We start from the raw sequence: 113,700 nt of genomic DNA, 5'->3' as shown, positions 1-113,700 counted from the left end.
ACATACAGACACAAATGAACATAGCAATGAATGCACAATGAACGCAATTGGAATTTGAAACCGTTGTTCACATACGTAAGTGTATGGTGTAAGATACATATATGCTTTAAATACCGCATAATTATCATTAAATCTACATAATTATAATTTTGAGTTATTTCGTTTTAAAAGGCTATATGGAAGAATGTTTTGTTCTAGAGAGGAGTTCTGATGATTAATTAAGAGATCTTATATAAAACAATCTTGTTGTTGTAGTATTTAGGTCGTGAAGGCATAAAAACTTGGCCCTTGCCAGTTGTCCAACCTTTGTTAATGATGAAAACATTGAAAAATCTAAAGTACTTGAAAATTCCCGTGTTGGCATCAGAAAAATAGCAGAGCATCTCAACATCTCTTATGGATCAACTCAACACATCTTGGTTAATGAAGCGTGTCAATGCTAGACTCGTACCAAAAGACCGGAATCTTTTGCTAAAACGACGGCGAGTAGAGGTCGCAAAAAGCCACTTGACAACGTAGTTGAAAACTCTACATTCATCAAACGCATCATTACTGGGGACTAGACGTGACGTCCAGAAATGACGTCGAAACTGTTCAACAATCTAGCGAATGACGCTCCAAAAGTAAGCTTAAACGGAAAAACCAAAATTCGCTAAAGCCCTGAAGGCCGCTCCAACCAAAGCTTAGAACATGTGTATGGAAAATTGGATTAAGTGATATGCTTAAATTGGCTCAGGAGCCTAGTTTGAAGGCGAAAATTGAGATTTGTATTAAAATGCGTAAAATGCATTTTTTGGTCCGTCCGTCCGTTTGGTTAATGTTTTTAGATAACATATTTAAAAACACAAAAAAAACAAAAATGAAAACAAAAAATTAATAATTAAAAATATTAAATAAAAAAATTATTAAAAAATAAAATTACAAAAAAAAAGGATTTTGCATTTTATTCCTTTTTGGATTAACATTTCATAAAAATTCCAAACTTTGTAAAATTATCGTTACTTTTTATGCAATTCCGTTGCTTAAGCTAGATTAGCCAAATCGGCCACTGTGCGTCCGGGTCAAATTTGATCAGATGGTATTTAGGAGATCTAGAAAAAAAATTTTAGGCAAATTAACATCCAATAATCGAAATTACTTATAGTCCACATACACATGGACATATATCAGTAAGAGGAGATCCTTTCAAGCCCTCAGACAAATTTATATATTTTAGAGTGACTTGGTTACAATCCTGGAATCAGATTTCTTGACTGGAACTCGCTAAGAGCTCATACTTTCTGCTATAGCAAGTTAAAAGCATTACATAAGTTGGTAGACCAGGAATCTATGGCATTTTGGTGAAGTGATTGCTGACTCCATTCTGAAAACAAGAACCGAAGAAGCGAACCCTCTGTAGGCAGTTAATTTACGATATGACTCAGTGGGGTCCCTTCTGAGCCTAACTGTTTGCTTAAAATATCGTTTGTCTCGTCTAGTTTTAAATCTGAGATTGTATTGAAAGAACTATCTCCAATGGATTCTAAGATAAATTTACTGACGTCATATTAATTCTTAACATTTTTTTGACAGTTTCTTTCTAATGGAATATCGCTAAAATGACGTCATTGGGAGTGGATGGGTAAAGCTCTAGATGGAAAATCGACACACTCCAAAAATGAACATCTTTACAGGGACATTCTTTTATGGGACATAAAAGTCGTCAGTGTAGAAAAGAATAGCGGACGCAGTGAAAATTTATCAGAACCTATGCACGTAAACAGCGAAGATTTAAAGGTTGAAACATAAAAGAGAAAAATTGAAGTACCTCAATACCTCAATAAAATTGACTATTGGCCGATTGAATTGACCGAAAATGGTTTTTATTATACCCTGAACACTGTATATTAAGTTTGCCACATAGTTGGTAGCACCCAGAAGGAAGCATCGGAAACCCTAATAAATATTGTATATATAGACATGAGTCGATTTAACCATGTCCGTCCATCCGTCGGTCTGTATATATGCGAATTAGTCCCTCGGTTTTTGAGATATCAATCTGAAATTTTGCACACGTCCTTTTCTCCTCAAGAATCGCCGATATCAGATCACTATAGCATATATCTTCCATACAAACTGAACGATAAAAATCAATACTAATCGAACTGCCATAACTAAGCCGAAAATTAAGAAACAAAACTTTAATTTGGTACAACGAATCATAATAACAAGATAAAAGGTCTAATGCATATATCTCCCAAAGTATTCATGCTATATTACCCAAATTTACACATTACATATCTTTTCGGCACCTTTAACCACGACTACTCCCCATATATATATCGCACAACTCCGAACTTACTTCACTAATTTTAACCAAATTTGGTATTCAATATTATTTCCCATGTAACAGTGCGAAAATGGGCGAAATCAGACAGTAATCATCATCGCTTACTTCCCATGTAGCACAACTTTAAATTGAATCTGATCTCTTCAAATATGCATTAATATTTTCTTTGAGATATGCAATCTAAGGTCTAAACGTTGTCGAAATTGGACCATAACTATTCAAGCCTTCAGATTCCGGAACTGTAGACCCCAGCGAATATGGTTGACTTTTTCCCAAAAATATTGGTCAATATTCGAGATATATAATTGAAATGCGGGGAAAATGTTTTTTGATAATAATATACCCTTGTGTCGGCTGGGTTGAATCGGTTCAATACTTTCTTTAGCCCCAATATATCTAAAGTAAACATTTTTGAACTTCCAGTTTACTTTACACTGTATATATCGACCAAGTGCTAGTCATTTTAATGAAATTGAGAGAACGTGTTTTTCTAAAAGTGTATTTTTTTGACTAAAATGAATAAAATCGGGCGAAAACCCTCCATATAACTGACATGTTTGAAGCGTTCGGCTGACTTTACTCCATATATGTACTATAAGTTTATATTTATAAAATTGCATGAAGTTCTCAAGTATACCTGAGCAATGTCAAAAATTAATGCAATCCATGTTTATACCCCCAATGATTTTAGTATACTTTTCGCTGACGGGAAGTAAAATACAGTAAAAACACTAATTGAATACATGACCTTCAAAATAAGTTAATATGATACCAAATTTGTTTGTAATCCAATTACACCATTTCGTCAAACAATGAACTGGAACCTTTTCGCAATATTTCTTAATATAAAGTTTCACCAACACCTGAAGGCTTTGATCCTTGCAAGTTGCAAGTATATGAAATGTTCGGCTACACCCGAACTTAGCCCTTACTTATTTGTTTCTTGTTTTGTTTTTTTAAAACCGGAAGCATCATTTTACTCCCTATGTAAATTTTAATATTTTCAAGGAATCCGAATGGAGCAAAACTTGGATAGGTATAAGGATGCTACCAAAAATTGTGTATGTACCCATGTGTAGATCTTTTACAATACACTAACGTTTAACCCGAGGGCGTCAGGGCATTTTCATTGTGATCACGCAGGTTCATTAACTTGTCTCGCACACATTTATTACCGGAGAACAAGAAGCATATATATATATATATATATATATATAAATATATACAAACATATGGGTTCAAGTATGGCTTGTTGTAGTCTGCAACTGAGCTTCGCAAATCGTCTGCCAAATGTCTGGTGGTTGTGTAAATAATCCTTGCTTGCAACGAGCTTCAGTTTCCATTTATTTTCGATAAATGTTAGTATTTTTTAGTTGAACGCGACTGATCTCGCATACCTATGCATGTGTCGATATCTAAAGAAGCTAAATGTATGCATGCATGTATATGTGCAAGTAAGTATTTGATGTGTATGTGCTCCTACCCGCACACAAGCACACACGTGTCTTCCAGCGTGCAGACGTGTTAGTAGGTCGGTGCCAATGTCTCTTCGCATCGCTTTGGATCATCGATCAATGACCAACCGAAATGTGTAGGTACAACGATCACAATATAACGCTCACACATGCATGCACATACATTTTTACATCGATGAAGCTGGTCAGCGGCCAGCGGACAGCCAACTCGTGATGATTACTTTGTTTTTGTGCAACACAATTATTCTTGTTTTTTTAGTTTTTGTTTGGCGTTATATACGCGAAAAAGGCAACCAGGCGTCGGACTTGAATGATCACAAGCATTTGGAAAGTCAGACGACTTAGGTCTGCCGTCTTGTCGATTTTCGGGAAGGGTTGCGCTGAAGGTATACGGCACTACACGGGCTCACAGTCGCTGTCACAGCATTCATATTCACACCCGTCTGACCGAACCGAAGAATGGCTGGCCGGCCGGCTGACTGGCTGTGCTGATATCGATGAATTTCATTGGAATTTTTATGTGTATTGTATTTGCGTATCTGCGTTTGCCAATATATCGTGCATATATACATACACACATCCATACATGCATATATGTGTGAATATGAATGTGTTTGTGATTTAATTGCCGCACCCAAAGTTTCGTTTCGATTCGTTCTTCGCTGCCATTTAGTTTTAAAAGAACGCAAAGGATGCTGCACACATACACATACATACATATGAACACACATTGTGTAGCACATTAGTGTACCTATTATAAGAGCATATTTATCGAAAACTAGCGCTGGAGCTTAAGCTGCTGGCCTTACTGAACTGTTGAAACTCGTTTTCATTTCAGCGATTTTCTTCCATATCTTCTTCTTCTTCTGGCGATTTTTAGCGCCCCATCATCCATATGTGTACGCAGCAAGTCTTTTTATTTTGTGCTTTAACTTAAATTTAGACGCGTGTAAAAGGGTGTACATATGCATGTATTACATAGTTCGCTCAGTTATGCGTTGATGAAATTTCAAATTCCATGCTTTTCCTCTATCGACTTGGCCTATGACTTGTCGAAGGCTACACTGCACACACAGACACACATATATATATGTAGTTATATGTATGTATATGTAGATTCCTACATATTATATTTACATGCACATTTCGCACTCTCACTTTGGTTTCCGATAAACTCGAGGAATTAGTTCGTATGGGTGTGGCTATGCGAAAGAAAAAATGCTAGTTGATAACAGAACTGCGGGAAATTCTCATAAAAAAGTGCTTAAAAATATGTAGTATAAAAAAAATAAATTTAAAGCTTATTTATTACATCATAATTATATGCACATACGTACATATTTATATTCGATCTTTATTTGTATGTTAATTCTTATCAAGTTTTTTTCTATATCTATTTCCGAGTAATAAAAATTTTACTATCCATGTCATTAAAAAGTCTTAAAATTTCAATTTCGAACGGGCGTAAGGATCTATAAATAAATGGTGTATCTCAACGAAAATGCCATCTGGTCCAATTGCACAGCTGAAGTTATTTAAACCGGACTAAATTCCTTTGAATTTTGCACATTTCTTACTTTAAAATCCCTGAGTTACTCTTTTCTCTATTTCAAAATTAAGACTACTAAGAAGTGGCTTTGGCCGATAAAGGACACCGTTGAAAATAAAACGCAATCGGTTGAAAAACTTGATGTTTTGGAGCGGTTGGAACTAAGGAGGAACGAATATGATCCAATTTTAGTGAATGGATTTCTTTTTTCAGTAAAGTAAAAAACTTGAAAACTTTACGTGTGGCGGTCATTTGGAAAGAAGTCAATTAAAGTGGGACCCCTAATATACATAGTTCATTCATGAAAATATGGAAACTTGACTCCAGTCATACATTAAAGATGAGAAATGTCAAGTGGAGTTAAGAAAACAGGGAACCTTATTGTTAGTCTACGTGTATTATTTCTCCAACCTGAATACAATCTCTTTTGAATTTACCAAACTTTGGCAAAAGGTGAATATTTAACGGATATATACTAAGAAGGTTGGCATAAAATATGTATGAAGCAGTTATAATACATTAGTCCACAATCTGAACTGAAACCAATTGGATAATTTTGTTTTCGAAAATACGCGTACAATTTTCGATAAGAGAGCCGAGCACAAACGTTACGCACAAGCCGTTAGAAATGGAACTAGAGATGGCTGAAAGATGTAGAGTGAAGCTTGGCTCTTTCTGTTCCCGCAAAAGGTACTGAATAGAATCAATAGTGCGTTATCAAAAGCCTTTGGATTGAATATTATTTTCTATAATTATTCTAAGAGAAGACATTTATACTTTCTCTATAAAATTTTAATTAAAAAAGGTTTAAGATTTTTCTGATATTTAAGTTAATCTATCGACTGTCTTAAGCGTGAATTTCAGGTCGGAACAAATTTTCAGTATAAAACTCGTTGGCTGGGTCTGACAACTAGTTTTGGTTTGTACATTGTCCTAGAAAAATCCGGCTATCTTTAGTGTATTGGCGAAGATGGATTATTTTGATTTTCTTCTTATGGGAATACTTATATTTATTAGTTCTTTATAGGTATAAAACAATGAGGTTTGCTCGACTCAGAATCTTTCATAAACGAGTCAGATTGTTGTTATTGTCTAACAGTTGACTTGTTTTTCATAAGAAATGCTAGGATTATGCGTGTTTCAATATGATCCATCACATCGATCTCTTAAATGTATGCTAAGTGGCGGTTTATGGCCTAGTAGAAAATCCAAAAGGAAACAGTTAACGAAAATTACCCGAATAAATTTCTTCTTTAAGTTAATTAACCAAAAAAAAGCTACCAAAATTACGAGAACTGACTATACATATCTGTTCTTTTGAAGCAATTGGTGCAAAATATTTTAATAATCAACCCGTCGCTGATCACAATTCAGCGAATTCACATGTTTTCAGCCAGACTATCGAGTCGGCGCACACTGACAGCAGCCGCCAACTATTAAGTGATGACAACAAATACAGGTCCAGCAACAACAAGGGCCATGCATGCATTTGCGGTGACGTTCGTTGTGCCGCTGTAGCAAGTTCCACTATCCGTGGCAACAACCACACAGAGCTATATAACACAAAAACTACCCATTGGTGAACCGTACGGGCGTTCCGACATCAAAAAAGTGTGGTTGATGCCGTTGCGACGGGAACTTAAATTCGCCAAGCTACACGTATGTGTATGTATATATGTATATGTACTGCAAACAACTTGCAAAAAACAGAGAAGCGGATAAGAGCAACAATAAAAACAACAAAACTTCGAAAGGCCAGCCAACTTCAACTGTCATTTGCAGTTCAACAGCATTTTTGTGCAAAACAACAGCTTTGATATCATAACCCCCACCATATCTCTCCAATTCAAAAACAAAAAACACCAAAAACCAAAGAAAAAACATTGTTTAAAAACAAAAAAGATTTGAAAACGTGGAAAAAACTGCAGCAACGAAACTGGTTCTACTTCTTGATTACTCTCGAATGGATGCAATCTGCCTGCCAGTTAAGCAAGCCAACAAACAGTCAGGTTCACTGCTTGCCCGACTGACTGAATAAATTGGTCGTTGGTCGACCAGCACATTGGCACATTGGCAGATTGGCAAGGTTGAGGTTGAGGTTGAATTGCCGGCTTTGGCGTTGGTGTTGGCAATATGCGCTGGTCCGTTGGCGATTGGATCACTCGACAGCGACAAAGCACTGTGCAAATATTTTATTGTTGATATTTGAACTCACGTCTTTAAATTAAACAAATATGTGTGCATACATACATGTGTACGTTAGGGATGTGCTTATTTTTTATTTACAAAATATTTGAAAATTATTATGTTGGTCTCATATGTGTTTATTAATTTGTAGAATAGTTAACAGCTCGTACCTTTACGTAAAACTTATCAAAGGGCAAATGTGTCACCTGAATGTCACTTCTAAGAGAAACGTTAAGTCTTAATATGACAGCCAAAAAAAGTGGATTTTGTTTTAAGTTATGTTTTATTTATCGAAATATGAAAAAAATATTGGGTCTCTCGCCACTTGTATAAAAAAATATCTTTTGACGAATTTTTATGATTTTAAATTAAAACTCAAATAATGCCAAAGAATTTATTGCAGACTCCCAAAAAGGTGGTATTTTTTATGCTCGAAGTTCTCAAAATTGCTTTGATAAAATCCTCTTATTTTCAAAACCAGCAATTTACTATGCGAACAATACTCAAATACACGTTCAAAACATTTGACGATAATAACTCACTTCTCAATAAAAATATGAAAAGTTTTTTCATTTTTATCCTTCTTATTTTTCACTTTTGTCTTCAGCACTTAACTTAAGAGCCGTTTTTGTAAGGATTTTTGACAGTTCTCTGGCACACGCCTGACTGACAAATGCAAACTTAGAAATAATTCTAAACTGTAGCATTTCCAGGCTCTCTTAGTTTTCATCCCTCTTTACTAAGCTGAAGATAAGGGCTACTTTATAGCTAGATTGTATAATAATAACCATGATTCTTCTCATGAAAACCGTTTTTTATCCATAATTTTGAATAATACTTTTTATGCTTTTGTTGTAAATTTCTTGTTAACATTTTGATAATTTTTTGCGATTTAAAACATATTCTTATTTAGCGTTACTCAAAAACACATTTTCATTGGTCGGAATATTTGAAAAATATATTTTTGAAGCAAAACAGCTGATTTTGACATTGTGGATAAAAACACTTCTGACAAATTGTTGTTTTTGGGCTATCATATATTGAATTATCATAGTGAATGTTTAATAATAAAATTGTATGTGAGCATACAACGGAACACCCCTAATATGACTTCTCTTACTCTACTTAACACACGCTTGATAGAAATCTACACACACACACACACATACAGTTGTGCAAATATATTCTGCGAACATGTTAGTGTCTTCAGATGAGTGTGAGCTTTGCTTGCACTTGATTTCATGCTGTTTCGCTGAAACAGCAATTCTGCTAAGAGTACCAGAATATTTCAAATAGTGTGCCATTAAGCTATGAACACACTCACATATACATAAATATGTATGCACGTAAAATGCTTGTTGAGCATTTTAGCAGTTTCTCTCTATCATTTTATGCGCTGAATAAAAGTTTCTAATTGTTTACTATTTGTACGTACTCACGATGTACTCGTACACATTTACACAAACGAATAAGATTGCATACATGCAAATAACTGTGAGCGTTTGAAGCAACGGCAGTCGACCTTGACCGTGGAAAGAAATTCAGTTTGTTCTGCGCTAGAAGTTAGCAGGTAAGTTAATTGGTTATCAAAAAATAAAATTATAGTGATAAGTGGCATATACTTAGCATATATATACACATATATACATACAAATAATATATGAACTCATTTGCGAGTATTTGCATGCAAGCAAATTTTGGAAGCTTACTTGGAATTTATTATTCGCTTGCTTATAAATAGATTCATGATTTATGCGTAATTTTGAGAAAATTTTCTGCATTGTTCGGACATTTATAAGGCGGTATTTTTGGTCGTAAAAAGCATATGCATTTTGAACACTTTATATATAAGAAAACAGTTGTTCAGTTGTGGATCAAAAATAACATTGTCATCATTCGTTTGACTTTTTTTCTCTTTCAATATTCGAAAATGTTCTTTTTAAAGAGGTTAGTTTAGTATAGCGTCTTAAAAGAGGTCTAACTTTGACTATTTATTTTGGGGGTGCAGCAAAGATAACAAAATTAATTTTTTTCTGCTTTATAAAATATGCTTTGAGTGTATAAAAAATTTTTTATATTAAAATTTCTTTATAAAGTTGCGGTGTCTGCGACAATTTTTCGAAACAGCTATTTTAAGAGAATGATGGAGATTCTAAGAACTAGCGCTATCAGAAACACAATGAAAAATGGGATGTTGATCTTTAAAAACCTTGCTATTAAAATATATGTATATGTTTTTGGTTTTATATACATCTTCGGTAAAATGGCGGACTTGTAAAAATAAGTTAAATTTTTTACCGGAAAAATCCTTTTCTCACAAATGGAGATTGATAACTCATTATTTTTTCATAACATACTAGAAACAGATTTTATTATATTTCTAATTTTGACTCCACATGAATTTGAATATTTTCAGTACTATTTTTTTAGACATGTGGTTTTTAGGAAGAAATAAAACGCATGTAAATAATTTATTGTATTGAAGAGATTAGCTTTATTATAAAGATAAGGGTTTGCCATTATGTTTTAAAAATGACTTCGTGCAAGTGACCACCGCGACTGGCTCGAATAAATTCCAGCCGAGAGACCTAATTTTCGACTACTTTTTCTAGCAATTGGGCCATATTCAGCAATAACCCGCGGAATATTCTCTTCCAAGGCGTCAATCGTTTCGTACCGATCTGCATGGACAAGCGACTTCACATAACCCCACAAAAATAGTCTAGTGAATAGTCTACATTGACTGTAAAATATATTAATTTTCAATGAAATATGGACGAATGAGTCCCTCTGCCAAACACACACCAAACAGTGACTTTTTGAGGATGTCATTTCAAATGCGACAATTTGTTTACTAACGTACCCAATCAACCAAACGCGAGCTTAATCGCTGTACAAAATTTTCTTTTCAAACAGGGGCTCGGTGGATGTGCCCATAGATAAACGCAATGGCGGACGGATTCATGCGGATCTGCTTCGATTCTCTGTTCCACAGCAGCAATAGCGTGTTCGATGCGAACTGTACGGCGTCCGAGAATGCAAATTATCTACTAGAGTAAAAGTGGTGCGAAATGGATCCATGGTTGCTCGAAATAAAGAACCTACTGGGCGCTTATGTCGACCAAATATTGGACACTGCACCTAATCATTATTTTGGTAATAAATTTGCACGATTTGCAAACGTTATTCCAAAGTAGGTCTGCTCATTATGAAATGGCAAACCAAACTGTGTGTAAATCAAGTGACAGCGTCAGAATGCCCAACTCGGAAAAAATTCCAGAGTGTTTCAAAATCATTACTTTCTTTAAATATAAATAGTTGTACATATATCTTTTTAGGATTAATTTTATAAGGCGTCAGTCGCAGTGGCTAGAGTTCTGAGAGACGTGGGTTGGGTCTTACTATGGTATACTACCTACCTACAATAACAATTCTTATATCGGTCGTTTTATGGCAGGAAATGGCAAACCTTCGAGTCTACTTCTGTCTTGAGAAGCTTTCTCACAAAATCCAACAGCTTTTTGGAGGCGGTTTAGAACTAAAAACAACGCCAAATGAAAATACGAGGGGAATAAGAAATTTTTAATCTGCTACATTTGTAAGAAGTAAGATTTATATTTTTTTTGCAATTTTTGAGAAAATTTACATTTAAAAAAAATTTGCATCTTTTAATGTGGAAACAGTTAGGGCAATTAGTTTTAATAGCTCCTTTAAGGGCAAAGTAGAAGAACTTGATTTATGTATTCACAACATTCACGGCAGATAGTTAAGGTTTCTAGAACCGCTAATCGTTTAGCGCGTGCAATTGCCCCTACCACCTTAGAAAGATGAAATTTTCGGAGTTACTGCTGTTGTTGTTGCTGTTCCTATTGCTTTCGCTATTGAGGTGTATGTGCTGGTTCTTGCTGTTATATAAATATATGTGTGTTTGCCAGCGCACAAAGTTATCCACGTATTTTTATATTTGTGTTATTGTATGACAACAACAACAATGCGGCGATTATTATTTAGCTGCGAGTGCATTGAAATTTGTGAGCATTTTTTGTGCTTTGCTTAGCATCAAGGACAAATGACGTCAGTGCCAAACATCGTATCGCATATATGTATGTATGTTCATGCATGGTATGTGTGTATGTGTTTACCCACCTTTTGCACATACCTACAAATGACCGTATGTTGTTCGCAGTTGTTTTTGCATCAAATTTGCGAACACTTAAATCGTTTTCTTATTAATTCTATTCGCTGCTGCTCGTCTAATGTCATATTCGCGTTGCTTTCTTCTCTTTTCGCGTTTCTATTTCTAAAATGTATGTTCTTGCAGTGCGCTTCGCCATTGTTGTTGTTACTGTGCCATTTTTATTTTAATTTATTTCGCTTTTTGTTATTGCTTTTTTTGCGCTGCTGTTGGCTGTTTTCAGAAATAGAATTATTGATAAAAAATGAAATGACATTTTCTTATGTTTAAGTGTCTGCAATGAATGCGAGACACGTAGCTTGTTTGCAGTGTGTGTATGCGCAACGCGTATGTGTGTTAGTGTACGTGTATTTATGCGTAATTTATTGTTGTTATGTTTAGCGTTGTTGATAATTTATTAAACAAATACAAAGAAATCAAATAAAAATTGTGAAATGTCGACGTATATTTCAACGCCTCTGATCGCTTCTCTTCGCCACTGATGACCGCTTACGCCGTCAGCAATGAAATTCGCTTAAAGTGGAAATATCAAGGTGGTGTCTCTGAATTTTCTATGGGGGTGTAACGCGCTTGTATGCTGATTTACAGCACATTTCGAAACGAACTGATGAAACTGACCTTTAAAAATCACACTCGACATAGCATCTAAATATATATTTCACGTTATTTACAGTATTCGCCATCAACTCCATGAATGTGCATTCACATCGAAAAAGGAAAGCTTTCGCATTCCAGTTTATAGGTCATTAGTGGTTGAAAGAGGATCAGGCTTCACTTTAACCTTAAAACAGTCGGCTTTACGTCATGTTATCTAAATCATAATGCAACTGCAAACTTACAATTAATTTTCATTATTCTATTCGTTATTCCTTTTTTACTGTCAGAAGCTCACCACAACTGAGACAACCTTAGACTTACTGAACTCTTTAATACTACTCCGTAAAGGATTGAGTTCAACATCGACCACATAGGTACAACAGAAAAAATATTATGTATGAGCAGTTTATTTATTTTATTATTCGAAATTCGTCAAAAATTGATCTATTTTGATTTCTTAAGCTTTTGTTTATCCTTTCAGAAGCGTCTATATGTAACGGTAAGCATTGCTTGTGGAAATATAATATTTATTACAGAGAAACGCGAATCAATAAACAAAATATTTCCTAGATTGATATAACCATGTTTTAAGATTGTTTGAAGTTCGTTTGAAGTTCGATCTCCGTACGCTACATAGTGTGTGTTTGGCAGCGCTAAAACTTTGTCCGGCGATGTTTAGTATGGAAAAAATTATTGAACAACAACGAAATCGTTGAAAATTTTGATTTGGGAAGTCTATTTTACCTCAAGAATGTCGGGAAATCATTGAGAATTTGCCCCATGCGAGTCGTCCATCCACCTCTCTTAATTACGATAACATCGAACAACTTAAAGAAACATTGCTTGAAATTGTCATGTTGACATCAGAGAGATAGCAGAGGATCTTAACATCTCTTATGGAACGACTGAACAGGAATAGGGTTCCTGTCGTTTAAAGGCTTTTTGTTTACAAGCATGCTACAGATGAATGACCCGTTCAGTTTCAATTTTTTGAAGAAAGTTTTTGAAATCACCTAACAAGGTAGATATGGAGTTTATTGAAGCGTTACTTAGCGGCGCAATTTTGATACGGCAATCGCCAAGTTTGACTTTACAGTATTCGTTTAGCGTGGGAGTATTTTCTCAGTAGATTCTTTGAAAAGGTCAAGAATATTAATAAGGCTTCGCACCGCCTTAACTTCTGATTCACTTTTTTTGAACAGGTTACTACTTACTGAGTTGGATAATCGAAGCAATAGATAAATATTTCTCATTACACTAAGAATTTTAAGTAATCTTAGTGCTTGATCCCATTTTGAATCTTCTGATATAGACCGGAGTAAAGTTCTTGTCGCTTACCTGAACTGAGGCTTCAAAAAATTATTATGATTTTTATAGCAGAGTGATGTAAATACAGAAATGTTGTTTTCGGATTAAGTCAGTAAGTCAGTTTCACAATGTTTTACGTACATGTGGAAAATTTCTCCAAATAAAGGTCAGATCCTCGAAACCCTAAGCGCTGGTTGATGGTTGGAGTTCGAAAATTTGATTATAACACTTGGCTTCATCTACCTTCAGAACGTGCCCACCTCTTGCAAAGGGTCTACAATACCACTTGGTACCCTCATTATGAAATTGACTAACACAACTTTTGAAATATTTTGCATATTAGACTTAAACTGCCGGCTAACTCCCATATCTGTTTAAAATCCATAGCTATGTGCAATAATTTTCTCTGTCTAGTTGTGCTAGCACTTACTCCCAGCAATCACAACAATAGCAACAGTAATGCCAACAGCAATAGCAGCAGAAGCAGTTATGTGCTTTGAATTATAATGAAATGAGGATTTTTGTGCGAGCGCATTCGGAACTGACAGTGTCGCCACAGGAGCGATAACCCTTGCCGGGGGTTATTTAGAGCCATTCGGACATGGGACTTTAATTCGCGTTGGCATTCAGTTTAGCACTTTGTGCGCTGTTGCTGGCGGCAAAATGCGCACTTCTTTTCTGTTTATCTGCGCGATTAACACCGATTTTCATGAGCGCGCACGCGAATATTATACGTCTTGAGTGGCCATTCAATATGAAGCATGTCTGTGTGTGTGTGTACACAATTCATTTTTATTTTTATTTCATTTCGGATTTTTATTTCTTCCAGCTTGCCTTGCACCACAACCATACAATCGGCGCTCGTACGAAAATGAAATGCAAGCAGCGGCTGTAGATGCTTCCGCTGTGCCGCCACATTTCATGGTGACGCACCGTCATCGCGCGACGACGCGTTGAATGCAAATAATGCAACGGCGCGGCATACAGGGTCATTGGTTCGTTGATTCCAATGTCGTCTTCTGCATCGCCGTCATCGGTAGTTTCGGAGTCATCGTAGTCGGAATTGGCAGTTGGGAGCGTAATCGGTTTCGTCGACATCATAGTTGCGTTGCGTCGCGGCAGGACAGTTCAATCACATTTCAAAAGGGTTCGAGGTCAATGCGCGTGCGTGCAACTGAACACATAGCACTTACACATCAACCATATATAGATTTTGTAGTGCATATGTATGGTATGTATGCTGATATGCGCTAGTTGATTGTGACAACACACTTCGAAGTTTCTTAGCTGGCGCGCGCTTTTTAACCGTTGCAAGATGCTGCGCCATCGGCAGCTGCAATATTTTACAGTTCTTGCTCCGTTTGACACATAAAATTATTACACATTTTATTGTATTCTGTTAAAATCCGCGTATCCAAAATCCGCGTATCCTGGTATTTATTAAATGGCTAGCGTCAAATGTCTGATTGGTTATCAGTATAGAGGAAAAGAAAACCTCTTGACTGGTCCACATTTTGGTAGAATTATTTTGCAGTACTTTTAGCTCCTCCTGGCTCATAACAATCGAAGTTAACAATAACCCATTCAATCAAATTTGACCAGGATTGATAAAACTACTTGTTCACGTATTATTTTAATAAAATTCTTATCATCGCCCTTAAAAAAGGCTCCTGAGCCTATACAAGATTGCCAAGTTATAATCTAATTTTTCATACTTTTTTATAAGCTTCGCCTGGTATGGATTTCAGTGCCTTCAGCGAATTTTATTTCTTTCAGGTTTTTTGGTACGAGTCCAGCTTTGACACGCTTTATACCAAAGACATTAACCAAAATGTGCTGAGTCGATTCTGAGAGATGTTGAGACTTTTTTCTATCACTCTGATGCCAACACGACGATTTTCAAGCACTGTTTCTTTATTTTTTTTCGATGTTATCAGAGGTAGACGGGCGCCTCGCTTGAGGCAAAATTTCGAAGACTTCTCGAACTTCACTGAATACTTTGTGCCACTCAAATACTTGTGTTCCTGAAAGTAGACGCCCCAAAAGACTTTTACAACATATTCAACGCTTCCGTAACCGCTATTCCATTGAAAACACAAATTTGTAAGATGGTAAAAATCACTAGAAAAACATTTTGTGTCGTAAAAACACAGCTGTTAAAAACGCACAAATATGGGGATCAAACTTCTCACGAACTTAAAGAAAGTTGTATCAATCTAGGAAAAAAATTTTAACGATTCGGTTTGCGTCTTCGGTTTAAGAGGAATAGTCCGCGTCAAATTTGATCAGATGGCACTAGTGCCAGGTCTCTTTGCCTACGGATAAATACAGATTCCGCGAACTTCGGAGCTGATGAAACCTCAACTTTCACTGCTGGGGGAAATTAACTACTGCCGCTATTCCTTTGGGACTTAAACTCCATCTTCGCTTAAGAAGAAAACAAGATAGCTTGAGAACGATGCTTCGCTAATATAACATCAGTTCCTTATAAAATGTCTATGTTGTTGTTGTTATTGCAGCCAAAGATTTTATTTTAAAAATATTTTTAAATTCATTTTGTTACCAAATGCCTTTTTAACCTCAGTTTTAAGCGATTTATAAACAATATTTGATTGAATGGAGATATATGCTTCAGATATCCTTGCCACTAGCAGAATCCATCTTGATGTAAAGAAACAAACAAAATATGTGAAGTCGCCTCCAAACAACGATTGATTTTATGAGGCGTTTTCCTGCCAAAATTACCAACGACACCAAAATATGAAGGGATGACCACCGTTAGAGACAATTACAGCATATCCTTAAATTTATGTAACTTCCTGTAGCTTTTGAACTCAAGCGCCTTCGAGTGCTGCTCTTACAAGTAACGTAGACGAATGTAGTGGAAATAATTTGTTACTACCTGAGGGTTACTAAGAGCTTCTATTGAGTAGGTAGGTAGGTTTGATGTCTGAGGACGCACTTAGGCTTTTAGAGGGCCAATTGTGAAACCACCGGGAGGGTGTCCTCTTCAAACCACCCTCTACTCCTGATGAAGTTCATCAATTTAAACAATTTTACACGCGCTAGTATTGAGAATAAACTACTTTAAAGGAAGGGGCATTATTACTCATGTTTCTTAACTCATAAAAGAATAAAAAATTAGGGATAATAATATTACGATAAAGAAATCAACCATTTGCATTCCATATAAACATGTTGGAGAAATATTTGTGGCTTTATCAAACAAAAATATTTTTCTCACAGCCAATAAAACTAATATTAAAGAACTAACATATATGATCGCTATAAATTTACCTTAATTAAATTACTAAACAACGAAGTCTGCAGACAAAATTCAATCTCAAATAGCTAATAATCGATATCAATTGATTGGCTTTCGAGTTCAAAAATAAAAATTTTATGGTATTTAACGATCTCTGAACGCACTATTTGCTGTGGAACAAAGTCATTGCTCATCAACTTCTTCCACTTACGCCGCAATGGCATGCAATGCATCATAGCAATTTGGCCTTTGTCACGTTCCTACAATAAAAATTCGTTCCAAGGATAATAATCATCCACACAAGTGAGTAAGCGAATGTCGAACGATCGAATGCATGAATGAGTATCGTCTCTGCTGCTGCCTCAAATTCACAAAAACAAAAAAAAAACGAAAAAAAAGTGAACAAATGGATGTAATTCTGCAAAAACTAAAGTGAACCGTTTTCGAAGCATATGTGTAATTGATGGCTACAAACACACATATACACACATGTGCATATTTTGAAGACACCGCAGTGGAGAGCCCAAACCGCAAACCGCAACGAGCTGTATTTTAGCACAAGAACAACAAAAATGATAAACTCACAGCAAACAAGCAACATTCACGCCTGCCAAATAGTAGCAAGAGCAGCCGCAACAACAACAACCATAGCAATATCTTTGGGGTCTTATAGCAAACTGCAACTGCAACTGCACCGGCAACGACAACATATGTTTTCATTTATTTTTGCCATTTTGTTTGCTAAAATGCAAGTGTTGTGCTGGTGTGTTGGTGGCAAAAGTGCGTTCGTGACACATAAATGTGGAATTCGGATGACTTCCTGTCGGGGATCAGCAGCCACCAACGGGGGTATAAAGTTCCGCAACCAAACTCCAGTAGCGATGCATCTTAAGTTTGCTTTTTGTTGAAATTGTTGTAGGCTTGAAATGCAAAGACTATTTAATACTATATGAATAATAAACATTTTCTTAAATAAAAGGTTTCTGGCATTGTAAAAATGTTCGTATACCTAATGTAGGCAATATGTTGTCTTACTATTCATTGCCTTTTATTATGTTGCCTACATTTAGGAGGATATTGATTAAGCTAGAAGGTATTGTATAATATGCAAACATTCAAAATAATAAAGAGAGAACTAAAATAATCGCCAGTTCTCTACAATGAATTTGATTTTGTTATAATTCGAAGCAGAAAACGTTGAAGCCCTATTTCGATTACCCTGGAGACATTGCACAAAAAACCATTTGGAATGGTTTCTGGCATTATAAAAATGTTCGTATACCTAATGTAGGCAATATGTTGTCTTACTATTCATTGCCTTTTATTATGTTGCCTACATTTAGGAGGATATTGATTAAGCTAGAAGGTATTGTATAATATGCAAACATTCAAAATAATAAAGAGAGAACTAAAATAATCGCCAGTTCTCTACAATGAATTTGATTTTGATATAATTCCAAGCAGAAAACGTGGAAGCCCTATTTCGATTACCCTGGAGACATTGCACAAAAAACCATTTGGAATCGTTTAAATAAGGATGAATATAAATAGAAGCTCGATATATGAGTTTCACGTAAAAATACAATATAATTTATGAGTAGCAAAAAGATCGATCGTTATTGAATCATGGCGTGGTCAAAAATGTTTTGCTAGATGTTTGTGTGAATTTCCAGGGAATCATAATACTATGAGCTGCTACTCTATTGCCGAACTCTTAATTCGGACCAGTACTCTCAACAATTGGAGCGTCTGAAGGAAGCAATGGCCCGAAAGCGGCCAATAGGAGAGGCATTTTGTTCCATCTGGGCGACGCCAGGTCATCAATAGTGGCTCACCAGAAGCTCTGGAGCTTATGTGGCAGGCTCTTGTTATCCACCTTGTAGTCTGGACCTCGATGATGACTTTAATTGTCTTGTAAAATGATTGTCAAGTGCAGATCACTGAAGAGAGGATTGCCAACGAAACAAAAAAAAAACACCATTGATCAGCTACCTCAAAGCTCTCTTGAAACCGAAATATTCGCTCCATGGTCTTAGTCTAAATTCGATTGAGAACACAAATAAAGAAATCCGCTGATGTTCAGTGTTCTTGGATTGATCGAAGACAAGCTCGTATAAATTAAAAATAAGCATATTATGAAGATTCTCGTTAGTAGGTTATCAAATGGGAGAGAATTTTAGATACATTTTGAAACTACTTTTGTGCTGCTGCATCAATATTTCAGCAAGTCGTGGAAGTAAAACAAGAAGAAACTCACTAAAACAATATATAATACTTGTAAATAAGTTCACATATTTATTTACATATAATTTATCTTGCGCTGAAGGATATTGTGAAAACAAAGCATATATTCTTACCATTTACTAGATGTATTTATTTTTTCACTTAACCATTTGTCACTGTTTCCTTCGATTATTCAGTTTTAATCGTTCTGGGAGTTTTGCAAAGCGTTGTCGGTTCGTCGCCTAGTCGCCCAACTTGCCATTGTTGCCGCTCTGTAAACTCTTCACGCTTCCCACACATCTCATGCTGGAGAAATAGGCGCGTTAACATGCAACACCAGCAACAACAGCTATAAAATCAATGGCGTACATAAGCAGCGGAGTGCGGTGCAGTCACAGTTGACACCACACAGACGCCATTACAACAAAAGTGAAATAAAATAAAACAAATGAAATGAAATAAAACAAAAGGAACGAAGAAGTAGTCACAATATGCAACTGCACAAAAAAATTCCAGATGCGCGCAATATGGTGCATTCGAAAAGGCTTTCTTGTAGACTGCTATAAGTTTAGCTGTTCAATTTCGTGCTATTTTTATACCCAGCACTTGATTGGCGGATTGGATCTCGACTTTGTTATCGTCCAGTCTTACTCTCATACGAAATAAGCAATAACAAGCATACGGCTTTGTGATTTCTGGTTCAACGAAAAGTTGACATTTTTAGGCATCAAAAGAGTAGGTTGAGAACCTCTAATAGGAGTTCAAAGAAATTATGTTTATTATATGCACTATACATCGATGTTCTTAGAATATTTTCTTTTATTTTTATAAGTATTGAGAGTCAAGTTGAACCAAAATTACCCTAAATGTATGCAACACTTTAAACATTGTACATCCTAAGTTAATTACTTATTTCATAAGAAGGGGATATAAAACGGACTGAAATATATGTATGATAAAGTAATCCTTATATTGGAAACCTCAAAACGCTCTGAGTCTCTCCAACGAAATCTCTCATTGCTCAGATGTGCGATTTTCGATTTTCCTAGAGTTTGGCGATACGATATCTCGCTGACTTCGAAATTTCCTCTGATCATTAAGGAAAATAGCCGTTTAGTTAAAACCTGCGGTGGGCCTTAAATCATTTTGTTTTTGTAAGTAGTTCAATGTACATAACTTAGGAATAATTTAAAAGAAAAGCTCATACATGACTGCGAGGATTACCAAATATGTTGCCTACATTTAGGAGGTTTTCTATCAACTCTAATTTTACGAGCTCTTCAGCGCTCTTCAAATAAAACAATTTTTTTCATAATTTTCATTTTCCGTAAGTTCGAAGAAAGGCACTCAAAATTTCTACGACAATAGTTTGTGGTCGATGGGTATAAAAATTTCAGTTTCACTCGAACTTAAAAATGTATATCTTTTGTTGTAATATGCATTTTCATGGCTGCAGTCGCATTGTTAATCGTCTTGACAGCCAACTTCAAGGCCATTGCAATATTTTACTTTGCGTGCATACACACAGGATGAGGATCAGCCAGTGCGCTATCACCCTCACCGCTATCGTTGCAAATGCAGTGCATTCGTCACGACGCCCTCGCCGCAGAGCGCACTATGGACTGACAACCGCCGTCGCATATCTCGCAGATCGCTTAGCACCTCAGCGACCCGCTTTGTGTTTGGCTGTTTGCTGATTTTCTGCCTTTCTGCTTAATGCTTCGCTCCTTGCCTGTTGGTTCAGCTGGTGTCTTGTGGAATATTAAGATCGTTTTTGCAGTTTTTTCGGTTGCCTCCATCAACACCGGAGTCTTTCTTATCCAACCACTCACGCACTAAATGCACGCAAAATGTCGTCGCTGGTTTTTTGCTTTTTGTATGTGTGTGTTTTGAGTGCCAAACTACACAGTCGCCAAGTTAACAGCCCCGACGCGTCATTCAAACTACGCGTAGTCGCCTATGAATCATGCATAGTTTCAGTGGAAAAAGTAAAGTCTACATTTTAGTCATGGCCATGAGAAATTAACATCTTCCGTTGACTTTTCCATTGGTCATTTCCATTTCGAAATTGACTTTGTATTCTGTTTAATGACTTCTTGACTAAGGTGGGGATAGATTTTGAAAACTTATGATTATTAATTGCCGAAGAAAGTGTGGTGTACGTGTTTGTGAGTGAAGAATATATTTTCGTGAAATTAATTTGTTGACGCATACAATCAGTTCAGTTGCACCATATGCTTATATTAAATATATACATTTATATATGTATATATTTAAAGTTTATTTAAAGCTAGATTCTGCATTAACTATATATACTTGTAGTTCAGCTGGTTCGCCTTGCTGCAAGATTTTATCAATTTCTTAGTATTAATAAGATTAACTTATTCAAAAAACATTAACCGATTGAATCCAGGAATACTGCCAGCTGTTCAAATTAATTCGCTTGTAAAGCTTGTTAAGAATCGAATCTCAAAAAAAGTTCATTGTAAAGAAAAAAAATTTTAGCAAACAATTAAAGATTTTGTATTCGAATTTTGTTTGGCTTCCGTCGTTTTGAACATCTTTAAAGCGATTCCTCAAGTTTTCAAAAATATAATCTTTCATAGTAAATGAACAAATCTTTCTACAATTATTCTTGCGCGCAGCTGTCTTGATACAAAATTTAATTGTAAGAGCAACATTAAAGTTATCGAGTTGAATTGATGTAAGAGAGTAGGCGGAGACACAACAATCGGGCATGCGTCAGAAGATGTTATAGCATAGGGTCGCAACGCAAGTGCCGCTAGCTTGCCTAAACAACTGGTATAGTTTGTTCGATTTACTACTCTCCAAAGCTTGAAAATATTTGTCCTGCGCAAATTTGGGTGATAGAGCTTCAATGGTTTGCGAGTTATATAAATTAAACCTATTAGGGGGCGGGGTCACGCCCACTTTATAAAAATTTCCAAACAACAGCTGCCTCTTGTTATTATGATTCGTTGTACCAAATTCAAGTTTTGTATCTTAATTTACTGCTTAGTTATGGCACTTTGTACCTTCTGCTCAAATATAAACGAGACTGGCTCAAACAACAACAACGGTTAATTATTCTTCAATATTTATTTTATCCCCTTCAAAATAGTCACCATTAGAGGCGATACACATATGCCACCTTTTTTTCCAATCTTCCTAACACTTCTGGTAGGCCGCTTTAGGTATGGCTTTCAGTTCCTTCTTCGAATTCTCTTTTATGACTTCAATCGACTGAAAATGCTTTCCACGAAGCGGCAATTTGAGTTTAGGGAAAAGAAAAAAGTCACACGGTGCCATGTCGGGTGAATACGGTGCTTGCGGAACAATATTTACGTTGTTTTTGGTCAAATAATCGCGAACAAGACGAGACGTATGAGCTGGATTTTGGAACAAGTCGAGCAGACACACGTCTCATGCCCAAAACATCGTGAATAATGCTATGAGCGGATCCATTTGATATGTTGAGCTCACTAGCTATCTCTCTTTCAGTCACACGACGATTTTCCAACACAATTTTCTTTACTTTTTCGACGTTTTCTTCGTTTATTGACGTTGCTGGACGACGATCATGGGGCAAGTTCTCCAGCGATGTACGGCCGTCCTTGAACGACTTATACCAATCAAAAACACGTGCACGTGATAGGCAAGACTCCCCATATGCCTTCTGCAACATTTTCATTGCGTCCGTCGCACTTATTCCATTGGAATAACAAAAATTCAAACAAACACTTTTTGCTCAATGTTAATTTCCATAGTAAAATTCGAAAAACACACTCGAGGTTGACTTGTTTATAGTGCCTTAAAAAAAAAACTATGTGACAGATCGCGCTCAAATTTGACATGTAAACATATAACAGTCCTGCCAACCTAAGCAAAAAAAAGTATGGCCAAATGTCATGTCCTTGTCGAGTTATGGATAAAGTCTCGTTTTGCGTTGAGCAGAATCTCGTCATGCTTTCAATTAATCACGTTTTGTGGACGTGACAGTGGTCCGATTACGGCCATCTACGAACTTATCTTTATTTTTTGCGAAGGAATATGTGTAGCAAGGATATTGCAATTTTTAATCAAGTTAGAGTTAGTTATAATCCTTTATCTATTTCGATTAGTTTTAGGTGATACAAACAACCGTTAGGTAATCAACTATTACACTGTGTAGCAACATGTTGACAGAGATTGATATCAGACTACAACCACGCCAGTATACAAATTAAGCACCAATGAATGTGTCGGGTTAAAACTTTGCACGAATGCTGACTTTAAAGTACGCTGACAAAAAATTCTCTTAATAGAAACAAAACTGTTAAAGCCAACAAGTACCGAATACTTGTATATTGATCCGTATTCCTACTGTGAATTTTTTTATGGAAAATATCTGTCGATCTGTGGGATATATTATAGAAACTCAGAGAGAATATTTATCAGCTATGAATATGCCAGTGTGCCAAAAATGGGTTCAAACAAAATTTGTCGAAAACTTTCTCTAGCCCCCATATAATTAATATTAGAATTTTAAAACATCCGATTGACTTTATACCGTATATATCGGTCAACATGTAAGATATCTTTAAAAATTAACTGAACGGTTAATATTGGATATACCATAGTTGAATGCCGAAAATATGTGATATTAGTCTTCCAATTACCCAAACCCTCATATACCATACTTGTATAGAATGATTTTCGTTATTCTAACAAACCCAATCCTCAAAGCTGTCGGTCAGTGCAGGAGTTATATATTTATAAAATTAATTAATTGAAGATGAATTGTTTTCCTCGGATTTGATCCTTGCAAGTTGCAAGAGTAAATTGTTTTTGTTTTTGTTTTTTATATCACACTAGGTATGGTAGGTGTTTTAGCTGCATTTGAGTTAAAAATAAAATTTTTAATTTTCGGCGTATAATATTTATAATTAAAATGCGTACATTGCAACATTTATCACAGTTGTGGAGCTGCTTTCATAGCTCAGTTATGGCTTGAGGTGCACCAAAAAAAATACACTTGGCTTGCCATGTTTGCATAACGTGCACGTACATAACTCAGGTTGCAATAATATTGAATAATTCGGCCGTGTTTGTGCTGAGAATATAAGTTGCGATAACTTGGTGATTTCATATGGAATGCTAGCGGGTACGTATGTTTGTATGTGTGCGTGCGTGTGTTTAAATATGAATTTTTATTGCTGTGTGCATACATATTTGTGTGTTGTTGTCGACATTGCTGCTGCTTTTGGAATAATCTCGTTGTGTGTTTGTATGTAGAGATATTCTGCTATCTTTGCCATATACCATAAATATAGCATGCGTTTGTTGTTGGTCTCGTGCTTTTGTTTTTGTTTTCGCCGAGCTTTATTTATATATGCATGCATATTTTCCTGCTTTCTTTAAGCGCTGAATGCAAAATAAATTGCGCATAAAGTTTAATCACATCGACTTTACATTAACAAAAGCAACAAAAACAACACAACGATACAGCAGCAAACAACAAAAATAACAATAAGAGAATTAACCAAAAACAACAATGAAATGCGTTGAGATTTCGCTTTTTTTGTTCTTTCGCGCTTGCTGTTCAATAACACAACAACACTTTCTCATATTAAGCAATACGTGTGTGCAAGTGTGAGTGAGTAAGTGTGTTTGCACGAGTGTGCGTTTGCAATAACAATGAAGTCAACAACCTCGCTGCATTACTCATTTGCCAAGACTGTGTGTGTCCTTCAAAAAATTATCTTATATAATTAAACAAAGCACAGCGAACGCTCGGAGCTGGAGCCGGAGTCGGAGTCGGAGCAGCGAGCGAACGAGTGAGCTTAACGGCTGGGTGTAAGGAGTATTCGCGGTGCAAGGTGCGGAAACGAGAGCGGGAGCAAGTAATTTTGACAATGTGTGCTTGGATGTGTGCGGGCAGTGGTGGGGTGGGCGTGTGTGCGTAAATGCACTGGATTGACTGGCTCCTGCTCGGTGTGTGTGTGCACATGTGTGCGGGTTAAAAAGTGTTGCGCTGATTTCTGCGGGTGAGTTAGCGTTGAAACGCTTTTTATGTTATGCGCGAAGCTTTGTATGCAGCGAGGTTGTTGTGTGTGTGTGTGTAGGCTGTTCAAAGTTTTTTCAGCGGTTGCAGTGCACAAATACAACTACAAAACAGGAATTGTATTGAAGTTTTTGAGAAGTTAAGAAAAGAAAACTTCGAACACGGATGCGTCGCCAAATGCTGCTGACTTTGTTGTTCTCTCGCTTTCCATTTTGTTATTGTAGCATTTTGTTGTTCTGATAGCTAACTTCTGCACACTTTTTTCGTTGCTGTCACCATAAGCGATCAATCGATTGCTAAAGATAACCGCAAAAACAAGAGGAAGCGCGTGCGTTAGGGTGTGCAAGGGGGATTTGAAATCCAATTTAACAAATGTTATATTTTTGGAATACGATTTTGTATCGTTTTCGGGATATTGTAGGTCCTTAAGCAGTTTAATTAACACCTTTGTTTAGAATATTAACCTAGTAAGCTACGAAAAAGGTTATCAAAAGTTCTTGAAACCTAAGATTAAAAATGAAAAACCAGAACTCGATTTCTCAAAGGAAATATCCGCAGCCACTATTTATATACTGGAAGATAAAAAAAATTTCCTAGATCTTTTGCATAAACGCCATCGTTCTAATATCATTGTGATTTAATTTCTGCCAAACACGAATCGAGAGTTAGATTTGGCTCTCTGTGACTTTTTTCTGTTTCCGAAACTGGAAAATACGCTTTGTGGAACGCACCATGAATCCATTTAATCCATTAAAAGTCATTTGCAGAAGGCACTGAAGGTCCAGCGAATGATTATAATAAGTGTAGAGAAAATTGGTCTACTTGTATTGGTCCAAAAGGAACCTATTTTGAAAGCGATAATAAAGATTTGAATTAAAATATAAGAAAATGTTTTTTGTCCGTCTGGATCAAATTTGACAAGATTGTCTTTAGATTAATTAAGTGAAAAATTTGTGAGAGTGAAATTAACCTCTAACTCTTTTCGAACAGATCAATAGGATTTTCAAAGGTGATATTTAGCGTCCAAATTAATATCACATGTCAAAAATGATAACAAATATCTTATATATACCTGGTACCGATATCAGAGTCATTGTATTTGGTTACATAATACTGAAAATGTACATTTAAGGACAACTATTTACATACTATCGTTAGTTTAGCGTTATGACGTCACGTTAGCGATCAGATGGCCTATTATTGCTTCACAGGAATACAGTAACTTCAAAAGTAACTAGTTAGTTTATATAAAACGCCAAAACTTTTGGTCTACTTATAGATTAGACTAAAAACTTTGAGTACTAAGAACAAATTTCTGTTTGAGCAAATTCCTCTGGTACAGCGTATTTCCAAAATCCCTTGGCGGGCTAGATATAATTGCAAGTTTTATCTACAAGCATTTATGACATCATTATAACCCGGAACTCGATGAAATTGTGCAATTTAACGATACATTATTTTCGCATGAACCCTGTAACACCACTGGAGGAAGTCCTACACCAAAATTATAGCCTTGATTGTTACGTGACGTCTTTCAAAAGTCATTGACTGCACTTTGCTAAAAAGTCAACAGCCGCAAAGAATAACAACAATAAAAAAGTGAAAAACAAAAAGCAAAAGAAAAAATCAAATAATCAGATTGTAAAATATACACGAACGTGTGCTGTTGAATGTTGTGCGGCCTACGCTCAGCGTATCCTCAGAAGCAGAGCGCGCGGCGCGAAAGCTTTACGGGCAGTTTGCCTGACGCGTGTATGTGCATGTGTGCGCCTGAAAAGTTGTTGACCTTCTGCAGCTTCTCGCAACCCCCTCACCCCCACCACAATGCAGTTGCGTGAGTTGCGCGCCGAGCTAAGATTTTTGTGTGCAAAGTGGAAGCGAGCGGTCAAATGCGAGCTGTGGCAGGGGCGGAGATGCGCCAGCCGCAACAAATCACCGAAATGGAAGCGGAATTATGATCAATTCGCTGTCCCTGCTAATTCCTTAAGAAATTAAGGGTGTGTGTGTGTGTGTGCTGACACTTGCCGAAAATACATTGTTGTTAAAAAGTGACTTTTTGTGAACGGGATTTTTAAAAATATCCAAAACAAGTCACAAAAAACGAGTTCATTGTATTCGAAATAATAACGTTTTCGCGTTGCGCCACAGTAAGTTCTTACTGCATGCCTGTCCCCGCTGTAATCAATTGAAACCCACACATACACACAAATCACACTCCCATACCTAAATACGTATGCTTGTGGTTCCAATTATCATATGGTGTTTATGTACGCTTACTGCATTGGGTAATTTTATTTACGAACTTTTATTTTTAATCAGTTCGTTTATTTTTTTTATCTTTTGTATTTTTGGTCATACTGTAGCGCTTAATACGCAGTACCTGAATTGAGCGGTAAAATTGTATGAATGTGATGCAACCATCCTCCTAGAGGGGTTAACAAATATTTATATATTCTACTCTCCCTCTCTCTCTCTTTCTCAGCTGGATACTATAAACATTCAATTTATTTCGACTACTCAACCAAAATCGAACAAGTGCTTTAGAATGTAAATACTTTGGAGAGCTAAGGTAATTAAAATTAGTTTATAATAGGTAAGATTATCTCCAAAAAAGTTCAATTCGGATCCAATGCATCTGAGAAAATACCTTTTAAAACGTTGCTTCAAACGCTCTTGTAGTAAGTTCAAACCGCTTCGTTGATTTATGATGGTGATATCGAGTTTTCGGTATCACGAAGGACCAGGGTTCACATTCGTTATATGGGATCCTGCCTTACCTGCAAAGACCAGCCCTAGGACCTAACCTAACCTTTCCGAAGCTTTTTTCCCGTGAAGATCGTTATCCCACTGATCGGAGTCAAATGTAAACCTTTCAGAGGTGTTTTTTCCAGTTTTAGAATAGGCAACACATCCAGCGAATCTAATTAGGTGAGTACTAAAACTGAGAATTTAATCCTCCTGTTGCGTGTAGTATTTGAGATCACACACACACATTTATTACCAGTAATTCGAGTAGTCGTAAATATCACTAAAAAGTCATAAACATTTGTTTTCAGTCTAAAAAGTTCAAGTTTGGAGTCCAATAAAATAATATTTCTAGAAGTATGGATGAATTTTTGCCGAGGCTAATATATTCGCCCAAGTAAGCTTAAGCTATTTTATGTTTAGACATACTGCATCCAAATTTGTATAAGATACGGAATTTATATATTTTGAACGCCGACGTTGTCTATTGCACGTATAGCAAAGCTGTGAAAATATTAGATATCTTTGGCTTATTCAGTTGTCACAGATCTCGTGATAATTTCGAACAAATACCACACATTTATTAGTTCAGAAGGTTCAAATGACTCAGAACGTAGAAGCACACCGTTTTGAAAAGAGCTTAGAGCAAATTGGAGTACTTTATAATTTTACTCGAGCACATTTAAAGATTGAAACTCTAGTTTGCGATTACGGAGAATTTATTGCTTCTCAGGTAGTGAAAAAGTTATATTATTAAAATTTATCTTTAAATGTGCTTCTGGAAAAATTGTTGCGATTATTAGTACGACCTACACTGACGATGAAATATACCCGAAAATTATGGACAAGTATTTAAAAGGATTTTAATAGTTTGACATGGTTTAGGTCTTTTAGGTAAGCAACGGGAAATTTAATTTTAAAATATAGGTTTATATCGTCTGTATTTATATATAAAAACCAGTTAGCTATAAACTCCGGCAACTAGTAAGCAAAGGGCTTTTTAATTAATATATTTTAAAGCTTAATGTAGGTATTTAGAATATTTAGAGATAAAAAAAAGTTGTAAACAAAAGTAGATATTTTTGATACCCTGTATTGATGTGAACCGTATTCCAAAAGGGCTTTCTGCATCGACCGGAACAAATGGTAGTCAGAAGGGCCAAAGTCCGAGTTATAAGGCCGATGTGGAAAACTTCTCAGCCGCTATTTTCTAAATCAGATGGCAATTGAGTTGTTTTTGAATGCATTCTTCAGCTCAATTATTTTGCGAGCTCTTCTTGTGTCGAGAATCTTCAAACTTTAGCTTAGCTTTCCAATAAATATAAGGAATATTACAACAATGGAATAATAATCAAGTTACGCCATCCTTTGGCAAACCGCACGTATATAGTTACATATCTTAATATAATTTATTTAGGTAAAAATTCTTGTCATAAACAAAAAACTACAAAAAATATAAGTTCAAAAACTTAAACATTTAGAAAAACAAGAATTTAAAGCGCTAAAACTCAAAAGTTTGACTGAGAAACTGCCAACACACTGTCTAAAGTAGAATGTAATACTACTAAATAATTTGCATATTAAAAATATAAAGATGACATCAAAACCAATTACTGAATATGATCACTTAACTCATACTTACTTCATACTGACCTTTAGTTGCCGTTATATTAAACTGGTTACTGTCAAATCGATTCAAGAGCAATCTGGGGGGTTTGTAATCTTATCAGATATACCATAAAGTATGATAACTGTAATGCCAATGTTAATATCATTACAAAATAAAGGAAGTAATTTACAGCCGCAATTTGTGGAGTTTAATTCTCTCAAAATACATTGGATGCTGTAGAAAAACGTATTTGGATAATAATAATAATATTTCACTTGTTGAGGTAGAGAAAATAACAGCACTGAGCAGCAAGCGCTTTGCAGCTACATTAAAATGTAGTAAAAGATATTTATGAGTGGGCACGTATGTACATAAATATGTGCATTAATATTTAGAGGACTGCCTAAATACTAGAAATTTTGCTTTACGCGCAAATAACGGCTTTCACTACAAAATCACTAAGCCGGTTTACAGCGAAAATCACACGAGAAAACTGAATAAAATAAAAAAGTAGAAAGAAAATCAAGAAAATAAAATTATGAAAATAAAAACACATAAAAATGAAAAGTACGAAAATATTAAATCGAAAAGCAGTAGTAAAAGTATGCCGCTGAGTAGTTTAAGTCCGCAATTTTGGCACAAACAGCTTACATGCCACCGAAACTGGAGCAAATACGTACGAAGAAAGTGTTTGTGGAAAATCTGTGCAGCTGTAAATTAAGAAAAATACAGATAAATATTATAAACATATAAATAAACGCATTAAAAAGTATAGTTTGCAAAAGTACTCGATATATGTGTTTGTATGTATGTACAATAAAATACCGTAACAAAATTATATGCGTAACAAAAATGCGTACTCTCTATGAAGTATGTCAAAATATTCTACTTTTCCATTTCACATTCACAAAAATGAAAAAAAAAATAATCAGTCGCTTGGGCGGGACGCGCGGTGGTATGAGTAACCTCTGCCTCAATGGACTCAACAAGCTGCGTAAGCAAAATATGCGATAAGTGTTAGCGTTGCAGCAGCATGCATGCGATAGCAGCAAGCCGTTAACAACACGTAAACAACAATAACAACAACTTAAACAATAATCACAACACATAAGTGTATGGAAACGAGTGATAGAGCGATCAGTCGAGTGAAAGTGCGTATGTGTGCGTGCGTTTATTGCACTCACAGCGACGGTAAGCGCGGCAGCTGTAACAGCAACAACACCAACAAAAAATACACAGGCAAAAAAAGTGAAAGAAGAAATTGCATACACGCACACAAACGCACGTCCAGCGGCGCTGTTTTTAAGCGCACACTTATACATAAGCAGAATTGGGTATTTGTGCACCTCTGCAACTGTGTGTGTGCGCCTGTGTATGTTCGTAAGTAAGCAAATGAGTACTTAACGAAAAGCAATAACTGAAGCAACAGCAACAAATGAGAACTCAACTGTGTGGCGGACTCTGCTGCCGCGACGAGGGCAAACACAATGAAAGGCATAAAGTATAAAGGAATCATAAGAGCAATTACAACAACAAAAACAACACTCAGTCATTCAGTCAATTAAAAAGTGCAAAAGGTAAAACAAATGGCAGGCGAAGAAAGAACTGAAGCGAGCGCGCACGCGGCGCAGAGCTGTGCTGGAAGAACGAAAGTCAGCGAGCAGATCGACACGATCGCAATGCAACACCAACAGCCACGGCGCTGGGCAACAAAGCCGCGCCAATGGCAGCGGAAACCACAGCACGGGCGTTAACGGCGAGCGACGGCGGCGTTGATGATGACGGCAACGGAAAGCTAAAGACCCAAAGAAGAAAGAAAAGGCGAAAAAAAGTTCAACTACCAACAGCAACGATCGCCGTATCAATGGTGGTAGCAGCAGCAGCGACTACAACAACCACTACGAACGACACACTCACATTGACGCGAGATGCGAGAACTGTGCATTCGCTGCGAGAATATTTCACTTTCCAAGCCTATAAAAGCTAAAGATCTATACGAACTCGAGTTTATTAAAACGAGCGCTGTGCGCGTGCTAAGATCGTTTGTCCGTCCGCTATACGCCGTCCGCTGTGGAGCTGAGAACTTATAAAGTCACTTTCAGAATTTGCAATTAAAGGAGCTGCAGTTCAAAGTGAAAATATTTATGCAAAAACTGGAGGATACACTAATTAATTTCGAAAAAGTGCGTGAAGAAAAAATTTCAATTAAATGCTAAACCATTTACTAATTTAAAAACAAATTACCGAAAAGCTCTGTAGTGTGAAAGAACAAGAAAGAACGAAATTGCCGTTTACAAATATTTTCTGGAGCAAAAAATATTAAAACATGATGAAGTGTGTGCGCGAAGTTTTCACAAAAATTATGGAAATTTAACAGGACTATACTTTTAGAGAAAAAAAACTGTCAACACTGCGGGTTGTGCTCATAAATTGAAGAATTATGAGTTTTGCATGCTGTGGAGTCAAGTACAAAAAATAAGTATGCTTTTTATTACAAATTTTGGGCTTAAAAAATTGCTTGTGCTTTACTTAAAAAATTTAAATCTTGAAACAAAAAAAAAGATACTTAAAGTTTTAAAATTTAATCTTTGAATTAGAAAATTAAAAAATTAAATCTGAAAATAATATAATTAACGCTTTTGGTTGGAACGTTAAAGAAAAAATTCGGAAATGTAGTCAACCCTTTCAAATTTCTGTGTACTCAAAGTGGTTTTTATTCATGCTCGGAGGTGTGGATACTAATTTTTTTAACTGTCGTTGAAGAATATCGACTATTAGCCAAAAACAAATATATTTCTTTTGACAGTGGGTGTGGTTGTAAATATGGTGCATATATTTTCAAAAATGTAATAGCTACCATTTGATAAACTAAAAACGTTATACGTAAGGCACGATTGCTTTTCTGTCCACGAGCTCATTTTCTGAAGCAGTTAAAGATAATTAAAAAGAAAGGTTACTAAATGCACGTTTTTTCAATTTCCACATAATAAAAGATATGATTTTTAAACTTTGTAACTTCTGCTGACTTTTTCGACAGGAGGCATATATCTTTATAAAAAAAATTACTGCGCAAAGGGATACAATTTCACATATTTTTACTTATATATGTATACACAAAGTATTTGCAACTTTTCAGAAGTTAGAGGATACATTTTTATATTCGGCATTGAGAAATAAAGGCTCGACATACGAACTCAATCAACTCAGATTTAAAAAGGCTGCTAACTAAAATATTTTAAAATCTTATAAGCAGCATTTTGATCAGATCTTTGATGTCTAGAAGCTTGTATTCTCACCACTGAAAGCTTTCCACTTTCAATGGAATTGTGTGCATTGCTCTGTTCGCCTTAATAGGTGTGAAAATAAAAAATAGCTGCCCTCAAAATTTGTTACAGCATACAATATACTTAAATATTTTATTTAAATAGACCTTCAAGACGTCGAAAAGAATTCTTCATTAAGTTATCACGATCAAAAATGAATAATGTATACCGAGATCACTTTCTTGTCGGTATGTAAATTAGTAAATAGCAAGAAATAATCATAATACGTGTCAACACAACAAATATATGTAGATATGTACATATTTATGTATTCATACCAAATATATGTATGCACATATATATGTACTCATGCCGTGAATAAATATTTGAATAATGAAGTTCTCATATCAGGCCAGCTGGCAAGAAAGCAATGTCAGCGCAATAGTATGAAATTTAAATGCTACTCGTATAATAAATGCATGGAAACATAATTTACAAATATACACACAAGTTAATATATAGGCACACACACACACATATATATGGATGTGATATATGCAAATGTATGGAATATATGCAAAGTGGCGCCGGCAACCAACGTCCATAAAACGCAGATACTCGCTTATCAACACCAAACACACGAGCAAATAGCCAACAAACAACAAGTTTATAAATAGAACAAACAAAATTCTAATAGTATATACATACATAAATACATTTGTATATTAGCTTTAGAAATGACATGGACACGCACACACAAATATGTACGTGGCAAGAGCAGGCGCAGCATAGCAAATGGGAAGGTCGCTCAAACAAAACTGAGAGTGTTCTACTGACATGGATTCTGCAGTACAACAAGCATAGAGGAAACGGGAAAAATAGCAACTTAATAGGACTTGCCGGTCCACGAAGTATCTAACATACAGTAGCGCTGGTGGCAAAGAGCGTCGGCGTTAGCGACGGCGTCAGCGACAATGCTTGCTATCGCGCAGTCAGCAGAAAAGCGCTTAAAAACCTTGAAAATAAAAAGTAGAGAAAACTGCTTGATCTATTAGGAAAAACTAGTAGCAATGGAGAGAAGAGCTTAAGAGAGTGCACGGCTGAGAGCTAATAACACAATGAGCTATTATGCGGCCTGAAAGTCAATGAGCACTTTTTGAGTGAGTCTATGAGTGAGTTTTCAACACAAAAAAAAAGAAACAAAAAAATATATATAATTGCTGATCTACGGCAAGGTGAAAAGCAATCGGATTGGGTGGTGTGGACGTCATAATTTGTAAGCGATAGATTTTGCGTAAAACGCGAGAGTGTAAAGATCACGTTAATGTAAATAAACAATCATAAATATAGCCCTTTATTGTAATTATTAGATTAGCGCGATTCGGTGGCGGTTAAACTTTGCTCTAACAGCATATGTAGTACACACGATCGCCTGTGTATATTTTCGGCTGCACTCTTAAGTTTTCAGAGCGTTAAGTCAACGTCTGCTAGATCGGCTAGGCTACTTTCTTTCGCTTTTGAACGAGTACGTAAGCGAATTGGCCAAAAAAGCCGCTTAGCACCAATTAAGCGGTGATCATTGGGCGCAGTTGCCGTTGTGACATGACGCTGAACGGACGTTGGTGAAAGGCGCTGAGTGCAATACGAAAAAGTAACGGTTAACGATAAAAAATAATTATTTTACTCAACGATTGCACAGCTGGCACGGCTGTGATAAATTTGTGCATTTAATTGGGTGGCGCAGAAATAATAGAAAATGCTTATCAGCATGACGCTTGCGTTTTGATTTGGTGAGAGAACGCGAGTGAGCGGTACGCGCATTAGATTAGTGTTTGCGAGTGTGTGTGTGTGAGCGATTTGGGTATGGAAATAAACGCTATTGTTGTTTACTGATTACGTCCGTTTGCCCATTTTATGTACGGGCATAAGTATATACACATATACATATACACACATGTGCATGCACTTTTGTATTATTAATTTGTTTTTATTTATTTTTAAATGTTCTCAAATTAGCTTTGCTTTGAACTTGAACTTTTTGTTGTCACTCAAAAAAGTAGAAATTAAAAATAAATTAATTAAAAATATCGCGCGTAGGCAAACAGATAATCAACAGTTGTTACTGTGTCTTGCTGAGCTTTTTGAATACTACATTGCCTTACGATTTACTTTCAATTTAACTTTGCAACTTTTTTTTGAACTTTAATTTTTTTTATTGCACTAAAGTCATTTAAAGTGTAATTGCCTAGAAAACATACTTCTTTATGAAGTTATGCGTTTAATTGCAACGAAACAAGCTTAGAAAATTTTATTCAAACAATTTTGCCTTCATATCTATGTATTAATTAATGACATTTGACATCAATTATTTTTAAAGTAATTTTTTTCGGAATTCTTAATTTAAATTAGAATTAAAATTTTTAACAAGAAAAACACAAATTGATTATTAAAGTCATATTTGGTTATTTTTTCTTTTTAATTTTTTTTATTTTTTACGAAGTTTTTTCTAAAATTCTTAAATTAAATTAGAATTGATATTTATAGCAAATTTTTTTCAGTTTTCACACAGTATTTTTTCGCAAATTCTTAAATCAAAAAAATTTTTGTTAAGTAATATTATCAGTTTTCGCAAAGTTTTTTTTCGGAAGTTCTAAATTTTATTCGAAATTTATTTAATTTATTTTTTTTAAATTTTTACAAAGTTTTTTTTTGGAAATTCTAAAATTGAGTTCTAATTAATTTTTTGAAGTACATATATATTTTGCAGTTTTCACCAAGTTTTTCCTAAAATTATAATAAGTTAATTATTAAATTCATATAATTTTTTTAAAGTAAATTATTTTAGTGTTTACGAAGTTTTTTCTAAATTCTTAGATTAAATTGGAATTACTATTTTTTATTTAAATTATTAAATAAGAATTTTTAATTTTTTTATAATAATTTTTTTTTGAATTAAATTAGAATGAATTTTTTTAGTGATATTATTTTTGGTTGTAAATTTTGTTTTTGAAATACCTAGTGTACTTAAAAAATTGTTTTAAAGTTTAAAATAATCAAAGATATTTATTTTATTAACTAAGCGTAACTTATAAATTTCGAATTTTTTTGATTATTTATTGCCATTTTGTAATATGTTGATTTTTTATCTTCTCAAACTTCTGTCATAAAAATTCATGTGGCATTTGATAACATTAGTGCATTCAGGTTTCACTATAAACTCAAGTTTGAACTTACTTAGGTGTTTAAGTATATTAATCAAATCTTGTTATTGTGATGCTTAAGAAATACGGAGTTCGATTTAAGATTTTTGACAGGTATGATGGATGGGTCCTTACTAATAAGTAACTTTTAAGCAAAGTAAAATAAGTTTTTTTCGCATTTTAAACTTGAGTTGCTGAACATATTATTTATACAAATTTTTTATTGCATGATTCTATTTTCATTGCTTATAATATTTATTCCATAAATATTCGATTACTGGTTTGTTTTTGTTGAATTGTCGCCGGCTAAATGCTGCGCAATTACGTTTATCGATATACATACATATGTACATACATGTACTCACATATATATAGCGGAGAATTTATAATATTGTACCTATTACCACATCAAATGCAAAGATTTTGTTTATTACAAATTGTTTATTATTGCTACGTTTATTTTGATTTCAATTTACATATATACTGCACACTTCGCTAGGTACATAAATATGTATATAATCTACAAAGTCATAATTTTGTATATTTTTCCATTACAAAAATGCTCCAATGGCTATTTTCTGTACATATAAATTTACATATATAATAAATATACATGTACCTCCAACCGCATCCAGCCACCCGTCCATTCGTCATGATCGCGTCAGCGCGACATTTGCTACAACAACAATCATTTCTGTCACAATTTGGCTTTCTTCTCGGTATGCAAAGATGAAAACACATTTGACAGCTGTTAACTTGCTGCTACAGCTAGTTGTTGTTGTTTAATTAGCTTTTAGTTTTGTTGCTATTTTATAGTATATATTTTGTTTTTGACTTATGTGGATGTTAATTGGTGTGGTCCACTTGGCCGTCGGTACAAAAGTACCGTCGCACATGCACTACTACGTGCCGAGCAATTTCGCTGCGTACTGTGGCGTTAAGTAGCATTTTTTGTGAATTAAAGTAAACAAACCAGAAAAAAAATTACATTCCGTTGCACCGAAGCTAAAATGTGCTTAACAAATAAAAACGTTTCCATACGAAAACATGATTTCGTTTGTGCAGTTTGTATGGCAGCTATACGCTGTCGTCCGATTTAAAATTTTTTTCTAAAATTTTTGACAAATTTTCTATACAAGAACTTGATTTTGATCGTTCAATTTGTATGGCAGCTGTATGCTAAAGCGATTCGATATCCGCGGTCCTAACAAATGAACGATTTCTTGGGGTTTAAATGGCAAGTGCAAAATTTCAGAACGCTATCTCAAAGACTGAGGGCCTAGTTCGCGAATGTACAGGCAGACAGAGGGACATGGAATGGTCGACTCAGCTCGTCACGTTGCTCATTTATATATATATTTAATATACCCCGTGCAAGGTATAATAAAAAAGCATTTTTTTCTACTAAATTGTAAAATTAAATATAATTAAATGTTTATTTTTTTAATATACAAAATTAATACGAACAATAAAATTAAGTTTTAACTATTTTTTTTTTAATATTTCAAAACACTATTCTCAAATTTGATATGATTTAAAAAATGTATAATAATATTATATTTCTTAGACAAATATAACATTATGCCTGTTGCGACACTATTACAAATATGTCAAAACTGTAATTCATCAATTAAATGAAAAAAAAAAAGATTATTTTAATAAACATTTAATATTTCGGACCGTCAGTCGAATTCTTATTATAATTTTTTAAAATTTATGTCCAATATTTAAAAGTTTTGCACGCAATTTCAGCAGAAGCGCATCACTGTGCCGCCGCTTGGCGCACGAGCCAACATTGAAGTGTTGCCATTTCATGACGTCGTTGTTGTTACTGTTTTCTTATTTTATTATTGCCGCGAATTGTAGTACGTGTGCATTCGCATTGCACCGCTACTTGTTGTTGGAAAGTGAAAGTGCTTCGCGTGCAAGAAAAGCACATTGCGCACAGAGTGTTGAAAAGAGCGGGCGGACGGTGCAGCGGGGCGACGTGGTGTGGCGTGCCGTATACTCAGTGAGGGGGAATATCGGCGCTAACACAGCTGCCGTTTGATTTTTGCACACCACTGCAAGCACACACACATCGATATATCTGTGTTGTTTGTTGTTATTTTGCGCGCTGACCGACTTGCAGTGGGCGTTGCTCGACCTGATTTTTGCTTTCTAGTATAAATGAAAAGCAACAATGAATTTATTAACTTACTTGCACACTTACCGCTTACATACATACATATATACATACTGCTAAAAACTTCACTTTTGCTTTTTTGACCGATTTAGTGTTTCTTTCCTTTAAACACCTTTCAACGAAAAGTTGATTTATTTCGTTTTGCGCGCTCAAGCGTTGCTCAATTAACTTATTGCCGATTATTTTCACTTTTTTATTTATTTTTGTATATTTTTTCTGCTTTTTTGCTTGGTTTCGAGTACACCTCATACACTTTCTACTTTCTTCATTTGTGGAATTGTTTTTTTGTTGTTGCTTATATTTATTTCTAGGCCGTTGATCGCTACTTTTTGCGCGTGTGTGCCAATTTTTGTTGTTGCAACGTTTAAAGTGCGTGACCGCGTAACGCTTGATTTGATAAGTCAGCGCGCTGAAGCAAATATGCAGAGAAGTATTTGTATGTACATACATATGTACACACATACATAGTCATGTAAGTATTTTTTTTATAAGATGTTTCAGATTAACCTACAGCCACGCTTATTATTTTAACACTTCCGTTCGTTGTACAAGTATTTGAAGAAGAAAATTCTTGGACTGAATCTAGCCTCTACTAGGCTTTGTCTGTGTGTGTTCAAAGAATATCAGACATAGCCTAAAAGAGGTTAGGTGAAACAGGAACAATTGCAACACTCTCGTACGTTCACTTCTACAACAATAATAATGTTTAAATACGTAAAATACTCATACCACATATGTACAAAAGTTAAGCTCACTGAAATGAAAGCAGAAAGTGCAGCCTTCAGTTTGCTTGACAACAACTATGGCTTGAAAATTGGTAAAGCGTTTTTGTTTTTGTTTGAAAATGTGCTTTATCTAACAATAATTACGAAAGTAATTGTGGAAAGATGAAGTTAGTGCAGTGATGAAACTCAGTGAAAAGTGTAATGTATTGTACAGGGTGAGTGTTTTTTAAACTGTAATAATTTTAAGAAAAACTAATGAGAGTAGCACTATTTATTTAAATTATTTTATAGAAATATCTTTCAACCTAATCTAATACATTTACATGTATGTCATCTTTTCCAAAGATAAATCCACTTAAATTTTTATAATAATAAATTTTAAGGCAACCAGTTTCAAAGCTTCTCTCAGATATAAGACATGTCCATGGCGTTTCCCCATTCTAAAAGCACTTCTGATAAACACTTTCAATAAATGTCTTGGATTTTGGTAAGCAAAATTTTTTATTGGTATACACACTGAAAAATTAATCGAAACAAGCAAAAAATGTTAATTTTGGCTACACCGAAGCTACAATCCCCTTCAGAGGTGCATTTTTTTATAGCATAAAAGGATATATAAATATCTTGATCTTCATTTTGATCGTTCAGCTTGTATGGCAGGTATGTGTTATAGTAATACTATCTGGAAAATTTCTTCGGAGATTCTATCGATGTTTTAGATGATAATTTGGGGCAAATTAAGTGAAGATATCCTGTTATAAAAAAATGTTTTCCACACAAGGATTTGAGTTGAATCGGTCAGTTTGTCTGACAGCTGTATGCTATAGTGGTTTGATAATCGGCGGTTTCGAGCAATGAGCAGCTTCTTGGAGAGAAAAAGACGTGTGCCAAATTTCAGATCAATATCTCAAAAACTAAGGGACTAGTTCGCGTATATACAGACGTACCGACGAACATGGCTGAATCTACCCGGCTCGTCACGTTGATTATTTATATTGCTTTTCGATGTTTCCTTTGGGTGTTATAAACAGTTGTTCAGGGTAGAAATGCAAAACCTGAGTAAAGTCTTGGGATGTTAATTTTTCGGCCGCTTTCCTTTGAGGTTGCTTTATTTTGACTACAAGTATACTAGCTGAACTCTTTAAAACAATGTACCCCTGATCCTGAGTTGTGGAGCAGATGGGATCAACATTCATATTATTCAACAGCTTCTAAGTGGTGCACATCGTTCTTCAGGACGAAATTAAACATTTTGGGAACAAGCTCGGCTAAACACGCCTTATGGTCATGACTTCATCAGCAAATTCTCTCTTTTTTGATCACATCTCGTGAATTAAACATCAGAAGATTTTTACCATTATTCCATGACTCGTTTTACGGTGATGGAATTAAAATACATCGACACAATATGTTTGTATGTAAAAGGTCATACCTTTTGTAATGACTGACTGATTTATTGATTTACTTTTGATATGAAATTGGAACCAAATTTTAAATAAAAATTCCCATATAACTAATTACTGAAACGGACGGATGAAGCTCGAAACATTGGATACCTTCTACGAATTAAGAAAAAGTGTTCAGATTGGACTGATTGGAGAACATTTCGATTATCGAGAGCTTAAATGTCGTCAGTATGTATGAATGCTTGTAATATATGTAATGTACGTATGTAATAAAATGTCCATAGATGTCAAATAATGGCAAGCCACATTTTCGAACCCACCAAAAGCTAATAAAAACTTGGATTAATAGAAACCGTTATAAATACGTTGCTAACATTTGCACTTGTGAAATGTCGGCTTGTTTAAAAGTATATAAAAATGAAGTGACTATGTGAAATATTTTTGAAAATAAAATTTACGTGCAGATCAAAGTTATAGATTAAGACAATATGAATAGAACATTTCTGAGCACCCTAATGTTGCATTTCGTTTGTATGCGTCTGCATTTAAGCAGCAGATTTACTAACGTGATTTCATTACAGTTACATTAAGTACAAAACGTCAAGCCAGCAAGGTGTTTGTCTTCAAAGAACATAAATAACAACAAATAAACTGACTGAACACATTTATTTATAAAAACTGTTTTATTAATTTGTAAACAAACACCGTTGGTTGGATGAGTCATGTGGACTGAAAATTGTTGTTTTTCTGCTTTTTAAGCCAACCAGCGGCCATTTGAGCGTTGATAATGAAATTAATACGAAATATTTAACCCAAATGAATCATGCGAACTACAAAATTAATCAAACAATTTGCCTCGGATTTCAGTACTATATTTATATGTTTGCATACCTATATGAAACTATGTACGTGATTAAACAGGTAAAGTAAATTTGCGGAAACATTAACCGATAACGGTCTAAACAATTTTATATTTCACTTTAACTCTACATTTTTTACTATTTTTAAATTAAATTTTTAGATTTCAACTTTGAGTCGCTTATGCCAGCAAATCCTAGTACTGGATAATACTGGAGATAACCGGACCTTATAGGTAACGATGCTTTATACAGCCCTTAAAATGATTTGGACCGAAGTGTTATTGGGAAAATCATGCTTGCGGTTATGGACAGCAGAGTTTTAACGAACAATACTTTTAAATAGAGCAATATTTGCCGAGCAGCGTATAAACACAGAAAAATTGTTTGCTTATTACACACAGAAGCTGTTGGTGGACTTCAGTTGCAGTTCTCAATAAACTCTCGTTGACATTGCCCACTCTTAAATTTCTTGAAAACCTGGTTTATCTATTCTTAACAAATTTTTCAAACATGAAGTTATTGGTAAAATCGTAATAAAGGTTTTGTTTAAGTCATCGATTCGTTGATAATATAAAACTTAATAAAATTAGGTTTTAAATAATGCACTAAATAAATAAATGAATTAACATTTGAATAAAATTTTTTTTTATCTCGCATACCGGATTGAAAATTAAAAAAAATAATTTTTTTCCCAAAACTGTATAGAAAATGTATTTTTAATTTTTAATCCCAACTACCGGATTGAAAAGTAAAAAAGAAAACTTTTAATTTCCAGCAATTAACCTTAAATATTGAAAAATAACTGATATTGAAAACCAACTGACTTGAAAACAGATGTGTGTGCAGAAAAATTTATTATTCCGCAAAAAAAAATGATGAAATTAAATAAATTTTCTCAGAATCAAAAGTAAGTATGCATATTACTTCTGATAAACTGACTCACGTAATGTCTGTCATACATACCCGCATATAACAAGTGAATAAAATACAGCAGTGGTCACTGAAATAGATACAAACAATAAATTGTAGAAAATTAAAAGTATTTTTTTTTAAAATTAATGCTTTCAATTCAAGTGTTCAAGATGAAGAGAAGAATTTGTTTAGATAAGTTAATATTAAATTCGAAGCACATTATATATAAATTATTACACACCTCTATCGATATTACCGAAAATTTGTGCGATAATATGGGAAAGACAAGCTCAGGAGATCATCAATTTTATAAGTAACCAGCGCTATGAAAAATGTTGAAGAATCGCTATTTACTTGCAATTGTCGATTATGTGAATAACCACTCTTTTTCGGACGCTCGATTTTGCTTTCTTAGAAATACATAAATATTGACCGCATTGGGTTGATATATTCATGAGTATTCGCGAAAATTATTTCGTACTTTCAATTCAACAGAAAACGGAGTTTTACGGTATTTACTGCAATCGAACTAAGTGAATTAAGATACAGACCTTAATTTTAAGAATCAAATGAATTGAAATTGAAATTCGCCTTTATATTAACGTTAGGGGGTGTTTAACATTCATTGAGTTAGGTTCCTCTCTTAATTGTTTATATGAACATATACATTTTAGACTGTTAATAATTGAAAATATATAAATAATATAAAAAATTTATTTTTTTAACAAAAAATTTAGTTTTTAGAAATGTAAGATGTTTTTAAATAATATTTGCTTTTCCACTAAAATTTTATATTGTGTGAAACTCCGGTTTCTGAAATCAAAAACATAGTGTTACTTGATTAAAAAAACAATAAAATTAAATGTTCTCTCATACCCATTCAAATGCCAATCGTTGTATACATATGTATAACAACATGTATTTGCTTGACCTCGATTCGCTATGAGCGACGCTGCAGGCAACAGCTGACAAATTGACAAGTGAACAGTCAAAATAGCAATTTCGCTTGAGTTGTTGCTAACCAAAAGAAAAAGTGCACATAAATAAGTATAACTAAATAAAGGTACACGCAGACATAAATCCAAAAACATCAAAATTAGACAACCAAGCAAAAAACGCAATTAAGCTCAGAATTTTGGTTATTATACACATAAATATATGTACATATGTATATGACTCTTTGCTATAGCTTCAAGTTTTATTCAGTTATTTAAAAAGTTATTATTTTTGGTGTCTGATTAGTATTTTTAAGAATTAATGCAATGCTTTCGTGCTAACTGCTAGCGGACTTTGAAAAGTCTGGCGCCTTTTAAGCCATATTTTTATTAAACAAATGCGCATAATTACTCAAATAGAATTAAGAGTTATTGACGCGCTCATTTGTGGAGCGTCCCGCTGCCGTATTTTCGCAAGTTGCCATTGTAGAAGGTTTTTGATTGTGTAATTCGAAATGCAAAGCGCGTTTTATATGCAAACAAATTAAATTTATAAACAAACTCTTTGCAGTTTTTCAATGTTTGCTTCTGTTAAGTATACGAATTGATATAAAGAATTGAAAAGGAAGTGCACGTACTTATGTAATAATATGTAATAAATACTTATCTACATACTTGTATGTAGGGGAGAGAATAATGCATCTGAGCCAAGTATGTGGCATTTACACACATACGTAAATTTGAATGTGAGTCCTTATTCAGGAAACATTTAATTAATGTAAATAAATATACTTATAAATATTAAATCATATACATATTTACCTTTTTACAACCTGAATAGGGTATATTAAGTTTGCCCTACAAAGTATATACATATGTGTACTTGATGAGCGTGATGAGCTGAGTCGATCTGTGTATTTGCAAACTACTGCCTTAGTTTTTGGGGTATCTACCAGAAATTTTGCACACGACCTTTGCTTTCCAATGAACTGTTCATTTGTCGAAACTGCCGATATCGGACCACTATAGAATACAAGTACAGCTCTCATATAAACTGAACGATCGGAATCTAGTGCTTGTATGGAAAGCTTTTTAATTTTACGAGATATCTTCAAGAAATACTAAGTCAATAATGCAATCTCCGACGAAATTGTTAAGATGGTACCACTATAACATATAGCTGGCTTACAAACTGACCGATCAAAATCAAGATAATGGCATTTATATACTCCTTTATGCTATAAAAAATGCACCTGTGAAGGGTATTCTAGCTTCGGTGCAGCCGACATTAACGCTTTTCTTGTTTTAATTTCTCAGTTAATAGCTGCTTATGATTTAAAAGCAATTTTAATACCTTTAACAGGGTATATTAAGTTTTCCATGAAGTTTGTAAAACCCAGATGGTAACGTCGGAGTTCCTATTGTATAGTATATTTTATAGAGTGCCCATTTAGCCATGTCTGACTGTCTGTATGTATATACGCAAACTAGTCCCTCAGTTTTTAAGATATATCCCTTTTCTTACCAAGAAGCTGCTAATTTGTCGGAACCTCTGATATCGGACATTTATAACATATAGTTGCCATACAAACTGACCGATCAAACTCAAGTTTTTGTATGGAAAACTTTTTTATTTAACGAGGTATCTTCACGAACTTTTGTTGAGATTACAGTCCAAGCCAAGGTTACAGTCTTCGAAGATTGTCCTGATTAGACTACTATAGCGTATAGCTGCCATATAAACCGACCGATCAAAATCAAGATAAAGATATTTATATACCCATTTATGCCATAAAAAATTCACCTGTGAAGGGTATTGTAGCATCGGCGCACCGAAATTAACATACCCTATATATTATCATATATATCATATACAAGTATATAGCACAATTTATCTAAAGCAGCATCTGAACTCAAAACACTGTGAAATTTCTCAGAAATATTATTAATCTTTTCATTCCGATTTATTGGCTTTAATTGAGCTTTGTTTATTTGTAAACTATTGATTATTTTGTCATCAGCAACGGAAATGAATTGAAATAGTTTATGACAAATTTATTAGTTCCGTCACATTTCATGCGAATTGGGTTAAAAGTTTTGTGAATTTTCAAAGTGTGAATTACTTTTGAGGTCCGTCATGATTCATAAACTCTAGAGATCTCCTTCATAGTTGCTTATTAATTTTTATGTTATTATGATAGTAGTTGTGGTATGAATTTCTTCAATAAATTATAAGCACTTAAAATAATATAATATATAATATAAAAATAAGTTTAAAAAATAATAATAATATTGCATAGAAGGTAATAAAACAAAAAAAGTTAAAATTTGATTATTTAGAATGTAGGCAATATTTGAGGGAAAGACAAACTTATAAAATATTTTGTTCCACCCAAAAATATAGTGATAACAGTCGCTTTATAAATTTATCTGTGATTATGCGTAATGCCTTGTTTTTGTCCGAAATTATTTTGTTTTTACATTTCCGTTGTTTTTCGACGAAAATTTACAAAAAAATTTTATAACATATAGTACATAACAAATATAATATAATTATTGCTCATAAACAAGAAGCACAATTTTGAGATTTTCTGAATCTGGCGGTTTTGTACATTGGCAGCATTTTTGAGAAAAATTGCTGATTCAATGAAAAAAAAAACATTTGATTCAGAAAAAATAAATATTTTGAAAGATAAAAATATTTCTAGAACTCTGATTTTACTCATTCACACTTGGTGATATCAACTTTATCCGGAATGTGTTTCACCGCCTTCTAACTTACTGAATTCCTTACTTATTTTCTTTTTTAAATAAATAAGTTTTATATATTTATTTTATCGCTGAATTTTGAGATATATATATATAGTCGATAGAAAAGTTGATTCGAAGACGTTCTTTTAGCCAACCTGTGAGTCCTTATGGAAATCGGATATTACTTACAAGAATACCCCGCATTCGCAAGAGGTTCCGAGTTAAAAATTTAATGGGATTTTAAATGATTTAGTACGTTTTTTGATTGAAGGGTGTGTATACTGATTTCTTCGGGCAAAGTTAGGACCGTAGAATGATATGTAACTTATCAATTGAAACACAACTGGATGTTTTTAAATTAATACGAAAAATTATATATAATAGAGAGGGTCGTCAATTTCTTAGACGTGGGTGTTTGAGTACAAAGATTTCTCGGAACGACTGAGCACTTTGCGTAAAAATATATTTATATATCTTTACATTGTTATTTTATCTCTTCTACTACTAAGACGGCAGAAACAAGTATTTATTAATTCCTATGTTTACAATATGTATTAAAATCAAAGGCCGGGTTTCAAATGTTATCATGAAAAAGCTGAATCATTATTTTTTCAAGCACATACTTTTTCAAAAATAGACAGCAAACTTCGGCAGTCAAGTGTAATGCGATTGGTTTCTTTACCGCCTAAAATTATGCTACATATTATAAATTGTACGCACAACACTACACAACTCTTTGATACATTGATCAGTCGTAGCATGCCTTGAGGCGCACATATTTTGCTTAGACTTCAGTTGATTTTTTTAGCATTCTACTATAAATCTAGCATGCGATTTTTTGATCCCCCAATTACAGTACAATAGTTAAAATTGCTTGAAGTTGAATAGTAATATTTGTGTTGCGTTTGTACATCACATCTACATAGTAATGAAATGAAATTAATGCAGTACCTACATATGTATATATATATACGCACTACACATAACCATACAAACGCACGCATCCCACATAGCAAACGTAATTGCTAGCAAATTTGACTCACATTTGAATCTGCCCATAACAACTTATCCGCTAAGCACCAAAGCCATTGATGGACGACTGCTTGCTGATGATGCGACGTGCGCGCCAAAACAATAATAAATTAACATTGTGTGTTGCTCTTGCTAAATTTTCGCCAGCGGCGGAAGGTAAGCAGAAAATTCCCATTACTGCAAATGCTTCGAAGCGCCTAGCGTTGCTGCAGTAAAAGCGTGATGGATACAACTAGCAGCCGCAACTGCAGCCACAGCAGCAGCTACAATTAAGTAGCGGGAAATAATTTAAGTAAAAAAACCGCAACTACAAAAACAAAAGCACTGCGCTGGCAATTACGCTATTGGAAATTTACAAGACACAATCAGTTGGTCATTGAAACGAGCACGGACCAACCCAAAGCAAAAGACATGAAACCATGTGAATGAAGGCTCCCCGCACTGTATATGTGTATGTGGTTATGTGTGTGAAGCACATGTGTGTTGTATCCCGCTGCGCTGCAGCAACGTCCAGCGCATCTTCAGCTTCACCTACCGTGGCTGCCCGCAACGCTTATTTTTTACGCTTTATTTAATTTTATGGTCAATGTATTTATTTTGCGTGATTTGAGTTTATTTCTGAAATAACAACATTTTTTCTGCGGTTACTTATTTTTTTAAGCTCTGCATATTGCTAGTTGTGGTTTTTTCTGCTTATTTTTTATAGAGTCATCATTGTCAGCAGCAACATTTGCTGCAATGCTGGCCGTAATGATGCTAGGCTGAGTTGTGGCTATCGTGCAGATCGTTATGTCTGCCCGTTCGGTTGGTGTTAACATTCGCACTGGCGCATATGCAGATGGGCTGCGGCGATCTCCTGCTGATCGCTTGGCTCAGCACTGCACGCAGCTTAGTTGCAGCATTTACAGTAACTGTATATATGTGTTTGAATGTAATTTAGTATCCATATACATGTAAATAAACGAACTTGCTACTACAGCCGCCTTCTTGCTGTTGCTGTTCGGTTTCTGTGTCTTGCTGGTTAAAGGTCACATGGGTAACACAATATTTTCGAGTTCGATACTGAGTGCCTACAGTGTTATGGCATAATACTTACATTTCGTAAAACTTGATAAATGAATACTGTTGTAAATGGACACTTCAATAATGGAGTTGAACAGATGTTGCAACATTCTATAAATAACAGCGAATTTTCCATTTCAGTTGGTGATTACATTGGATTTCCAAGGAATTAAGGTACAAAGATGAGTCCGACTTTTGAGATATTTTTTCTGAATTTTTTCACTTTTATGCAGTGTAGCAGTAAACATAAATGTTTGAGGTTAGGTTATATAAGCTTATGATAAATACAAATATTATTGCCAAGAGCATATTGAAAAGTGAAAATGAGGGAATTGTTGGTATTAATATTTATTATTGTTGCCTTGAGCAATTTAGTAACAGTGTGAATCAAGAGTGATCGATCATTTTTTTACATCAGTATGTTACACATCTTTTGTATTACTACAGATTAAGATGAATGTAAGGATAGATATATTAGTGCTTGTTTGACAATAAAGTTGAATGTGTTACTATCCACTTGCAAGTACTATTTGTAAGAATTATTTTCGAAGTGAGATTTTAATTAATAAATATATAATAAAATAATGTTTATTTACAGAATTTAATGTACCTACAAATCAGTGATTTGTTTTGATAAATTTCCGATTCCCTTAATACCCTATACGATCGCTTGGAGGACCTCCTAAAGTTATCTGGCGCTGAGAAAGATTTTTCTGTTAAAAAATATCTCAAATCCAAAAAACAATAAAAAAGTTATTATTACAAAAGATGAATACAGGTAATGGTCGCAGGACTAGTAAAAATTTTGTTTTTTGACAAAATGGCAGTTTTCACAAAAAATAAATCGTTTTTGTGAAAAATCTTACAACTCAGAATAGCTTAAAAAATTGAAACTATTCTCAAAAATCGTATTCTTTCGATTACTTTATGACAATATATATCTAAGAAAGTCGTGTGAAAACTTCGAGCCGGTTGGTGCAGCCGTTTCGTAGAAATTTTCCTCACCGTCTCTGTAACTATCGCTTCGAAAGAAAAGGTTTAAAGTTTTGAGAGCCGATTATACTAATATTAAATAGTTATTACAAATACGCTCATGTGTTCGAAACTGCTTCCAAGATTATTTTAAAAATTTCATAAAATATTTTCAAATATATGTTTATTCGAAACATGCAGAAAAAAAAACTTATTTATTGCTACACACAACTGGATATAACGTCTTAAGAGGTAAAGTACTCTGGAGCGTTAAAAAATCAAAAAATTTTAAGATTTTTTTCGAGAAAAAAAAGTATTGCTATTATCAACGAACTTTTTTAGTAATGTAAATTATATTAAATATTTAAAAACAAAATTTTCTTGAGATCCTGAAACAAACTTGCAACTATGCCAGTGGGCGGAAAAACTTGTCCTCCAACTAAACTAAATTTTGATACAAACAATTAACACTCGCAAGATCGACACTAATTATTATTAATATTAAAGAAAACTAGCGGATTGATGAAGTTGCCAGGAATATAATATCTAAATTATTGAATTAACAATTGTTGTGGAATTAGCTTCCTTACTTTATTTGTATTTCACACAATTTTATTTTAAATTTCATTAAATCACATGCCCAACAAATAATGTTACTAAAAATTTATTAATTTAATCAAAATATATTGCTTCCCAACTCATAATATATGCTCGTGAACAAATACATAATTGTGGAAAATATTTGCATTAGAAAGTCTCAGGGAAGTAAATTTTGCGCTATTAAAAGGCTAGCCATTAAGCATTCCCTCCACAAGCAGCCACAAAAAAATAAAATAAAAAAATACTAGCCTTAAATCTAAATTTAACTAAAAGCAGTGAACTCTTCTGTCACAAAATATTGGCAAACATTTCAAACTCTCACAAATGCTAAATCAATCAAGCCGAGCGACCCACACTCTGTTGCTTATGATACAAAGAAAAGACCTTAGCGACGAACTCGATTGTGCTTTTGCTGCCGCAAGATCGTCAGCTCAGCAAAGCAACGCATCACAGTGCATCGGAAATTTATGTCAGGTGTCAACTATAAAAATCCGCCATAAGGAAGCAACACTGTGGCGCAGTTGTTGACTAAATTCAATGAACGGTTTAATGCTGCAGCGGCGAGCACATGAGTGACAAGCTGAGCTAAAAGTGAATCGAATCGAAGTCTGCTGCGCGAGCGTCGATTGTATTGATATTCACGAGTTATTTGCAGTTAATTTAGCGACGCTTTGTTTCACTTTGCCAGACTTCATGCAGACTATATAAAGCACAAGTGAGAGCACTTACAGTTATTTCTATGTACTTTACATACATAATAGGTAATTGCCAGCTTCTCACGTTGAAATTTATGCGCGCATATCAAAATATCAAATTGGCGAGCACAGACGCAACCGGTGACTGATTTGTGTGCGAAAATGGTTGTGAGGCGAAATTTAAAAAGCAAAAACAATAGCAATCACAAAAAAGATGCGTGCATTGTGTTCGAATTGTCAAAGCGAAATTTGTGTAGTGAATTTTGCTTTTCACAGAAACGGATATCAAATCGATTGGCCGCAATAAATAGCTAGCTAACTCACTGGCTGACTAACTGGCTTATGTAATCCACAAAAGTAACAAAAAAAACTTAAGAAAATCACATGAAATGGCAAGAAAAGCAGCAGCAAACTGCAGTCGCCGCAGAGATGCACCACTCCAGCGAATGCAATGCTCATTCAAACGAAATGCTGCAATAGCGCATATTGTTGTTGTTGTAAATTTTGGCAGCATCAACTTGCTCGCTGGCTGTATTCGACAACGCCAATGCAGCTTGCAGGAGGAGGTTCAGCCGCCGCCGACTGGCACTTTGCTCTCTGTGTCAGTGTGTCGCTGGCAAGTTGTGACAAACAAATATATATACAATATATAAATACACATACATGCAGATATATACAGCTATGCACTTATATTAGATGCAATGCTCAAATCGCCATATAATATTTAACCGACATCTCAGTGACTCTGTGACTAAAAGGTCAGACGGCTTTGTATGCTTCGCTGCGCTCAGAAAATGAAAAATTTATTATGTTTCTTGTTGTTTGCTTTTAGTGCATAAAAATATGTTTTAATGCTTGTATTTAGTTGTAAAATGATTGATATACCAATGTGAGACCTGGGTTTAATATTATGTTGTTGACTTTTAAGTGTTTACTTTTGTATTTTTTATTGTAAAAATGTGTTTGGAATACATATTTTTATTTTAGTTATATTACTTTTTGGTATTCAATTAAATTAAGATTTGTGATTACAGTTAACTAAAGTACACATTTTTATCTGTGAGAAAATTTTCCTGAGATATATTTTGATGGAGGTATTGTTAGTTCATATAAATGAGCGATGTCTGCTGCAATTGTGTATAAAATAAGATGAAGTGGAAAGTCTAACAGTTCATTAAAATTGAACAAAATGATTAAAATATGAAGAGCTCAAAACTCTATCTTATTGACAAATTTTTTCTAAAGAGAACGTCATTAAAAGTGATTGATAAAATATATACATTTACTGACTTACAGGATACTAATTACGGCATTATATATTAAAATGAACAGTGATTCCAGAAGCCAGAAAGGTATCGCCGTATCTTCGTTTTCCACGGTCATCTCAGGTGTTGCAATAATGGAGTGAAAGTAGAAATAGCATGAAAAGATATGTAAAATATCTATTAAGGTGCTTCGAAAAAAAAAATAATAATAAATGATAATATTTCGATTTTATTATCAACTTTAAGGTGTCGCTATATTTATTTTAGTTTCTTCCACATAATTATGGCATTTTTTTACAAAACCTTTTTTATTTGCTTAAAGTTTAGCACAAAAGCTATACTAAACTCTAAGAAAAGTATATATTAGAGGAGTAGTTCCAGCTATTTATAAATTCCTAAATTTCTTCAAATTTAACAAATTTCTCTAAAATTATAAAATAAAAATCTCCAAAAGTCAAAATAAGTTGTTAAAAATATTACCATATTTCTCCAAATAAATTTTTTTTATTTAAAAATTAAATTAAATTTTTATTAAAGCAGCCTAATTTACATTACTTTATGGACAACTTAGACAAAATTATGATCAAACTGCATTGACCTTTCTATCAGCTCGGAAATGCGACTTAAGATTTTCGTAACTAAATACAATTCTAGACAAATCAGCTAAACACTACAAAGATGTTTAATTTAGTAATAGCAGAAGGAAATGCGGATCGTTTAAAAGAATGTCTCGCAAAGCAATTTCTTGAAGAAAGTTATTATCTCTTGATAAATGAAGTCAATGTCTGATGTTATGATTACATATTTTGTTGTTGTTCCATCATAATAAATTCCACAAATAATTTTGACTTTTGGCAATAGCTGTCCGAATACATGTATGGTTGAGGTTGATCCGATCCAAAGATTGTTCCAAAATCTTAAACAAATATAGATCTCTGCCTGAGAATAGTGAATAGCTTCAATGCAAATCTATAAAAACCGTTAACCTCGCCAAAAGAGCAGAGTATTAAAATCCAACTTCTACGCCGCCGAGATCATGACATTTAATAGATCAAAACTATGAGTTCCCAAAATATTCCACTCGTGCTAGCAGATAGAGAGTGTCCTAATTTGCTGCTTTTCCAAAATAAATTGCGTAATTAGGAGTGGGGCTTTTTGAATGAAGAAATCGTTCAGCTTCCTCAAACTTAACGGACAAACTGCTTCTGATATTGCTCATAGTTAAGATAAGTAATAACATTTTAATTTTAAGCAATTATCTAAAAAGACAACAAAGGGACGGTTATCTTTTCGTGGCGAAACATACATTAAGACCAGAAAGTTTCCGAAATTTGTAAATAAAACGAAACATTTTAAAACTTCATCAAAATTTATTTTGTCGCATTCAAAATATGCTCCTTCTGAAGTGATACACATATGCCACCTCTTTTTTCAATCATCCAAACATGCCTTGTAGGTCCGGGTCCGGCATCGATTTCAGTTCTTTCTGCGAATTTTCTTTTACGGCCTCAATCGAGTCGAAACGGGTTCCACGGAGTGGTAACTTGAGTTTTGGAAACAAAAAAAAAGTCGAATGGGGCCAAATCCGATAAATACGGTGGTTGATTGATGGTATTGAACGAGTTTTGTTCTTAAAATACTTCATTATACTCTGTAGCAACATGTTGTACCATGAAAGCAGAGAGTCTCCGGAAATTGTTTTCTTTTTGTTTCGATATTCGCTCTTTGGTTCATCATGAAATTCGTTCCAACGGGGAAAACGGTCAATAAAGTGTATTATTTGAACGTTTTGAGGCGTTTGCGTGAATACATCCGTCGTAAACAGCCGAAATTCAACAATTTTCGGAAACTTTCTGTTCTCAATGTATGTTCATACTCGTAGTACGTACGCTTATTTAGTGCTTTGCAATCGTCGATTAAATTCGCTCTTTTAGTTTATTTTTGGCAGTCAGTGTTCAATTTTACTTTTTTCCAGAAAATTTTCAATAATAGGAGTGACCTCACTTGTCCTCAAGTGTTCACAGTATCAAAAAGCAATTAAAAAATTAATACGTTATGCTGTTATTGTGATTTGTTAGACAGATTTGCCACATAATCAAGCTTGCTCTAAACTTTACCACAAGGTGAACTTACAAATCCAAATTTTTACTTGGCTATTTCAAATATTAATGCTAATAATTTGGAGCATACTTAAATTAATTGGCGATTATGCTGATGACATGTGATACATCAAACGGTTTACACATCACCACCGCTTTAAACTTAATATGCCCTAAAACACTTAATGCAAATGGTGTAAATTTAGATGCGATTAATTCTCGAGGGAAGCTAAAAATAACACAAAATAAAAACAGAGTGCAACAAAACCGAAAGTAAAAAACTGACCCACTTTCGAATTTGCAATTCAAGCCAACTATCAAACACCAGACGAACACTACGAACATGTGTGTATGAGTGTGTTTACAGCAAGCGAGCAGGCAATGAACGGCAAGCAGCACAGCGGTGGCAACAAACATAAAGCACAGTTAGTGTGTAGCAAGTAAGAGTAATAAAACACCAGCAGCTCCTAAAACAAAACATAAGGGTACTTTACAGCAATCGTAAGACAATATGATGAGTGTGTGTGTGCATATACTCGTATTTGCCTATAGTTTATAAGAGTTTTAATAGAAGCGAGACAGTTGAGAACGTAAGTACTTGGTTGCAGCAGGAGAAGGAGGAGGAGATAATGTATGTTTGGGCTGTATGGGTACAGTATTACATGAGACGTTCGATTTCTTTGAGCACTTTCGTAAGGCTATGGTTCGGATATTCTCGCTATATACATCAAAGACCGTTGTAATACCAACCTGATTTTCTGTCATGTGGAAATTTGAGATAAAATAGGGGCATCTCGATGAGATTCGGCCCATGTGTTCCTTGGCATCCTGAGAGGTTGGCATTTCAAACGGAAATAATTGAATCATTGTCATGACCAGTTCAGCTACAAAATTTGCACAGTGGGTCTCAATAGTTCGTGTACAATGCGAACAATTTGTCTGGCGCTCTTTATTATGAAAGAAAAATTTAACAACGAGTTTTATTGAAATTTTGTGTTTCCAATGAAATTACGGCCAGGAAGCCGTTAAAAATTCATCAGAGAGATGGCAGATGATCTCAATTCTTATGAGTTATTTCAACACATTGTGGTAAAATGTTTGGTTACTAAGCGTGTCGATGCTGCATTCGTACCCAAACACTTGAATCGTTTGCCAAAACTATGTCGAGTATAGAGTTGCTTGACAACGTTGCTGGAACGCTCCTCAATCGTATCATTACTGATAACGAGACGTTGATTTATGAATACGACGTCAAAACTAATAACAATCTAGCGGTTGGCGTTCCAAAACTCAACCGCAACCGAAAAAAAATCAAATTCGCTGAAGGCACGACAGGTCATCCCAACCGAGGCTTAAAACAAGTGTACGGAAAATTGGATTAAGCGTTGACATGCTTGTGTAGGTTGTTGAGCCTACCATATAATAATGAGTTTTTAAAATGCGCGAAAACGTTGTTTCTGTTTTACCAGTCCGGGTCAAATTTGACATATGAGATAGTATAAAAATTCTCAAAACTTAGTAGATATAACTTTTGGTATATAGTATAATTAAATAATGTCGAGTCATACGTTTTAACTCTCTTGACTGGATATGAAAGAGTCCGTTCCTTCGATCGACTTCAAGTCAAATATATCTGACATAATGAAAGATAACTTAGTGAAATAGAAGAACATGTTTCCCTCAGCTTTATTTGGTGTGTTTCCAAATCGGTTTAAACCCCCTTTTAACTCCATAAATGCTATATTATTAATTCCAGCCCTCTGAATAGCCTAATTCTGTAAGTATAAGTCTAACTGGGAGATATACCTTATCGGCTAGTATTTATACTTACATATATATATTTTGTATAAAATAATTTTGTAAAATTCGGAGACCTAACAATTCTTACAAATGATTAGGTTATCTAATGTTCTGATGTGGTCGTACTTCCTTAACCTTTTATATATTCTGAATAGGGTATACTAAATTTGTAACATATCTGTAGGCATATATGTCTGTCCGTCCGTCCATCTGTCTGCAGTCGAAGTTAACGATTTTTCTTCCTTTTCTGGAATTGATTTAAATAACATTTTTCAACACTAATAACTACTGTAATGTAACCGTTATAGTTGATACACCGCTTGAGCTACTCAGCTACGTTCTTTAGACATTTATACCTACATACATACATATATGTATTTTAAATTTAAACAATTTGACGTTTATCTCCTTTATAGTTTAGTATTACATTTTGGTTAGGAAATTGTGCAATAGCTGTCATGTGCACAACTCAGCGAGCGGACAGCTTCACAAACCACAAACAAACGAGAACTAGTTGTAGGTTCATGCATATTTTGTTGCATACTAAATTGGTTTAGCGGGTTTCATAAACTCCTTACCGCATTCTGGTTTCATTATCCATGCACGTACACTGCGGAGTGTCGCCAACATTGATACGCGCCCAAAAATCGCATCTTAATTACAGTGATTAAAATAATATGATACTGCTGCGTGGTTAGCGCTGCCACAAAAAAAAAATATTGAAAAAAAAAATTTTTTTATAAAACCGAATTGAGCGCACTTAACGTGCTGGCACATTCGGAAATCGAAACTTATATAGAAACATTTTGCCATTCGTATACCGGTAGCTATTAATATTTATATTACTGTTGTAAATTTGAGTTCATCTACTTCTTTTATTGGCATTCGATTTATGGTCACAGTACAATGCTCAAGAATTTTCACTTTTACTTAAACAGCAACTCATATTTATTCGAAAAGTTCAAATAATTTCAATGAAATAGAATTTCGAATTCAATTTCAAACCGTTCAAACTCGCATTTATGTGCACCATGACGTATAGTAGCCTCACAGCTGACATAAGAAGTAGCACCTTTGCTGCTTTAAATGGCTTATTTGCCTCGAAAACGGTTCGCCCGGCATGTGTGTAAGTCATATTTTTTGTTGTAACTACAAATGTTAAAACTGTAAAGCCATTAAAGCCATTCACTAAATAAGTTGTTGCTTCGCTTCGTTCATGTTCTTTGTGGACAACACGCAATGCCCCTAGATGGTTAATGAAAACGTTTATTACTTTATAAAAAAATTTTGTCACCGATACTTATCCACACGTAAAAATATATATAGATGTGTGTGAATATGATTGGATTTGCTCAACAATTTTATTTAATTTTTTTGCATCATTAGCTTTAGTTGATATTACTCTGATATTTGTCATTTAACATTTCAATTATAATTTACACTGTGAGCAATTTGTACGAATTGAATTCTAAGCATAGCTTAGATTTATCTAAAAAGCTTCTTCTCTAACAGTAATTTAGTATATACGACATTCTATTTTACAAAATTTACTGAATACTAATTAAAGTCGAATATGACTGAATGTCTCGAATAACTTTAAAGATAACCGTCAAAATTTGTAGCAAATGAGCAGGCAAATATGACAATATTCGAAGAACTCAAGGTCAAGGTCAAAGAAAAAGTCCATATAAAAAGTGTTTCGAGATTTAGAAAAAGTGCGGTGACTATTTTTTTAAAATATTATATGTCCTGGTAGGAAAAGTCTAAAAACAACCAAGTAAATACACATTTATTTAAGGAAACTTCAAATGTCTCATCATTTAAAATGGAATAATGTGGCTTAAATTATAATTAAGTTGATATTATTACAAATATATTAACTGACTTTATTTACTTTCCAATGATTTGTTTAAGTGTATTTCCGACCATCACTCTGCCAATGGTCAATGGGCGTGCCAATCATATTAATTGAATTTCGTTAGATTATACTTTTTTGTATTGCTAATAAGTACCGAATTCACAAAATAATAAATATGTACAGAAATTTGATTAAATCTGTGTTTTAACACAACTTTTAATTAACGAATATTTATCACGCAAAACGAAAATTAAACGCATCATATTTCCATAGTAATAGTATTTAAGCATGTGCCTTCTAAGGTACTTATAGGAATCACAACTACTCTCATCTCAGATACTACAAGTATAATGCTGAGATAATTACAAATATATTTGTGTGCATATATATCTGGTTATATATACATTAATTCTTATTTTTAACAAAACATATAAAAGCATTTGCTCACTACCGAATCAATATTGATTTTTTTATTCTATCTATAAATTCGTGTATTTGTAAACATGTGTGTTTTTGTAGTGTATGCTATATGCTTTTATGAATGTAATGCCGTATGCTCACATACTAGTTGTAACGGGGCTAGCGTGCACAAGGTTAACTCCTTTCCTTTTCATTCAGGCTCTCCAAAGCCACACAGACGGCAACGTTGGCTAATGCTTGTAACGCTGGCTCAGCCAAAGTAGCCGAAAGCCAATCTATCAGTCAGCTAATCGACCAGCCAACAGAGAGTCAATTACTTATACGATTACGAGTTACAACTATGCATATGGAAGTCTGGAAGTACATTTTGTTGTTGTCAGTCAGCGTTTGGTCAGATTAGCGAGCACACACCGAAGCAGTCGGAAGAGTATTCCGCGGTTTTCGATTTTGTGAGAGGGAATGCATGGAGGAAGTTGTGGATTGGAAATTCGAAACAAACAAAACTGGTAGAAGATATTATTGACAATATATAGTACACTCTTTAGAATTCAGGAAAAGTAAAAAATAGCACGATTGCCTCTGAAAAAGTTTTATTCATAGCTAAATTGCGGAAGTCACAAGAGAACCCATTTGTTAATATTTTTGATTTTCCTGAATTTTTTAAAAATACTCAAAATGATTAGTTAAATAAATTTGTAGCCAAATTACAAATGTCAGAAAAACATCCTTGTTAATATTTTCAATTTTTCAGATATTTTCTTTTAATTTTAAAATAATATAATTTTGTATTACAAAATAAAATTAATATAAAATAAAATACCATACAATAAAATAAAACAAATTTTGTTAAAAATACAATTTTTTAAAATAAATAATTTAATATAAATTATAGTTAGCACGATAGAGGCATATATAGAGAATTGAAATGAGTTAAGTAGAACTAGCAAATGCCTTAGGAACATATCTTTTAATGGCTAAGATTTAAAAAAAAAGAAAATAATTATTTATTTTATTTTCAAAATTCAACAACTAAAGTAGTTTTATTCTTGCGTGTGAGCTCGGCCTCTTTGTTAAAAAATTTCCAAACTAGGTAGTAATAAAGCCAACCCATTATTCTTATACACACCCCTCTCTATTTTTGACGTTATTTCTGAGGCATAAAATAATGATATACAGATTTTTTTCATTCTGTTTTACATCGATCATTCTCAATAGAATCTCGTAAAATGAAAAAAATTTCTATACAAGCATTCGATTCCGATCATTCAGTTCATATGGCAGCTTTATGCTATAGTGGTGCGACATGGGCGGTCCGACAAATGAGCAGTTTCTGGGAGAAAAAGAAATTTTTTAAAGTCTCCGACTTTTCCTATGGGTGTTACCAACATCATGGCAAACTTAATATACCCTGTTCAGGATATAATTAAACAAAATTTAATAAAGCTTGAGTAAGGCTTTTCCAATTGTATTTTGAAGAAAAAAAACCTAAAGTAGTTCCAAAACAAAAAAAAAAATAAAAAACCACTCTAAAAATAACAAAAGTTCAGTCCAACCCTCATTACTAAGTCATTATTATACACCTTATTTGATTAACATTTTGACCTCCTCTCGTATATGTACATTTTATTATGACAACTAAATTGGTGCTGCCTGAATATTCTATAAAACCACTTCACCTACTTTTAGAATTAATTAGGACTTTGTTTGCGTAACAAAGTAATAAAAAATTATTTTCAGCAAAATTGCATAAAAAAAGAAGATGAATGAAGATGAGAGAAAACGTGTTTCAAATGATGCATAAAAGAACTAATGTATATTGAAGAGGTTGAAAATGTTATGACAAAAAAATCGTTCATCAAATCTCTATGGTGCACAAAGCGATTTTTGCTGTCAGATATGCATGTTAACAAAAAAATAACAATATACATAAAAAAATTAAAAATAAAAAAATTAAAAGTTAAAAAAATAATATAAAATTAAAGTTAAAAAATTTATCTGAATGACAAATTTTAAAAGAATATGAAAGTGTTTAATTAAAGCTTAAACATGTTTTGATAATTAACACAAAAAGCGCAAAAATAAATTTAACTGTACCTTTATGTATCAGCTTTTGACACTTTTTGAAAAAAAAAAACACTTAATGCTTTTTATAGCGCAGAGACATAACCGGAACGAAGGCAAATCAAGCCGCAAAATTCGTTATTTATGAAGTTTTATTTTTTAATATTCACCCATTAACAGCTCAACGTAGAATGTCTTCGCAACAAAAAAAAAATTATAATAAAAAATGAAAAAAAAATGAAAAATAATAGCAAAAATAATAATAAATTCAAACTCGTTTCAATATTTTATTTCAAAATTTATTCATACGAACAGTTACTTGTTTTATGAAAGATTGACGCAAATCAAATTGCATAGAAACAAGCATTTTTCTAAAAATTTGGCTCTTCGAAAACTGGCCTTTTTTACTTGATGGTGAGTCGATTATTGAGTCTAAATCACAATTAATTCGAGCGCTGGAAAATGAGTTCATGAAAGGGCGGAGCAGCAGCAACAATACCCCAAAACTGCTGATTGCTTAATTACCAGCGATTGAACCTAAGTAATCAGCAGCAGTACGCGGCCTTTGTTTGAAACCCCAGTGCGCTTTTCTTGCACAAACAAAACCTGTAGGAGTCCGGTTATAAATTAAAACCAACAGAAAGTGACCAGCGGCATTTCGGCAGCCGCGAAACAGACAACACAAAGAAATGATAAAAAGAAAAAACAATGGCAGCAACCATCTGCCCTGGCACATCATGAATCAATCGCGCACTAACATTACAGCTGGCAAATACCATAAATAAGTCACGCCACTAATTTCCTTGCTCGCAGCGCCTTAGGTTTGAATACATTTTAGGTTCAGATATATTTTAGCAAACAATTCGATGCGCCCATTGCGGGCGATGAGCATTTGATAAATGCACAAATTCGGACAAGCGGGCGTATACGTTATTGTTTTTGTAGTTGTAATTGTAGTTTTATTGCCAACTACTTTGTGCGTGCACACAGCAACAAATTAACAAACAAACGAACAAACAGAGCCACAAACAACTGCAAACCAAAGCTGTACAAACCTTTCAACACAACGCTGGCGCAAACAAAAATCAAAAAACAACAAATGCGCAAATGCGCAAATGTACAGCACAAATTAAGTGCAATGCGAAACGCCCAAGACAATACACAGAAATTTGCATTCTCTTCACGCTTACCACTTACATAAAGCTTAAGAAATACTCTAGCGCTGGTGTACGCTGAGCTGCTGAGTTGCAAAAAAAACTGTAGTTAATAATATTAAAAACACATTAACTCTCCGTCAATGAATTTTGCACAGCTTAAAACTTAAAACAGACAGTCCAGTAACTTAAGTGCATGCGCATTTAAGCGCTATGTTGTTGTTGTCGTCTAGTTGAGTATTGGCGTGTCTGCTCTTATGCCGCGCGCTCAAGAGGCACTCTGAGGAAAAACAAGGTGTGCATATGCTTATGGTGAGGGGTACACAGTGGGTTGTTTTAGGAGAAAATTGAATAATCTTAGAACTTTGCAAGCAAATATTGTTATAATCTTACCCTGAACAGGGTATATTAAGTTTCATTAATCTGAAATTTTGCACATGTTCATATCTCCTTAAGAAGATGCTGATTTGTCAGAACCGCCGATATCGGCTCACTATGATTTGATATACCAATTCTACGCAAGAGTAAGTTGAATTTTCACATTCCTCAAGCTCAAATTATGCTCCTTCTGAAGTGATACACATATGCCACCTCTTTTTCCAATCATCGAAACATGCCTTGTAGGTCCGGGTCCGAGATCGCCTTCAGTTCCTTCTGCGAATTTTCTTTACGGCTTCAATCGAGTCGAAACGGGATCCACGGAGTGGTAACTAGAATTTTGGAAACAAAAAAAAAGTCGCATGGGACCAAATCCGATACATACGGTGTTTGATCGATAGTATTGAATGAGTTTTGGTCTTAAAAACGTTCACAACTAGTCACCGTAGTACCGTCACTGACATTCCTCCCTTCCGTACTTACTGCCCGTATCAACCCAAATTTATCAGAAGGTATGCCCGTAGTTGCAACGCAGAAATCAGTTGTTAAATTTTGTTTTAATTTCACCAATGTTGCCATTGTTCTATTTGTATACACGATTTTTCACACATTTAGTTTTTTAGTTATAACTTTTCATAATGTAAAAGCTCAAAACTAAAAACATAATGTAAAAGCTAAATATTAAAAATAGTTTACCTATTTATAAATAAGTGCATTCGACTGTGATTTTGAGTTATTTCAAGAATATTTAAAATATATTCAAGTTTATTTTTTCATTACTACAAAATAGCGAGACTGGCAACCTTACTTTGCAAGAGATAGCTCTCTCACTCTCAGCTCACTCGTTGCTACGGGAAAAATCCAATTTTCGCGGATATCCTACCGTACGGTCTGTAGAAACGGTGGTGAGTGTTCATTTACATTACGCTCTCATAAGATTAGTCGTATCAGATTACGTACGAAAGGGAGGAATGTCAGTGACTGTTTGAGCTATTACAGATTCTGGAGAGCTCTCCATGCAATTTCGTATCAGTTTTGTGATCAGACCGAAAATGACCAACATTTTTGGTAATATTTAACTTATTAAAAAAACCGGCGCCATTTGGGCAATTATTGATTTTTGTTCGGCCATAGGTTATTGTAGGGAGAATATCGATAAGCGAGAATTTTTTCTCAGCTTTCATCAACGGAGAAGGCCGGTTTCACTGCAGCAGGACTTTTGTTTTAACGCCAACGGCGATCGCTTCTAACTCGAAAAAAACAGTAATTTTTTTCTTGAAAAAATAATAAGTTACTAATTTTAGGAGTCTCTAGAGCTAGTTATGCGCATAACGGTAAAAATCGCTAATTTATGCTTATTTTTTAATAAAAACACTTTTTAGTTTATTCATAATATCGACAACAAGTTACTTCATAAAACCTGCTCCACGCTTCATAGAGCGGGCTCCATGTTGTCTCTGCCTGTAGGAATTTTGCTTGTACCTCCTAGTAACCAACAAAGTATTATTTATATTCAAGAATAGAGATTTCTTTCGAACAGTCATTTCTAAGCTTAATTGTTAAAATACAAGTTAAAGCGCATTGTTGTTGTTGCTTTTTTGTGTGCTACATCTAGTTATGTCGGTATGTAGTTCAGTGAATTGCTAATTAGCGACAATGCGAAACAGTGAGCGTACTCAAACGCGTTTCAAACTTGTAAATTTTTTAAGTCAAGTTATGCATAATTTTTGTTTTCGGCTCGATTGTGCGCTCAAGCGCCAATTCACTCAGTTCGAGCACCGATTTGGCTGGCTTCGAACGCGTTCGTTGCAACACCAACAACGTCAACAAGACTGCAATTGAAGAGTAAATTCCAGCAGCGCTGTTGTTGTTGCGCCGCTCTTTTGCCACCAGTTGCCTTGAGTTGTTGTTGCTTTGCATCGGTTGTCTTGTCGTCTGCGCCACCTTGTGTGCTGGGCTCTCTGCAAGCGCTGTGGTATGATGATGGCTGGTTTGTTGGCCTCATTGTCAACATTTTGCCACCTTTGGCGCGGTGTTGATGTTACTCAGTGAACGTGTTTAACGTGGAGCGGTTGTGTGCGCGCTCGTGTCGACTTTTGGCGAATAATATTTCCTGCTCGTTTCGTTGGTGGACTTTTGTTAGCGTTTAACGGCTTAACGGTATACCAATAATTTGGGTGTCTGTGTGATTGCAAAAAGGTATTTGAAGCGTCTGGAGTGGATTTTTGCAAGCAAATTGGAAAAAAATTTAAATTAAGTGTTCAAATGGTGTTGCGAAATTTTTTTAAATAGTATTATAGATACATAATATAACGAAGGGTTTACAATATTTGTATAATTGACAAGAAATTTGTTTTTTCATAACGGAAAACCATCTGTAAAACCCCAATATCAACTTAATAGTTGAAAGATAACAAATATAAAAAATAAATAAATAAATAATAAAAAGTCTTCCACTTGCTAATACTAATGCCTAATTAAAGTGTGCATCGGTTACACCTGCACTGCAGCAACAACATACCAGACGCGAATGACAGTTTTATTGGTGTTGGGAAATCTGCTGCAATAAAAAGAGCTGTAGGCAGACGAGCAGAAGACGCGACACTGCACCAACAGCTTCCGGCTTAAATTACTTGAAAGAGGTGCGTTTTCCTACATAAAGTAATAATTTAAGTTTAGATAGTAAAAGTACAGTTATAGTAGAATTCAAAGAAACATAGAGGAAAAGTCGGTCCTTTTAGTCTCGTTTTCATCAAATTTTTTTCAATAAATTTTTTTAATTTTATAGTATTTAAAATGGATCTCACAGCTTTTAAAGATTTCTCAATTTAAACATTTTTTACTTTAAATTCATAAGAGCTGTTTATTAACATTAAAGAAGAATATAATTTTAGAGTACTCTGCCTAAGAGATATACAATTTATTAGCTACCTCGGTCGAACTAGAGTTACCTAGTTGTCTCAACTTCCATTTCTCACCAGCCCAGTGCAGTTCAGTGGATTTTCTTAGTAAGAAATATTAGTGATTAATATTCGTTACACATAAAAAGAAAAATAATTATCATCGGTTTCACCAAAGCTATAGTAACCTTCACAGGTGCATTTTTCGTAGCATAAAAGGGTATAAAAATATCTCTAATTTATTCTGATTTTGATCAGAAGGTCGGTTTGATTGGCAACTATTAGCGATATGAACAATATGCTCGAAGATTGTAGCGATGGCTTGGATAGTAATCAGTGCTACATTTCGTATCAAATAAAAAAGTTTTTCATACAAGGACTTGACTTAGATCGTTCAGTTTGCTTGAGAGCTATACTTGTTATCAGCGGTTCTCAAAATTGAGCCGCTTCTTGGTAAAACAAAACTTTTGAAAAATTTTAGATCGATAACTCAAATATTGATAGATTAATTCGCGTATTTATAGATCAACAGACAGACGGTCATGGCTATATCGTCTCAGATTGACGCTAATCATTTATATACATACTTTACAGGGTCTCCGACGTTTGCTTTTGGGTATTACAAACATCGTCGCAAACTAAATTTACTCTATTAGGAACAAAATAGGTTCTGCTTGGAATCTTCTAAGTTGCATCGAGATGAAATTTCAATGGATATAGCATTGCATAAACGAGATTGATAAATGGCACCCAAAACGATAGGTCGCAGAGTAAATTGGTATTCAATATTTCGTGATTTTGAAAAATGGACAAGGGTTCAATGTTTTGTAACTGCGAGTTTAAATTGGCTAAAATCAAAATAGCTAACAATTCAGTTAAATTTTCCAACAGTAGGGCACTGTCGTCAGAGTCATCATTCAAGAAGAGTCATGTGTCAATAATGAGTTTGGGAAAAATCCTTTTATTGTAAACTTCGTGTTTGCAAGTTTTGTGTAATTTTAAGAACAACATAGAAGTTCGGTTGTAACTAAGCTCAAACAAAAGTACGAAATTTAATAAATTGAATAGATAATCACTAAATAGGGTTTATTGGGTCTAGGGAAGGTCTCGAACATCAGTGTATTAGATATAAAGGGGCTAGGGGAAGCACCGATTCGATTTTTTCAATTTAGAACACTAGGGCACATAATTATCAAAGCAAGTAACTATCTGAATTTCATTAATATTTCTCACAGATTGACCCACATTTGCGGTAAAATTCAGTCATAAGCACAGAGTATAAGTCTACATATTCGGAATCTGGGAGCTTGAAATCAGATTTCGACCATTTTTACTGTGAGATGACATAACTTGAAGACAATTTTTTGCACAAATACTGTGATGTAAAATAATCATATGGAATTTACAAATATGTTATATGGTAAGTAGGCGTGGTTATCATCCGATTCTACTCATTTTCGGATTGGATAAAGAGGGGCTATCAAACCTTGTTCTAAGCAAGACTTAACCTATTAGAGGGTGATGATACGCCACTATTGTTCGTAAATTCTTATACTACGCATATATATTTATTGCATTACTGCATGTTTATATATATAAACTACTGTAGTTTCAACACTTTAATTTGTATTTTCCAACGTAAAGGGCTTTTTACTACTCTTAATGTTTTCACAATCGAGCCTCAATGTGTAGCATACCAACACTTCATTAAAGAATCACAACGTTGCGCATGCGCAGTGAATCAACAGCGGACAAAAATCTAAATTAACCAAATACAGTGAGGCCACGCTTTAAAGTTTGATTTTATAACATAATTGTACTTGGGAAATGCATGAAAAAAGGAAGAAAATGAATACCTAGAATATAGTCAAAAACAAGAAAAACAGCCTCACAAGTGCACTTTTTATACTGAAAAAGATTAAAAAAAGATTTTCATCTTTATTTTGATCGGTCAATTTGTGAAGCAGCTATATACTATGGTAGACCGATATGAGCAATTTGGATTCGGAGTTCGTAGCGTGATCTTGGACAATAACCTATGCCAAATTTCTTGAAGATCTCTTGAGTTTTTCACACAGGAGCTTGGCTTTGATCATTCAGATTGTATGGCAGCTATATCGTATAGTGATCCGATATTGACGGCTTCGACAAATGAGCAGCTTCATTATCTCATAAACTAAACCGACTCAGCTCTTCACGCTGATCAATTTTATATGTATATACTTTGTAGATAATTTAATAAATGGGAACAGGATGATACTAGAGATATTCGAAATCTTAATGCTTTACCGATTGATTCCTTACAACTAAGCAAAATATCAAGTTAAAGGGCTAACATAGTTTTTGATTAATTTGCGAGTATAAAAAGTTAGGTTTGTACCGCCTTATACGCAATACTACTTTATTCACAAGCTTGTGGAGCGCTTGTTAATATTAACCGAGTTCCACTGTATCTAAAAACCCCTACTACCAATACGCACCAGCTGAGACTGCCTATACACCAACACACACGAGTATATGTCTGCGTACCTTTGTGTCTGCACAATTGAGGGCACTATGGCACTCTACTAAGCCTTTACTATCTTTATTGCCATTTTACTGCCTCTAAGCAGCTGCTGGTTGATTTGTTTGGCGGTTCGCTTGCAATTGGAGCGTCGCGTATGATTTGCTGTACGTTATCTACCACACACGTACACATGCGCACCGTACTGACACACACACACCCGCAGGCATGCGAACACACTTGAAATGAGTGGTAAAGAAACAAAATTATGTAATATTGTAAATCGGCGCTTAAATGCGGTTTTACCGCCACACAAATTACAGCGTTTATTGTAATATTATTTGTTACCGTTTTACTTTATTTTGCAGCGATTGCTAAGCCTTTGTTGTTATCGATTTTTTCCTTAATATGCACAAAGTGCGTTAACGGAAACGAAACAGAAAGTTAATTGCCGGCGCTGGCTAATAATTTCTTGCGAAGTGATTTTGGAGAAACACAGACGCATTTCGTCAGTTTTAATGTTAATGAAACCATATGCGCGGTTGAGGGTAGGGTTATTGCAATAATGTGTTATAATGTGAAATACAGTGCATTTGTTTAGTTTAAGATTACTATAGGTGTATGGTATATATATTTCTTCATCTTGAAGTTAACTAATTATAATTAGAAAAACAACAATTTTTTTTAAAAATATATATTTTTTTATCAAAAAAAAAAAGCAAAGAGGTTACTAAAAAATGTAAAATGAAAATTGAATTTGGTTTTCATGAACCAAAATTGGTGCTAACCAATACAAAAAAATTCGCTCACATCATTTAAGACATATTCCATATGATAAAAAAAAAAATCAACTACGGGTGCACCGAAGCTAATGTCCTTTAAAAATAATACAAATTCTATACAAGAACTTGATTTTGATAGATCCGTTTTTATGGCACCTATATGCTAGGGTGATTGGAACGGAACAATTTGTTCGGATATTATTTCGCTGCTTTGGACCATAATTCATGCCAAATTTTGTGACGATATCTAATCGGATAAAAAGGTTTTCCATACAAGGACATGATTTTGGTCGGTCGCATTTTAGGGCAGGTATATGTTATGGTAAGCCAAGAATTAAAAAGTTTATCGATAGAAAATTGCGTGTGTAAAATTTTAGACCGATATCCCAAAATCTAAGGAACTAGTTCGCGTATATACAGATAGACGGACAGACGGATATGGCTTAATAGACTCAGCTCATCTCGCTGATCATTTCTGGGTGTTCGCGCTATAGAAATCAGATGTCCCAGTTAAAATTTAAGTATTCAAATAGTTGAAATTTTTTTTTAACTCAGCATTTTTCCATGTTTTAAGCTATAATGACTAAGAATTTAGGAAGAAATATTTCAAGAGCTCATATATTTGTGTTATTTTAAACATTTCTCGGCAATAGTAAAATAAAATAGACCTCATAAAAACCCAGCAATGGCCTTGTGGTCAAATATGGGATCCTGGAACAAACTCATAATTCTAAATATATTCTATATATACATATGTATGTGTACTAACTATTGCCACAATACCACAAAACCTTTAGGAGTTAAGCTTCACATAAATAAGTATGCTTGCATGAACATAACTGCTAGTCGTTGAGTTGCCGCATAGCTGCGCATGCGCTTTAACCACATTTTAATAGAAGAATGCGAAGAATGCAACAGCTCCGATACACTCAATTACTGCATAATTGCGCACATCTAACAGATTCTATATATGCAATGACGCAAGAGTAATAGAAATACACAAACACAAATAACAATTGTAGATAATAAAAAAATTAAATGCAACGTAAAATATTCGTATTTTTGTAAACAAATAGTCATTTAATACAAAGTAGAGTGGTGCTGAGAGCATAAATACAAAACCAGATTGACAACTCTCGTTAAGGCACGTTTGTTGATAACTACGAGCCTTCACAAACATAAATATCTACATGCATACATACTTATATATATGGCAGTACTATTTTCGTGGAGCAAAAAGTGAAGCTTACAGCTGCAGGAATATTTCCAAAGTATTACTTAAAGGTGGTTAACGAGTGTTGTCGCATTAAAGCAGTGTCAGGTAGATCCAAAAAAGCTTTGAATGGGCTTTGGCCATCATACTCAACAGCCTCAACATCTCAGTATCCAAAAACAGAGTATTCGGTAGTTTTATTGACCTCATTTTCCAATTGAATTCGACCAAGTTGCCTTATATATTTCAAGTAGAGTTTTGTCCGATGTCAGAGCAGTAGTTTTATCAAGTTTTTCGCCCTATAAATATACCATATATAGATATATATATTGGTACCAGCGACTATTTTCGAAATTCCGTAATGCCTATTGTTACTATAATATTAGAAAGTACACTATTTCGAATAATTAATCATTCCTCTACTGGATATGCGATTATAGTTTTAGGTAAACTTTTATGTACCTTGGAAAATATGATTAACAGCAGGCGAAATAATATATATATATTGAAAATACATACATACATATATTTGAAAACATTCTACGAAAATTTGCAGTTGATCCCGCAAATAGTTTTGGAGTTATAATATGTAATCTCAGCTTGTCCGATTGACTCATAATTTGTACACGATCTCCTCAGATATTTTTATCAATTAATGAGCGAAGGAATAATTAACAATTTCGGTTTATAAGCCACTGTGGAATGTACCTTTTTTCACATAAAATGACCTTTGTATTAGGGAAGCCGCCATTTTGTCAAAATTTTGCCCAGTCTTTCAACCATTACTAACTCTTTTTTTGGTTTTTTGGAATTAAGCTAATGTTAAATCTTCCTCACCAGTGAGTGAGGAAGGTCTTCCTGGAGATCCACTAAGGAAACAAGGGAGTCCCAAATTTTTCGCATGAATTAAAGTATATTAAGTTCAGTATATTTATATTATTATTATTTATTTATAAAATAACAAGCCTCTTCAAAAAATAAAATACACAAAAAAACTTTTTTTGATGTGCAAATGAATGTAACCCCTTAAATGGGTGATTTAAGAATCAGCTGCTTTGGAAATGTAAAAAAAAAATTAGAAAAAATCATAAAATTTAAAAAAAATTTCTGATATGATATAAATATTTTACAGACTGTTATAGAGGTTTATGATAATTACTCCTAAGTCTTAAAGACATTTTTAACTCTCTTCAAACATAAATATACGAATTTTTTATTCAATGTGTTATAAAAGCAAGTTCCTAATACTAAAATTAGCAAATTGCAAATTTGTGGAATATAACGACTTCATTTATACTGCTGTTTGTGCAAGTGTATACTAGTATTTCTTCCTAATCAAGAATGCCTTGCTCTGAATACTTAATATGCTGGATGTTATTTGACTTAGAATTCAGGCCACCTCGAGGAAATGTGCCACGCATCGAAATAATCAAATTAAATCAAATTCTCTTGATTCAATACAAACATACATATCTGCATACTACATACATGCATATGTGCTGTATTTTGTGCGCAATGACACAAAAATAGACGAATTTTAGCGAGAAGCAGGCCAAATCATACGCTTTGTGGCATTGATGATAGAGCGACACGCCCGGATATGCCACTTGACGTTCGCTTTGCGGCAAATGAGTGCGCTCCAACACGTTCTATTCGCCAAGCAAATAATCTCAAAAATAAAGAAGGCAAAAAAAAAACCAATTAATTTTGAATTCATTCCAGTTCTGCGATAATTTCACCGCTTTTGAGTGACATATTTGCATGTCTTACGTAAGCAGCTTGTTTAGCACAGCAGACGGCGTGTGTGATTTAACAGTTATGATTGAGGCTTATATGTACATATGTGTGTGTAAGACCCGCATATGTAACGCTAAGCTGTTATGACTGATTTAATTATTTCATAAACTAATAGAAATTAGCAAATCATTGAAATATGCGGTTGATATTGTGACACCCATACACACAGCCATACTTGTACATACAAGTACGTCAATTCAACTGCAATATTGAACGATTTTGGTTTTTTTTGTTTTTTCTAAAAAGAACACGTTCCACTTGCATACATTATGCGCCAGCGCTTGCAATAGATTCACGTGGAAATTTACTTGAAAAACTAGTTTAGCTCTTCAAAACTTTATTTAGTGCATACTTGGAGTTTATACTCGTACATATTCCAATATCAGACATATTTGCAGTTACAAGTATGCATGCTGCTATGCTCATACCCAAACATATCTAGATATATGAGTGTATGTGCATTCATGCAAATCCGCTAGTCACTTTAGTGCGAGGAATGCAGCAAACACAAAGAAGTAAAGATAAATAAAAAAATAGAAACAAATATCCATGGACTTCAGATGCAGAAGAAGGTAATTTTCATAGGTTTAATACTGAGGCTGATCACTCTCTTCTTGGACAATTGTAGATCGATACTTTGTAATGTCAAAACAACCTTCACATATAGATTAGGAACCTCATATATTACCAAGTGCTTTGAGTGGAATACAAATTGAGTTTTGATTCCAGCCACTAAATTCTCTGAATGATTGAAGGTATGGCATCCATGGTATTTCTATTGTAATATTGCGAAAAATGGACAGTTCAGGGCTGAGATAATTCTACCTCGCCTTCTTCAAGGCACTTCGTCAGTTAGAGGTTAGGAATTTTTAAACTCATCGAACAAGATGAACTGTGTTGAGAGTAAGTAGTCCTTTCGACTTACTCCAACAATATCTTGCAATCGCGCAGAAATTGTGGTTCATGAGCGCTCAACAAACTTACGTGAAGCGCAGCAGTTCAAGGCCAGAGACAACGCAGATCTAAAATATATTTTACTACTTTTCAAAAAAGTTTCCTAAACCCAACGTGCAAGGTGCTAACTGTATCCCAAATAATAGCTAATACCACCTTGTTAACTGATTTTCGAACTTCCAAGAAATTAACTTTAGTTGAACCACAATAATTGAAATTTTGCTTAATCAGTGCAGGAGAGATACGCAGTTGGTTAGAAATCCGTTAAGGGAGAGTAGAAAAACTGTGTAGCGCAATTGGCAATTCAGAAATCATTCATCTTGAAGGAAGTCAAGAACTCAGCGAAAGTTAACGAAGAGCCGTTGAGAGCATTTTTTGTTCGAAGAATTGGAAGTCCTCTCTCAAGTTGTGGGCATTTGTGGTTAAAACAGTTTACGAAAGTGGGCATGGCCCCGCCTTCTAATAAGTTAAATGTATATTTCTTCTAAGCCATTGAAGCTATATAACCACAAATTGCGCAAAATAAGTATTTTTGATACTTCCTTCAACAGTGTGAAAATGGATGAAATCGGATAACAGTCCCACCCACTCCCTATTAAACGGTTTTGTTAAAAACTACTAAAAGTGCGATAAAACAAATACTAAATGAGTCAGAGACATTAAATTTTATATCCGGGATAGCACAAGGGCGCATTAAAGGAACCGATGCCAAGATTGGACGATTGTCGTGACACCGCCGACATTTAGGCGAAATCATATATCTTCGAAACTACTTGTTCAATTTGAACAAAACTTGTTACAGTAAATAATTTTAACAATTCCAATTCACAGTGAGAAAATGAGCACAATCGGACTACAACCACGCCTACTTCCCATCTAGCACAATTTTAAATTTCGTATGATCCTTTCACTTTCCAGTATACAAATCAAGCACCAAATAATATATTAGGACAAGACTTTGCACAAGTAGTGCTTTTGAGATATACCATCCTAAGTTTTAAAATTGTCAAAATGGGACCATAACTTTTCAAGCCCCAGTTACGGAATATGGGGACCCCAGTGCCTGGTGCTAACTTTTTATTGAAAATAACGGTCAGTCTGTGTTATATATTATATTATTGCAACTTATCGAAAAACTTGCGAACTTCCGGTTTACTTCATAACGCATATAGATTTTCGTTATTTTAAAACACCTTATGCCGAACATGTCGTTCAATATGTGAGTTATATACAATAATTATAAAATTGCTAGAAAATATGATCTCAAGTATACTTCAGCAATGTCAAAACTAACTCAGTTAGCACACCCCTTTCTGTCTCCAATATAGCCTGTGTATTAATTTCCGACTTTACACCTGACAAAATGTGTGATACTTATTGAAATTAAATGAAAATGTTGTCTTAAAAATTGTGTGGGAATGTGAATGAAAGTAGTCTACACTTTTGTCCAACCCTTATAAATGACCTATAATATAGCTTAATAAAATACAAATTTGATTGTAATCCACTGACGATTTCGTCAAATAATGAATGTTGAATTGTTTCGCAACATTTTTAATATAAAGTCCTCAAACCTGAGGGTATATTCTTTGCTTGATCTTTGCAAATTGCAAGAGTATGAAAGGTTCTGATCCACCCAAACTTAGTCCTTCCTTGCTTGTTAGTCGCTGTTGTTTTTCTCTCCACTTTAGATCTATCCACGAATATGTTTGCTATCTAACGAATAGGCATATGATACTCGAATTAGATATACCATAGCCGGAAATGCTACAAGGCGAAGCTCATAGGTAAGTCTAGAAAACGAATACATCTATTGAGTTTTTGAAATGAAAAAGTGGGGTGATTAGAAAGTCATGCTTATACATATATACATACATATATCCTTGCCCATTTTATAGGTATTTCTTTGGCGGTTTCGCTTATAACGGGATCTCTTTTAATTCAGGCTAATTGCTTGTCCTTTGGAATTTTCTGCTGGTGAATGATTACGTAATAGAATTTTTATGCTTCTACGGCAGCGACAACATTACAAAAGCAGAGCAGAGCACAGCTCATCTGTCGTTGTAACAACAACACGTACAGCGAAAAGAGAAGCTGCACAAATAAATGTTAGCTTTTAATTGTTTGTTGTTTATCATCGATATATCGTATATACATATGCACATATTTAAGATCTGTTACACTAGATCGCTTGTTGTTGATGTCTTTTAGTCGCTTGACAAGTCAATTTCGCACGGAAAATGCGCTGACATCATGGAAAACAATAAAAGTAGCGATCAAAAGAAAATAAATTAAAAGTATACAGAGTATATTATTAGCAAATATATATAACTGACCAGGTATACATTATTACCATGTTTACAAGTGTATGTTGGGTTATGAGGCGCAAATGCCTAATGCAAAGTAATTGAATAGCGAATTGTTTGCGGCCTACCTCCTATATACATAGATAACGGCGGCTGTTGAGAAATGCAAAATATGGACAATGGATGATAGACAGGAAGGTGTTTTACATTGTTGCTGCTGCTATTATTGCGCGACGCATTGCCGGTGCTGATAATTGGCGGAACTGTTGATTGGCCTGTGGCTGTGCTCGGCGTGCCAATTCATTCGGTGACCATTGAAGAAGTCAATAAGTATGGAAAAGAGGCAAAGTAATACTGAATAATAAACATTCATACTTCATATACATATGTACATATGTGTAGAGTAAATAATGTTGCATTTAATATTACATGAAATGTTTAATTTACATCAAAGGATGTCCAGAGGCGTAAAATAATTTCAGTATAAACAGTTTTCTATAAAAATTGTGCTGCTTTTTATGCATATTTCGAAAAGTTTGTCAAAAAACACAAAATTTAGTTCAAAACTATACGTTATAAATCCAGTATCCTTAAAGATGAATGGAGTTTATAGTAAAAATGGGCGTGGCATCTTCTGTAAAAATTGAATTTACTTTTTAACAAATAAATAGTAATTTTTAGACAAATAAAGAAATCGAGTATCAGATTTTATAGAACGAGCTGTGCGAATATGCATATACCATCAGGTCAAATTTAACCCGGACCCATAGGAAACAAACTAAATTTGAACAAATTTTAATACACATCTTTATTATTGGCTTCGAAATAGGCTTCTCGGCCAATAAACACATAATCATAGTCCAATATCTTCTACACTTCTTATAAGCCTCGGCTAAGATAGCTTCAATGCCTGCAGCGACTTTAGATTTTTTCGGTTTCGACACATTTTCGGAGCGCTATTCGCTAGATTTTGGACTCTTTCGACGTCATTTGATTTAAGTTTTTTTTTTAAAAGTCTAGCACTGACACGTTTAAAATTAGGATATGGATAAGATGATTTCAAAATGTGTTATTTGATTCTTTGTTTTTTTCTTACTGTAACCCCATTCAAATTTTTATAATAATTCCCAAACCAGGTATAAAATATAGAATATTATTTTCCGTCTCCCATATAGCCGTACAAGAGCCATAGGTCACATGACGCAAAAAGTTTATATAGTCTAACCTAATAATAATAATATTGCCAATAACAATTTAATAAACGAAGTCATTAGAAAAAGCTTACGCACCCTAATAATCATAACCAGCATAACTAATTTGTACAAACACATACACATTTGCCTACACACATACACATTTGCCTCCACACGTACATATATTTGTTGCCATTAGAAATTATAAAAGTAGCATGTAAAGGAAAAAATAGGCAACCATCACTTCCTCTACGTCGCAACTGACTACCCGGGCTGGCACGTTTTTCTTTGCCACTTATGCTTAGCCACATAGTGTGTGCGTGTGTGCAGGCGACATTGGTGGCAATAAATTGCAAGACAACCGACTGGAACCAGTTGACAACAGGCGAACGGGCGCTAACCAACTGCGTCTCCACCAAGCAGCTGCCTGCCATCAATGAATCGGCCTAGGCAGCTACAACAAATCAACAAATCGCCTGCTTTTTCGTATTTGTTTTTCTAAAGCGCTCGTGGTCATTTTGCAACATTTGTGATGAACTTGAAAAAGCCGACGCATTCGAATGAAAACAAGGAAAAAGAAAATGTGAAAAACAAACAAAAATCATAAAAACGCACGCACATCTGAACACAACGAAAATCAAATTGCATAAAATGTGAGGTATCGAGAAAAGAGCAAAGAGAAAATTCAATAAAAAGCAAAATAAAACCAAACGAAATAACAAGAAAAGTAAACAACAAAAATAAAACACCACGAATATTGTTTACGATGAGCTGCATCAAACCGGTTGTACGCAAGCTTAGTCTATGTTGACCATCTTTATTAATATGTTTTTAAAACAATAATATTTTATGTATGTTTGCTTTTGCGTCACCGAAACATGTTTTCCGTTACTTATCGAATATTGTACAATAATAAATTCCTGCTTAATTAAATGGTGTAATGGTATATACTTCACCAACTAATACATTTAGTTTCAGTGAGCATCCTTATTATTTATAAATATTTGTTGTTGATATACCCATAAACTTGAACTGAAGAGTTTGGTTAGGACAGGTTGAGATCTCTTGTGCTACAACGTAAGTAAAAAGAAAGAAAAACAAGAAAAAACGTTAATGTAGTTCCGATGTCATATTCATAAACCCACGTCTCGTCACCAGTAATGATGAGTTTGATGGATTTGAGGTTCTCTGCTATGTTGTCAGGCATCTCTTCTTCGACCTCTACTGGAGGCTTTTTTCGAAAGATTAAATTCTTTTGGTATGATTATAATATTGACTGGCTTCACTCCCAAAACATTATCCCAAATTTGTTGCTTTTACTTTTTCGATTTTATCATAATTAACACAAGTGAAAGGACAACTCGCATGAGTCAAGTTTTCGATGACTTCGCGAACTAGGCTGAATGCTCTTCGCCACTCTAACACCTGTGTTCGTAATTAAGTAGACCGCCAAAATATTTCTGCAACATTTTTAATTAAGCTGATTAGAAGCGCAAAATTTCTAGCAAATTCGTAGTTAATTTTTTTTTCGTGGTAAAAATCGCCGAGATAAATTTTTCTAAAATTTTTTTCGGAAACAAACATCTACCAAACACGAACTATCTGACATATGGACATAAAAAACATTGCATTAAGTTAGGCTTAGACAGGAAGGTTATCAATATTAAACAATAAATAAGGAAGAAATATTCCTCCGTAATTTAGGAATCTATTGCATTCATTAAACGGGCGTTTTTTTCACAACAAGTGGAACAGCAAAGTAATGGAAGATGTGTGGATAGCAATCTCCTGACACTTGTTTAATTGCATAAACATTCAGAAGCACAAAGAATAATATTGAAATTAATTAAAAAGCTGTTTTGCCATTCAGTGTAATAATTAAAACAATACCCACGGAACAAATAAGAAACTAATTGTTTTAGAGACTGCAATAAAATTAAATCAAACCTCACACACCAATCATTAGTCAGTGGTGATACCAAAACCAGCTTTCAGCTACTTGTATGACGAAATATGTTACAAGGGCAGAAAATACATAATCAAGTGAGAAATTATAACTTCAGCGCATCAGCATTGGCTTCGAAGTAGAGCTCGACTGGAACGTAAATGCCCGGCGGCGGTAAGTGCAAATGCACTCAAGCAAATCCAATTGAAGTTGTGTTAAGTTGCGTTAAGTTGTGTCAAGTTACGAAGAATTTAACTTCGAACGCTTGCCGATGGCATCGGCAGATTGCCGTCTCGGGGTGTTGGCCAGTCGACAAGTAGCCAACAAGCGGTCAAACAAGCTATAAGCTATACAGATCACGAGCGTTCGCTTAAGAGTATAATGAAGTATAATGGCTTGTTGTATAGCTGCAAGCGGTCGCATTGTTCGATGACACTTCAATATTTACAAGTAATGCGTAATGTAATTTAAGGAAGCAGCAATTGGAAGATATAGCATGTGTATATGTATATCGCATTGCAGAAGAAGGGTAATTGGTAGACCTTAACTTGAATGGAATTAAAAGCGTTCAAAAGTGACAAGTTTTAAAAGTTTGATTCGAGGGCTTGATCATAAGAGAAATATTCAAGTAATCAGCAATGACCTTTGTATGTATGTATATATATATACATATCTATTTGTGATATGTGTCGCATAAATATTTTTCAAAAAGATTTTTGCTGGAGTTGAAGGATTTACTGTTCAACTAAGAATTAAAAAAGCACATATTTTTATATTAACACTCATACCAAAACTCGGTAAGAGCACTTTTTCAGAATGCCTAAGAAAAGCAGAAATTTGTTCGGAGTAGGAATGTAAAATTCCTTTGTTCTTGCTGATTTAGAAGAGCTGTCCATAAGATGAGGAAGTAAGAATCTACTCTTGCACCAGAAATCTAAATGAACGAGCCAGAGTACTAGACGAAATCTTAGGCATCTTTGCGAACATGTTGAATGCATATAATGATATTGCACGCTAGAAGAAAAACTGAGGCCATTACGTGAATGAAACGAAAGGTTCTGTCAATGAGATATTTATAGAAAAAGATTTCAAGAATTTTAGAACTCTCATTTCAAACAACTGAACATATTCCTGAAGTCTAACAAACCCTATGCATTGAGGGGGTAATATTTTTATACTCTTGCAACAAGTTGCTACCTAAAACGTAACGAGATAGATATAGCAAGACCCTATATATATAATATGTATATACATATATGATATATGTAAATGATCAGGATGAAGAGTTAAAATCCGCGTTACTGTCTATCCATCCGTCTGTGCAAACTGTAAATTGAGTAAAAATTGAGATATCTTGCTGAAACTTGGTACACATGTTTCTGGGCGCCCTAAGAACGTTGGTGCAGATAGGCGGAATAAGACACTGCCATGACCACAAATCGCCACTAAACGAAATCCAATAAATTTCCATAACTAAGCTCCACAATAAGATACAAGACAAGTCATTTGGTATAACGAATCACTTGGGGAAGGTGCATCTGCAATTAAAATTTTTTTTAAAGTGGGCGTGGTTTGGCCCTCTAATAGATTTAATGTGCACAACTTCCAAACCGCTTGTCCAAATCGAGCCGAACATGTTCAAGCCCCTAGGTACCGAACTTGTGATTGTGTGTGTATATAGATGACTTTTTACCAAAAATATCGATCAATGTGTGAGATATATAATTGAAATTCAGAGAAGGTCCTTTCCTTGTAGTAGTAGGTCTGTACGTCAAAAATTGATTGAATCCGGTACTCCGTTAATACTTTCCTTAGCCTCATATACTTAATATAAAGATTTTTGAATTTCCGGGTGACTTTATACCTCATACTTGTATATGAAAAAGAAAAAAGTGTGTTTTATTCATAACAAGTCCCTAAAATGGATCATATCGGGTTAAAATTAACTTACTTCCATGTAACTAATAACAGCTTTTACGAACATCCGGCTGATTGGTACTCACATACCATGAGTTACCTTATTGAAGCTCTGGGAACATTTCATTAGTTTGTACAAAACTACCTCCAACTCCCATATACTACTTATAATGATTTTCGTTATTCTAACAAGTTTTATGGATAATATGTCGGTAAGTGAGTATTATTTATATATAAAATGGTTTTAAAATATGTATGCAATCAGCCCGTAACTTTCTCTATTAACCGTTTAGGTTGGTCAAAATTTGTGGTATTTTAGCGAAATAAAATGGACAAGTTTTCTTAAAAACTATGTGGTTTAGCGCTGAATTAGAGTGGAATTGGTCTATACCTTCGTTTAAACCTCATATCCATAAAAACATCCTTATATAGAAAACGTTCTATTTGACAAGATATTTTCACGAAAGTTGTTATGGATTATTGGCCAAAGCATCGCTAAAATCTCTGAATCTATTGTTAAGATCGGACCACTAAAAATTGTAATAATACTTTAGATTTTTAGGGAATAAATTTCTATCGGCTGCGGAGCCTACCGGTTAGAAATGTGCGCTTTTTCTGCGCAGAGATTGAGTTCGTTCCCCTTCCCAACCAGTGGGAGATTTTTTTTTCTGATAGCGATAGTTCCTTTGAGCACATATGTGGAATAAAATGTCTTTTTATAAACTTCTTTACCTGACGTGAGACGACTTTGACTTACGGGTCGTAATTTATTTGAGGAGAAAATAGCATAAATGGGCTTACCAGCAATGCAATATCGTTATTATAAAGTTTCTAAAGAAGTTTATAATTATTTATAATATATATGTTCTGCACTTTTTAAGGGCTTCAACACTTGTTCGCACAAATAATATAGATGAAATCCGTCACACATAATCATACATTTTTTGGCGTGCGTAATTTTATTTAAATATAAGTTTATTATTTTTACATATTTTAAAGAAATGTCAGACCGGTTGTGTGGTGTGTGCGAATCTCTATAATCACCTCATAATCTACACAATCTACGCTCTATAACGGTTGTTATTTTGTCATCTTAATATTACACAAATTTACTTTGTTAATGAAATTTATTAGACATATTGTGAAACCGCTATAAAAACCACTGACTGTGTGACGTTCACTTATTTATAGCTAAAAAAATGCGTTGCGAAGGAAGCGCGCAGCACAAAAGGTTACGCCTAGCCTCATAAATATGCCTATTTTGTTGGGTATGGGTGCACGTTTTTGGCGTAATTGCTGAAATACGCGTAGACAAGTTTAAGAAATTTGCAAATTTTGTGAAAAAAATGAAGGTGCTTCTTTAACCGACCAAATGCTTTATACACATATACATATATGTGATCTTTTATATATACTTTCGTATATTCCATTAGTTATATGATATATATCTACTTTGCTTAGAAATGAACGTTTCTGTATAAACTTGCTAATATATGACGAGTGATTTAAATAACAAACACCTTTCGGTTTCACACATTAATTTATTTGTAATTTGATTGTTTGTTGAGTTTTAATTGTTTTATATTGTACCGCAATAACGGTCCAACTTGAATAAAATAAGCGAAATGAAATTAGGTTGGAGGTGTGGAATCACTCGTCAGCAACCTTGTCGTGGTCAGTTAATGAACATTGTTTAGATATTCATAAGAAAATTTGAACAATTAATCAAATGTATTCAACAAGCATTTAAATCAATAGCAAATCCAAGTTACCTTTTCAAATTCACACATTTATATATAATATATACGTTCATACATATATGCACGCACAAAGTTAAAATATCTTTGATTTTTGTCTGCATATGAATCGAACGCTCACAAAGCGTACTATTGTCTGCCGGTTTTCGCATGACCTTGTAACGCATTTTAGCATCTTAATTGCTTATATTTCTGATGCATCGCAACGCCTTTGGTGTGGCCAGTGGTAATACAGTTTCCGCTTGGTTATGCATATACATACTTACAAGTGACTACGAAGCTAAAGCTTAGCTTGGACTTGCTTTCAGCATTTATGTAAATGCATTTTTATAATATTGTATAAAGGTGCATATACATAACATATTAGCATATTGAAAGAGCATTGAACAGACTTAACTAAGATGTGAAGTCATAAACTGTCAATACTGCTGACAGCTGTCAAAATTAAGCAGACGTTTATTATATTTTGCGCGAATTTAATAAACTACTTTTTCTTAAATACTTTTAAATAAATAAAAGGGTAAAGCAAATCTATAAAATTATATTAAAGACACAGGTGCCATGAGGTTTCTAGAATGTAAAGGGTTGTTTCCAATAACTTCTCATTTCGTCACCTAAGGGTTATTATACCTATAAAATATTGAAATAATAATATTTAATATCAAATGGTTAGAATGAGCTTTGGTGAAGATAATAACAAATAAATAATATTTTTAAAAATAACTATTAAGTTAAGTCCATTACTCCATTTAAGATGGAATGAAACCATCAAATAAATTCACCTTACATTATGGATTCCAATAGCGCAATGACCCGGCAGTAATCCCACAACTAGGGTGAGCCAAGCCTTACTAAAAGCAAAGAGCTTGATGGATCTCTTACGATCGATATTGGCTCTTGCGGCAGCGCATGAACCGATAGTAGCCCAGCGTTGTTCAGTCAAGAAATTTATTGTCCGATAGGAAATAATTTGATAATTTATTAAATGAAGATCGATTATACTATAATTACACTTTCGACCCAAAGGTAACTTTAAACATTTTATTTTATATTTTTATAGGTCAATAGCACCTTGTCAGCAAGGATCACGTTAATAATCCCTGGCTTTTCTCTTTCAAATAATAATAGTGTATTTAAGCGGGCTTTTCACCATATCGGGCTTCGTAGCCGAGTTCGTTGAAGACTTTTTTTATATCTTTAATCCGAATAGAGTCCTAAGGTCATGGTAAAAACTTTTATTTCTATTTCTGCTATGAATAACTATTCTTAAGCGCGCTGAGATTTCCAAGCCTTTGAAAGATTTAAAACCTAAGGTTTAGCGTGATAAATTTTTAGGTTATATGAACCAATTTTATAAATACTAATTTAAAAAAGTATAAAAATTTAATAATATTAAGGCAAATGTCACAAAGTTACAATATAAATTAAATTGTAACAAAAGCGAAGAGCGGTACTTTTCAATGTCAACTACTTTTCAAATCAGACAGCACATTTATTAAAAAATATATATAAATAATAAATCCACAATAATGCAGTCACCAAAGAATGCACACCAATTAAAGTGATGGGAAGCGAAATTTTAAATAAATAAGAAGTCATAAATTTTCCGTGAAATGCCAAGAGGTCAACAATATTGACATATTAGCTAAATACCTTAAGTCCACAAATTCCGCTACCAACAAATAAATGATTACCATGGCGAACCAATCACCTGAGCATTGCAGACGCAAACGTAGAGGCCGATTGCAGACAAATAATTGCCGAACACGTCGAACAGGTTGCGAACTGGTGTCGGCGAATTACAGATGTCATCGCTGATGCTTGTGGGAATCCATTAAAACTGCGCTTATGCCTTTGCTTGCACGCATACATTTGCACGTATTTAATTGTTTTCGTTGTCATTGGCGAATAAATGCGACTCATCGCCGACATAATTGACACAGCATAAATCGCTGCCGGCTGAAACATAGAAAAGGCAGCTAGAAACAAATCGCTGCACATTTTGCAAAGCCGTGACAAATCGTTAAGAATTTGAGAAAACAAATAGAAAATTTAACATCGTTAACTAAACATCTTAATTTGCTTTGTTCGATTAATTATCGGCGATTTTTCAGCAACCGCGCTTCCCACACATTAAATTTTTTTGTTGGTTGATTTGTTTGTTATTTTAATTTGTTGGTTTTAGTTGCGGAAATAATGTACTTAAAATCAGTGAAATCTGCTGACAATTCATTATGGCGTTCATTTGCTTGTTTGGTATAATAATTATGCAATTTTTTTTGCATTGTGAAATATTTGGCATGTCATTTTTGTACGGCTGGTTTCAATGATTGAAGAATTTGCTAATTAATCAACTTGTCACCTTTAAATGTAGAAATGTTTGTGTAACTGATTTCATTTATTTTAGCTTATTGTCGTTTTTTGTCTCCCCACTGGCAAGTAATATTTGATGGTATTCTGTGCCGTTTGAAATTCGAATAGACGTGTTACTCATACGACCCGTAGTCTTTACTATAAGCCATTTACTTTGGTGTTGTAGTTATAGTTAATTTTAAGACTCTTTTTTTTCTAAATATAATATAATATTTAATAGACAGGTAATTAAAGAGTTATCCAAAATTTTCAAACCAAACATTAATTGTTTAATTTTGCAGAAAATCTTTTCCAGTTTTACACTCAACGAAGAAGCATCAAAACAAATATTGTTAATCAAAACTGCTGTTTGTAAGTCTTATTATTGATAATAATGTTTTTGATAAAATTGGTATTTGAAGTATCAGATTTGTTTTGCCGCTCAATATTTATTTAGTTAAGAGGTTATATCTGCTTGCAAATCAGCAAAAAGGTACTTTTTTGTAAATTTTCTTTGAAAAGAAATTTTATTTAATGTATAGATAAAAAAAAATTGCCATTACAGAAGTACATGTACCGAATCACCGAATCATTTTTAAAAATTTTTGATTTCCTTGTATAGCTGATCCCCAGGAGGACGACCGAAAAAATATGTCAAGATTTTCCTGCTGTACTGAAGCTGCAATACCTTTCACTGGTGCATTTTTTGTAGCAAAAAAGGGTATAAAAAGATCTTTATCTTGATTTCGGCCGAACTGAACAAATTCTCCCGGGAGAGTAGCAATTTTTAGTTATAATCTTTGTCAAATTTACTTTGTCAAATGAAAATGTCTTCAATACAACAACTTGAGATTTATTGGTCAATTTCTATAACATCTGCGGATTCTCGTAAGAATTTATATGCAAATGTTCTCTAAGAGAAAGTAGTAACCGATCCCAACTCGAATAAGCGTAACTGGGAGCTTCTAGAACAGAACTTAATGATTTTCGATTTATTTAGAAAAATTGAAGCAAACAGAGCAAAGAATCAGTTTATTCGCTTCAGAGTTTCATTATACAAGAAAAAATGTAGATGTGAAAATTGGGTATTATAAATATATAATAAAGCATGCATTTCATATGAATTACAAAATGTAAAGGTCAATAAAATCTAGTTATAATGATAAAATTTGTACTGGAATTTGATCTATATTTTGCAGTTTAAGCCGATATTTGTAATCGATAACTAGATAACCCTTCTCATACAGATACATATATGTACACAAAAAAAAATTATCTTCGAATTGAGTTCACTTCTTCCGCATATAAAACTACATACACACCCCAACTCACTCGGTGTCATCATAATTCAATTACAAGAATTTTTTTTTTTCGAAAAGATTTTCGAGAAAGATAACTACGCAAAATGCATTTGCACTTAAACACTAATAAAGCTAAAAATGCCTACCATACAGTTACGTAAAAAATTAAATTTATTAAAGCTTCTTCGGGCCTACATTTGTTAACTTGTTTATGAGCTAAGTCATCGCTCAATCCTACTGCATACCATACTTAACTGACTAAAAGTTATTTCGGCTATGTGCTGCCATTGTGTTTTAATATGAAGCAAATTTCTAACAAAAGACATTTTTCACTCTCAGTCCGTTAAACAGAATTGAAGCTCAATATTTTTTAAGAAAAAATTTGCATACATTTTCAAATGAAAAATAAATTTAATAATTTTCTTTATTACTTGTTTATTTATACTTGTTGTTAACATATTAAAATAACTAATCAAATCTAATATATTTTTAAACCTACAAAAAGACTCTTCTGTTTGTAGATCGACAAGAAAAAATTGCTAAAGTATGCCTTTCTGCATATTTTGCGACCAGACAACTTTTTATTTAATTTTTATTAATTTTCATGCAAATTTTATAATTTGTGTATTTAAATAACCAACACTAAAGTGTCACATAAGCAATAATATTGAAGCTAAGCCCTGCCCACTAACACTTCTGAAGTTGGCAAGCAATTATGTGCCTACGGCATTTAGTTATGCGCCAACCAGCTAATGGACTTGTACATTTTATGAGGATTGGAAACCATATGTGAGTAGCTGAATAGGTATTAGTTGCAAAAATGTGGCATGTAGATATTTCTGTCATGATTGAGAATAATCGGGAAATAATTACCAAGAGTCATATATTAGAGTAATTTGTTTCGAATTTTAAATACGAACTATATTTTTCGAAAGATTTATGAAAATTTGCATTATCACCATATCAGATTGCCGTAATGCTATAGTGGTGGTAATTTCATTGATATGGAAATTGTGTAAAAGTAAACATGTATATGTATAGATACAGGGTGCGACTTTCTGTTATTGACAGGTAAATGATGAAGAACTTTGAAGAAAAAATTTGTTTTTTTAAATTTAGTCCTCTGCAATATTGGCCACAGAAACTTAAGATCCAATATTGATCACTGTTTGGCATCTAATGTTCTTTTATAGATTTCAAGGATGTTATTGTTTTGAAGAGAAGATTAACATAATTTAGTGACTTCTATCTGACATTTGCTAGAACGATTCGTGCACATGGCTCGAAAAATAAGAATTCTGGTTAACAAATTTACTTAGGCAATATAGAGGCTGTTCAAAATCAATTTCTGGTTACCGTATGAAAAGTTTTGGTTCTGTTTCTTTTTATAATCTTCTTTATTAAGCGCCTAATAATTTTTACACTTCATACTCGTCGTATCAAGTATATGGTTTCTTTCTGAAGTCAAATTTAACGTACGCCAGAATTTAATAATTCCTCACTTTATTTAATATGTGTGACTTGCTTATAAAATTATTGGGTTATATCCACTTGTGAGTTTCAAAAATACAAAAACAAGAAAAAGCATTAACGAAGAAACGTCGGCTGCACTGAAATTATAATACCCTTCACAGGGGCATTTTTTTAGCTTAAACGAGTTTAAAAACAACTTTAATATGAGTTCGATCGGTCAGTTTGTATGGCAGCTATACGCTATAGTCGTCCGATATTAGTTGTGCAAATGAGTAACCTCTGAGGGAGAAAAGGACGTGTACAAAATTTCAGACGATATTTCAAAAACTGAGGGAATGGTTCGCGTATATATTTTAAGCTGCTCTGAAGTTCAAACTGTCATTCTCAAAAGCTGGCTTTTTTATGCGAAGCCGCCATTTTTCCACTCTTGCATCACTACCTGTATTCATTTAATGTAAGGGATTTGAGATAATATCTACCAGACTAACCTTTTCACCACCTTACACATTTTTTCGAGGGATCTTCTTTTTCAAAATGAAGCACTTATTTCTAAAGTAAATGAAACTATAAATATAAGTGTACATTAGTTTTATTCATTTGTAAAATAATATCACTCCTCAAAAACAAAAAAAACATTACGGAAAAACGCGTATTTTCTGACTTGCAAGTGGATATAACCCCTTAAGAAAACAACACTCCCTGTTATAAATAAATGATTTAGTTTTGTTTTTATTGTTTTATATAATATATTTAGTATTTTAAAGTTTTTAAATCCCATCCTGTTTTCTTGTAAGCGGCTGTAAGGTAAAAAAAATATATAATAATTATAATAATATTTAAATGCTTTTTTTTAAGTTTGAAAACAGCAAAAGGCAACAATTCTATGCAAATTGTTTCGATGTTTTTATCATTTGCTTATAAACATACTTGGAAAAATCTACAAAAACAAATACTAACGTCTGCATATAAACCTCTTAACTTCTATGAAACTTTTATACAATATTTTAGCAAATAGAAAATTGTAAAAACTAGGAAATAATAATAATTACTTTGATAATATTAATAACAGCCATAAAAAATTGTACGTGTATAACACTAATAAAATTTTTCACTTTCTTTATTGCAGTGAATTTCTTAATTACCAACTTGTAGCCCTTTATAAGCCAACTAACCAATTGACCGAAGACCCCGCCACTAGCTAAAGCAATGTCAACGACATCGGTTAATATTTAGGCCAAAGAACTAAGCAACAGCACCACATGTGAGAGTGGCTTGTGCTTGCCAAATCGAAGACACCTGTCAGCCCTAAATTGTTTTTGCATTACTTACTGCTTCTACGAACTATGGACGTAAATAAACACACTATACATATATAAGTATAAGTATATATGCAAATAAAAAACACACACACGCACATTTAAGCCTATAAAACGCAGCTTGATATTAAACTCAAGCCTGTCGCTTTCTTTTGGCCTCCATTGCCTCGTAGTTGTCACACGATCGAGCTGTCCAACATTGGTGTGGACTGAGTGGTGAACGCCGCTTTTGAAGCGTATGGATAAAGCTCAAGTACAGATTATTGCACATTCGGAGAATATTTCTATGGACGAAAATGGATTACACTAAACGTTTTCTATGGCTTTCCGGCATTTTATTAGGTGAGCATAAAAATTTTATATATCTATATTTATATATGTGTGTATTTATATATCATTGAATGAATTTAAAAATTATTTTCAATATAGCGTTGAGTAACGGTTAATTTGTTGATGTATTAATTACTCCATGGCATTTTGATTTTTGATTGGTAATAATTAGTAATTGTTGCTGGTTAATGGCTAATGACTACCTTTTGCTTCACTCTCTCGGCCTCGACGCTTTGTTTATATTGAAAACACTCGCAAACTAAACTTTATTTTACTAATTAGGTTGTATATAAAACTTGTTATTGAAGTAAGGCAAAAATTAATATTTTCTGCATGAACTTGAAATGCTCATTAAGTTTTAATTGTTAATTGGCGAATGTCATTTCGGATATTTGTTTGAAGGTAATGTGAAAGTAATTGGAAAGTACATACCTACATATCCGTATAAGTGCGTACAAATTTTAGGCGAGTTTGAGTTGTTAAGTAGGTCAAGTCCAAATTGATTCCCTTATGTTTTATTTGTTATTTTAATTTTCAAATATATTTATAAATAATAAATAAAAATATTTTTCTTCTGCACTCTACTTGAATTCTGTTTTTATTCCAAAATCCACCAAAAACTTACCTTATAAGAAAAGAGATACGAGTCAAGATTATGTATATTGACTGCTAAGAAATGTCGAGTTATACTGAAGGTTTTGTTAAATTTAGGCAAATAATAGCTTTAATCTAACGTTGTTGACAGCTGGTTTTAAAAGTAATAGACTTCGCCAGAAGGCCATGGCAATATTTGAGCTTTAATTCTTTACAGTAATAAATGTTTTGGATACTTTGAACAAACGATCGAAAACGAAGTTCTGATATCACGCTCCCTGCTCCGAAAAAATATATGTGTATACATTCCATATGTTACTATAAAACTTTAGCTTTTTTAACAATATTTTAGAACATAAATGTTAAATAATGGTGTTGGTAACTCTATTCATAATTTATACAGTTATACTGGTTTAAAGGCAGACAACAATATTATAAGTCCTGTTAAATATATTTTACTTATATATCTTATATTACTCTCAATTGCATGTGTGTATATATTTATTTATTAAATAAAACATTTCATATCTGTTTTTTATTGAATTATTATAAATATTATTCCTAAATAGCATTTCTCAGAATTTTCGAGTTCTACATTAAATTGAGTATTAAAGTGAACATCGTTTAATTACATTGTATATAAAAAAGTTTATAATTCCTGTTTTCAATAAACAAAAATTAATTTTTAACATATGTGGCTGCATTTTGTTAATATTTTTTTGGGTCAGGCAACTCTATTTAAAATTGTTAATATATGTTTTTTTCAATTTCTATCTCAGTACTCAAAACTCGTAGATGCATATAAGTGCATTCGATATTTTTAAAATATCTTATGGTGGTAACTCTATTCGAAATCGCATTTAAAAATCTCAAAATATTTTCTGAGTTGAAAGTTCAACAATTTATTTATTTTTGTTTTTTAATTTTAAATTACAATATTATGGCAACTCTACTTTACAATCTTTACATAAAGGCTTGGTTGTATTTTGTTATATAATATTTACAAATTGTAAAAACTTTTATTTTTTCATGCTACTTTTACTTGTTTTTTGGGTTGCGAATTATTTAATTAAAAAACTTTGAACGAAAAACTGACTTTTTATTTTTTAATCACGATGTTGAAATTTAAAATTAGATTTTCATTTTCTAATACCGTTGTTGGGTTTAAAAACTGTTAATATAAAATATTATTTTTTGATTTAAATGACCGCGAAAAATGTTAATTCTTATACAATATAATATAAAATATTATTTGTGATTTAAATGAACGCGAAAAATGTTAATTCTTATACAAATTCTCTGTTTAATTCATAATTATATGTATGTTTGAGATAAAAACTTTATTTTTTATTTTTAAATCCGGCAGTCGGGATTAAAAATTAAAAATAAGTTTTTAATCCGGTTTATGTGAAACATTTTTTTTTGGGTTAAAATAATTTAATGTTTTTATTTTTTAATCTGGTATGCGGGGTTAAAAGGTTTATTTATCCCGTATTTGCGATTAAAAAAAATTTAATTCAATTATTTTTTTAATGCATTATTTGCAACCCTGCTTTAGACTTGTTGTTTCACAAGAAAATATACATATATTGTAGTTACTGAATTTATTTTATCAACGACACACTTTACTAATCACAGTAGTTCAATTCATAAGACTTACAATATACTAACCAGTAGCACTAACATAAATCAACTAAATTTTGTAATATCCGACATTTTGCTTTTTTCTTGCAAATGCCAATTAACCACAAATAGTTGTAAGTGAAGTAGCGAAAACAACAAAACCAAAAAAAGTCATATTGTACAAACTTGTAAATATTGTTGACTGATTATTAACAAAATTATTCGTATCGTATCTGTGACACAAAAACAAAAACACAATTGCTGCATGTGCACAGGTCCAATTCTACTTGCAGCCTTGACGTTACAAGATGCCGCCAGTCCAGTATTTCAAAATCACAAAACGAAAGAGTGGACGAATTTAGATAATATCACATTCTCTTTTGATTGTACGCATCGACCGGTTGGCTTCTACGCCGACATGGAGTACAATTGTCAGGTGAGCCAACATAATAATAAACAATAAAATTTTAAACAGAAATTGAAGCGAGCTTCGGGAGAAAAGCTAACAGCTAGTCACAAAACGCTCAATATGCTTTTTGTGGTTGTAAAGCGCAGCTTTTACACGTTCGCACTGAGCCTGAAAGTATGCTTTATTTTCAAATATTTCTTTTACCATTTTAACAGATCTTCCACATGTGCGATGAGGAGGGCAATCGCATACCGCATTTATGCGCCAACGAGACCTCCTTCAATCAGGAGTATCGCATCTGTGATTGGGATTACAACTTTAACTGCACTGAATCGCCGGTAACGGTCAAATTTGTTCCACAGTTTACATAAATAAAATATTTTTTTTTTACTCTTTCACAGAAATGGTTTTATTTGAATGAACTGACGTACGCCACAGAGCCACCTGACGAGGATGAAGACTACTGAAACACCACCTGCCACCCATTATTCACCTACCAACTACAACACTAACAACCCTAACTCTCTCGAGAAACACCCTAATATTCTCCTTTTTGGGTATCACTTCGTGTGTGACCTTGCTGACAAGTAATTAGCTAAGTGAAGTAATTGTATTTATACTATTTGTAATTATATGTAATTTGTTATGACTAAACTGTCCTAATATATAGTATGTGTATAAAAAGTTAATGAGATTTACGAACAACCTATTTAAGTGGCGCATATTTAGCGAATATTTTAATAATTTAATGAATCGTTAGAGTTAGTCATTTTCCTTATTTATAATGTTATGTATAGTATGTTATTGTAAAGTTTTAAACGAAATGTATGCGTGTACATATATTTATATAATATATGTAGTTGTATATATGTATGTACTTACAAACATAGTTATAAATCTAATTTATACAGTTAATTTCCTAGCGATATTGTTATCATAATGTTTGTATGTGTTCTGCTGTTATGTTCCAAATTTTGAAAACACGCTCATAATTAAAGTAAGTTGTTTTTTTTTTATTTGTGGCTTTTTTTTTTTGTAATACCAACGCGACTTCTAAATAAAGTTCATAATATAAGAGTTTTGTCAAAAATATTGTTATAGCAACCGCATCGATATATGAAAGTATAATAAATCTTTGAAAACACTACAACAATACTGTCTGCCCTAATTATTGTTGTAATTACACCATATACTCATAGTTAAAAACTGGAGTTTGTAAACAATAACATTTTTTTTTACCTTGGATAATATAATCTGCTAAATTTCTTGAATATATCTCTTTAAATAAAAACGTTTTCCATACAAGCGCTTGATTCCGATCGTTCAGTTTGTATGGCAGCTATATGATATGGTAGTCTGATATCGACAGTTCCGACAAATGAGCAGCTTTTTATTGAGAAAGTGATGTGTGCAAAATTTCAGACCAATATTTCATAGGCATAAGAGACTAGTTCTCGTATATAGAGAGGGATGGTTCAGGGTATAATAATTTGTATACCTCTCCCCATGAGGCGCATGAAATTACTTTCAAACGGCTTTGATATAATATCTATTTATTACAGATATGCTAGATATGCTAGGTCTATCTTTATAGGAGACATATGCTGTATTCTATTCACTATTTTTCTACACACTATCTTTGCGCGCTGCTCTCTTGTCAAAAAATATATGTACATTTCAAAGCATGTCGAGTTGAATTAGCTTCGAGTGTATCGGTATACTCGCTATCTTTAATGCTACCAAGTTTTGTTTCAGACAATTTAGGTCAGATTTACTATTACGACTGAAAAAAACTGACAAACTACTTTCTAAAGTGAAAATTTTTATAACTTTTTATGAATTCAAAACGTAAATACTTAAATAAATATAATTGTTTATAGAAACGAAAAGAATTTCTCTTCCAATGAGAGCAGAGTTTGTTTGTTTTCGATTTGGAAATATAAATAACTTAAAAGGAGTTTAATATAATATATTAAATAGCGACGGTGAAGCTGGGATCTCAACATTCTCATTTCTTAAGCCATATCTACTTAGTCTTGCCATAAATTCCTCTACAAAAGTTAACAATGCACACAGTGGGGACAAATTCGCGGAAAAAACTGCAGTAATTTTTTAGTATAACTCGTATACAGTGTCTTCTCGTACTCGAATACTTATATAAGCAGGATCTTTGCGGAGACACACCCGGTGAAAACAAAACAAGTCCAAGTCAGCTGAAATTTTGATGGAAGTCGTTTACGAAAGCTGGTTATGAGAATATATTTACTTCTTTGGTGATCGTGGAGTTTTGGGTGTACTTATCGGAATACACTCTGCGCATGAATGCATTTAAATATTTGTTTGTAATTTGTAATTAATTGTAATTACCTTAAACGATGAAAATTACATTTTGGTATTTATTAAAATAAATAATATTCAATATTCTGCTACTATTGTCGCATATTAATGGTTAAATTGTATCGATCAATAATAAAAATTATAGTAATTATACTTTATGCACAATAGCGGATTCACCACTATGATTTTGCGATTGGCTGTGCGATCATATGTGGTTTGTTGCAAATACACTATGTCATATATATGTGTTGCACCCGCTGATTTATAATCTATTATGCGGAAGCGAGCATGTTGACAACAATATAAGAGATCAACGATCTGTGACGGGTGACTAATGGCGAGTTGTTAGGTGTTTAATAGGAGCAATTATTTAATACAAAAATATTCAAGTGTGACAAATAATTTCCAAAAATGTGTTTGTCGAGAGTGTTGATTAGAGTTTATTAAACGAAATTTATCAAACAAATATGAAAATTATAATTATATTGCAGAAATGTGATTTCGTAATTTGGCGAAATAGAGCGCAAGACTAATGGATGGATGGAATGGGTGATTCCCTGCATTGGAGCTACACTGTAAAAAATTTTGTTAAAGATATTATAATTTTGTGGTGTGAGGCAAGTTTTCTAATTTCAGCCAGAAAGTGACTTCTATTGAAAATTTGTTGAGAAGAAGAAGTTTACATGAGTCGAAACTTAAGCAGTATTATACCGTAAGAATAAAATCGTACCATATTTGGTTAAAAGAAAATACTTGTATCATAGCTGTATGATTGACAATAATGCATATATTAACGGATCTATTAATCTTTCGTAACCTCTAATGTCTTCCGTGTATGGAAAACAGCATCAACTCCGATAATAACAAAACAGGGTTTTCAAAGAAGATTAAATATTATCTTGAAAATATGCATTAATAATGATACGCTGGTGCTTGTAGAAATACAGAAGAGTAGTTAAATTTATAGATTTTTAATAAAGTATTATCGTACAAAAAAAAAAAAAAATAATTCCGGTTTTAAATAAGCCTTACAAATATTTAACTCAAAGTGTAATACATTTTTTCTAAAACATTTATAAACTCTTCGTATTAGAGCACGTTTATATAATTAGTTTTTTCCCGTGTAGCGCAAAAATAAACACAAAGTCAAGTGTCACAATATAAATCCACATTTTAAATGCTCACAAATTGTCGTCTCGTATGAGTAGTTTGCCGTTAATTTTATAAAATTTTAAATACAGTATTGCTGTTTAAACAAATTACTGATAAATAATCGAGCGAACTGTTTGTTCAGTGCAAAGTCAAGTTCAATGACAAAAGCGAAAAATTAAAATAATTTGTAACGAAAATAGGCATATTTGCATACTGTGCAAAACAATGCTCGAAAAAAGTGGAATTTTCACACACTTTTTATGGAAGAAAAACGCAAAAGCACCCACGCTATTTAAGCAGCGAAAATCATAACTTTTTAAACAGTTCTGCATTAACATCCAAGTGTCAACAGCAAGTGATCTAAATTTGGTTGATTTCACAAATATTTACAGTGGCAAATATCGTTAAACCATAAAACTAAAATCATAACAATATGAGTGCCTTATTATCCTATCTATTGTGCGCAAGCGTCGTTACACTCTCGGTAAATGCATGCAAGCTAAAAAAATATCAAAAAATTTAATCAAATTTAACTAAAAAATCTGTATTTTACACGCAGTTGGCAGCACCGCAGTATGTCGATCCCTACGCGACATCGTATCCACAGTTTGCAAAGCTGAGCGGCACACCATATACAGGGTATGGCACAAATATTCGCATATGGCCATGGGTTATTGGGCAATATACCTTCCCAAGTTCCCAGTCTTACTCAAACTCCGGGAATACTAATACTAATCCTTCCAGCTATCCATATGGTTATAATCCATACAACTCTGGTAACACCTACAACCCCTACAACAACTACAATTCGTATAATCCTTACAACAGGAATACTGGCACAAACACCTATTGGAATGGCTTTGCTTGGGTCAATAGTTTCCGGTCGGCGAGTTAAGTCGAAAAGTGAGTGGAGAGGTCGTTCTATATATGAAGTACTTTTACATTTTATGGTTGGCATAATTTATATGAAGAGGTTGATGATATACCACCTATTAGTATTTATATTTTAATTAATTTGTTAACATTTTAATATTAAGTTCAAATAAATTTTATTGTTTTATTATGTTGTTAAAATGATAAATTAAAAAAATGTTGTATTATCTTAAGTGGTTATTATCTATTATCTAAGCTTATCGGTCCAAAATTCTCCTCTTCTCCATATAACACCATTTCAATTCACATGAACCTTAAAGCATATATTCCAAGTATAAAAGAATACTTTTGTACAGAAATACAGCAAATAAACTACTTGATATAATGAAACTTTCTCCCGATAATTGGTATATTTTCGCCTTCAAGACGCATACACCGCACTTCATTGTGTAACAACCTCCGACAAAAGTAAACCCTCAGTAAATATCCAGCTCGCTTCATAAATCATCAAACTAAAACCAAAACAAGTAAAGAAGTTCTAAGTTTGGGTGCAACCGAACATTTTATACTCTCGCAACTTGCAAAGATCAAAGCCCGGGAAATTACTTCAGGTGTTGGCAAAATTTTATATAAAAGAAAGTATTGATCCGATTAAACCCATTTTTGACAAAAAGACATACTATTATAGAGAGGTTCATTTATTTATTTTATTACATGAATTTCAATTATAGATCTTACACATTGACCGATATTTTCGGTAAAAAGTCAACTATAGGCATTGGGGGCCACATATACAGTAGCTAGGCGTTTGAACAGTTTTGGTTTAATTTAGACAATTTTTGGTCAGAAGGTGGCATAATTTAAACGCATTATTCACCTAAAGCTTTACTGCATACTGGAAAGTGAAAGAATCATATGGAATTCAAAATGGTGTTATATGGGAAATAGGCGTGGTTGTAATATGATTTCGCACTATAACATAGAAATGTGAGTAGAATCTTATGTACCGACTTTGGATGAAATCAGTTAAGCAGATCCCAAGATATGGGCTTTTACTTAAAAGTAAGCGGTGCCACGCCTACTGTCTACTTTGAACGCGGTTCCATTAAAGTCATCTTATACCACCCTGGAGGTAAAATTTAATGTTTCTGGCGTATTTAGTACTTGGTTTATCGCGCTTTTAGTAGTTTTTAACAGTACCGTTATACGGATAGTGGGCGGAGATGTCACCCGATTTCACACTGTCGATAGAGGTGCTATAAACACTTGTGTATTTTGTTATTATAGCTTTAATGGTTTAGGATATATGAACTTTAAACCTATTAGGGGACGCCCACTTTCAAAAATTTAAGACTGTAGATGCCCCTCCCTAATGTGATCCTGTATACCAAATAATAGTCTTGTATCGTATTGCGGAGCTTAGTTATGGCAATTTATTTGTTTTTTATTAATGGCGTTTTGTGGGCGTGGCAGTAGTCCGATTACGCCCATCTGCAATACCAACCGTCTCACGGTACCAAAAAATATGTCTACCAAGTTTCATAAAGATATCTCAATTTTTACTCAAGTTAGAGCTTGCACGGACGGACGGACGGACGGACAGTCACCCGGATTTCAACTCGTCTCTTCATCCTGATCACCTTCACCCTTTATCTAACTCGATTACTTTTAGGTGATACAAACTTTTATACTCTGTAGCAACATGTTGCGAGAGTATAAAATAGAACTTTAGGGTTCACTGCAACTTTAAAAGGCGCTCATATAATTCGTTTCTTTGTCCGAATTTCGGGTGATTGTACTATAAGAAATTATATAACCATAATAAAGAACAGGTGTGAGAAAACAATGCACAAAACTAAACGTAATAAACTTTAAAGCAGTAGTCAAGAAGTGCATAAAGTCTAGCCGGTGCAAGATTTTACATAACAATGCAACACAACCAAATCCATTTCTACCCGCAGGCAATGGTTGAATAAACCACACATACAATGCGCTTTCGTTGATGAGTTACTGATTTGGAGTTACACAACTTTAGTTAGTGACGACAAAAGCTGCTCAGTTTATAATTTGTTGCTACAAATATCCTGTTGGAAAATAAAAAAAATATTACAAGTATTTAAGAAAAAAATTTTATTTAATTTTTTTTGAATATAAATAAGTTTAATAGACTGTGATATAAAAATATCAGAAGTGAAGATAATTCCTCTATATATTAGGCATGACTTCAATTGAACGAAAATGAAAAAATTATAAATAGAGTAATGAGTTCTACTAAAAAGGTTTTATATATTAAAACAGATTTATATTTATGTAATGATCTTCGATGTTTAACTGCAAAGCGACGTGACTCAAATAAAATCAAGAGTTGATAATTCATTTTCCTACTGGGGCGTTGGTGGTCAGTTCCATGAATGCACCAATAGTCATTCGCTTGGTTGCACCATGGTGTTCTGCGGCATTTTTATGAATGCTTGTTGATGTTGACCTTACCAACAAGTGAACAAGCGGTGTCACGGTCAGTGTGAATTTGTGACGCTTTTGTTGTAATTCAAAAAAGCAATAAAAATTATACGCTTTCATTGTTGAAATCCATATATTTTTGTGGGATAGTTTTATTGCAGCTAAATTACGATTTTACTATAGCATTACCGGTTGCATTTCTTATACATACAAACATATATATTTGGATATTTCGATAATCGTTTCAGAATAAAAACTTTGAAAAGGTTTTCTAACTATTTGCTATTCATAATAGCCGATGCACAGTAGTAAATTTTTCTTTAAAGGAATTGAAGAAAATTTAAGTGTTATTTGATTTAAAATAACATAACAAAAATATTCAAGAATCCGTTATGTATTGTTTTCGAGATGAAAAACAAGTCGATAAACGAATAATGTATTACTTAAGCATTATAAAACTATGTTCTTCGGAATGTTAGGAATAAGGTGGACCATGTAAATAAATATATGGTATTTTTTGTTACTAGTAAGTTAAATGCAAATATTCTAAAGTTAGATCTGTTAAGTGTGAAATTTTCAGTTATACATATGTACATAAGATACATTTTTCCTGTCGAGTAAGTGTTGTTGTTCAATACAAGGCATGCTTAATAATTTATATATCACTGACAGCACGCTCAAGGTTAGCCAAGGAGTGTCTGGCCTCACTAGCAATACAATAAACAAGTAGACTGGCTTGTGTGGCTGGTCATTGTAGAATTTCTGAAAACTGCAAAGTCACAATAAAATGCACTCTCATCCCAGTCTAATGTCTCATTTCAGCACTGGCTTTGTGGACCTTATGACCCTATCTCAGAAACTGTTAGTTAACGACGAGCATCTGTGCAAAAGTTATATTTTTCTGAACGTGAAACGTATGATGTCTATTGAATTACTAGCTCTTAGCTAGGTTCATATTATCGCAATGATTGGAGTTCTCACTAGATACTGTCTTATTGGCGCTGACGTGGTACATCTTCCACAGTCCAACTTTTGTTAGATTAAGGTTGAAGCATCGCGGTAGTCATACCTTCTACGAATTACACTCAGTCTCTGGATTTAATATTTGCGTTCTAGCTGTCCAAGTGCGATCATTCGTGACTTTATGAATATCAGTCTGATAACCTAATCTAAGATAACGTGTAAGGTTTGATTGAAACTTTATAAATTTGCTAATTTGAATAATTATTATTAATTTGCGGATTTGAATTATTATTTGCGGAAAATTAATATAGCACTGGTTAAAAAAAAATTTTTTTGTTTTCGTTTTCATGCTATGAGTATGATTATGATAAGAGATTGAAAAACACTGAACATTTTATTTTTAGCACTTAAAGCTTCTTTTTGTCTGATACAAATGAACCTGATTTGCCCATATAAACATAATAGAAAAAAACTTTTTACAAAAGCAAACTTTAATAAAAAAATGTTTTTCTCTTATTTTGTGTAGGAGAAACGGAAATTTAACATAAAGAAGTCGGACCCAAAAATCTTGCCGACCGGTGTAAAATATTTATTATACATATCAATTAAAAACAAATCTCATTTGTTTCAAACAGCTGTTTCGATGTGAAATTGAAAGATTTCGAATAACTGATTTCAGTCGGTTTGCAGAACAGCATTCGAAATCACATCAATTTCATTCGGTTTCTGGAACATGCCTGATTATTATACAATTGTTTTTCTCCCAAAAGTACAATTAGTTTGCCCTGTCGCTCATTCATAGTTTTACTTAAGACTTAATTTAGAGAGTAGAATTATTAATAGTGATGATCCGCATCTAGACCCGCAAAGTTATACATTTTGCCAGACGCAATCGCTAAATTAGGGTTAATGAGAACAGCCTCTCATGCCAAACAACTTGATTGCCAAAGTTACATTGAAAATAATGCTTTGCCATTGCGACTCCAATGACGTCACAAATTATAATTTATATATTAAATACACATATACATACGTGCATGCTGACATAAGCGCCTCGTAGCATGTTGAACACATTTCTGCTTCACACGCTTATTCATAACAAACTTTAGGCGGCAGCCGGTCAAATGGAAAGCTCGTGCCACCGGAAAAAAAACTGGCAGATCCACATATGAGTGGCATGTGGAACATTAAAGTGCTTGGTGACAAACGAGTTTACATGTGTGTGTGTGACTTAATACAAGTGGCTGCTAAGCAGACAACAACTACAACTAAACAAATAAAATGCGCAAAGAAAGTGCCAGACAAAAAGCGTTTAACAGTATTGTGAAAGACTAGGTTGTTGCTGGTGTTGATCGAATAGACGTGCCGTTGCCGTTAAGTCACCGAGATGCTGAGTAAAAGACAACAAGTGAAGCAAACTACAAGTATGTTAAGTGCAGTGTGGCGTAAAAGCTCGTCTCAGCATAGCTCAGCAGCTGCAATTGGGATCGCTGTTGGCAAAGAATACAAGATGAAGTAGCAGATCTCTTCGAAAAGCGTTTAATTTATTTTAACAAATTTTGTAACCGCAAACTTATATGTCCGTCCGTATGTGTGCGTGCGATATGCGTGTGTGCTTGCAGGCGAGTGAGTGAGTGTTTGGAAAAAGCGCAAAAGAAATTTGTAAAGAAATATTCAACTCCATATTAGCATGACTTTTGGAGAGATGGAGTTGGCGTTATGTGTGTATGTGTTGTCGTTCACAGTTAGCTGCTGCGCACCGCTGTGGCAACCAACTTGTCTTGGTGACTTGGTGCAGATGAGCGAACCAGTCTTCGAGTGCGGCTTGACCGAAACGGAACGTGCAGCTTTGGTTTGTGGTAGTCATATGCAGGTTTGGTGGCGTTGGTGGCGAGCAGCCAACATTTCAGTTTCCGTGATTGCGATTGAGGAAGAATTTATTTGCGTTAAATATCAACGTGCGCTGAAGTGAACTTGTGAAGCGTGCGAGAAAGTCGAACAAACGTTGCGTGAATACGAAATTGCCGAAGAACAAAGACAAAAACAATCAAATTGAAATACATAATCGAACGAATTTCGCGTGTGTGGTTAATTAAAAAATAAAACTAGAAATTTTTTTTTGTACCATAAAATCTTAAATTTATACAAAAACTAACTGTTAAGTGTACGCATTTTGCAATTATTTGAGAAAATGGTGAGTAGTTAAAAATTTGAATTGCAAGCAACTCGTTTGCTAATGTTGAGAACATATAAATTTAGCGGCATTACTGTTTTAATTGGCTGCAAAATGCACGTTTGAGGCACATTAACCTCATTTGAAGTTTATTGTGGACTTGCAGCATTGTTGCTCTGGTAAAAGTAAACAAAGCTGCTGTTATGCACATAAATGCATATATGTCGGTTTTCTGTATTCAAACGTGTAGAAATGTGAGTTGTAGAAATTTTGTAGGTTAAAAAGGATTTTGTGTATAACGTTGTGAATATAAAGCGAATATTATGACAGTTCTAATTTCTAATAGAACTTAAAAATTTCAATTGATTTTATAAGATAAAAAATCCACTGATTGATTTTATCCCTTTTTTTCAATATTTTTTCACTAGTTCAAATAAGGTATCCAGGCCGAATTTGTAGAATATTAAATTACTTCAATCATGAATATTTGCATACCAAGTTTGAGAGAATTAGCAACCTAAATGATTTAATAAATATTACAAAGACCTTTAATCATAGGTAATACATATTAACGTGAGTCAAAAAAGAAAAAAAAAAGAAATGATATCGAATTTAAGGGTTAAAATGAACTGTTATTCTTATCTGCTCATTTTTTCTTTTTTAAAAAGTCAAGTTAGTCTTCGTTATCATTTATTGTAGCACTATTTAGGTTTACGTTTCAAATGAAACCTCAGAATCGGCTAACGTATCCTAGTTGTCATAAAATTTCATTCCACTGATCATTCTCAGAATTTCTGGGGATCAAATATAATATTGATCAAAAGATTAGAGAGAAGAAAAGGATTTTTTCTTAAACTAGTCTTACGCAGAGGTGCCTATTGATAACCTTATTTTCTGAGATCTTGGTGATTCCCAATTGTACTGATGGGAATGGATAGGAACTGTGCATAGCCCACACGGTTTATAGATTATATCATCGAACTTGATTAAGAAACAATCGGATGTGTCATCTATTGTAAGAAACTACGTATTTTTCTGCTAAAATCTAAGATCGTTCATATCGTGATATATCATTTCCGGCATCCTTTTTCAATAAAAAAACGGCAATATTCACACAATTGGTTCATTAAGTCTTTGTAGGAATATTAATAATAGTGTTTATGATTTGCAAGATGTGTATTTGTATTTTTAAAATTGAAGTAAGTTCATCAGTTAACTTTCAAATATATCCTTTCTCCTGAGCGTGTTAAATACACATATTCAAAATATTAAAAAAATTTATATTACCTTTCATTTTACACAAACACATTTAAGCTTTATGTTTTCATTGGATTACTTTTTATTTAAAGTTGCTATTTCTGCATTACTTTGTGAATTTTGCATATTCATTATTTTCGCGTAATTTTATCGCTGCTCTTTTGTACCTCGTTTGTTCCCAGCTTGTGGCATGTTACCTTTCCGTCACTAACTCATATGAATATGAAAAGCATTTTTCGCTTATTTGCCATGCTCATCATCACAATTTACTGTTAACTGCCGCTTTCTTTTGCATGTCTGTACCTTTGCGTTACTATCTTTTGTTGGCGGTAAGCTCTTTTGCAACTTTATTATCCATTTTAATTAATTTTCTTCAATTTTGGTTTGCACTCGTTTTATTAACGCTGACACGCAAACTTTGTTAACTGACAGCTTAATTATTACTTATGTGTTGGGGAACATTAGTGACAAGCATTAGTAAAGGTGTTTTGCTGTTTATAACTGCTTTTTAATTATTTATTATTGTTATTTATTAATAAATTGTGATAAAAAGCAAATTGAAAGTAAAATATTCGCTTCTAAGATTATTTTTTAGAACACCACTTAAATCCATTTACAAAACCACTAACGACCTTCTTTAGCACCGTTTAAGTTGTTCCAGCTGTTCGCTATTAATGTGAAAGAAATCAGCAGCGCCTTTTTGAGCGCAGTTTACGACTTTAGAACAAAGCTTGAATGCTTCTGAGCATAAGAAAGTACGCGCACAATAAACAAGTCTAAATTATACGAAATTTATAATCACAGTAAAAAATGCGAGAAATTCTTTCAAAACCTTAATGCTGTGCGAAAATACCATTCATCAAGAAAATAATACACTTAAATTATTATTGGCGAAAAAAAAGAAGAATTTTTGAAATCAAAATAAATAATTTTGTTACTTTAATATGTTTATACAGAATCAGGTAACTGGGTAAATAACAATAATAGCTGTTGACATTTACATTCACTTTTGGCTTTCAAAAAGTATAAGAGGATGCTGTTGTGTGAATGGCACGTGCCATTATTATGGTAGAAGATAAATAAAAGATACATGGAGAGAGCGAAAAGACAAATGCTCGTTAATAGCTCTGATAAACAGAAAAGAGTGCGAATGATTAAAAATGTTTAAATTTTAAGCCACTTTTTAATAATTTTGGCGTATACAGAAACATATTTTAATTCCAAGTATTGTTTCTTATGCCTTATGTCATTTTAGCAAAGCGCGTAAGGAACGAATACTGTGCTCATAAGCTAAAGACTTAAGAAACGAACTTGCTTGGATATAACATATCCTGTAATTTATCACACAAGCTAACACTAACTTGTATAATTCATAGGTCTATGAAATAACTTCAATACCAAAAATTTATATTTTTAGATTTTTGTTTGATTTACAAAGTAACAGTAACATTTATCAGGATTATCTGATTTTCGACGACATACACTCGAGAGTGTGATATGCCATTTCATTATATTCCTTACATAAATATGGCAAAAAAAGTATTTTTGCGTAGTTACCGTTACAAAGAAATATTCATATTTGTAATAAATATTAAATCTATATAAAATATTAGAAACTTGCATTGTTATTACAATAACACAAACTATGTATATATATATATGTATATAAGTAGACATTGTATTTTGTAGTTGTATAAAAATCAACATTGTTGCAATTCTCCTGCTCTTTATGTCTGTTGTGTTCCAACTTTGTTATTTACTTAAGCATTTGTCCGAAAATGAAAACTTGGTCAATTGCTAATTGCTGGCAACGAAAAGAATCACATTCGCACAGCAGACAGGTGAAATGAGACGTGCCTATAGGTGGTCAAAATTAATTGGCGCTGACATAAATTCGCAAGAGGAATACAAAGCGAGTAGAAAGCGGAGCGAATTTATGCAAAGAATCGAGACAGTTTTGTACACAAGCAAGTACCGTTGGGCAGTCTATACCTAAATAGTTATGCTAAGGTACATATATATGCATACATATGTTTATATACATTTCTATATATAAGTGTGGACATTTCCATGCACAAATACCTATATTTGGCTTAATTGGCGAGAACGGTTGACATAAATTTCTCGCTTTTTAGAATTGCACACATACACATGCTTATGACTAGCAAAATTAATATGTTTGTACAAAAACTCATAAATATTTCGAATGTTTGCTGCTTGCTGGTAAAATAATAGTAATTGGCGCATGCCTAAACCTAATGCGAACCAACACGGCGGCAATTATGCAAATTAAACGTTGAAGCGAACTTTTCTCTTTAGACTGAAATAAGCCGATACTACTGAGACACTAATTTTGTAAAAAGAATTTTGCACAGTTGATAAAAGTAACTTCAAAATAAATAAAAAATTTTGCGTTTGCAATTACAAGTAACTCAATAAAAAAAAATATTTTTTATAGATTTGGTAGGGAATTGAAAGTTTTTTAAAAAAGGTCTATTACAATTTTTTCGTAAACCTAATTGTTTAAAGATATTAACGGTTGAAGTTTGACCAATTGTTTATTTTTTTTTTTGATTTTAAATATTATAACTTAATAAACAAAATAACAAAGCTCATAGTCTTGTAGGAAAATTTCTGCTCTACAAAACACAAAACTTTCGAACAAATCGTGAGAGACCATTTTGTAGAGCATTAAATCTAAAAAACGATATATTTTTAAAGGTACTTGGAAGCGATATATGAATTTTTCTAGCTGACAATAAAAAAAAATACAATTAAAAGCTTATACTTGGAGAGGCTTCCTTAGAGGTGTCTACCAACCAATTTTGCAGAGTACCTTACGGAAAAAAGAAAACATTCGGTTTTTGACCCAGATAAGTGTACATATATATAAACAAAGATATATATATTTCAACTATTTTGGAGAGTGACTAAATTGAGTGCAAATTTAAAACCAAATTTGCATGATTACGTAAATCTGCGCGCTAAGTCTTCGGTTTATCTTTACAGCGTAGCGTTCGCTTCTTTGTCGCTGATTCGCACTGTTTCACTTTCTTCATAACAAATAACCACATATGTTTCTCTTTTTTGTAAATAAAGGCAGAGCTATAACTATAAAAGCAAATATTTGCACTCTCCCCGCTAAAGACAAATCAACTGAGTTTCAATTTCATTCGCCTGCTTTCAATTTCATTTGGCATTTTTTCGGAACTACGTGTCCATACTTGGCCAAAAGTAATGGTTTACCTTATTTATATTTGCTTATTTCATAACCCGTGTGACTACACCTTTTCTTGATATTCAAATCTGAGTAACTTTAACGTTTTGTGCTGGAAGTAGTTCAGACAAACTTTCGTTGTTGTTTTTCTTTGTAATTTTTGAATTTCGTCTGACATATTTTCTGCTTGTTAGCAGTGGTAATCACCCGAATAATTGGGTTTACTAAAGACTGCTAACACTTTTAGCGAACTGAATTTTGCACTTTCGCAAATTTTTGACTTTCTTAGTCACAAGTATCTGCTCCATTTAGGAGTTATTATCTCTTTTGTTTTGATAAGCTTTCATTTTCCGAAATAAGAAGAACAAAGTCCATATAAATTTAGTTGAGTTTGAAACTTAATTTCATGGTAAAGCTAAAATATTCCCTCTCTTTAAACCTTGGTTTATTTTGTTGAAAATTTCTTTTAAATTGTTTTTTATTATTGTCAAACGTTTTACATAAACTGATTTATTACTATCTTTTAAACTAAGTATAATTGGATGAAAACAAGAAAAAACGTCATCTTCGGTTAAACCGACGCTATAATACTCTTCACAAGTATATTTTTCGTAGCTTAAAAGGGTATAAAAATCTTTATCTGGAGTTTGATAGGCCAGTTTGTACAGCAGCCATATGCGAGAGTTGTCACATCTGAACAATATATTCAGATATTGTAGCGATGCTTTGATGAATAATCTATGCCAGTTTGTATGACAGCATGATTGAAAATTATGGCGTTGCCATAGACAATTGCCTACTACAAATTTAGTGAATATATCTCGTCAGATACAAAAGTTTTCCATACAAGCAGTGGATTTTGTATGGCAGCTATATGCTATAGTTGTCCCAACTAAACGATTTATTCGGAGATTATAGTGCTTACTTGGACAAATGTTTGTGACTACACCTTGTCAAATAATAAAAAAAGTTTTTCTTACAAAGACTTGATTTTGATGGATCAGTTTGTATGGCAGCTATAGCTAATAGTGGCGCGAAACATACAAGTCGATAACACGAAAACTGAGGGAGTTTGCTTATATACAGATAGACGGACGGACATACTGATTTGGCTAAATCGACTCAGCTCCTCAAGCTGATAAGTTATATATATTTTTAATAAAAGTTTCCATGTTTCCTTCTGGCTCTAAATAACTTTATGACAAAGTTAAGATACCTTGTTCAGGGCTAAGAATAGTATGTGGCTGAAAAAATTTTTTTTTGTATTATGATATATTTTTTTAAAGTATTGTTCTATGATACGGTATACTCGAATTTATTTTAGTTACAAAAAAATAATAACATTATTTTTCACATCAGCTTTTGTTATGCTTTAGCTAATTATTCATTGTGTATATTATATTTTAGATCTTACAGTTTCTAGTAATATTCACAGGAGACCAATAGTAAGCATAAGACCTTTCAAATTTTTTTATAGCGCGTAACATTTTTGATAAGTATCGAAAATAGTACAGAATTGACATATTTTTATATATATTTTGGATGAAAGCAAAGAATGCAGCAATAATATTCTAAACTTTTATATTATGGATGTGATCTCTATAAATTTGACCCACTGCGAAAGAGCTCCAAGTTATAAAAAAAAATAATAATTCCTTCTAAATGAGTATTCCAAATTTTTAACGCTGATAGAAAAAATTGGCTATATTGCCTTAAAATTAGTACGCGTCAATGGCTGGTGCATCAATTTTCGATTCCGATTTAAGCCGCACACAGATGCTACATACAAATAAAATACTTCGAAGTTATAGTGTGTTTATAAATGAGTAGTTAAACAAGCATGACCATTTCACCACATGAAATTAGTTTGTATTTGATGATGATTTCTCTTACCATATAATTTTATTATCTCTTTATCGTTACATAAGAGTACACGAACGTTTAATGTGTAATTTCAGTAAAATGATTTAACTCTACAAATTATCGCACTAACTTCAGATGACATAATTAATAGCTGGGCATGTCCGCAAGAAATAAATATTACATGAGACAGTCAAACGCGTACTCAAAAAAAAAAACACATTTTCAACAGCAGCGAAATGAAATTGGTTACTTACTCTACTGGCGAGCGTGTCAGCATGTAGTTAAAAATAGCATATTGAATTAAATACCTCCCATTTCAAAATGTATGCCTTGATTAAGCAGCTTTTCTAAATGAAGCGTAGTAAGTCACAACAAGTTCGTTGCTTAAGTCTTTTGCATTGAAGGGAGAATAACAGTTGGTGAAATTTTTAAAAATAACTGACCTAGCTTAAAGTCATTTAGCACATTGAGTTAGCACAAGTCATTTTTTTTAATAGCACTTTTCACTTTTAAAATAAATATTTTTTAAAGCATGCCATTTTTTCTCTCACTTTCAGTCACGCACAAATTTCGCGCGAACCATCGCATTAGCGCTGCTGTTGACCACAATTACGTTGCTTAGCTGTCAAGTTGATGCAGCAAAAATAGCAACAAACGCAGTTAACGCCAGCACGGAAAATACAAATTCTAGCAAAGTAGAGCTAAGCCATGCAAAATATGCGACAGAGGCAGCTGTTGTTGTAGCGCCAGCTGCTTCGATTCTTGAGGCAAAGGCAAATGATGAAGACGAATTGAAAGATGATGCAGATATTGAGGCTGATAGTGCGGATGCAGTAGACACAGAGGCTGATGTTGAAGCTGATGATGACGATAACGATGATGAAGATGAGGATGATGATGAGGATGCTGAGACAGAAGCGGCATCGGGTGCCAACAAACCAGCGAAGAGTGAAACAGCGCTGACGGCGGCAGAGAAAAATGAAGACGCCACCGCGTCGTTCAGCGTTTGGGGCATGGTGCGTAATGTGTGGAATTGGATAAGAGACGATCTGAGTGAAAGCATTTTCGGCGATGACGATGCCGACGGAGCGGCCGGTGCACAAAAGGCGCTGGTACGTGAAGTACGTGATGTTTCCGAAGCGGCGATGGCGGCTGTAGGTAAGTGTACAAATCACTGAATAAACAAGTGCCTTAAACAAAAACAGATGCTGAAAAGGTTGAAGGGAAAACACTTTCAAGTTGACATGCATTGTGTTTACAAGTAAATTTACTTTACTCTACTTCTTGATGCGCTTGTAGCGTTGATTGTCGTTTGGGCTTTCAATTCCCATTTTGACATGCACATATTACTATTGTTTTGACGATGATTTTGAACAATTTTGTTGATTTTTTTGATTTTGCCAACTTCAAAAGTGTGCCACCTTAAGTACTTACTTCCTTCAACGCCTTGACTTAGCACCACTAATGTCTTTGTCACGGCTTTTCATCTTCTGCACCAAGAGCAGCCGTCATGACTTTACCATACACTTGCATACATATGTGCTTTGGGCGGCTTAACACAACTAATGATGTGTTTAAAGAAGCGTCAATGCTTGTCATTCAATATTACATCAACCTTAGCGGTCGTTAGTGCAACCACAATTGGCGGCAACTTTTCTCACCACTTTTCACTTGCATTTGTTGCAACACTAAAATATCTACTTGTTCAAATGTGTGTATTGATACAAATGCTTGTGGTTTGATGGAGGGAGTGTGGTGTTGCACAATCGGTGGTATCGTCGAGACTGTCCTCCACGACCAAAGAAAATACAGAAAAATATTATTTGAAATAATTTTTAGGTTTAAATGTTATGTTAGGAGCTCACTGTCAAGCTTAGTTTGAGGCTATTGGATCACTGTAGCGTTTGTCAGCTGCTATTAAGATAGCAGTGGACGTACTGTTCCGAAGTGCATCCTCCGACAGTAAAGCGGTAATTCTACATTTGAGTTCGCTAACTGTGCTCTCAAAGTTAGTCAAGGAGTTCACTAACAATATCATCAAGCTACTTCATCATCAATGTGTGGTTATACCCTCGAAGAAAGAAATACAATCGAAACTGATATTAACAGCCTGAACAAATTTGTGATAGGCTTAAAGCGCTTGTCGATTTATGAGGGTGTTTATGATCAATATATGGGTGTTTTAGGTACCACAATGGACCGGAGTTCTAAGTACTCCAAGTAAGACTCCTGTTTGGAATACACTTCTAAGTTTCGTGATAAGTTTTAAATTAATAATAGTAACTGATTCCTAAATGCACTAATTATAATGATCAATACCATTCGTTTCTTTTCTCAGGGTCTTGGTAATAACAGCATAGTCAAATCCATCATTACTTTTAGTATAAAAACACATCGGTAATCATTACATTTAGTAATCATTATTTAAAATAAAACTTTTGTTAAAAAATATTGTGTATTTTTAAGTAAGCATAAACACCGTATTCTCTTATGAGTTTCTTTTAATCCTAATATCTTCACTATTGCTTTAAATTATTATGGTTACTAGTCATTAATGACACATACCATTTTTGCGTTTGAAAATATTTTAGTATTTTGATTATATTTGATTTTTGACATCAACAACGCATTGTCAATAAAAAGATTTCGAAAGAAAATTGAATAAATAAAAAAAAATTTCACTTTACTAAAATTTCTAAAGACATTTAATTGAATAAAATTTGTTGGTTTAAAAAGCAGTCTTGAATTACTTTTACTCTTAGACTTATGACTTTGACATTCATGAATTATATATCAATCGTATTATAACAATTAAGTGGTATTCATATTGGTACTTGTCACTTCGAGATCGTAGTGCAGTTGGTCAAATGAAACTAGCACCTTTTTCAACTGAACACAAGCACCCGTAAGTGTTTACATAAGTATTTAAGCACAAAAGTATTTCAATTATGTGCAAGCATAAAAAGGTGCACATTGGTAATTATTGTGTTGGGCAGTAATTATCAACAAGTGAAGTTAAATTTGTTTATTTTCAATTTGTTACTTTCTTTTTGTTTATTTTTTTCCCGCTGTAAGTGAACAAAAGCTTTGTTTTCAACAACTGATTTTGAAGACGTATACAATGAATTGAAGAGCATATATGCGATGGTGTGTACCACATGTGTATCAGTACTACTTTTTCAAGCACACTTACATAAGTGCACAGTTCATGAGGTACACCAACAGGTCATTTAAACAGTTGCATAGCATCTTCAATTATCGCTTTCGTTTTCTTTGAACGCTGGGTCAATAATAACAAGTAATGAAGGGGTTAATTCGGGTGTAACCGAACATTTTATACTCTTGCAACTTGCAAGAATCAAAGTCCGTAAAATTCCGTCAGGTGTTGGTGAAACTTTATATTAAAAAAAAATTTGCGAAAAATTGAACATCCATTATTCGAAGAAATCGTGAACAAATTACAATCAAATTTGGTATTTGCTTGACTTATATTGAAGGTCATAAATTTGGACTTAGTTTTATTGCTATTTTTGCACATTTTAAATGTGTTGACTTGATGTGGAAAACGTCAACCAGAGGATCGGAATCCATTATATTAGGGATATGAGGTTTAGACCAAAGTAAAACTTGTCCATTTATTTTCATTAAAATATCACTATTTTTAATATCCTAAACGGTTTTAATACAAAGGAAAAGACGGAAGACACGCCCATCGTCTAATTTTGACTGCAGCTCCTATCAATTCCGCTTTGGATCATTTATATAAGTGTATACATAACCCCATATTTAACTCGATTAGTTGTAGGTGATACAAACAATCGTTAGCTGAAGAAAGCTATTATACTCCTTGCCAAATGTTGCAATCGTATAATAATTTTATTCTGCTAAAACTCTTATTCGTATAGCATATTTAATACAAAAACTCAGATCTAGAGTAATGCAAAATTTTAAAGCAAAATATAATAAATATACAAGTGGTTGAAAGGCGCCAATTGCAATGAGAAAGATTTATTACGAAAAAATAAAAAAAGTGAATTGGCGTGAGCCTAGACGCGAAAGTCTCCAGTGATTATGTTCAGCTCTGATTCATCCCAAATGATTTTTTTTATTCTTCTACAGCAATATTGGCTTTCGATTGCATGAGAAATTGCACATTATTTTAATCTCACACCACTAGCAATAGCTACTAAGCGAAGATGTTTAAAGCGGAATAAAAATTGCAGTGAACACATTATTGTTGTGTGTTTATTATTGCTATTTGTATGTATTTGTTTAAATATCTTAACTTAACTTAAGTTTATGCTGACAATTTAACTAACCAATATCATCGATTATGACTTTGTGTTTTATCAATTATAATGATTGAGGAGCGGATTCCAAAAATCACGCCAAAATATTAATTAATAATTGATTATATATCAAAATGCCTACTTTGGTTTAAGTTGAGTTAAGCTACTTAAACAATTAAACACAGATATTTGATTTCATGGTCATTTCATGAATCATATCATATGACATACGGGTTCAATTGGTATGATTGATGTGATATTTTTTGCTTCTGATCACCACAAAAAAATATTTACTGACAAAAACAAAGTACAAAACACTGATTTCGATGATTTGTGAGGAGACTTATTTTTTGTATGCATTATGAAGTTTTTTTTTGTAACATCCGCAATTTAAAGGTGGGACCTAGTTGCCACCCACAAGATCGTATTATCACCACTTTCAAATTCACCAATAAATAAATCCTAATAAAGATTAGAAAACTCCTCATTGACTTTGCATTACACGAAATGCAATCACATCATATGATGAATGCCCATGTGACTTAAAGTCATGTGACGAAATATCACGCCTAGTAATTCATATAACGCATGACATCACATTATTTCTTAAATACAACATAATAAATACACTCTTATACTCAACTGAATTATGTTAATTAACTAATAGAGTGTAAATAATACTTCGTTATTGTGATGTTTTGATTGACTTTGTATATATGTGAATCAGCTGACGAAACTGAAATTTAAAAAACAAAATATATTTCTTATTAATCATTCTACATTTTAAATCTTAATTGCAAGAATTAAAAATTTATTCTATAAATAAACGCATTTAAAATCCAAATTTTCTTAACTCTTCTTATTTCCATATTATCATCTCTTTTTCACTTTCAGAGGGTCGTACTTTTGGTAAAATTCGTCGCCTACAAATGGCCCTGATTCCACTCATCTTCAAATTTGGCATACTGACCGCTATGGTGGCCTTCCTTATCATGCTTGGCATGAAAACGCTATTCCTGGTGAAATTGCTTGTGCTGATGAACGCCGCCGCCATACTTGCCAAGTTCATTACATTGAAATCAAATTTCGGTGGTTATGAACACTCTGCACCACAGTGGAATTATCAGACTTGGACGCCACATGCGACTGGCGGTTGGGGTGCCTCAGCGCCAGCAGCAACGTATTCGCACAGCGAGCAACACCCATCAAAGGAAATTCACCTGCATATACATAATGGTCAAGTTCAGGGTTATGGCGCTGGTGGACATGGTGGTGCAAACGGTTGGGAGAGCCGCAGTGATCCCTACGCTGCTTATGCGCCAACACCGGCTAATGAAGGCGAGAATGAACTCAATAATCAAGGTCCGATTGCCATGCTACCAACTAATTATCCATCAAATCCCGTTTATGGTAAACAGTAAGGGTTTTGAGTCATAAGGCAATAGTCACTGCGTCAGGGTTTCTTTATAAGTATAGCTGTATTAATTTATTATTAACTTTTTGCTCACTTAATAAATCTGCTGTTGTAAATAGTTTTAAGCGCATTTAAGTATTAAATGAAAATAATTGTAATTAACTAATCGTAAATAAAGTACAAATTGAGTATGGAAGTAATAGCTGGAATATTTTTTTAATAAATTAAATGGGACGACTTATTGTGAACAATTCATTCAAAATTTATATGTTTCACAAAGCCCAAATGCCTAGAGCCCTTTTCGTTATGGTAATATGGTTCTGACAGTATAGACAATATTGTCGAAAAAGCAAAAATACCTGGATAGCGTCTGCACACTAAATAAAGGATTTGTCCACTAATACCCAAATAAATTAATTTTAATACTTACGCGTGAAAGTCCGAAGGTCCCTCTTTGATCAATGGGGAGTACTGACTTTCAACTCAGGGAAGCAAACATTGAAGTAATAGTGAGGTTACGCCACCCCATAGTGGGAGCAAACAGACTGGCTCTCCTAATTTCATAGCGGATCTTTGTATGATGAGAAGCATTAAAAATGTGGGATGTATTCCCTGATACACATTCACACCATTCATACAGTAGCAGCCTGGTGAATAAATATTTTTTCAAACATGTAAGAAAGGGCTACGTTCAGATGTAACCGAGCAATTTGCAAGGATGTCATCGCAAAAATATTCTCCCCGAATTTCAATACTAGACCTAACAGTTTCACCGATATGTTTGGTATAAAATCAGCTATATACACGGGGGTCCAAATATTTAGTATCTGGATCCTTCAAAAATTGTAATTAGATTCCGAAAGTTTAATAGTCAGATGGAACATTGATCTTTGTTGTATGAGAAGTATCATCCGATTTCTCATTCCACTTTCACACCCTATGATAGTAATATTTGAGTTACAACAGACCCTAAACATAGTTGACATCGGTTGAGTAGTTGCTGAGGTAAGGGACTCCACCTAAAGGCGAATGTTGCCACGCCTATTATCCAGTTTGGACAGCTGCTCCTATAAAGCCACTCTTACCATCATGGGTATCAGGAAATATGTGCACCAAGTGTCATCACAATATATCAATTTTTGCACAAGTTATCGTTTACACGGACAGACGGACGACCGAACAAACAGTCACCCGGACTTAAACTGGTCTCGTCATCCTGATCGTTTTTATACATTAGGGTGGGCCAAAAAAAACGTTTATTTTTATTTTCTGAGTTACCATAAAAATCTCATCCGAAATGATGCAAAAAAAAATTCTGGTAAATTTTGAGCTCTTAATAATAATATTAATATTAAGAGGTGAATCATTGATATTTTCAATTTCCCATATAAATAAAACAAATAATTTTTTTTTTTTTTTTGATTTTTATTGTACACAAACAAATAATTGTTAAGCGAGAATCAACACATATTGTTTTAGGAAATTTACCGATCCACAAAAGTAAACTTATTTCAAGTTATTCGTAGTTTTTTATGATTTTCTGTTGGACTTTAACTACGAACAACTTGAAATGAGAAAAAAGAAAAAATATTAAAAAAATTTTTTGGTCCACCCTGTATCTATCTTGATTAGTTTTATATGATACAAACAACCGTTAGGTGAACAAAACTATTATTCTCTGTAGCAACATGTTGCAAGAGTAGAAAAAAGAAAATTTCCGTAATTTTCTTAACACAGCTCGTAGTAAGCTTTTTTGTGAACTGCACAATAACGTATCATATATGTACAGCTGTGTTCATAAAAATAGCAGTGCTCATGAGCTACAACTTTAAACTTAATTTTATATATCAAAAAGTAAATGAATGTTCACAAATTTAAT

General features: G+C 33.7%; 3 protein-coding genes and 1 long non-coding RNA gene across 11 annotated transcripts; 3 read left to right on the top strand and 1 right to left on the bottom strand.

Annotated features, from left to right (window-relative positions):
• The first annotated feature begins 30,433 nt into the window (after nt 1-30,433).
• ckd (cracked) lies at nt 30,434-90,978 on the top strand. Of its 8 annotated transcripts, XM_036372424.2 has the most exons (6): nt 63,192-63,357; nt 63,642-63,800; nt 86,678-87,209; nt 89,690-89,850; nt 90,039-90,161; nt 90,225-90,978. In XM_036372424.2, the coding sequence occupies exons 3-6, from the start codon at nt 87,164-87,166 to the stop codon at nt 90,288-90,290; spliced, it is 396 nt and encodes a 131-aa protein (XP_036228317.1). In that variant the 5' UTR covers nt 63,192-63,357; nt 63,642-63,800; nt 86,678-87,163; the 3' UTR covers nt 90,291-90,978. The 8 variants fall into 8 exon arrangements, with proteins under 8 accessions (XP_069967214.1, XP_036228316.1, XP_036228323.1 ...); XM_070111113.1 differs by lacking the exons at nt 63,192-63,357; nt 63,642-63,800 and adding an exon at nt 30,434-32,004; XM_036372423.2 differs by lacking the exons at nt 63,192-63,357; nt 63,642-63,800 and adding an exon at nt 43,076-43,244.
• On the bottom strand, nt 42,832-59,813 carry LOC118682755 (uncharacterized). The gene is made up of 3 exons (XR_004978581.2): nt 59,660-59,813; nt 42,953-43,093; nt 42,832-42,889 (listed from the first exon to the last, which is right to left on the bottom strand). It is a non-coding gene; the product is annotated as an uncharacterized lncRNA (long non-coding RNA).
• A 2,378-nt stretch (nt 90,979-93,356) lies between the features above and the next one.
• LOC106620288 (staphylococcal secretory antigen ssaA2) lies at nt 93,357-94,318 on the top strand. The gene is made up of 3 exons (XM_036372432.2): nt 93,357-93,796; nt 93,872-93,951; nt 94,057-94,318. The coding sequence occupies exons 1-3, from the start codon at nt 93,746-93,748 to the stop codon at nt 94,205-94,207; spliced, it is 282 nt and encodes a 93-aa protein (XP_036228325.2). The 5' UTR covers nt 93,357-93,745; the 3' UTR covers nt 94,208-94,318.
• A 5,258-nt stretch (nt 94,319-99,576) lies between these two features.
• On the top strand, nt 99,577-111,961 carry LOC106620298 (uncharacterized). The gene is made up of 3 exons (XM_036372422.2): nt 99,577-99,802; nt 106,676-107,276; nt 111,302-111,961. Exons 1-3 carry the CDS (start codon nt 99,800-99,802, stop codon nt 111,826-111,828), a joined length of 1,131 nt encoding a protein of 376 aa, XP_036228315.2. The 5' UTR covers nt 99,577-99,799; the 3' UTR covers nt 111,829-111,961.
• The last annotated feature ends 1,739 nt before the right edge of the window (nt 111,962-113,700 follow it).

This window comes from Bactrocera oleae, chromosome 6 (assembly GCF_042242935.1).
Source record: "Bactrocera oleae isolate idBacOlea1 chromosome 6, idBacOlea1, whole genome shotgun sequence".
NCBI lineage: Eukaryota > Metazoa > Arthropoda > Insecta > Diptera > Tephritidae > Bactrocera > Bactrocera oleae.
The sequence above is the reverse complement of the archived record's forward strand: the minus strand, read 5'-3'. Positions and strand labels throughout refer to the sequence as shown.

What these genes read in the sequence shown, in the direction of transcription:
- ckd (XM_070111113.1), top strand. Translation starts at nt 87,164, where the DNA reads ATGGATTACACTAAACGTTTTCTATGGCTTTCCGGCATTTTATTAG. An exon ending in ACATGGAGTACAATTGTCAG is followed by an intron (nt 89,851 to 90,038) that starts GTGAGCCAACAT and finishes CCATTTTAACAG; the next exon opens with ATCTTCCACATGTGCGATGA. An exon ending in TTAACTGCACTGAATCGCCG is followed by an intron (nt 90,162 to 90,224) that starts GTAACGGTCAAA and finishes ACTCTTTCACAG; the next exon opens with AAATGGTTTTATTTGAATGA.
- LOC106620288 (XM_036372432.2), top strand. Translation starts at nt 93,746, where the DNA reads ATGAGTGCCTTATTATCCTATCTATTGTGCGCAAGCGTCGTTACACTC. An exon ending in CAAGCGTCGTTACACTCTCG is followed by an intron (nt 93,797 to 93,871) that starts GTAAATGCATGC and finishes TTTTACACGCAG; the next exon opens with TTGGCAGCACCGCAGTATGT. An exon ending in AGCGGCACACCATATACAGG is followed by an intron (nt 93,952 to 94,056) that starts GTATGGCACAAA and finishes TAATCCTTCCAG; the next exon opens with CTATCCATATGGTTATAATC.
- LOC106620298 (XM_036372422.2), top strand. An exon ending in AGCGGCGATGGCGGCTGTAG is followed by an intron (nt 107,277 to 111,301) that starts GTAAGTGTACAA and finishes TTTCACTTTCAG; the next exon opens with AGGGTCGTACTTTTGGTAAA.